The sequence below is a fragment of the Anopheles gambiae genome, chromosome 3 (assembly GCF_943734735.2).
Source record: "Anopheles gambiae chromosome 3, idAnoGambNW_F1_1, whole genome shotgun sequence".
In the NCBI taxonomy this organism is placed as follows: Eukaryota; Metazoa; Arthropoda; class Insecta; order Diptera; family Culicidae; genus Anopheles; species Anopheles gambiae.
In genome coordinates, this window is record NC_064602.1 from 46113453 (window position 1) to 46235348 (window position 121896).

Here is a 121896-nt window from a genome sequence, read left to right on the forward strand (position 1 = left end):
CTTTTGGCGATCCCCCCCCTGGGCTCCGATTTTGACAGATGGTTTTCCGCTTGTATATGTATTGATGGATTGTTTACGTTTTGCATGGTCAATATTTGGTGGAGATCAATTTGGGTGAATATTTTAGTTTATTAGAACACAGTCCGTGATTTAAAATGGAAATTTTTCTTCGAGAACTTGAAGCGTTCGTCAAAAGCGGAAAACTAACTGTCAGTTTTCTTCGTCGATTCTTCTTCCACCTAGCTGTCAAAACGGGCTTATAACTTGACCTGATATCTTTACGGTCCTTGGTCAAATCCCATATATTTTTCATGTTCGATGTCGTGTTCGATTGCTGCTAGAGCGCTGCCTAAGTTGGCAACCGGCATACCCGGGTATTCCACACGTTTTGATGCAAAAAATTAACGATTTTCATAGGTAAACAATGCTTTCTATATTTTAATGCTGTAAGCAAGTAATGCCGACCATATATTCTCTTCTATTTCATTTATTCATTAAGTTTTTTTCATTTTAATATAAAAATAACGGTCATATTGAAATTTGGAATCGCTTGAATTTGACTCGAAAATACCCAAGTGACATTTTCGAGCAGATTGTTAGCGTTTTTCGAGTTGCTGGAAGCTTAAAGAGCAGGCTTAAAATTGGCTTAAAGAGCAAGCGATATTGCAGAGTTTAAGCTTATTATAACAGTTGAAACGTCAGTGTGAAGCGTTTTTTCTGGTGCCATTTTGAGAAATGTCATCACGTTGTGCACAAGCTACCGGCCCAAAACAAAACATGCGTATTGTTCAATCCATATTAAACAACAAGTTTATTATTAAACACTCTTTCACGTTGTTTTGTTATTTTCCCTGCGTTTCTCAGCTATTCTGATGCTCCTGGATAGATCGTTTATTTCTTTTTACTCAGTGTTTTGGCTGTTGAACACCGAGGACGAAACTGCAAGCTTCTTGTTTCTCCGGCTTCTACCGAAGTTCTGACATAAACTTCAACGCTTCAACACATCGTTGTTCACTCACACACCCATGTTTTCAAGCGTTCATATGAGGCAATGGGTTCAATCGAGCTGTTCGCAAGGAGTTTAAGCTAAAAATGTAGAACAGTTGTCACCTGGGTAAGCACAATACGAAAAGAGGAAGAAGAGAAACGTCATTCTTCATACAAAATGTATGGAATACCCGGGTATGCTGGTTGCCAACTTACGTGGTAAAGTTAAAAAAAAAATCAAAATAAAATACTTACAGGCTGTTTAAAATTACAACTTATGCACCAAAAAATCATAAATTAAAAGTTGGGAGGCTACGGCAATGAATCAAAAGTTATGGCAGTTTAAAGTTGAAAAAAATACCCGGGAATCCGGTTGCCAACTTAGGCACTGGTCTAATCTTGTTGCGCGCAACATTGTTGCTGGCAAAATGTATGGATTTTGACAGCTCGCGCAACTTTGTTGCCAGCCAAATTCAAACCAATTTGATTTTTGTATGGCAACATTTTCTATTTACCTTGGTCGTGGTAATCGGGTGTATGAAATGACCCAGCAGCAGTGTGCGTTTTGTTGACATCCGCTAAATTTGGATTTTAAGCATTTATAATACATTTTTTGGTGTATATTTCATTTTTTCAACACTTTATTCAACAAGTGAATGATAAAAAATAATCTCTGAGCTGTTAATTGGCAATTTTTTTACGCTAAACAATGTCAAAGCGAAATGTTGCCAGCATCATTCATAGACCACCTCAGCGATATGTTGCCGAGCAACAATGTTGCGCGCAACAAGATTAGACCGCTGCCTTAAAGGTTAAAACTCAACGAAATTTGAATCAAACTTCTTCCCACTTTTTAACGAAACAAATGTCAACACTGTAGCATTTTTTGACGAAATCAGTGTCAAACCCCGTCCTCCTCTTGACAAGAAGTGTAGAAAATTCAATAAGGCATTTTAATGAAAACAGAACAGTTTTTTCCTATTATTTTGGTACAGTTGTGCATTTTTGAAGCCGAAAAAAGGTTTCCCCATTTAGCCATTTGCTAGAGTCACACGATTGAGTAGCGTGCAGGAGGAAAACAATAATCCCTAGCCGAAAACAGTTGTTGCACCCAGTGTAGATGTGTCGCGATTTGGCGAAGTTAGTTGAAACCTGCGGCCTCTCTCTACCCACGACTTTTGCTGAAGGTGTAGTAAAGTGCTGGTAAACAGTTGCGCAAAACAGAAAATGCACACAGCCGTGGGAGAACCTTGCCAGCGTGTGGTGTGAAGCGAAATTTGTATAGACCCTGTGTCGGAATGTTCTGCGCCACTGCCACCGCCGCTATACTCCAAGACAGACGTCGCGTATCGGTTTGGTGTAGAAATTAATTCTGAACGGATAGGTTAAGCAAAAAAAAAAGAAAAGGTTGCAACAAGAATTGTTGGCTGTCTCGATCGTCGTCATCGCTGTTCGCTGGAGAGACGTGAAACAAGCCGTGTTTTTGCTAGACAGCATCCGTGGAAAAAAGGGTAGAAAGCTTATCCGTGGCAACAGCATCGTGTTGTCGTCGTCGTCGTCGTCGTTGGTGATGCAATGCGATCAGTGCTTCTAACGTAAGGGCAATCTCGTTTTGTTATTACTTTTTCCCATCGGTAGCTGCCCTCAACGAGCTCCATTGGAACCATTGCGAGACTGTGAATATAAAAACCACTGACAAGCAGTTTGTCTCCTGTTGGCACTGTGTATCGACCGAGAATATTGTTAGCAAGTACAGTTTGAGACAGACCGTTCCTTTGCCAGATCGCTGGTTTGCTTAAAAAAAGAAGACTCAACTGGAAGCACCAATTGTCATGATCACACACACATAGTTTATCTCTGTGTGTTGTTGCCTGCTGCTTCACCCGTTGTTGGTAACCAGCAGAGCTTGGAAATGGTTCGGTTCTATTTCCGGCCATCTTCATCATCGTACTGCTTGCCATCGGGTGGTGCGAACAGTGTCGCCTGATTGGTACCTGGCGCAGGAATCCTCGTCTTCCGCTGGTCCACCGTGGCTGAACTGAAGGCCGGCAAACGGTTACGTAATAATAAAAGCAGCAACATACCCGGCTGGGTATATTGGATTTAGTATAACAACAGTGCGCTTGGCCACTGCTTATCGAAGTCGACCTTGGCAACAAAACGAACAGAAAAGCAGGCAAGTAAAGCGCGCGCGGCCTGGTGCGATCGAACGTGTCAATTAGTGCAGTTGCCTCCCGAATAGAAAACGCAGAAAAGTAACCAAAGCAACCTCATCGACGGTTTCTAGTGCGCCAGTAAAAGGCCCCCCGTGCAAGAGAACGTCACACTTAATTGGTCACACACCAGTTATTTTCGCCATTTGGCAGTAACAGCTCAAGCCAACTAGCCTGTGCGCCCCCACTCAGTCGACTTCGTTCGCGGTTTTAGTTTTTTCCTTCGCGGCAAAGTTTTGTTGCTGTGGGCAAACCATTTCTTGCCTTCCGACATTTGCGTGCAGCTTTCCAAAGGCGCGCATTTGTTGCACCTTGCTTCCGTTCGCCGTCAGCACAATCAAACCAAACAATCGGGGCTCCGGGGCTGCCCGACCGTTCACTGGTAGGACACGACGCGACTGTCCTTAAACTGTTGTTGCTCTGCTCTTCCGCACGACCGTCGTCACCGTCGCCACACAGGAACGCCGAAGCAACGTGGTGTGAAAAGTACACAAGAGAAAACAAACCAACGCACCACCGTCGGTTTTGTTTTGCGCATCCATTGCAAAAGGCCTTACGAGTATTTACAAAACACAGATCATCCGGTTGGTGCGGGAACTGCGGTGGTGCGAAGCAGGGACATTCTTCTGCGTCTCTCAACAAGCGTGTGTCGTGCGCATCGTATGTTTGTGCAGGTAGTTCGACGTACGGAGCGAATGCAAACGCGAGTACATGTGCCCAGCGTACTGTTGTCCTGCGAGTGTGCCAATTTCTTGTAAGAACGGAAACATCCCGTGCCCGGATCCGGCAGGCATCAGCATTACATTCGGCATTTTCTTCCGCAAGCAGTAGTGTGTTCTAGCGGCTACAGCCATGGCTTTCAACGAGGTAGGTGTCTTTCTGAAAACATTACTAATTGTACGCTTTGTTATCAATTTTAGTGCATGAAGTAACTCTTCTCGCCCTCTCAACCTGGTTTGACCTGTATGTGCTTCGTATGGAAAGTTTGATTGCTCGGATGAATTATAATTGATAATACGCTAATACGGCTCGCGTTGCAGATGGACGTTGCAGGACATTAATCTTCTCCGACCAACGACCTTGACCGAAATGCTTCTAACGCTGCGGTTTCGTACGCTTCCGTAGCCGACAGCAAGAGGGCAAGCTGATTTTGTCATTTTTATCGATCAGTCTCACTGTACATTTCGGCGTGTTGGCAATTTCGTAACTGTAGGCATAACCAGCAGAAAGTAGCATATTTGGTATCTAACGGATGCTCTTTGCCTTTTCTTGCATTGTAAAATATCTCAATAACGAGCAGATTCCATTACAAACGTGTTGAAATGAGTATGATTGATACTTTAGCGCTTGCAAGCATATATCCAGTCCGATAGTAAAAAGAACCTTTGCATCCAATTGCATTGAGGTGAACGGTGTAAGTGTGAATGTGGCCCGCAAATGCGAAATGTCGGTTGCTAAATATAGCGAAATCGTTTTACCAACAGCAGCTGCACATTTTTAAGCTTACGATGTTATAAGAGGATCAGAAATAGCTGTCCTTTAGCTTAAAAAAATAGCAATTACTGCGTCTAGAAAGGAAACATTTTAATAGGTATGTTATGTCGGTTGTGTGCACTTATACCAAACTTGTGTAACGGTTTTGCTGACTTATACTAAAGTTGTATATTTTTTTTCTGATAAACTTATCAAAAACTGTATAAATAATATGCAGGCATGTACTACGATATTTAATTTTAGATGATTCATGCAATACATACAAAATGAAAGTGTACTACACGGTACCTAAACATATATAGCAAGATTAGAGTTTTTATTACGCAATATTGAGTTTTTTTAGTCAACAAACTCTTCCAGCACTAGGATTACGCTGCAAGCGCGAAGGCCAAAATCCCATTGGACTTATCGCAAAAATAGATACAGGATGTATAGCAAAACATTAGAGCGTGTTGTTTGTGGTTCAATTGAATGAATCACACATTCCGACGCGATTTTATACGGACAATACGGCCGTAGTGCAAGTCACACAGCCCATATCAGCCATATTCCGTACACAGTAAATGCTGTGTGACGGTGTGAAAAATCTTTCATCCGTACCAGACTTATAGATTGATAAGAGAGTGGATCGCTGGATTGGTTGCGTTTGGGGTTGAGCACTTTCCATGTGGTTGTGCTTATCTATATAACTGTTGCCATAAATTCTGTACGTGTTAACCGGAATCGGAACTGGTCGCAGTGTATAAAGTGAGGGAGGTTTCTTGGCTATTTTGTTGCGTTTTTTGTTGTTGTAATTTTACTCTTGTTTTGTCTTTTGTTCTATGTCGTCTATTGAATGCTGAATGAATCATATTAAAAACAGTTCGACTGTTAATATTGTTAGCATAGAGACTGCTTTTAATCATAACGCATGAAGCGTATTAATGTTGTTGTTCTACTTTTCCAGGTAGAACAGATGTAGACAGAATTTTTTACATGCTCAATTGGAAACCTCTCCGGGTTGTACAACTAACGATTAACTTTAGTGTCTATTCGGATGAAAACAAAAGTGCATTGAGACATTTGTGACACGCTGCTACTTCAAAACAATAGCTATGCGATTACAAAAAAAAAGTTTCTTAAGGAAAACGAAACCCTAGCCGAGTTAGTGGGTTGCGCATGATCGCGCGTGCGAAATGCTTTTGATACCTTTGGCCCTGCATGCAATTGGTTTGGGGTCACGCTGCTGTAGAAACGTTTTTTTTCCTACACAATTATGCACTGTCGTGATAATGATAATGAGTTTCCCGGCTATAACATACTTTTTCACCGTTTCAAACGATAACGATAGCAAGAAACCAGTTAAAGGAGTTTCGCACAACTTTCAACGCTTTTCCAGCCGGCAGAACAGTACGAAAATGATAATGCGCTTCTATTTGTTGTCTGGCAACTTTCGCTGCTGGGACATGCATTTCTCCAGGTGCATCATCGTACAACAAATTTGCATGTATCGTTTTTTTCCCGCGATATCACCTGCACAGCGAATGAGTAGTGTAGGGAAGTAAAATAGTGTGCCAGTATAATGATTTTTTATAACCACTGAGTTTTTATATATAATCATTTTGCTGTTGCCACGATCCTATAGTCACCGGTAATATTGGTGTGATGAATGATTGATATTGATTTCGAAAAAGACAATTAAAAAACTTAACCTTATTACTTGACTTAATTGATTGGCCTGTTTGTTAAACGATGTCGAAAGCATTTTAAGGTAAAAGACACTGGACTTGTCATGAATGTTACCTTCTTTACTAATCTAGGTTAGTTGAATGCGCGATCAATAACCTTTCCATAAAAGACGAGCCATCAAGTGTGTATAGTGAGTTGTGTTGTCGGGATAACGCATTAAGCACTTCAGACGATCGAAATGCTTACACGTGAATCGAAGTGCATAAGATTTGAACAATCAACGGATCGATCGATCGCTTACAACAGGGCTCTTTGGATTGTCTTGGTTCTTGAACTTCAATCAAGTATTGGTTTGGCAAGGCTCTTGTGCAGGGAGGTTTTATATCATTTCCAACATAAAGCATTTTTTCTGTATTTTTAAATTGTACTGCAACTTTTTGTAAAAACAAAAGCCAAATGCATAGTTTATTAATTGAATTTAATATATCAATCATGCACATGCTAGTGTTGTGTTTGGCGATGTGGTGTATTGATTTCATTTATGAATTTCATTCCTGTATGCACCATAATAGAGCAAATTTTCGACAGTCCAATTGGCAAAACGATGCTCGAAGACAATGGGTGGCAAACAAACGGGTTTCATTATTTCAGCTACAAAAGTAGGTCAAACATTGACTTGGGGTTGTTACATTTTCCAAGCCTTCCTCTATTCAACCTTCTCGTAGATGAGCAATGTCTTCAATGGGGCGCTTTGCGCAGCCCAAGAAGGAAAGTATCTGCTGAAAACACGTTCACGTTGCAAGAACTACTGTTGAAACGGCAGTTTTGCGGGAGATACCAAGATCAACAAGTCGCTCGCTTAGTCCGCGTACGCGTAGAAGGAAGTGGATCCGGTTACGAACCGTGCCGTTGACTTACTTCTTGTGACAGGTCGGAATGCTGATGTAGTTGCGTCGTCCAATGGCGTTTTGTTGCTGTTGGGCTCGGCCGGTGAAGCACCTTTTTCTTCCCCGCAAAGCGTTCCCAGGGCGACACAAACACACCGCGCGCGCACTCGCACGTCAGCAGCAACAATCTTGAGATTCCATTCCCTCCTCCGAATCGCCCGGCCCAGGAAGAAGAGAACGTGAATGACTGAGCTAATTTCTCCCACAAACCCACCAATCCCATCGAGGAAGTGGGCTTCATCCCAACCTGCCACCTGCCCCATCTGGCCGCATCCCTCCTCAAGGTCCCCTTTTCTCCTCCCCCCCCCCCCCCCGGGCTGCAGCTGCGGCACCGCACCAGCTGGGCGCAATAATCAACTCTCGAGGCAGGTCTTAGGCTCGCGCAGTCTCTAAACTCAGGCGCGTTCAGTATCTTTCTCCCCTCGGAAGCACGCGGTTGTGTTGTTTGCAGTGTACTGTATATTCGACTGTTTTAGCTGTGTGTCTCCAGGTGCTTTCTTTTGCTGTTTTGTTGGGTCTATTTTCGTCGGTCGGTTAAATTAAGATCGGGAAATACAAATCCGGATTCGGATTTGACCGAAACCCCGCTAGAGAGTCCCACCGAAACCCCGCTATGTGGCACTAATAATCGTGCATAATTCGTTGGAAGGGGTTGCCTTTCCTTTTGCTTACAAGATCGATTTAAGAGCTGTTCGAAATTAGATGATTAAAAGATCACATTTCGAATAGTTGCTTGTGATCTATATCGGATGTGGTGGTGGCTGTTGTTTTGTGTGATGAAGCGTTCAAACCAATGCCAGGAGGGTAGTGAAACATTATAATATGTTTGGTTGCAACAAGTATTGGAAAATAACCCACATTATATGAGTCATGCCCAGTTTCTTGGTGATGTATGCGTTTATCAGTGATGTGCTTGAAAGTGCTGGTGTATTGTGAGATAGCCACGATTGTTAGCAAAATTATCGCAAATACCTCGTTGGCCAGTGATACGCCGATTTATACCGGTGTTATATACGGTCCTTGAGAAGGGTGTGAGTGTCCTACGCCGGAAAGGTTTTTGTGCGATAGTGATTGATAATTGTACATCCTTTGTTTCGTTGCATACAATCGTACAATCGTGTACAATGGTATACTCGAGCCGCGATACCGGCAACTATCCAGTGTCCTCGCTGTTGAGGACCTCCGTTTCATACGATCCGGCCAATACGACGCCAGCCGCAGATTCCGAAATGACGTCGCATTCGTTGACCATGGTCGACGAAACGATTGTGCACGATTGGCAGATAAGCTCGGTGGGCGTCGGGTGCACCGCCGGCAACCAGGAGGCATTGTTGGCCGCCTACCATCAACCGTCGTGCACGCCGGAGAGGCCACTGTCGGCAGGTTCTGCTTCCACCTCTTGGTCTGCGGCAAGTGGCATTGAATCCGCAACGGATGAGTTCACCGTTAATCAGCATCATCATCATCAGCAGCAGCAGGAAAAACAGGTATCGAGTTCGGTTTGTTGCTTTTTTTTGGTTTGTTTGCTGCGTTCACTTCGTTTGCTACGGGATCAGTAGCTGGCGCTGGCTGGCCGGTTCTCTTATGCTGGGGAACACTTGGCCTAAATGTAGAGGAGGCAAGAAAATGTGGCGGTCAATGTGATAGGCAAAAGATGGCAGCATCATCAAGCGGCCTACAAAGCGTTCAGAAGCAATAGATGGGAACGATGGCAATGTAGGATTCTTCGCCTACCGCTTTACGGTATTTTGATAGCAGCCAAAGTGTTTGCTGCACATTATTTTGTTTGATTCGTGTACTGTTTTCATTTCACCGGTGCATGTGCTTGTGTGTGTTAGCTTTTTTTTAATGCGTTAACATTGTTCATTTGTTGGTGCGTTTTGAAGTGTTGGATTTTTTTCTGATCATTTTTGTGTTAAAAAAAACTCCAACCCTGCATATGGCGCTATTATCTTTTTAAACTGTTTGTTAAGAAAGTAGTTTAAAACACTTATTCTTGCACACCATTTATAATATTCATGAAAAAGAATAAGATCTCGAAGAACGCCAGGAAAGATGTCCTTCAAGAACAAGTTATCGAAAAAATAGAAATTGAGGGAAACTTATTATCTAATAAGTGTGAGATATAAAATAATAACATTGCTTGCATTGCTGCAATGCTAATAACATTGGGTAAATAACATTGCTGAAACACCACACTACCATTATTAGTCCATCGCTATGAAAGGTACATCTTTTTGTCGATTTTGACGAAATTTTTTATTCGGGTTTGATATTAGATGATAATTTTTATCATACTATTTCTTCTTCTTTTTACAATAACAAATATTTCACTTAGTTCTTGATTTAAAATAATATTTCAACCACCTCCAGCAGAGTGTTTTGTTTTTTCATCTACAAAAGGTTTCGATTTGAGTGGGATGCCTTTTTTTACATGAGTTTCTCATTTACTTTTACTTACTTACGAAACACCGCCAATTGGCGACGGCTGCTAGTGGTTTGTGGGATTTGAGTTTGTAAAAGTTGAACGACCCAAAAGCTCTGGTTGATTATTTCCTTTTCATATGCTACTTTCTTCGCTATTCGCTAGACAGGCAGTTAAGCTAGAAAACTCACATTACCAGGAGTACTCACTTTATCTCATACCCTTATTTTCTGGACTCTCTGTGCTATGAAGTGGCATGTATTGACAATATAACGGCACCATGTCACGAAGTGTCATGAAGAAACAATGTTCGATGAGAAATAGTTGTTAAATATATAGCTAGAAAATAGTTCAATATTTCACCTTTCATTTTATGATTTTTTCAATGTTTTGGATGATTTTTATGACTTCATCATCGTACCAAATCAACTTGGTAAGCGAAACTATTTGTAAGATTTTTTTTGGACACTGTGTATTTATGTTAAGTACAGAAGAAAAATCACGTTTATACAAAAGATCAATCGTATTAACGATTCAATTTACTATTCTACAGGGGTTTTCTAAAACTAATACTCTTCCATGATTCTTGCCCGTTTTGTGAAAGTATATAATGTGGAACCCGTCATAACGAATAGTCCTCATAACGAGTTTTTCGCATACCGAACAAATCGGAATGCTCAATAAATACTTCTAATAGCGTGCAAAATCTTGCATAACGAGTAAAATCATTTGTGCTTCTGGTGCGTTTTTCGGTGCCGATGAGAAATCAAGATCATGATCAATAAACATTGAGCATTTCTTTGATTTTGTTTATCGCTCATAAAACTATTGCCAGGTGGAAAATGTGTCGTAATAATTGTTTGAGTCACAATTGTGTGGTATATGTGTGCGAATGTTTCAAATGCGTTTTTCCTGGATCTATTTGCTCATGAAGGCGAGAATTTCCCCCTTCTAATTGCTGCTACTTGCAAGACTTCCTTATGACTACATATGTGACCTGCCGGTGTGTTATACATTTGATTGCAATGAATTAATAGACAATTTTAAAACCTTATTCGTGTTGAAGAATATTACCCCCCAAAAATTAAAACTATGATGAAACTTACTTATTTAAAAAAAAAATCTGGCAGGAAATGTCTATTTGCGGAACAACAAAACCTTCTTAGACACATCCCAAAACGTATCGTTCTAAAACAATGTATTTGGGAAATATTAAAGAAAACACTAAACCAATCGATCACTTTTTCAATAACGACAACGATGGTGAACTACCACCCAAGTGACATTTGCTCGATAATGTTTTTCCATATCTGCTCGATTAGTACTCGATACGCCTGAAATTGTGGATTTGTGTGTGATCAAATGTGTTGAAAGCGCTAAGATTTGGCGTGTTCGTAAATTTGACTTTCTTCTATCGATGAACTAGGGTAAATGTACCAATAGTGGTGCAATTTGTGGTGGTACAGATGTATTTTAATGGATTTAAACTGTCAGGAAGGACAATTTCTGAATATTTTAACACATAACAGTTGGAATATGTTTTATCTTCGCAATCACAATCATTTTTACCATGAAACACATAAAATTTACGAAAAAATACACATTTTTGTGATTGCTTCGTTGTACCTATAATGGTGGTATGGTTCCTATAGTCGTCGTATTGTGTTCCTATAGTGGTGGTAAACAAGGATGCCTCAAAACAGTGTATAATATCAATATAACTTAGTTTTGAAGCTGTTTTCGTGTGAATAGCAAGGATTACTGCAATAATAATGATTTCTTTCGTAATTTGATCGTAAAAAATGTATGAATTTGGTTGATGAAAATATTGACTAAAGTACTGAAAGTATTGACTGAAGTACCTGTCGTCCACCCATACCCAGAAGAGTTTGCTTGATTTGAAGTCGATTTTTCACTCAGCCAAATAAGCGAATTATGGCCTTTGTTTGGTAAATTACTTACAGAAAACTCATTTTTGTTGCTTATTTTAATGAAAACAGTACGACAAGTCAAAAATGTCGTTGAAAAAATCTAAAATTACCTGTTTTTATTGGTTTTAGAACTAGGACCACTATAGGAACATGCCTGTTTGGTGTACCTATAATGGCACTATCGTAAAAAACACTTAAAAATACGTAAACATGGTCAAAAGCCAATGAATTTGAATAAAACAATATCATTTGATAACAATTATGTTAAAAAACTAATAATTGCGTTGTTATGTGGTCATTTAGAACGTTAACAAAAATATGAGCATCGTTATGAAATCCTAAGGATTTTGGAAAAATGTTGATACCTTTTACAAAATAATGGATTTTTCGGTCACTAAGAAACGGAATGGCCCCATTTCATTTTTAAATCCTTTGTAAAAGACTAGAGAAAATTTCACACTATCGTATAAAACTTAACTACTATTAATTTATCGTACTAGCACCACTATAGGTACGTTTACCCTATGCCGTCGAGCTCATTTTACATTCGTAGCGTTGATTTTTCATGAAAAATAAAATCGAATTTTGTGTGACGTTATTTTATAAAAAATCGATATCATTTAAGTGTAAAATGGCTGCATGACCCACTATAACGATAGGAAACATCGTTTCCGATCGAATTTGTAAGAAAGCAACGAAAAAGTTGCATCACAGTTGATTTTACAGGACTTTTCTAAATTCTCTTAAACTGGTGCATTTTAAGGGAAGTTTAAGGCTCCAGTTTAAGGGAATTTGCTCGAATTCCCGGTTATTCATGCTCGAAAATGTCAATTGGGCAATATCTTCAATATCAATCAATATCTTCTCGATGCTAATAATGACAACATTGTTCGTATATGCCCTTTAGATCAACGCATTTGCGATCCCGAAACCCGAAAATCCCGAAAATATTTATTTTACTTTTTATGCAACTCAAATGGAAAAAAGCCTCCCGCGCAACGAGTTTTTCGTATAACAAGTGAAACACTGGAACGGATTAAAACTCGTTATGAGGAATTCCACTGTATATGCATGCTTGCAAATAGTGAATAAACCATGGAATTATAATTTTAAAACCTTTAAACATTTGAAATTTCTTTCTGAGAACTTGTGGAATGACGGTACGGTACATTTGGTTCTAAAATACAAACATAGGACTTTTCAGTTTTAAAATTGTACATAATAACTTTGACATCTCCTACCTAATGCAAATGCTGACGTACCTTTTGTATAGTGCATGGATATATTCTTCATGGATTTTACAAAAAGTCATTAAATTGTCCTACATAGGCTTTCGGTTGATGTCATTTTATCGTTTTAAGCATATATGTTATTCAAAATGTAACGATAATATAGGCAATAGAAGGGTTATCGTTTGGAAAGGCCAATACAAGGTCACATTTCATAAAATTTGGAACGGCTGAGGTAATAGTACCCGTACACTTGGCTTCAAGCAAGATTAATAAATTTAATCTAACGTTGGATAGATGGGAACACGTTCTACTCGACGTCAGTGTTATTACAGCGTTTACATGTTATTCATATTTCGCTTCAACACTTTTCCAGTATCGATCGGTGATGTTTTTACTCTCATGGTTTATCAGCTCGACACGGCTTGGTGTCGTGTGGATAATCGATGAAATATAGCTTCACAGATTAAGGCTGACAGATTCTATTATCTAGCCGGAAGTTAGCTCCCTTTATAGTAATCGGGTAGGACGCTCGATGTAATGAAAAGTTTATAAAAAATACAGCAACATAATACGCAAGTGTCCCTAACTGTAATAGGCAGATTTAGTATGTTGTAGCGCACAATATGGTTGTGTGTTGTAAACAATGTTTCCCATAATTTATACGCTTTAGCTTTTTGCTTTAGAATGTGCAATATGATTAGAATTGAAACTATCTATACATAATTAGATATCAAATCTTATTTGCGGCGAATCAGCGGACTAGTGGATAGAAAGAGACAATGGGTTTCGTCAGATTGTATCGTAGAAATGATTCTCGTCTAAAGGGACGTTTATAAAAAGTACTAAAAAGCCTGTACAATTTCAAAGTAGTATTCGTATGATTGTCACGTATTACAAACATCAATCTCTGTTTCAGACGCAAAGAACTATCATTGCTTTGCTTTTATGTTTTTTTTTTTTACAATAAATTATGTATGTACATAAATTTTATTAGCAATACATAAGCCTAACCCTTTCCGATTGCTATATTTTCCAATCGAGAAATGCGTTTCTTTCAAAGAATACGTAAAGGTTCAGTTGATTATGGTTCTGTCGTTGTTATACATCCTTTGACGGATTTTGTAGTTTGATATATTTTTTTTGCATCATGTTTGAAAGATGAGATCATGTTTAGGTTGATAGGAATTGTCCGGCCCTATTGTTTATATTGTTTTTAGTCAAATTTGGTGTAAAAAACTCTTAGGCATCGCCTAGAATCTCTAAATGTTCTATTTCACGTAATTTGTTTTGGTCAGGAGCAGATGCATGCTTTGACTTCACGATATCTCTGCGAAACCCGGTGTTTTAATAAGGTGGTTTGTGAATTGCTACGCATGGTTCGTCGCTTGAAGAATGTTCTGACTTTTTCTCCCAACATTTTTTGCAGCAGTAGTGTGTGCTTTATTTCGTAGCAGTGTGCTTTACCACTCTCGAAGTACAGGCGGTCCCCGAGATACACGGTTAATGGGGACCGAAAACGGCCGCAAAATACCGCGTATCTCGAATTTCCGCGTAAGTCGAATCTCGTGATTTCCAGCTAAAATATCACAAATTTTCGTGTAATTTTGCAAATAGGGGGCGGTTTTAGTCAGTTTATGAGTTATTTGATATGATTCTGACTGAATATAACTGTTTTAAACCTTTTGAAATAGTTTTTAACATTCGATCAAAACGGAAATTATTTGGCAATTTGCAATTGATGTGTCAAATCAGTACAATTTGCTCAAAGAATTGTCAAATTTAGAAAACCGCGTATCTCCGAATCCGCGTATAAGAGGTACCGTGTATCTCGGGGACCGCCTGTACTCCTTTTTATTCTCAACGCTCTCACGCATTCGCCAAAGTGCGAGCGTAGTATCGAACATGGCTGCTTCATTCATATTTTGTTCTCTCTTCGTCTGAACTGCTCGAATATAACTCGAATCGTAATAATGGTCTCTCTGTTGTCGCTCGAATTGCTATGTCATCCTTTCGGCGGCTCGGCTCTCGTCGGTGTGTTATGGTTTCGAACTATCCTTCGCACGAGCTGCCAACGGCGTTTCACCGATACTCTCAAAACAGAAGTCCTTCAGCTGTGGCAAGCACCGCTTGGTCGTTGTGTTCCCTCATACGAAGCGATCGAAAATTATCCTTCCGTGATTTTGGGTGGTGCAGGAAAAGTGAAAGTTTCGCCGTTTAATTTTCATTACGTTTTGTGCTGCTTCTCTTCCAATTCCACCATCACGTCTAACCTGACGTTTTTTGTGTGGATTGGACACGACTTTGCTAGATTTAATGTGAATTTTACATTACCTACCCGATGCCTGTCGTGTGATGTGTGAGTTTGTGTGTGTGATCCGCATTAAAGCTGAATGAATCTTTCGTGCCTTACTGTTGGTTGATAATGTCACCAGGGAGCAATTTGTAGCAGAACCCACAAATTGCAAACATATGTCCGGTTTTCTGAGTTGTGCAACGATTAATTATTGCTCGAGCCTAGAATTGCTTGTGTGTGAATGTGCGAAGCGCTTCTGGTGCTAGTAAAAACGCAAAGTTTGTCCGCTTCGCAATAAAGTGTCTTAAATAACACTAGGGAAAACTCATCACCGTTGCGATAGTACGATAACAAATTGCAACCATTGATAATCGCGTGCAGCGGTGTAAGGCTGGTGCGAAGAAGAAAAGAATCAACTTCTTCAAGTACATCCTTTCTGTTACGATATTTCGCCGTTGGAAAACAGTCCACAAGGCTGAGGAGTGTCCATCGCCCACTGGATTTGCGATGGTGCTCCAAAATGCCTCTGGGATTGCAACAACCACCACATCCGCCTCTGGCAGTGAAGGAACGTCTTCCGGCCACTGTGGCCAACAGTACTCCGATGCCGGTGTAGTTGGCTACAATGGAGACGGAAATGGCAATGGCACTGGCCATCACAATGTCAGCTGCATCCTTTCTTCGCCATCCTCATCGTCATCGATCCACTCGCCGGGCATCGATTGCAACCGGAATCGAGTGATAGCGAAGGTAGACGGAATGAAATACCAACATCGTGAGTCATCAGAACTGATGTGTCATAGCCCCAACAGCAACACCAACCACAACTATCATTATAACAATAATAATAACAATAATAACGAAAACTGTGGTGGTGGTGGAAAACGTCAGCATCCTACGGCGAGTGGAAAAGGAGTTTGTGCTTCGTTTTTCTCTTCGGCTCGATCCCCGCAACAGCAAAAAGATGCGGGAAAGATATGTTCCAGGACGAAGCCGCTCAATTCCGGATGCCGTATGTCCATGGTACGTTGGAAGGAAGTTTCATTTTGCAGAAGGAGCTAATGAAATTTTCACATACATTCTTCCCTGGGATATTAGTTTCTGACTCTAACTGACCACTGGTTTTGTTAGAGCCCTCTTTTGTTGAAAAGTGTGATGATATTTGTTGTTGAAGTCAGATCACAAGAAAATATATTTTCATTGGTGTACGAGGTGCCTACAATGTTTTTCAGCTTTTGATAATCCTATATTCCCTGCATTAAGAAGCTGTTTGAATGTGTTTATGTACATTGACAACTTTAAATTTGAAAATAATTTTATATATGCATGGTTAAACAAGAACTTTTAATTTATTTAAATAAATATCCTCCATGCTAAAGAACAATCATATAAAAAGAGATTATTTAAGATCCGATAAGTTTCGGTAGGGATAGGGCATGCAAGGCACAGACGTATAACGTTTTATAACCAAAATTAGTTCTCCTTGTAGTAGGAAACTTATTTGCATACTTGACGTCAAGCGGACGTTAGAAAATTACGAATATGAATAATAACTTTTTATTGGATTAAATCGTCGGAGAACCAGCGGGAGCAGTAAACGTACGTTTAGACTGTTCGTTGGCGTCGCAGGCAGTTTTGTATTGATATTTCTCTGCGTTAGCCTTTTTAGTGTATGTGCTAAACACTTTCATACGTTAGTGGAAAATAAATCGACCAGTAGAGACTTACACGATACGGGGGTTGCGCTATAGTTATTTTCCTGAAAGCAATTCTATCCCCGAAGCGTTTCTTGCCGACGAACTTTATCGTCCATCATTGAGCCGGAAGTGTGGTTTTGTATGTTATTTTAGTCACTGTGTGGGTTTCTAACGCATGGTTGAATGTGTTCCTTTGGAATGAATTTGAAGTTGTTTTAATTAGGCGAATCTTGGTATGTAAGAATCGTGTTGTCCTATGTATCTAGAACTTATATTCTCTAATACTATAAATTTAACTCCAAGATGGGTTTTCATAACACGATACTAGTTAAAGTAATGATGTGTTTGCAATAATTCTAATTAAGTTATGAAATGACAGATTTTTCTTGAATTTTTTGCGGATCGTTGTAGTGAACAAGCTATTTTTGAAATATATCTATCCGTCCTTATTAGCCCTCAGCGATAGATACGGCCCTTATCGTTCGGATACGTTATAATTAATCTATTATCCTTTTAATGCAAAATCCTTTGTATTGTCATTTCCAATTTTTGTGTGTAACCATCGATCGATATGGTCTATAAATAGCATATTCGCGTAAAATCTCGTGAATGATACTATTTATGCGTAGCATATATATTATGTGACAGCAATACTGCAAAGCCGTCCCTCCTGAATAAAAAAAATATATATATATTATGTGACAAAGCTTATTTTCCCAAGCTAAAAGTATGCAATAAAATAATTGAAAAGACTGTGGTCTTTTCAAAGGAATATACGTACAGAAAAAAAAACGTTTCAATAAAACAGAAAATCAAAATCGCTTACGGATGTTGGTTCCCCTACTTTTACATTTCGGGAAACGATATTATCGATCGCTAGGGTGGTTAAACTAGCACACCTATTAATCGATGAGCTGTTATTCAAATGAGCAGTGGCTGTACTTGAAATATTTGCATCATATCTTGGGTCCAGATTATAAAGACAGGATCACTTTCTCCTTTCAGTTATTCGCTCTCTCCCTTACTGTTTACTGTTGACAGCAGGATCGAATGTGGTATGGACTAGTTGGTTATTATTTTTCTTCTGCTTATTTGAAGCAACATGTAATGGGTCAGATTTAGAGTGACACAGGTGTTCAACCCATGCTTCAGGAGTTTTGAAAGTCTCAAGTAGTTTTCTCTTTTTTCATAAATTTTAATAGGAATATATTTTAACGAATGTCGACCGCATTTTTTAACTGTTAAACGTCACGTGTTAGCAAAGTTACTCGTTACTCGTAAACATAAATCATATGCTAAAATAAATGAGCACGGGAACATATTGGATCGGGCGACACTTTGCGTTCTAAGGCACGTGTTGGCTGATGTGTAGCCCTAAGCAGTCGGTGCCGTACCCGAATAAACAAACATTGCTTTACTAGCACGGCTATAAACCGTCACATTCAGGGTAGCTTTCGCTAAGCTTTTGAAATGAGAAATTAAAAATAGCTATACTTCCATTCGGCTTTTCTGCGCTCAACTAGAGGTAACTTTGAAATGACACGTTTTTCTTGTATGGTTGTATGCAGCGACTTGGAGCATTATTAAGCTGTTTTTTTGCACCTCTTTGAAGCGAACTGTGGGATTTAGAACTGAAGACCTACAGCAACGTGACAAACGTGTCTTTGTTGTCTGTACGTACGGCGTCATATTGGAGAGCCATTCAATCATTGTGAATGCACAAAGTGCTAAATGTAAGCACTCCAAACACAACCAAACGTGAGTGTTATTCTCGGGTTCAGAAATTATCACTCCATCAAAAAAGCTTGTTGAGAAGTCCTTTGCAGATAGTCGGCTAAGTGGTGAAATAAGCAATAATCTAAAACAACATAAAAAGCAATGCAAACATACATTTGCTATAAATATTATAAATAGTTTGGGTTATTTCATGCGATGTATTAATATATCCGCATCTTTTAAGAGTGTATGGCTCATGCAAAACAAATGAAAAGTTTAAATGATTTAAGTTTAATTTCCGCTAAATTTAGTGCCATTATACCTTGCTTTCTAATTTTAATCATTTTTCTTGTTCTTCTATTTACAGGTGAGTTAGATGATGTGTTTAAAAATGATAGGAACAGGAGTTGATGGCACAAAATGTAAACTGATCGGTAAGAAATAATAATACGACACAATTGGGATGCGTTAGTCACTAAACATTTGGTCAAGTTGTGGCTTGACATTTTGTTGGTCCTTGAAAAGATGGTGAAAGTTGAAAGATTGATTTAAAAATTAGTTACAATTCTATCTAGTTCAGCCAAGTCTTCCTTGTTAGTACTGCTGTGGTGTGAAAAGGCAACAATGCATTCTGATGATTAATAATATAATACAGTGGAGTGCCGTTTATCCGGGTTTCTCGGGACCTGACCTCGCACGGATTAGCGAATAACACGGATAATGAGTCAAATTATATATTTTACCATCAATTCCTGATTAAGTTTTGGAAAATATTCTTATTTTTTGCATCCAGGTAGAATTGTAAGAGTAGAGATTTAACTTTCGCATTAAAGTGTTTTTTTTAACCATGTAGTTAAATTTTAAAAAATATAGAAAATGCTGGAAAATCTTAATAATTCATATGTTGTCAACATTTTTTTCTTCTCGATAGTATGAACATATAATATAGGTTCATTTATGTAAAATAAATATATTTTAGCGATCTTTGCTTACACCATAGCCTCTTCATTTTGGTCCTGTCAAAACATACCGACCATTTTACCCCAAACTGGAACGACCATTTTGCCTGAAGCTGGAATGACCATTTTGCCCCAAGCGAAACATTTAACATACTTAAAATTAAAATAACTTTCATTAAATTGAAATGCTACTTTTTTCGTGTCAATCATAAATAAATGTCATGTGCCTAGATACACATTATTTTTTCTCTAATTATGTGCTAAATTCTTACGAAAGCTTATTTTGAGACGGTCAAAATAACATTGTTTTGAGGAATAATTTTATTTTCTGAATTATTATTTTTTTTTTAATCTTAAGGCAGGGCTACATTGATCGTACTGCATAGCGTAATTTCGATTTTCATTAGCGCATCTGGCGGCGGCTGACTGAAGAATTTGCCAAACAATTTGTTGCCGCTTCAGAAAATATGTTATTTTTCCATGTTTTTTACTTAAACTGGTCTGGAAAAGCTATGAAGTTGATAGATAAATATGTTGTGCAAATATTTCAGCCATTTTCGCATAAAAAAAAACGATGAAAAAATAACTTAAATTTGAGATCCAGCATGACCATTCCCTCGACGACCAAAAAAAGCATCCACCAGCTTCCGCCAGATGCGCTAGTGAAAATTAAAATTACACTACGGAGTTCGGTCAATGTAGCCCGGCCTTTAGGTAATGAAACATTCATGGTTTGCTTAAAACATTGTATTTGATGTTTTTAAATCATTAGAAGTAATTTTAAACATTTTTGCCATTTGCCAAAAATCCAGGTGATCATTTCGTCCCATCCAACTATGCTCCCCTACTTAACGATCTATCATTAATTGGGTCAAGAAGGGTATAAAGTTAAAAGGTTGGCGAATGATGCCAATCTGCTCAAAGTCTCTATAAAAATAAAGAAAAGAAAGCTGAAAGGTGATGTTTCAATGTATCAAATGAGATGTTGTAGTCAAATAACTAATAGGACGAAACTGTGAGAAATATACACCAAAAGATCAGTATATCAATAAATTCTTAAATACTTAAGTCTTCTTAGAATCGTCTTAGAAGTCTTAGAATCGTAGTTGGACTATTTATACTTAATCTTGCCAACATATGTTTTGTCGCAAAGATAATCTGAGCAACCATGCTGCCCTGGAATATTGTACCACTGCGTGTTTTCAAGAACATATAAATTGTCCTAATTGTATAAATTTGTCAATATTAAATTCAAACAAAATTAGAAACTCAAAAATAGCGGAAAAAACACGAACAGGAAGGAGTTTTTTCCGCTATTTTTGAGTTCCTAATTTTGTTTGAATTTAATATTGACAAAGCCTAACATTTTATGCATTTTGCTGAAAATAGTCTGGTAAAGAAAGAGGAAGTCGAATTTAATGTTTATCTTGCACCTTTGTGTATTAGGTTATATTTTTAATACTTTTAATTTTAATATGTTTATGTTACATGTTTGACATATTAATGTAATATTTTAATATTTTAATTTCAAATTCATAGAAGTTTGGGTGATTGTTTAAGCGAATGGTTAACAACTGACCACGACATGAATAGAACGATTGAACTCTCTGGTTTCATAAAGTTTTATATCACGTTTTTGCTAGCTGCATGAGCAAAGTGACTGCATTTTTGCAACTGGGGTTAATAGGATTTTCGTGCTACTGAATAACACACAATACATTTGATGGAAGAGTTAGTGATGTGTCAACCGAATGAGGAAGATATATTTCAAAACACTACTGTGTTTAGAATGGCTTGAATCTGACAATGTTTTTTATTTAGTTAAAAAATGCAACGAAAATATTGTAATTTAACTTTTTTGTAACTAGGGTCATCAATTTGTATTTAAAAATCATGTAGTTTTAAAGCATTTTTTAAACATACATTAGCTCAAAACAAGATTGTGCACTCAATTTAACTATTATTTATAGAACTATTACAATAAGAACGGTCATAAACAAATGATCATTAAAGTGCACTAGTTTGTACATCGGGTTTACTGTTTGCCACCAGCTGATGCCAATAGCAACAAATGATCTGCAGTGCTCGATTATACCCAGGTGTTGGTTACATTCAGGTCTGTTTAACGTTACCGGTATGTACACGTGCTTATCGTTGTGTTCGTGAAGCTTTCAACCCCACACTGACTCCCACTGGGGCTCCATTCATAGCAACATCGCACGGCAATCGACGTGGTACGGTGGAATGTTTATGTACAAGCATATGTTTTTTTCTCCGTTGCAAGACACCCCCTGGTGATGTATCTTTGGCCCACGTACTCTTAAGCACGGTTTTCCAACAGCAGCATGTTTTCAAGCATGTTGAATCATTCCGGCCGGCCGTTTGGATGAAACTTTCTGTAGCACAACACGCGCCTTTCGTTGTGATCGTGCCGGAAGAGCGAACCACACGGCGAGAGAAACTGAGCTTCGCGAGATACGTCTCCATCCGCCTGTTCCGCGGGCACCGCTTAGCTTAGCCCTAGAGTGCATGCGCCACGCATAAGGTAGACGGGCGCGTCGTAATGGTTGGTTCGTATAATGGGATTGGTCGCTGTGTGTCCGCTTTCGTAGGGCTTTTTGAGCTGGGGAAGCCGTGAGACGGGGGAACACACGCGGCCAAGCGGTATGTGTTCGTTTCGTGCGCGACGCGGCTGATGCCGTTGCGCGATCGGTTTAGGCGTTCAGTTTCAGTTGAACTTTCGGTCGGTAAACGCTACGGCAACGAACGCTTATTTGGTGCCCGCGGCGCGAAATTAGCAGCCCGTAAAAGCTTCAGTGGCTTGTTTTTCAATAATGACTTTAAAATATTGTTGAAAGTTATTGATGAATCGAAACCCTGACGGAAGTTTTCTACGGTTCTACGGTTGGTGTACATTTAGTGTAAAATGTATGTGTTTCTTCTCACAGTTCGTTTAAAAGCCTACGTCGGCTGATGGGAAATTGAATGGTGTTTGTGTGTGAATTTTCGACCTGTGCCTCCAGTTGATCAATGATGTTGTTGTTTGTAATTCTCGTGTAATTCTTGTTTGTGAATGGTGGTGTTTTCCAAATTGAATAGAAATGCGATATTCTGTGATTGTTATCGATAGTTCGTGGCATGTGAAAATTATACAGTGCTTGAACATATATCAAGAAGATTTCCTGTAGTGATTATAGATGTATTGTTAATCAAAACTGCGCAATCGCATAAACAACAAACAACAGTGTTAGTTAAAGTGAAGGGGGAAACATAATACAATATAAAAATTCTTATAGTGCGTGATCTTGAAATAGCGTATTGTGTGCCGACGAATTTGATTTCATTTTAATTTATTTGATATAAAATTATTTTGGCACATTATTTCTTTACATATTGCTGGTTAAAACAATTGTAATTATACACACTATTCGCTGAGCAGAGCAGTTGTGCTAAGTGCTAATTAGTATAACAATTTGATGTGATATTAAAGCACCTCGCTTAAGTGTGGTGTAAAATGTTATGATAAGAAATTGTGAATGACTCGAATTGGGAACGCTCGAGAAGTATTTTTAGATTATCTTTATCTTATATCGTGGATTACCAGTCTTGGTGTTCCCTTTAGCCTTTTTTTATTGCGCCGTATGCGTACGAACGATATGTCGCTCTCAATGGGATTGTATGTTCTGTTGTGTTCCATTTTTAAGAATGTTTACCTGCCTTCTTTGTAGTAATGCTGAAGGCCAAGATAAAAGGAAACAGATCTGTTTTTTAATGTCGAGACACTTCTTTACCAACATGAAAAATGTTTACTGACATGATTTGAGGAAAAGCTTAAATAATGAGCTTTATGAGAGATTGCCGTATTATTTGGATCATTAAAAGATTATTCTTGGGATTTTAAGCCCATAATTTTCCATTGCGTTGTATGTTTTTGTAAAGCATTAAATGTGTAATAATAATAAGTTTTAATAAAACTTAAGCTATACGACCATTTTGGACCGTTCGTGTTGGATAAACAAATCGTTCGTGCTGAATTGAATACAGTCTTGTTTGTTTAAACATTATGAAGTTTAAAAAACTAATAATTTGCAGATACTTTTCGTTCATTTGTATATCTGCCAGTTATTGATGCATGGTACTTTTTATTAAAAAAAAATACAGGTCATTGGACATAGTCAGACATAGTTTTATCTATTAAGTTACTTAGCTCTACCGTTTGTAGCACTGTTGTATTTTGATTGGTTATGAATTCTATATATATAACTACTTTTTTTATTTTTGTGATTTTCCTGCTTTTCTAATATTTTTTAACACTGGTTTTGCTAATTCTTCAAAACTAGGTAATGTTATTTGTAGTTCGTATGACATAGTCTTTAAAATTTTCCATTGGTTTTCAACTGCAGTACATTCAGTAAATTTGTGTTTTGTAGTTTCACTTTTTTAGTACTTGGATGGAGTTTTTAATGTCTTTTGGCAAGGCGAACGAACACCATAGTGTGGTAAAGCGAAACATGCTTGCAGTTTTATGATATCGGTCCGCCACCAAATGGATACAGATTGATTTAGTGCGGTCCGAAAAATCCTAATTTTTTGGGCGAAGACGAAGTCGGCAGAGTGCAATAGTTTTCAGTAATGGGTTTGATAAAAACTAGAGCATAACGAGTGAGACTGTATCATCTCGCTGCTCGCTAAACGTGAAAAGTAATTTTCAAGTTCAATTCACTTGTGGAATGTTGGACATTTCATAGGCTTGCTTGGAAAGATTGCAAGTTTTGAGTAAAGAGAACGTTAGTGGTAATATTTTCTAATTGGTAAATGTTTTGTATGCGAACAATACATATGACCATGTGTATATTAAAAAATGACGTCGTTGCTCTTGATAAGTTTAGTTGCCAATAACTATCAACAAAGATTGTATTAAACAGGATAGTTATATAGTGATAATGAGGTAGCCCTAGAACTACTATACTTGATATGCTTAAAAAGAAGCTAAAGAGACTAGGTTGTATCTTTATCGTATACATTCATTCGTATTTGCGAAATTAAATATAACGAATCATTCGCAAGATAGTGAAAATACACACTTACAACAGTCAAATTTGAAAGCTTTCTGCTGTGCAGTGCGAAGTTATCATTGAAAGGGGAACGCCAAATCGACTGAAGATTTTAACCATGCAGCACAGGGCGAGTTTAGTGTCGTTGGTGGGCTTAAAATAAACTCCAAACCTGTTCGATGAACCGGTTGAATTTTGAAAAGAAAAAAAAAGTACAAATACACACAATCGGGAAAGAATGCGCGAAACGTATGGTTAACTGTTTCGCTGATGATAAAACTCTCCCACCAAGATAAAGTGCTCATCTAGCACTGTAAGCGTTGACTTTGTATTATTTATACTTCGTGAAGCTAAATATCGATCAACAAATTCGAAATAAGTATCCGAAGTTGACTTTACATTCTTCTGGAAATCCAGCCGCCCGCGGCTAAAGGAATTCTCTCTACCTGTCTTCAGAAATTCATTTGTATGCAAATGATTCTGTATTCAAGGTGAAGAATTTAAAAAAAATCTATTCCAATGTGTCGATTGACGGTTTCGAGCGGATCCATGTCTCCAGTCTTCACACCAACGTTTCTGGTATACGTTCGAATGTGACGTTTCCCTCATGATTTCTCACAGTGGATGAATGTGTACGAGTTGCCCGAATCTTTCACCTGACCAAATGCGTATGAATATTTACACCGATATCCACTTGATGCCACGCCACCTTCTGTTTCTTTCGAATTTTTAAAACATATTTTCACTGTCATCGGGCATAGGCCCATCGGGTTTGCCTTGCCGCATGGGGTGCAGTATGTGCGCGCTGCCAAATGAATAATAAAACAGCAGAGAAGAGAGATTCACCACAAGGATGATCAACCTTCCAAACGAAAGCTTTGTACAGGTGTGCGCGAGTAATGGTGGGATCGGTATTGTTGGCGAGAAATAGTGGGAGACTTTCATCCACAATCAGATCCCTTCCCCGGTTGTTGCTTCTTCCTCGCGAGTCGCGAGTCGGTGAAAAAGAAGTTAAAACAAACTATTCAAACATTCCGCATGAAGTGATGGGTATGTGTGTATTGTGTTGCCAACACCACCATCGGCAGCAGCAACAGCAGCAACCCAGTCCGCAACCTTCGCCGGTTCGACCGCGCTAAGGTAACCTACTTTCTCCCGCACGAACATGCCAGCCGCTGGTCTCTCTGCGTGGCCAGCTCGGTGTGCGCCCAATTTCCTCACAAACACGCATATCGTGCTCTTGCGGTGGTGCGATTGCCGAAATGAAGCGGCCTCCGGAAAAAAGGTAGAAGAACCCGTGCGCGTTCCCGTTGTGAGGTGTGTATGCTCACGCATAAACTCCGAAGCTTGCACTGCACTGGATGGTGGGGTTGCCATTGGTCTGTGAAACGCTAATAGTGATGTTTTTTTTGTCGAAGTGGGAATCTTCTATTTCCAAAACTGTTTCTCTCTTTGGCGCTCCCCAAAATTGGTGTCATACTCGACCAAAGTGTTCAAGTCTTTGCCAAACGCTTTGCCATAGTAAAAATACTTTTGATTTCTAACTGCGCTTGGAATGAATGGGAGGTTTCAACTCCGCTCCTATAACCGGTAGTGTACCAAATGGATCCAAAATCGGGAACATTTGGATTTGGTAACGGTGGTTCAAATTTAGAGTTCAGACAGACCGGTACGATCAAACCTAACCTTCTTTCCAGCGGCCCAGTGCTGACTGATTGACACATTTTCCATCCTGCAACCGTTGGAGATAGGTTTGTCCAATAGTTTTCAAATCTGCCGGATTTGGGAGATCTTCATCCAAACAAGACTTGGAACTGATCACGCGTATTCTCTGGCGGTGCTTTCCAGCTACGTTTCGGATTGTTTGTCTGTTTTTATCAGAACATTTTATGATTTGACAAAAACATAACTTTTCAAGCAAGGGGGATCGAGTAGAGCAGCATAACAAACGATACCATATCTCGTGAGCAATCCGTTTTATGATGTTGTTTATATCTTCAAACGATACATATGACCGTATGTGAGAGAGTTGGAATGGAAAAAATAAAGAAAGAGAGCCTGATGGACGAGTGATTGCATAAAGGAGGCCTTCTTGAGCAACAGTGGTGATCACCAGTGCCCCAGCAACCTTGGTGTGATATAACACCAGCAAGGCCTCGAAATCGAAGCACCACGGCTAACCTAGTGGCATGTATTCGAGACAGTAAATGCCAAACACTTTGTGAGCGACACAATCATTTGTCTTGCATATTCGTCGGTAATGCTTGCCTGGTATGCTGTATCCCTTGATCTGAGGTGCCAGCAATCCGTTCGAACTCCCTAAGAAAATAACGTGCCTTCAGGCCCTGATCAGTATATTTCGTCACCGACGGTCGTGGATCGTGGAGCTATTTTTCTTTTATGGGCCTGTATCCATTTGTGAATCTGGCACGAAAGTAGAATTAATTTGATTGGACAGCTGCTGGTGGTCGACTTCTTGGGGTTGAAATGCTTTTTTTCTGTAACATGTTGCCATTTCCATGGTGTATGCGGCTGAGCGTGGTTGGTAAATAGGACTGTTACACAAAAAATCGCCCTCATCTTCTATAAACTCTCGGTTGATGAAAGTTTACTCTTACATACAGCATAAAACAATTAAGGTAGTTCGGTCTACACACTTCCAGTTTGTTTATGAGCTTGCATCGTTTCTTAAATGTGCTTTTAAGCATGCTAAGTATGGATACAAGCAATAAGACACCTTCACAACACATAGCACTTTCCTAAGCGATTTACTCGCGAATCAAAAGTGTGACGTGTGATGAAAATTGAATTTTCGAAACAAACGAAGCGGAGCTTGCAAACAGATTGATTGTTGTGATCTTGTGACTATGGCAACCTTCGAAAGTTTCCACAGCAAGCTATACTGGGGTAACAACCATATGTTCGCCACCATCATCTAGTCCGTGTCCGTGTAGCATCTTTCCAGTGGATGGCCTCCAAAAATCTCAAATGAAAAAATCAAATGAAATTTGAAGAAGTTGTGTGGTTTGAACATACACGTCCGTCCGAATGAATATTTGTTATTAGTGTGGCTTTGGGTGCAATCTGTGCAATAATAATGGCTTAGTGTGTGAAATAGAAGTGCTGTGAAACGCAGACAGAATTTAAAAGACATCATCATCATCACCACCTTCATCCTCGCTCGCGGGAAAATTGATTTCCATTATCTGTGGCTACAGTGTATGCTGCAACACGCTGCCAATGCTATGACTCGGGAGTATGCAACCGCGAATCAATCGTAACGTTGGTTTGCTCCTCCAGCACGTCGTCGTGCAGATTCGTTTGCTAAATTCAGCGGTGTTCGACAAACCCACTGGTGTACCCACGGTGCTAACAATTGCATGTTTTCTGAGCAAGAGCCGGTTGCTTGCTTGCTTGCTGCCGTATACACACGGACCAATGTTCAAGGTTGCTCACCTTGAACCGGATGGTGGTAGCCGTAAAATATGTCGTACTGTACCACCGCTCCCTTCCAAATACAATGAGGGGGTTGCTGTTGGGTGGGGTCGGTCGGATACACAAGCCACGGTTGGCCTTTAGCCACCTACAACAACAACCTGACAGACAAGAGGGTAGGGCGATCATGCGACAAACAATGACAAAAGTGCACCCAAGGTCCGAGCCGCAACGCTCTTTCGGTTCCCGTGCCAAAACGACGATTGCTTCCAAAAGGGCAACACTAGAGCAGGCTTTTTAGATAGCAAAATGCGGTGCAAAATCTCAGTCACAAACACTATTTGGAAACGCCCGTACTAGCGTCATCAACTTCTGTTTTTGCACCATGGCAGGCTGATGTGTGTGTGTGTGTGTGTGTGTGTGTGTGTGTGTGTGTGTGTGTGTGTGTGTGTGTTTGCATAGAGGCACACTCAAATTTTGATGCATTGCATGTAGCGTCCCATCGTATTCCAGTGACAGTGTCGTTGATCAGACCGTTCGTTTATATCGCTTCATGTTTATATGTTTATAGCGTGGGTGGGTTCTTGTACCACGTGGCTGTACGCGTTTCGGCAAAATACATTTGAACTCGTGCACGAAAAGCTGTACTGTATGGGAGGATCTAGTGTTTTGGTCAATTGATTATCGATTGTTGGTCTGAATGCGCCATTTTTGAACAGGCGATGGAGACTGGAAATGGCTGCAGATGTTGGGGTGTATTGAGACTGGTTTCTTGGCACAAGCCGAGTTTTTTTATTGTTGCGTTTGTATAGTTCTTGGCAGAGAAGATGCCAACTTTTCTGTGCTTATAAAATATGGCTCAACTTTCAACGATGCTCGCAAATGTATAATTTGTTTTATTTAACACACATTGCTGACAAGTCCAAACATTGTGTCTATAATAATTGAACCATAAAAGTCTGACCGGCATTTGGCGTAAGATGAATAGTGTGTTTCAGTTGGTTTTGTTTGGTGGCGACTTTCTTTCTACTATTGCTGTAAACCATCGCACGTCGGAGTGTTGTGAACACGCTGTTTTTCCGTATTTCCGCTGAGCAAAACCCGATTCTGGCTGGCACTTGAAACATGTGGAACCGCATTTCATTTCGCCATCGGCTGTGCCGTCCCCCCTTCCAACAAGCCAACAATTACCCAAACATACATAAATTGTTGCTTTAATTGCACCCGGCGGATAGAGCTGTATCTCTCCCGTCGTCGTCATGGTGGGTGCAGGTGGTTCCCATGAGCCACAGGGAGTGCACTGAATCTACGCTGTCAGTGCATCGTTGCAGTGCAATTCATTGCGATGCATCATTTTTTTCTGTACTGCCGCAAGGCATTGAGCTGTAGTTTGGTTTCATGTCTTTGTTGTTGTTTTGTTTTTTTTTTCTTCATTCCTCTAACTCCGTGTCGTCATCACGCGTGGAACGATCGATGGGATGATTGTGCCAGCAAAGACTGGAACCGTACATAGCATGAAATAAAGATGATGATCACTATCATGTGGTCCAAGATGCATGACTGTGTGGCATTGCTTGACAGCTTTAAAGACATATGATAGCCTACGAATGTGATGCTTCGTGCATTAATGTGACCGGCATAATTTTTATTTCTCTGTCGTAGGTCTAGATGTACTCACATATGGTCGTACTGCAGTGGCTGTTTCCTTCTGTAATGGTCGTTTTCCTTCATTTTTACACCCGCAATGATTTACTTTCAGTTCGAGAAATAGTCTAGCACCAACGATATGAAACGTTGTACTGGTTTGTGTATTTTTTTTGTTGGTTTTGAAGCTGCCTAACAAACGTCCTTAATGTTTGCATTGGTTTAGTGCAAAAATCACTGTTGGGGAAGGGTATGGTGACATTCGATTTGCATGTTCGTAGAGGAAGTGATGTTGAAACAAGCTTCTATAAACTACCCAGATCGCCCTGAGCGCGACAAAGCGCATTACTGTGTCAAACCTTGTGTGCTTTAAATTGTATCGTAGCATTGACTAGTTGAATTTGTCAATTTTCTGCCAATTACTCACGCAAAACAGCATTGGTAAACGTACCAATAATAATTCATTCTTTTATTTATCACACTATTTGTGCGTTTAGCATATTTTTTTATCAAGTAAGGATATCATTTTACAAGTCTGCAATGCTACATTGGACTGTAGTGTCACTGTACAAGACGAACTGGTTGAATCTTTCGTTTGTTGATGACGTCTCATGCGAATCATCAGCACATCTGAGGACAGCTATATTTCATTCTATGCATCCGCATTAACCACTAGCTTCCAAATGGGAAGGTTATTGCTGGTTGGAAGGTCGATAGAGGTAGCTTAGTCGGAGTTGTTGGTTGGTTCGTTGGTTTTCGGTCTGCTAATCGTACCGTAACATTCATCCATGGTATTTGCTGTTCCATCGCCCTCCACCAAACTTGTTGTAGTAGTGGTGTTTACTGGTGGAAAGCTGGTGGATAGTGTGGAAGCCTACCCAACCAGGCTAGCAGCCACCCCGAACTAGTATAGCCGACGAGTAATCCAGCCAACAGTGGAGGGAGGTTTAATATTAGTATGTGTTTTTTTCTTCCATCAACCTGTTGCATTGCGAACAGAGCCAAGCCCCTGTTGTGTTGTTCCCTTTACTCTACGTTTTTGCTGATGTTGACGCGCGGGGAGCGATCGATAGAAAAACGTTGTACCACTTTTTGCTACCAGCGCCACACACACTGTTTGGAACCAAAAGTGGACTACATTTTGAAACGAACAAACCACCCACCCACCCACCCACCAACCCTTCCTTACATTCCATGCTGGTGGGCGCTAGTAGAATTGACACCGCAATGACTGACTGACCGAGTGACTGGGCCATGCGACGAACCAGTTGGAGGCATGGTGTAAACCCGGCATACATTTATTTTACGCACCACGATATTAGACGATGGGTGTGTGAGTAAAATATTATAATAATCAGCATTCCGTTCCGTTGCTTTCCGTACGAAGGTGTTAACTTTTGAAGCAGCTTGTAACGGATCATAAAGTCTGCGAAACCTTCCTTTCTCAGATGTTTCTAGCTTTGTCGATAACCAATAGCAGTGTTAACAGATAAAAATGTGTTAGATATATTGCTCTGGTTGATAGTGGTGTATCAGTTATAGTTAGTGTAAAACAAATCTGCTCAAACACAAACAATAATCCATGAAAGGAAAAATATTCTGATCTTTGGAGAACGAAGCTATAATTTAAAACAAAAAATAAATGAATATTTATATAAACGCCACAGAGGGGATGGTAGATCAAATGTAACTTGATCAATTTCAGGAGACAATGTTTACTAATTTTATGTTCAAGTTAACTTTTCGACATAGTGAAACATCTAGTTTTACAGAAAGGAAAAATGCATGTAAGGCCATGTGCTATTTCGAAGGTTGTTCTGTACCTTCGCCAACATTTTTACAGCAGGTTTAGCAACTAGTTGTCCGTGGGGCAACGTTAATTCGTGGGAAATTGAGAGTTTTTTTTTGCACGTAGAACAATTTCCGTGAATCACAGAACGAGGAAATCAAAATTCTACCCTTTCGTTCGGTATCCCCATACCGTTTCCACTCATCTGCCCCGCCATGTAAAAGAAAGAATCGCTGTAGGTATTATTGGAAAATGTAAAGAAAATAAGGTATACTTAGAGCGGTGGGCTACGAACCCTTAACTCAATTACAACCTTTCTGAATGTCTTCATGGCAAAATTATACCCATGGCAGGAGCGTGCAGTACCACCGTGAGTTGTCGGTAAAAGCTTTCCGATTGCTTTGCTTACAGTGGGAAGTAGACAAGATCTCCGCGCTGTTTCTACAACGTGCAGTTGCATCTAGTGGCCCTCTTGCCCTGTGCGAAGCAATATCAACTGCACATCGTGATCGTGTGGATGAGGGTGGTGCTAGGCTGTGTTGGTGCAAAAGAGCTTTTTGCGTTGGTGGGAGTTGGTTTGGTTAGTTGGTTGGTTGTTGGTTCAGCAAAAATGGTCGCGCACCATCGTTATGCCGTTTGCACTATCATGCCACGAAGAGTCACGGTACGGCCGGTCGGGTATTCTAATTGGATTTGAAGCACTGCGTCATCGGTGTGATTGTGTGTATGTGAGGATGTTCGGACTTGTTTCTGGTCGATCCATTGCATCATGCAAAGTAGTCGCAGTCGGGAATAGTGCTGTGAATAAGTTATGATTCTTCCATCGTGACCAGTAGCTGGGAAGTAGTAAATACTCTGGAAGGAAGTGCAGAGAGGAGTGTAAAAGAAAACGGACCGCTATCATGTATTCATGAGCTGGGTTGATCTTTTCAAACGCCACAGCGGAGTGAATGGGGGAAAACTTTGTGCGGTTATTTAGACTTTAAATTAGATTATGCATAACTACTGTTTGGTAAAATTTGGTGACAATTTACATCTCAACATTTTGCTTCAATGTCAGTAACAAAAACTCAAAGATTTAAGATTAATTAGCAATTTGTTTGTTTATTTGAATTTGTAGCATCTTTTTTAACGACAATTAAAATCATAATATTTCCTGTTTTGGATATTTGTGATGGATTTTTGGTCGAATATAGCACTGCCTTATCACCTAGGGTGTTTTATCGGCATTACTCCGTTATCGGCATTACTCAACACAGAGCTATAAGGGATAAAGGAGACGAACCACCTCGTATCCGAATTTACAGCTAAATTGATGAAAATGTTCATAATGTTCTCACCATCGCACACGATCGGCCGAACGCTTGGCAGTAATAATTTCCATCCTCATTTATTAATCATGGAAATGAGGTTGATGTATAACGAGATGTGGGATGGGAAGGAAGAGGATCCAAAGCAAAGAGCCCAATAATTCTGTACCGTTCGAGACGTCACTTTTCAGGTCCTCCGTTTGGGATGCTCGGAGGGAGACCCCCACACTACTACGTTTCTTAGCGATGATTTCTTCGCGTGAGAAGTGTGGTCGGTTATTTCCTCAACCGTAAAATCAATCAACCACACTGTGCGGCAGCAGAGGGAACATAGCCGGTTGGCGTCGAGTTTTAGTGCTCCTCTTTTCGCATGCTGCCTTTGCTGCTAACCACGACGGACACCTTATGTTGTTATTGATCGTTTAAACGATTTTTGGTGTATTTTCTTTGTGGTTTCTTTTCCATATCGCATTTACACTGATCCAACAACCTGCAACGTGAGTTTGTGGTGTATTTCGCACGTTGTGTGTTTGTGTGATGAATATGTGCTTCCTATGGCAGAGACGGAATGCCCGTGTAGCTACTATAACCACCGCTCCCTGTTCCTCTCCTCTACACTCTTGCCTCTTTTCGTAATGATCGATATGGTTGATTGATTTTTACCATTTATCGACGGTGGTGATGGGTAGGAAAGGGTCTGTTTCTATGTTGTTTTTTTTTGCTCACTATATTAGTCCATTTTTAAAGGCACGATGTTTAATTGCATCTGAACTGTAACCGTAACCGTTTGTTTCCTGCACGTTACGCTCGTCGTTTTTGACACAGATTGTTGATTGATGTTGGTCGTCAGGTGGTGGTTTAAGGGGAGCTGCAAGCTAAACGCAACGAATATTATTGAATGATTAGTGCAGGAAATGGAAAACAACACCAGAAACGGTGAAAGCTTAAAAAATATATTCTAGTATAATACCATAATGCCGTATTGAATAATTTAATGAAACTAATAAAAGCTCACAAAGAATTTCTACTCATAGACGAGCTTCAATTGGCAAAATGTTGGTTTTATAATTATTCGTCTAATTATTTGCTAATCGTATTATCAGAATACAACAAAGTTTCACAATTTAACAACTGCTATTGCTTAGTTTGTATACCCACACTTATGCTAAACCACAATGACATTGAATCGTGAATTGTTCTGAATTTAATGACATTTACAATATTTAGACAAGGAAATGGAAAAAAACATATTATTGGCGATGTTTTTTACATCAGTCGTATGGCGATCGTAAAGAACAAAACAACTCAGCTCGTTGCTCAAGGGCTCATATTTCATTATGTTTCCCCCCACTTAACACGCTTCGTATAATCCAACGGTATTTCTCTCAACTAATCTAATCAGTGAAACGGTGCGTAAAGCTACCTGACATTTGTAGCAGTGACATACCAAAGGCTCTGGAAAATCATCAAGAGCTCTTAAAGATGAATCAGTGAAGTGAAAAATACCTCAGCGATCTCTATACACGTGCTACAGGTGTATTTCGTATCAAGCATCCCGTGTGTACATCGGCACAAACAAACGTCGCAAAAGTGTCAAAGGTTCAGATTACCTTCATATTACAAATCATTGTAAAGTTGCGGCTGTGTACGGTTCAGCTCGTTGCAGCTGTGTGCAGTATCAGTGTCGCTGCCGAGGTAGTATGCTACTGTTTCGAGGCATCTTACATCTTCCGACGAACGCATCTTTGTTTTGAAAGCATTTCGATTCAGCTGAAAAGCGTCAACCGATCCGTGCGACGCGAAGCTAGAGTACGATCATGTGCACACGATCCTGAGTAATCAGAGCACGTACGAAAGCGCGAAAGTGTTCGAGCCGAACAAGAGAGGGCATAGCATTGCTGTGCACATGAAGCGCGACGAGGAACGCGCGCGCAAGATGTGGAGGGACATCGGTGTTGCAGCGAGGCAACACGGTCCAAACTCTCTCCACCATCATCAGCCATCGATGTACGGTGGTCCCGGCAACGGTACGGCACCGACTCTACCGAACAATCCACACTGGAATCAGCCGGGATACAGGAATTCCTACAGCCTGCCCCATCCGACCTCTCAGAATGGGATAATCGAAAGGAATGGAGGGAGCCGGGGCGGAGTAGATGGTAGCGGCAATCGCTACCCGCACTACGATGTAAAGCCCCTGTCACAGGCTCCATCCTTTCCGGAGATCTCGAGTGCCAGCTACAACGGCAATGGGTACCACCATCCGCACCTCAATCATCATCCCCATCACCTACACCAGCAGCAGTCGCAGCCACATCATCCAGCGGGCCATCACGGGCTGAAACCGCCGCGACCTCTATCGATGTATGAGCTAGGCAATGGGCATCACAATGGAGGCAGCAGCAGTCCACAATTGCACTCGCTACCACCGAACTTTGTGCCACATCAGACTCGCAACGGTAGCGGACGGTCACCACCGCCGTTGGTGATCCATAACGGCAACCAGCATGGCATGGGACCACGATCACCTGTAGGTCATGCTGGCGAAGGCGTTGGAGGAGGTCGCGCACTTTTACAACAACCGGAAGAACTGGTGAGTTTGTAAGGTTTCGCTTTGGCTAATTGGATCTCCTCGAGACGTCTCGCGGAATAAAGTTCAGTAATGCTACCAGCATGACAGGGCTGAGACAAAGCCAAGACACAGACCTGGAGTATGAACGGAGTATAATAACGTTTTGAATATGTAACATTTTAAGTGGGTCTGTTTGAATCATGTAACGCTGTTGTGGTAATATTCAATCGTTATAATATACACATAAGTAAGTAAAGTTAATGTGAGCCTAACTAGCGACAGCAAAACTTCGGAAGATTACTACCATTTCGAGGAGTTATATCGCAATAGATCGTAGCTCTTTCTTATCCCTTCAATGAATTACCGTTGTTGTGTTATTCGTAATTTTCAATAGTTAAACAGTGAATTTGCCTAGTTTAGTCATTTCAACTAATTTCTATAAAATGTATCGATCTTGTCTAAAATTACCGTTTAATAGTTACTTCATAGAACTTCTTTAAAAATGATGCTATTCTTTCGATAGTCCTAAATGTACAGCTGATTTGATGTTTGACTGTTCCATCTTTTTTTTTATTATAGGCAATGGTGCCTACCTAAATACGAGATTCGAGGTAGTGCTGCGATCGATCGATCGGATGGAAGAGTAGGATAGCATGGCAAACAGCGGTTGAAATTGGCAGTTGGCAAGAATTGAAAGTCACGAGACCTTCACGGCAACTGAGTTTCATCATCGCCATCGTTGAAACAAATCCTCAAAACATTTATCTGCCCTTTAGTTGAGTCCTATTGTACATGCGTTGTTGATCAATGCATTGAGCAAAAACGAACAGATGGAAGCATGCTTGGGTTGTTTATTTAATCTTGGGAAAATGGCATCTTATGGTTTATTATATTTGATATGCCAATGGTTCGATAAAGTGTATGTTGATCATGTTGATTTATTTAGTCTTAAACCCCGTAAGAATTGTAGAGTTTTACAATAAGCTTACTTTCTTGTGCTCCTACCGTTCTCCTATACTTTGCCGATGCAGGTAGTAATTAGTTCCCTATAGCAATGTTTCTTCTCAACCGTATGATTTAGAGTTACTTCAACCCATTCCGGCAAACAGCACAGTAGCAAAACGAATAAACTACTTTGCTGCGTTAAACGTTTTGCAGACAAACGAAAAGACTTTAATTGGAGTTTTCACTGAAAATTTCGACAACTTTTTTGCGCTTCGCCTATTTAACGATGCTTTCCATCGAGATCCATAGAGTGAGGGATTGGACCCATGAGCACATTCTTTGCCTTGCTGCTGGGCTCCCTCCTTGCGAAGAAGTCGGTAAACTTTCATTACCGAGCGGGAGAGGAATTATGTCTAATATTGTCTAAAAACGCAAAACTCTAAACACGAGTGATTTCACTTTTCGATCGCCGTTTGTAAGCCTTTCCCTTTCACGTGGGAGGGAAAACCGAACGCCCATCGCCATCGACAGACAGCATCGGCGGCAGCGTAGAAAATCGTAGCAAAACGAAGGAATGAAGAGAGCGGCGAGGCGTGTGGTATTGTCGGGATGTTGTTGTCGGGTGTATCGAAAGTTGTGATTTTCCATTTCATGTTTCTCCCTGGGCGAACATTATGCTAACGGAAGATTTCATCATTATTTCTCTCTTGGCATTATTTTTCGATTCCAACATTTGGTACACACAGCACCTTGGTGCCTCCAACGGCAAATCTCAATGTAATGCGCCACTACTGCTCTTGGCAGCTGTGCATCGAATGCCGTGGATTGCGATTGGAACCGAAACACAGTTGTATGGATCATGATTTTACGACTAAGTTCCGACTGAGGAAAACTTAGCGATTACCAGCTAAAGTCGCGCTGTTGGAATCAGATCGTTGAAATGCTTTATACAGTAACCGTAGAGTGGTTGTGTCTTGAGAGGGGTAACGGATGCAAATATTGGCTTAACTTTAAAATTTTCAACGTATACTTTTATTTTATTTTAATTTATCATAATTAGATTGGAAACACCAAAATATTCATAAAAACTTTAGTCAATTATTCGGGGTTTCTCTAAAAATAATACAATTAAACTTTGGGGATCACATTTCTGTATTTATCTACAAAGCGTGGTTCGTCAACTTAATTGGTTACCTGCATTCATGTTTGATGTGTGAAGATTACAAAAATTATGACTCCATTTATCAATCTTATTGAAGGTGAATTTATAAATTAGGTTTGTTTTTTTTTCCTTCGCCTTAGAGTATCATGATGGCGATAAAAAAATCATTAAAAAATGCCCTCCAACTGACAACACCAACGAACGAAATGTCCATCTTCAATACCATTCCTGAGAAGGACAAGATAAGACTAGCAATGGAAACGGTGCCTACATTCCGATCGTATCGCTAGTAGCATTTATCATGGGCTGATGGAACCCGACCCTTTCGACGTGTATTTAACACCTCTGCACTGAATTTGTAATGTAATTGGTGGCTTGCCAGTGACATGATAAGATAATGGAACGGTTGTTTTGCCACCTACGATTGTAGAAGTAGAATGAGATCCAGATAAACTGCAAAAAACGTCGATTCGTTTTGCAAACGAATCTTTAGCTTGTCGTTTTAGCTTTTTTCGGGTATTTTAGCTAAATTTGTATTAGGACTAGGAATGTTCACAGTGCATGCGCTTTGTTAAATGATTTTGCTGACATTTTAACGCATTGTTTGGCATTCAGTGTATCCATTATGCCATGTAGTATAATACAAGAATAAGCACAAAAATACAACCAAACCGGTATGAACTTTAACTCGCACATCATATTGAAGGCAAGTTCAAGAAAAGTAAGCGCACTGTACCGGTTACAATAAGCAATTCGATCGTTATCCTTATTGTATGGTTGAGGTGTGCTAAACAAAACCTTGAATAGTGAAAGGGCTCGAATGAATGCGCTCCAAGTTGCTCGATTCCTGGTCATCTGTTCGCTGGTCGCACCGCAACCGACCTTCCCTGCCATCTATTACCAACACACACAATTACCTAACCTGTGGCCTGCTGACACACATCGGGCTGTATGCTATAGAGTATGGCATTAAGGAATTAAAACGGAGTATGAATCAGCATATTTAGTGGTCGAATTGGAAGAAGAAAAAAACCTCCGTTCAATGGCAAAAACGTAACCAAGATGTCACGCCTGCAAAGTATGATTTCTTGTGCAATTTCGCTGTGCGATAGTTTGTGTACTAAGGAAAGCCAACGCTACGAGCGATGGTAATTGCATGCTTCCATAAGCGAACCGATCGCTCGTGCCAGATCAGCCATGGTTAGAGTGTCATGAAAGGGAAGCGTATGTAACACGCAGTCAGTACAGCAAACCACCACTCCCCTATAGGAAGCTTGTGCATTCATGGAGTGCTCTATTGTTTCATACTCTGTGGAGCTAAATTTGTGGCTGTCTCGAATGACTAGAATTATCCATAGGAGTGCTTGTGTGTATAAGATACCGATGCCAAACCACAAACCTCACGCTCGGTTTATGTCAAAATAAATCATTGATCCGTTCCAGCGCCATCCGCGCTCGTTTCAATGCAGTCAATTGTCTAAATTTTGACGACGGCCAGGAAGGAAACGCCGTGTCTTAATAGTGTGTAGTGCATCAGAAAGCCCTACAGAGCCGCACTCCCATTAAGAGTAATTTAACTTTCATTTTTTCGTGCCTATTTTCTGCTTAACGACTTCTTGTCTATAAAACAACGGCGATGATGCATAAGCTTGGTAGACGAACGTGAAAGGGTGGCTGTTAGAGAAGGAAGGGCATTATTGCATTGTTGAACTCTTACATTATGCCTTGCCTCTCCTTTACCACGCATTTGCACACGCTTCTATGCATTTTAGAGCGCTACGTTCGTAAGTGTCAAGTCACAAACGATTATTAGGTCTCAGCTTTCCTAACGCCGTTCGCCTAAATATGACGTCATAGTACTACGATACTAATTCCCTTTTCCTATAGGTTAAAGAATCAGGATAAGGAACAAATGCCAAAACCGATTACTTTTCTATCCAGTTTACGGTACTGACGTGAGCAATCGGTCCTTGTTGGCCTTTCTGAACGAGGGAACATCATTTTGTTCAATGGAAAGGAGTTTCATTTCTGCTAGTAAGCTAACCATTCTCAGGCAAGTCACAAAGCGTGAGTGTGTGCATTGTAAAGGGAGGAAGAGACAGGCAGTTTAAGAGCTGTTACGTCTATAAATAGATTAGGGGGAAGTGAATAGCCTGCATTTAATATGTCACTAAGGATTACTTTGGTATCTTACTTACGGTAAGCATAAAGCGGGAGGTTAATCGTTTGCTATTAGAAGTATATTAAGAAATGGTTCAGAGTGTGTAAATTTGCTTGATAATATGTTTGCCATCTTCAAAATTTTATATTTAAAAAACTTTTTGTAGTATTTCTTATATTAAGTTATTCTATGTATTCTTGTGAGGTTTCTGCTATCGCTTATCTTATCGAAGGTCAGGAAACTAGTTGCCGCTGTACTGGAATGCAGATATGTCTGTCCTTGTTGCGGATTTCCTGCCGTTTAAACGAATTGAAGTTTAATTTATTTTTTTAATTAAATCACACCACTATCGTGAGGAAAATGGATTTTACCTTGTCCATGTGCCTCTGTCTTTCCACTATTGTTTGCTTAGGTACGGTACACTTATTCATAGAGCTGAGCGAACGATGGTTACTCACTCACCGATACACAGATTGTTCCCATTTGTACGAGTCTGGCTAAGTGGGTCGTTGCTAGTCAGCCAGTCTGAGTTTGTTGACAACGAGTCTAATATCCTATTTCCTTTTCTTCTCTCCCACAGAAAGTCGACCCGGAGCTTATCTTCACAAAGCAGGAGCGTATAGGCAAAGGATCCTTCGGTGAAGTATTTAAGGGTGTTGACAACCGGACTCAGCAGGTAAGGATAGAGGAAGAACTCACACAAACAATGCTTCCTACACTACACTCTTGTCATCGAACAAGTCTGGCGTATGTTTGTGGCAGGCCGGTGGAAGTTTGTTGGTGATAAATATCCTTCCACTATCCATTGTCGTCTGGCACTTTTGCTGGCAGCATAGATCTGAGTCTTATTCAATGCGCTCGTTGTGTTGAATGTGGCTAAATTTAGTAGTCTGTTTGTAATTGTCCCTTTCGAAAATGAAACTGCTGTAAAATGGGACCTCTTAATTGAAGTCGTTCGTTTTGAAACGGAAGAGATACATATATGTAGTTAATTAGCAATACTAACCTTGCTACTCTTTTCGTAATTCATGGTAGGTGGTCGCAATTAAGATCATCGATCTCGAAGAAGCTGAAGATGAAATCGAAGACATTCAACAGGAAATTATGGTGCTATCGCAATGTGACTCACCATTTGTCACCAAATACTTCGGATCATATCTTAAGGTAAGTTATAGAGTTTACTGTTTTGCTATTCATTTTTGAACGAATATTAGTTTAAATTATTTTTTTATTCATTATTATTTTAAGTATTATTTTATTATTAACTTAACCAACAATAAACATGTTTCGTTGGATATGGGTCTCCGTCTACCATTCGTCTGACATCAATCTTATGATAGTGATCTAATCACTTGTGTGTCGTATATGGTTGAACCATCGATTGCTCATCCATCTTACAAAAAGAAGGTTTTGAATTTGCTTGCCAATCACTCTTGACCGATGGTATATGTCATGCGGCCGGTTAAGTCGTCGTGTTGGGATTGTCGGAACGGTAAACAAATAACTTCTCTCGCATTCGGTCATGAAAATTTGCATACAGAACCCCTCAACAAACACGCTATCACCATGCCTCATAGGAATTCATACTCAGCGTGGCTAATTCAAATTGCTTTTCTCTGATACGTGAAAGCGCACTTCCATTTCTGTGTTAGCATTGTCATGCATCGATTTACGGTGAAGTGTTTTTGTCTAGAAGCTCGTATGAATGAAGCACAACTGTTTTAAATACACTACCAATAGTTTTAATACTGCGATAAGTCATAACGTATGACGTGGCAAGAGATTTTGAATTTCGAGCGATATGTACATCTCGGCACAGATCTTTATATCTCATTGTTGGTTAGCCACAGATATTCTAGTGAAGAATTAATGATCGATGAATGTATGATACTGGTTGAAGTGAAAAATATAAAAATATACTATGAAACATTATATAACTAAAAGTTAAACATATTTCACATCATTTAATGGAAGAAAGATGGTAGAAATTGTACCATAACCCACACTGCTACCCGTACAATAGATTTGTTACATCTTATTTACTATAATGTGCTTTGATCCACGACCAAACTGGTGGTCGCGATGTGAAATGAATGTCAATTGAGCGCCGTGACGTGCGCTTGTGCCAGCCAGGGAGACCACAGGTTTGTTCTGTAGTTTGAGAGATGCATAATTAACAACAGAGGGTCGTATCATAAGCAACCGGCGCCAATTGCTGTACATTAGTCTCTACCGTCGAGTGTGTCGCGTACACTTCGACAAGCCTTTGAATGTTATAACTGTTGAAGATAGAGGGTGTGCTTTAAGTGGCTTCTTCCGCATGCAAAGGGGTCTCACTGGTGAAATCGGTGTTATCTAAATCAGCACAACAGTGCAATGGACCCCGACCCGCCACCCCGTCACCGGGTATGGTTCGGGTCGGTGCGTGTTTGTTTTAATAATGATCGCAAATCGCGTCACACTCGCAATACAACCAGCACTGATGTGTGGTGCGAGTGCTTTTGTCAACGGTCGATTCTATACAGTACTCCCCAGCCAATCCTTCAACACGCGTACGCCATGACCATTTGTGGACGATGGTAAAGGTATGACTCATACACCAAGTGGTGGTACAACATGGTTCTGGCAGTTTGTGATTGTCGGTGTTCAAACGTTTGCGCGAGGTCTAACGGGCCAATGCAAAATTAAGTCACGAACCAGGTTAGGGAGCATAAATATTCGTTCCCGTTTTGCGCTCGCTTTTACGACAATTGTTACCAACGAATCACTTTCCTTAGCATATAGCGTTAGTTAGTTTGCTTTGTTAAAAGCGGTTCTATTCTATTTGTCGTGTGGTTTGATGCAAACTCGTACAAAACACGCATCTTATTTCGTGACAATAATAATATTTTAAAATACTTGCACTAATAGGCTAAGTAACTCAATTTTAATGGCTATGATTGCAGTTTTCATTGCTTTTGCAATACTTTTGTGTTGAAAACTGTTCACTGCTTTTTACAATTCCGATCGATACAATAGTTCTACGTCACATCCTGTTGTACTGGACCATACAATACCAGTAGTGGTGGTTTCGCCTCGCTACCGTTTTCGTAGAAGAACCCATTTTCTCCAATTGGTTGTTTGCAAATCATCGCTCACGGATGCTTGTGTTTGATTGTATCGCTTTGATGTGTCTCGATACCACCACGTTTCTCTTTCATAAATGATAGCAAAGTTTTCGTTTTCATTGCCAGAGAAAAGCGAAAGATGTTTTGGCTCGTTCAGCTCTGCATATCATTGCGCCTTGGTTGGTATGCATATGCATGCACGATCCATAACAATGGACTAAATTTTCCACCTCACTGTGCAATATGAGTTTGAAATGAAAGGAGCTGCATCCGGCTGGAGTGTGAACCGCACGAGATATACACACTAGGGGGATATTGACGGTACGAAACACACCACCAAATGCGTTAGGCATTGTGTATCGTCTGATCTGTGGTTCCGTTTCGATGAGCCAGACAAATGTTTTGTGGAGAAATTTCAGCCCGACGGTTATTAGCATGGAATGAAAAACGAATCCTCATTGCATTTTCTATAACTTTCGATAGTTCGTTATGCTTTTATTTGGCGTGTGTAAGAGATTAGACACAGTGTGATTAATTACTACTCGTCTGCTTTACCAAACACAGGGCACCAAGCTATGGATCATCATGGAATATCTCGGCGGTGGATCCGCCCTAGACCTCATGAAAGCGGGTCTCTTCGAGGAGATGCACATCGCCATCATACTGCGCGAGGTGCTCAAAGGTCTGGACTACCTGCACTCGGAGCGCAAGTTACACAGGGACATCAAGGCGGCTAACGTGCTGCTGAGCGAACTGGGAGACGTGAAGCTGGCTGACTTCGGCGTTGCCGGTCAGCTCACAAACACCACTTCCAAGCGAAACACCTTCGTTGGAACACCCTTCTGGATGGCACCGGAAGTGATAAAGCAGTCCATGTACGATTCCAAAGCCGACATCTGGTCGCTAGGTATTACCGCAATCGAGCTGGCGAAAGGTGAACCACCCAACTCGGAGCTGCATCCGATGCGGGTATTGTTTCTGATTCCGAAGAACAATCCACCTCAGCTAACCGGTAGTTATACGAAGCCATTCAAAGATTTTGTCGAAGCGTGCCTAAATAAAGATCCAGAAAATGTAAGTCACCCGAGCGACCTGCGGCATTTTTTTTTATTGGCTGTATATTGATTTTGATTTAATTTTAATTTTTAGAGACCAACAGCAAAGGAACTGCTAAAGTTTCCTTTCATTAAGAAAGCGAAGAAAAATTCTTACCTAATCGATCTAATCGATCGGTACAAAAAATGGAAGTCTCAAAAAGGCGAAGAAAGTGAAACAGAATCAGAAAATTCGGATTCGTAAGTTGATCTACCATACCCTGTGTTGTGTATTGAGTATCATCAAATGTATTTTGGTCTTTTTCTTTCCCCTTTTTGTAGTGAGGACTCGAAACAGGATAGCGATCTCGATGAACCGTGGATAATGACGGTGAAGGGATTGAATTTTAATAACTTTAATAAAAATGTGATGGAAGACCCGCTTGGATCACCGGTAAAACACAATGGTACCAGCAATGTCGGTGGTGTCAGCTCGAACCGTGATAGGGATTACAATTTGAATCAACATAAAACAAGTCAGGTAAATGATCAACCGATTCGTGAACACATGTGCAAATGTATAGAACAACAAATTTATAATTTAAAAAATATATCCCTCTTTATAGCCACGACCATCTTCATCGCCATCGCATCAGTCCTCTTCGACGCTGATTGCAGCCAACAATACCACGAACACCAGTCCAATCATTGTGGATTCGCGCAAGGAGCGCGAACTGCAAAATCAAATCTCTGCTTTGCAGCTGCAGAAGGAGAAAGAAGCGAGCTTAGAACGACAACAGCGAGATCATCGCCTGGAGCGCGAATCAGAATGGGAAAAGGATCGCGAAAAGGAGCGAGAACGGGAGCGTGATCGAGAAAGGGAGCGAGATCGCGAACGCGAACGAGATCGCGAACGAGAGCGAGATCGCGAACGAGAGCGTGAGCGTGAGCGAGATCGTGATCGTGATCGTGAACGTGAGCGTGATCGCGACCGTGAACGGGATCGGGACCATCGTGAACGGATAGATCGCGATCATCGAGAAAAGGATCGTGATAACAAAGAGCGAAAAATGGTTGCCTCCGACAGCCTGAGCGGATCGGGCAATGAGAACGAGAAGCGCAGTAGCAGTTTGCGGCGCGAACGGGATTCGCCCAGCCACAACAACACAAGCAGCAATGGCAACTCGCGCACCAACAGTATTACGAATGTAAATAACAACTCCAGCAAAAGCTCGAGTCGATCGTCCTCCACGACGACGCCAACTACGACGACGACGTCAACAAACAGTGGTTGTCTTAAGGCAATTATTTTCCCTCTTTTATCTGAGGTTAGTATTGATGGATGGTTACTGAACAGGGGATATGAAGTCTTTCAATTCTAATACATTGTTCTAATACACTTTGCATTACAGATGCAGCGAAATTATAACAGTGGTTCCGACATGGGAGACCTACGGCTGGCCTTCGAGAGCGCCGAACGGAGTAGTCCGGGCGTGAGTGATCTGTTTGTGAAGGAAATCATCCACAAGCTTGTGCCCGGTTTCTCCGAGACGCGAATCAATACGCTTATAGATAAAGTGACACGGTAGGTTCTGTTCCAATGCACTAACGGAACCCCACTATCCTTATACGGTACGGGCGCGATCGGTGTGGATGTGTGATGATGATGGTGATGGAATGGTTTTCTAGTGCTAAATCGTTCGTTTGTTACTAGTATGTAAAAAAACAACAATACTTTCCCAAGGTAGTGTACACAAATTAAAGCCGTAAACTTTTGTATTATGAAATGTTGTTTGTTTCCGATTGGTTCCCAAATTAAACCGTTCTCGGAGACAACTACAAACGATCTTGTAGCACTGGTGCGCAGGTTCCGAATGTAATATTTTCACAACTTTTTGGCTGGTTCACTAATACTTCTTCAAACCCACTGTATTAAAATCACTAATTTAGTGTTGTAAGAGGATTTTTTTCTAACACTGCTCATACCAATGGAGTGTTTGCACTGCAAATGGTTGTAGAGGTTGGTCTTCTTCAGTCGGAGTTGAATACGTTTGTCATTTATTTTTGTCGTATTTCCTACACACTTTCGACTACTTTCAGTGATTCCAGAGTAAAGCGATAAAAAAGCGGTAAACAAGGAATTTTTTGGGTGTTGTGTTTTGTACCAAGAGTGAATACTGTGAGTACTGATCACATGATCTTGTTACGGCAGCTGCAAAGTATTCAGTACAGTATGGATTGGAAAGAACGCTGAGTCGCTTAGAATACGGTCATGAACTTACCTGTTCATAGCGTACCGTTAATCAATGTAATAGTTGGTATAAAGCAACCAATTCAAAGTTCTTATCGCGGTGGTGTACCTAATCTGCAAGATCGTTCTGGAATTGTACGACGAGATCTTTCCGAAGAAAAGGTTCTTGTTTTGTCTTAGTTTGGTTTTAGTTTAGCGTATTTAACCGTCAGGGGGTACTATCCTAACAGTTAAAATCGGACGTAAACCCTAATAAAAAAAACCCATACCTGTATCGCGGTCGAATGCATAGTCGTGTAATTTTTGTTTGTTTTCGTTATACTTTCTGCGCAATGTTAATTAAACTATTGAACAATAATATGTAAAAGATGAAATGAAGAAAATAACGTATTGAAACTGTAAAACAATTAGAATATTTAAGTGACAATTCTAAAACTATGTTACGGTATCGCAATAAAAACAAAAAGTCTATGAAACCTATCGACGCGCGGCGTTCACGATTTCTAGCGCTTATTCTAACTTGCAGGACTATATACAGGTGGGTTGAACATAATGTTTAACCAGTGAGACGAGACTCTAGTCTGCGAAAAAAAAATCACAACAATGCGATATGGATGGTTTATGACAATATGAAGTGTTTTTGGCATATTAGACTAACCAGTAAGAATGTGGAGTAAATTCTTCTCAAATCATGAGCTCTATTGAAAGAAATGTGACTTGGAACAAACTAACAAGGACGGACGATAGTTTGTACATTACAATGTATTAAACTGGATTGAAAACATCCAATAACACGTAAATAAACACACACATACACACATATGTATGCACACAATTCAATATATAATTGTGAAAAAATACACATTATGAAAGTGAGCAAAATCGCGACATGCAATCATTTGTTTTCTTCTGTTTTATGATTCTGGATGTAAATAGGCACTGTTTTGGTATTTTAGTGCACATGCTATTCAGTTGTTAACTAATTTGGTTATTTTTTTTTAAGTTTAAATTTGTATAAACTAGTTTGTTTACATTAAACCACACATGAACACGCATACTAACACATACCTTTACACAATCTTTAATGTTTATTTTATACTTTCTTAACAACACATCTACACAGTATTTTGATAATGTGATTGTTTTTTTCGCAGCAAATATTTTTACTTAGTTTAACGAATATCCGTTAAGCCTGTTAAAAAAGTTGACCGTTAACAGAATGGTTTGACAGTTTTGCTTTTTTCTGTAAATGGAGTTATATTTTTTCTTCTTGTCAAATTTCCAACTAATTCTTCTACATAATACATTTGACCAACAGAATAGAATGTGTTGAGTTTTATGCTCTTTTCTGAAGCATATGCATGATTTGATTGAATGAGTTTGATACTACTTTTTTCACATTTTTTCATCCCTTCCCCATAGCCGAGCTTCCGGTAACTCTTCCAAGATGACCGTTCTTTACTAGGGCAATTGTATTGCGTGTTTTTTTTTCGTGAAACGCGTGTACGAGTCTGGTGTTCATCACATTTAACTGCAGATTATAGTGCATACAATTATAAGTTTAGTTAATTATACGTTCAATTAGTCCTGACTGACAGGGGAAATAATACAAATGGCGGCACCTGGTTGTTGTTTTGGTAAGATTTATGCTATTTTGCCTCGTTTATCCTTTTGCATGTGGCTTTGTAAATCTTTTAAATTCGGAAACGTTAAACAACTGGCAAAAGCTGTTGACGATGTTGTTTGTTCCTGTTTATTTCCGTATTGTAAGCAGCAGGAAAGCTAAAGCAGTAAAAACAATTATATCTTAAAATATAGATATTTATTGATAATGTAGAAAAAAAACAATTGTGTGAAGTAGCATGTGAATAACATATACTAATTTATATGAATTCATCTTCATTTCTTGTGCACATTCAGTTGAACCCGTTCAAACATGGTAGGTTTATTTGTGTTGGTTACCATCCCGCAAAGACTTACAAATCATTCTGCTAATTCACAACACGGCAAACTCAGCCGAAGTATATTCTCTTCGGACACTGGAATATACTTAAAAAAGGTAGTTTTGAATTACTGCTGTATAGTTGACACATTACACAGTTGACACGGAACCACAGCAAGCACACACTTGGAAATATTGTGAAACAACGTAACATAAAACACATAAAATACATACCAACAATGGAAAGCGTTCCACGTTCGCTCGTCGCAAGTAAAAGGTAAACGAAAATAGCCTCAAAAATAAGTTAGGGTTTCTATGTTGGAAAAATTACAGGACTTGAGAGATAGTGAAATATGAAATGAGTTATCAATGTATAGATTGAAGATAGCAACAAAAATAAGAAAGAAGGAATGTAAACAGGAAGAAGGAGCATCCAATGCAGAACAGTTGATTGCAACCTTGATCCAACACACGTTCGTTTGTAGTGAGGGAATAGAATCGGAAAAAAACGTAAAAGTAAAGAGGGAAGCAAATATTGTGGGAGAACTAAACATAAAATCAACAAGAAATAAAAACAATAAATCAAAATATAAAAACAAATAAAAAAACCCTTTTTTATCATTTAAAATAACTCGCTAGAGTCACATATAGGTAGTGATATATAAAATTATAGAAAGAAAAATAGACACATTAGCTTTGTGTTTTTTTAAATATTTATTTATGTATATATATTCCGTTCATACTTCATACTTCATACAGTTAATTTTGCACTCCGTACAACAGAGGCCAACAAATGCACATTTCATTGTTATTGTTGTGTTCCGCTGGTGAGTTTCGTGCCCGCTCTCCCCTCGGCTGGCAACAGTCCGTTACGATAATAGTTTAAAATTAAAACCTTTAACATGACAATACCAACTATCGGAAAACTGGGAAGGACACTCTATTTACCGTAAATCACCGCTACGAGGGCGATTTCCGCTCACAAACAATGGTGCTAAAACGATCGAGGCAAAATGCATGTCTAGTTACCATTGTATAAATTGGTGTATATAAATAGCGATCGACAATGGATAGCGGTCTAGTAGAAAAGCGGGAAATCGGCACCAAATGATGGTTTTTTGAAGGACCATCGCGCTAGCGCTAACTTTCAACAACAACACGATCGAAGAAGTGTGTTGTTTTTTGTTATTGTTTGTAACAGGAAAATTCAAACGATTGTTAAACAAACGGCACCGACGACTAGTTATATAGGTGTGGTGTAACGGGGGGGTTGAAATATACACTTGTTGTTCGTTGAAATTCAGTTATTCGCTATTATGCGCTCTACATGTTTCACGTTGGTGCTAATACATTGATACAAACACGCAATAAATATACTTATTTTCTGCAGCTCTACTACTATACAATGCTTACTAGCTACGATACGTCCTTTCTAACGTGATCAAGTTCTGCCTCCTTCTTCATGGGGAACACTCTAATCATCAAAATCGGAATCCCCATTTGGGCTGCTGTCCGATCAGCTGCTCGGCAGCTCATCATCTTTCAGCGTTGCGCCTGTTTCGCTGAGCACACGATTTTTAAACTGCTCAATCTCCAACAACAACTCCTTGGTGTCATAATCGAGCGATTCGTTTTCCGACTTCAGCTGCCGATCCTGATCGATGTCCCATTCCAGCGAACCCTCCGGCGTCGATGATATGTGCGAAAGGTCCGACGATCCACCGTGCATCATTCGGTCCACGCTCGTCAGACTAGCTGCATGATGCTGTTCGAAGGAGGGAAATGCACGGCCACCCGGTGGCACTGGCCGAGAAATGCATTCCAGTGATCCGGTAACGTCATCCGCCGCTCCGGGGGAGTTGGTGGAGTGGATCAGGCGGGACCGACTGCCACTGCCTTGTGCCTCCTGATGCTGCGCAGGTTGTTGGTGTTGGTGGTCTAGCTTGCGTAGTGCATTGATACGGTCCTTGCTGCGTTTCAGTGTTGACCACTCCTCGATCTTGAATACCGATTCTTGAACCGAGGCAGGGAAACTTTGCAACTGTGGAGCTTCCGGTTGATCGTCTTCCTGTGATAACCTGGAATGGTGAACGATTGAAAAGAGCTTTATATATTGGTGTTTCTAATAGATTATGTAGCTCATCGGTCAGCAATCATAAATGCTGTTTTTCTAAGACTAATTTTTTTAGATCGTAATAACGACTGGTAGGGTGTTTATGTTTTATTATTCAATATCTGACATTAAAGTAAATATTTTATTACTATGCACGAGTAAACCCTTCTTCTATTTGGCGTAACGTTCTACGTGAACATGCCGGGCCTTTACAGGCTTTGGAGACTTAATTCATTACCACGCAGCCGGATTTAGTCAGTCCTTGCTACGGGGGGAATGGTTTGGGACCGCCTCTGATATCACTAATCTTCTTCTTTGGCACATCAACATCAACCGCTGCCGGTCAAGGTCAAGGCCTGCCTGTACTCACTAGTGAAGTGGGCTTGGCTTTCAGTGACTTATTGTTACCATAGCAAGATAGTTAGAGTCCTACATATGGGGCCACGGTCTATTCGGGGTTTGAACCCATCATGACGGGTATGTGTAAAGTCGTACGAGTTGACGACTGTACCACCAGACCGGCCCCGGAAACTATGGGGATATTGCTAATATCGCCGATAAATCTCAATGCTTTAAATCTATGATCGATTCTGAATCCATTCTTATTGTAAGTTACTCGACTGATAGTATGAAAATTCCTTGCACTTTGAATATTCCATCTAAAGTGAACCCTGGCACGACTAGGTTAATCCATTCCAGACACTAAATCGTTGCTCGACAATTCTCTACATTCTGTATGGAAATTGCCTTTCTATAAATTATGTACGACAACTAAATTTATTTAGTTTTGGATCCTAAGCAATGCTAAACCAAAATGAATTGCATGAAATATATGAAAAAATACATTATCACTTAACATACGATTTTTAATTATAATATACTACGTTATTTTCTGTTTTGTTCTGTTCTGATGAATTTTTTCAGCACTGACTGCCCGGAGTTTACGTTATATGTATAAATAGCGTTAATGATAAGAGGAAAATAGAATTGGAAGAAAGAAGAAGTAGAATGAAAGATAGGATGATAAAATATAGCAGGATTGAGCGGTGTGTTCTTTTTCTTACTACACGTGAGAGAAGACAGAAGAAAGAAGAAGCTTCTAGCATCGTTGGATTAATTGAATCTATGAAAATGAAAATGTTTACTATTATGCGAGAGTAGCAAAGACAAAAAATCGTTGGTTTTCTTTTTCCATTCGAATAACATTAGAGCAATTGATGCAAAAAATTAACAGAAATGAGTATATATTACTGTATAACTTTACACCTCCAATAATTTAGCACATGATCGCTAAATGAAGGTTTTTTACATTGCTCTTTTTAACTGAGTGTGTTCGTAAACCACTTATTGCCCTATTTCCAAACTTGTTTGTTCGCAACCCTCATTTCTTGGTAAATAACGATGTTGAGGGTCATTTTGACGTTTCCCTTAACTTATGGGTGAACTTTATATCTCGTTTTTATATTAAAAAAAACATATATCAAACTTGCAAAGCTTTGTATTCTTAAGGCTTAATTTTCGTCTAAAAGAAGGAAACAATAGAAATTTGATAATAGTAGTCAAAATATTAAATTAATTAAATTAACCTTTACAAATGTATCGTGGGTCACATTGTAAGCTACCAAGAGCCGTAGTTTGGAGATCCCTGGCCCTGATCATCTACATTACATCACACATTTACCAATTCACGATTTACCACTTCATATCAATATCTAAAAGCAAATCCGCCACTGCCAATAGGACATATGAATTAAATACAGCCGGTGGATTGAGCATGCAAATTAACCTATTATTTTAAATTTTAAAATCTTTTACCGGTGAATGAGAACAATCGGTAAACAAACGAAATTAACATATATGGCAATGTATGCTAAAATGTAGGAGGTGCGGTCCCGTGGTATAGTCGACAACTCGCATTACTAAAACAACATGCCCGTCGCGGTCTGGAGCCTTGTATGGACCGTACACTCGTAGCAAGATAAACAACTGTTTTAACACAATGATTCACAATAAACTCATTCTTTTCGCCCATTGTTTGATCGTAACCATAAGATTTAAAACAATTATTCAAAAAAAAAAAACAGTCAATCGATGAAGCATCGGGCGTCTCCATCGTAAGATTTTTTCAAAGCAAACATCAATCACATACCACTGACTGTGCTGATAGCCGTAATCGTTTTCCCACTCCAAATCGAGCGAACTGCCAGGAGTGGAGGTTTGGTCCGTTTGCAGATCGTTGTAACCGTTGTTCGTTTTCCGATGGCCATCCTTCGACACGAGCAGCAAAGAATGTGCATCGAGGCACTGCAGTTGTATGTCCAATCTGAAATATTGGGAAAATCGGCGCAAGATATCAGTGGGTGTTCAATTATCAATACGATTCCGTACCAGGTGCTTACACTTACCCCGACTTTGGATGCTGATTATGTTTGCTTGTGCTGCCAGCGGTGGCAATGCGCTTGGAAAAATTATTGTTTTTTGCTTTGTTCAGTCTTGCATAGTCTACATTCGTTTTCGTACAGAATTTCTTGAAAAAGTTTGATTTTCTCTACAAAAAAGAGCGTTGTAAGAGAGGGATATACGAGTAGAAAGGATGAAACCACACAGTGAAAGGCAACCCTTGTGGTGCTGGGACACTTACATTTGATTTGATTTGTATTGCTTCTTGCAACTCACCACCCTCATCCGGGTGCCCGTCCGTGGGCTGCATTCCCTCGATCAGGATCTGTTGCAAATGGATTTTTAATTAAATTGTGTTGCTCTTGCTTCATTCGTTCACAGGGTAGTGGGTGGGTGTATTGGGACAAGGGTAGATGCAAGATGTGGCTGTGGAATGTGGTGACGATATTGCGTTCAGCTTGCAATCCATCCACCTTACCTCGTACTGACTATCACTTGCATTCATCCGTGTGCGGCTAGAAAGGGAAAGAAAGGCAGAAAGGATGTTCGGCGTAAATGAAGAGGATAGCATGCTTTTCTTGTGGAGTGACACACATTCAGGTTTGTTGTTTTTTTCTCACCTCATCCCCCCGTTGGTGTCGTCGGAAAGGCATCCTTTGAGGCAGTTGCCCATTTCGCATCGGGTGCAAAAAATTCGCACGGGAAAAACGGAACGGATTTGCCCTCCTCCCGTCGCCTGTGCGCCTTGGGTTGCAGCCTGCAATCATGTGACGTACACTCGCGAACGACGAAATGCTCCACTGGCGGAAGTGATGTTGCGGAAAAACGGGATCCCGTACACTTGACGTTCACAGCATAGAGCAAGAGATATGGTGCGTTTATCTATGCGGAAGCGAACGCAGGTACGGACACTCCTTCAGCCTTGTTTCCGCCATTGGTCAAACACCAGTGAGTCATTCTGTTTGTTGATACATGGGTGTGTGATATGTGATGTATTGTTTTGCCAGCCTAACTTGACCGTAGTTTTCGTACGCTATCTCCCACAATTGCCTATTCACTATGAAAACAGACGAAAGCCACACTCAATCAATTGGATTCTGATGCTTTCTAATTATTGCACTTTAATCTGCTGCACAAGGAAATCATTTAACTAAAACAAAGAAAACAATCGTTGCTAAACAGTGCTGGGTAAACGTCAAACAAACTGAATGCGAATGCGGCGGGGCCTGCTACGACGATGATCAATAAATTCAACAACTTGTCCTTTCGCATGCTTTATCTCGCTTGCACTACCGCTGTGGACGACGCAGGACGCAGTAACCCCGACAATATTTACCTCGAATCTGTTCTAGCGTAGCACAAGCGTCTTAGTAATCTGTTTCTTACTCTTTAAATAAGGCCAATGGAAGATTCAAACAGCACCTGTGTTAATATAAAAGGCACAGAAAGACAATGAAAATATCACTACCAAATAGCAGAGAAAAAAAACGACAAATTGTGTAGCTTTGAGCGGTGCATGTGTGTGTGTTGAGGCACATAAAACCCGCATGACAGTAAACAGCTGATTCTAGTTTACCCCTCGAAACAACAAGGGTGAAATTGGACGAACGCGCACGCGCCCTCGCTTTGTTTACGCTTATGGCGGTAACCGCCGGCCGGTTGAAACATACTATGGTTTCTTTGTTGCTTGCAGGGATTGTCTTGTAAGAAAAGTGGGAAAACGTATTTTCTTGAAATGCGGGAAACTCTGTCAATGGAAATGCAACCAACAGTGGAGCAGGACGATTTTAGAAATGGACAAAATGGTGAGGAAACTCCATTCAAATAACTATTGTGAACACATGAACACTAATTGATTATTTATCAGGTGATAAATTAAAATAATAAATCTTTGGATATTTTAGCCGCTAGATAAAGTACACAAATACACAAAAAGGGAAATTTTGTGAACTATCCTGAAATGTATCTACCAATCAATGCAAAACATCCATCTTCTAAATGCGTGTGTGTCTTTTTGTCAATGTTACATTGTTGGTTGGCATACAACCCAACTATTTAGGTGCCATGTAATGAGCAACATAATACTGACGAGATACTAAAAGCCGCGAGGTCATGGAGGCCCTGAAATGTTCTCATCGCTCAATTTCTCAGGCATTCACGAGTGATTTTGAGAAAATATCGGATACCTGAAATATAAGCAATTGTGATTTTAGCTTACCGGTAATAACTTTGGAAAGAGTTTTCAATGTTTTGATTGGAGAGGGTTATAAAAAAATACGATTAAATATGGGGTTTTCGTTCTCGCTCTCTTTTATTGGCCTGCTCACGATGAGGCACGTCAGCGTGACATGACCCGGTCAACAATAATTCTTCAGGATGGCTGGTACCTGACTGCAGCCTCCCATCTATGTAGACTCTCGATCTCCAACTGGTCTTGCTTTACCTGATCGATCTTGCTGTGCTTCTAATGGTGGGCATAACCCCGGCTTTTTTATAATATGGCATCGTATCCTGGCAGCCTTTGCCAACGTCAGGATGCTTAGTTCGCCATACAGCTCAGCAAGCTCGTGGTTCATCTTTCTCCTCCATACTCCATGCTCAAATACACCGCCAAAGATGATCCGTTGCTTTTGCATCCTCCGCTCAAATAAACCCATAGGTTTTGCATCCTCCGCTCGAATGCTCAAATACTCATGTCCAAAGAGGTTCGGTCTCGAAGTCCTCTGCATCTCAACAGATGATAAAGCTCATATTATGCACGATTCACTTCCACACTCCATCTCCGGATTTGGCTACTGATGTCCTTGTCCAAAGCAACGACCGTTACACGATAGTAGAACTTCTTTACCACATTGAAATTTGTCGCCCTCAACTAATACACAATCAGTGCTGTAAAATGTCACTATCAATGTCATACAAAATTCTGACTGAAACAAAATTCATGTCAGCGTCACGTACTCAATTGTGATAACCAGAGGTGATATTCAAAACGATTGGTGTGATCAATTCATGCTTCGTGACATTTTTGCGATCATCGCTTTATCAGTCACTATGTCATGACTTTTTTTTACTGTGATTAGTTCTGCAACATGTAAGTTACTGATACCATGCAAGTTTGTATCATGAAGAAGTTTGCGTGAATTAAAGGTGAAATCGGATACGTTGGTTAATCAAACAGTCATATCAAACTCCACTGATCAAAATTACAAATTATCAAATTACAATCACCATTATTATGTAATTTGAAAGTGGTGCTTGTAGTGAGGTTGGTGGTGCAATGATACATCAAAATATTATAAGACCTTTAGCAAATTGCCAAAGATGCTACAACTTTAGTGTATGCGTTTCTGGCAGATGGTATCAATCATCAAACATTTCTGTTGATCCTACAAACAAATAAAAAGATCAATTTGCAAAGTGTATGATTGTAACGTGATACTAGGCTCACGCTTTTCCTCAATTGACTAAAAATCCTTAGAATATCGATTTTTAGATTTTACCAGATCCTCGATTTGTGCATTCTGATGCATTAATTTGCGCTTCCTGTTTGTTTGGCCATCGAGGATGACAGCTTAGTTGCAAGTTTTCGACTGATTTGGAGACACAGAAGTGGTCAAAAAGTGATTGGACTATGGAATGGGTTTTGCCATATATATAGCGATTTTTACAATATTTTTTTACGTATTATAGGTTATACCCATGTTGATGAATGCAGTCCCATGTAGAGAAATCGTCCTCGTTTTGCTATCATGTACGAAGATTTGCATTTAAGGGCGAAAGGCAAATTAGCTCTCTTTACAAATTGTTTTTTTTTTTTTTTGCTATTCCGGGCTTTAATGACTCTCTGCTCATTTTCAAATCCTTTTGAAAAATACAACATTTGCAGTATTGTACAATGAACTAATTAACAATCGCAAGTATGGTTTGACACGCAAACATGTTATCAATCACGTGAGAAAATGAAGCTTTTAGTGTTGGTACTATAATTTCAGTTCGTAAACTATCATCAAAACTTGATTGACATACAACCTCAATATGTAGTACTGAGTTTTCTACGGAATATAGGGCCCAATTGTAAAAACATAATTGCTATAAGATTCATTAAAATTTATGACAGGAAAGTATCGACTGTAATCAGCCCAATAATGGTTTTCTTTATTCAGTAGGAACGGCTTCGGCCGTATTGCTAACCCATTAATGGTTAATAAATAATAAAATTACAATAATTTTAAAATGATTAAGACACTTGTGATAATGATATGTATATGAATGATGCCCACGATGATAAGCAAGTCGTCTATTTTTCGTTTATAATTCATTTGATTCAATGAGAAAAGAATGATTTAAACATCATCAAACAACTAAGACGAATTAAACAAGATAAAATAAAACTCGTTGAAACGAGCATTCATATGAGAATGTATTTCGACTACGGGAAAGGCTTTAAAATTCACTGCCACCTCGTTTGCTATCAAATTAAATAAATAATGCTTTTTTGATTGCGTCCAAAAAGTATAGAAATGCTTGCTTGCAGTCGATTCTAGTCAAGCTGTTGGAAACCCATTCTCCTGTTCAACCAGCAGACAACGGTATACGGTCGTCTGGTGAAACAGCTGTTTCGCATGTAGAATTAAAGTTGATCTCAGCTGTCTGGACCGTTCCCAGCTCATCCGATTGCCGACGTAGATTAACCGGCCCGGAGGGGCATTCATGTGACTCCCAGCCGTGTCCGTTCGATGACGTGCCCGGGAAAGTGCATGCCGTCGAGCACGTCGGCCTTGGGGTCAATGTTACCTTGTGTATCCGCCCCTCAAGCATTACGATAGGATAGGATAAAGTGTAATCGGAACGAGGAGGATGGCACTGCACCAGTACTTCATCCATTCCATCTTGTCTTCATAGTCTGGTCGGCAAAATTGACGACACCTTGAACGCTCCACAGAATGGCTGCTTTCTGAAGGAACCGAACAGGATGCTTATTTTTGCGAGGTAAAAGTAAAAAAAGCATTTTTCCCCAACCAAAGCCGAAACATGCCCGAACTCATATCGGAATGATCGGAAGCATGTGGTCCCAGGAAAATGAAAAGATAACCAAACGTGGCAGAGCTCAACAGACAGACAGACGTGATGGCATCGCTAGGAGCGGCCAACGATTGGAACAAATCTTGGTCTCCAAAATGCGCAGCTTCTTGGGCCAGACATCTTGGTCCAAGGAGAGAAATGTACGAAAGCTTCCATACGAATTCAAACAGTGCAAGAAAAATGAGGAGAAATGGTATTGAATAACAGAAAAATGTTTAGTAAGTAAAAGAAGAACCCAATCTATTTGCAAAAAAGGCCGAAGACAAACGGTTACGCAGCCTCCAAGCTTGAAAGGGTGTTGGCAGCGAGACAGAGACCAAAGCAGTAAAATTTTCCCAATTTCTCGATAGCGAGACAGAGGGAGACAGAAGGTAAGTTGTACACTGCCAAAGAACTGCGCGAAGACACACAGCTTTGGGAAGGATTCCTCCTTCGCTGGTTTCCGGCGCGTGAGAAGATTGGAAGACGACGACGGCTTAACGAGTCGCACAGTTAGGGCGATACAAGAGCCACCGGCAGGACGCTAGGGGAAACTCTGGCCCAGCGTGAATCGAATGAATTTGATTGGTTTACGGATGGTGCCGTACGGGTGGGAAAGAAAAGGACGTTTAACGATTGCTATCCTCTTTCTGGGTGGTGTGCTCGAACGCGAGAGCATCAAAACAACCGCCAATGTTTGTACCATCCTGTAAAGGACGAAGCGAGTAGGTATGCATACAGTGTGAAAAACAGGAGAAACTTACTTGCTTTGCTCCGGAAATAGGATACTACCGACCATCCATCGTCCTCCTCATCTGCCGAAGCCATAGAAAGCGGAGAAAAACTGTATCGAAACATGTTGGTCGGTTTGTTTTTCCCATTTTTATTACTGCACGTGCGCAATAAAACACAATCCACCCGAGAACAACTCCCTCGTTTTCCCCTCGTTAACAACCCGAAGGGTGCGTCCTTTGACAGAGAAGGGGAAATCGCGACCGATACGCGTACCATGGGGACTGCTTTGATCGTTCCGGTGAAATGTAAACAAACGATTCTCTATGGGAGAGAGCGAAACTTGACTCACTTGTCGTGGATGCTGTGGCAGATCTGTCTCTCTTTCTTTCCCTCTCTCTCTCTCTCTCTCTGTACATCGGTCTCTCGGGTGAGTTTGACATTTCGAAAGGTAAACACGGAGAGCATCATTAGCCGCGTGTCAAACCACGTTGCCATTGAGATCTTTGATGATGATGATGATGATGCTGATGATGATGATACTCATGATGTTGGCGATGGGTGGTGATGCCGCTCCGGATACACATGTGCGGTTGTTCAGCGCAGTGCGCTCGGATGGATGCGGCACACGGAATGCGTTTTCAGTGTTGTCTCGGATGCAGCGTCGTGCGGAAGCAAGTTTTCCCGGTGAGCAGTAACGGTGTGTTGTGCTATGGCAGTTGGTGAGCACCGAACCCTGGTAGGGACCGCTGCTTGTACGTAACGCCCGATAGCGATCAAGCAATTGGGAGCAAATCAAATTATCGATAGCATCGGAAAAAACGGAAAACGGAACACGGGTCTGTTCCTGTTTGCGGAGGTTGGTCCTATAAAAAATGGATAAAATAATGATTTAGTGGAAAGGAACGTGAATCATATCCGATATACGGATTGTGTTTTTTTAGTTGTGGCCAATAAAGTCAACGAAACAGTGCAAGAAACGAGACATATTTGAGTGATCGTGATTTTTGGTGTGTAGTTTGTGATTAAATGGTACAACGGTTAGGATAATTTGACAAATAATTTTAAAACAATCAATACGAGTTTATAATACATCTAATCGCTGTGAGAGTGTAAAATAAATACTTACCTATTCGTAAAGTTGTAAAAATTGTTCAATAGTTCAGTATTAACGCGATAAAATATATCCAAAAAAGTTAAAAGCATAATTATTTGCATAACAGTAACCTATCAACAAACGCGATCGTGATCGTGTTAACAGTGATCTGCAGTGAAGATTCACGAGTGTGAGTGATTCAAGAGCCGATTATTTGACAAACCAGTGAATAAGGTTAGCGGGCATTGGTCCAATCGCACAAGGATGGCCCCCTTTGATAGTGCGGGGGCCTTCCTGATGATGGCCACCTTGTTGCCGGTGAAGTTGCTGCTGGTTGGCCTGTTGGCTCACGGTGTTGTAGGCAGTCCTGGTCCTTCGTCCAATACGGGAATGGTAGCGAATGGTAAGTGACATATTTCGTGCCAAGCGAGATTGATAAGATAAGTGTTAATCTAATACGCTCAGAGAGCTTGAGGCAAAAATCCTTAGTTGATGTCTACAAAAAAATGCAACACACTAGTATAATAAAAGTCGACATTTATTACCACCGTAACGTTTGCTATTGAGTCTTCAACCAATTCAACCGTAACAACGAACATCAGAACATCGTTTCTTCTCAGATTTGCGCATTCACACTTGTTTGTTGATACAATTAAACTTATGCTTTAAGGGACGCTCATCCAATAACTGCCAGGCTTGTGCACCGGTGTCTGTGCTTCCGTCGAAAGGCGGCAAAGACACCCTCGAGGGTGTATGCTCTATTGACGGCGACCCACAGAGACTGCTGCCAACAAAGCAAAGCGTCTCCAGAAGAGGCGACTGTAGAAGATCCTTTTATCCTTACGGCGTACATCACCCCGATATAACAATTCACGCGAAGCTGCTGCTGAAGTGGCACCGGAGCGGATACCGAAGGATAAGCTATTTTGTTTGACTTTTTCCCTTCTTGAGCGAGTGAGTGAGTGCTTGTTGGCGCGCCGCTTGTATCCTTTCTTTCCTCTCCGATTTCCCACCGATCCGTATCGTTGTGTGGGCAGAAATTGTACCATTGATAAATGCCCCAGCAGTACCAGAATAGAGCAAAACGGTGGTAGACGCATTACACCTGCCACGCGATTCATAGCCAAAAGATAGGCGGGTGAGAGGCGACCACGCCACATTGTTTTCCCGTGACTTCGTTAGCATTGATGAAATGTTTACTTTTGGGCGGGTACTATTTGTAGAGCCTTTTTCTTACCTGTACCAGGAGGTTTTTCGCCTGTAGTGAGTTGAGTTGAGTATCTCTTGAGCATAAATTGTGAGATGAAGTATCAAGATGGATTGGATCGATTTGCTAGCGTAGCAAAACTGGATCTGAAGGACCGTTTTTACACTCCGGCCGATGCGAAAGGGGTAATAATAAATGATTAGTGTTTAAAAGACGATTAAGGTTGCTTCGGATAGCAACGTTGCCATAGTAGCTGCAGCAACTGCACCGACATCATTTTGGCTGTGACAGTGCAAATTGAATAATGCACAACAACGTCCTGACCTGATTTCGTCCTAAACAACAGGCCCTCGGTCTCGTTGACCGTAAGAAGTTGCACAAGTGATTGGTGCCAAAATCCCCTACTGTATACCGTACACTGGGACAGTTTGTTTAGAAGACGTGAGAAATTTTCTTTCTCCTCTAATCAACCAAGTGCCCGAGAGGGTGTGCGTGTTCGTCCCGGCAGTCAGCTTTGAGATAGCTTCCTACACAGGCATTGAAACGAGAAAGAAAGAGAGAGACATTTTGTATAGCTTATTTCGGGCAGGCCTTTTCTGGGCAGTAGCCATTATCAATAAATTGAAATTCATTAGACTTCAATGACGCCAATTAATTGGCTCGGATTATTTCTTCACCCAAAGGGGGTGAAGACCGTGTTTCTACTGGACACAATGACACGGCATACATTTGAAAGGATTGCTCAGAGGACCGGAGGGGCAAGAAGTACCGAGGGCGTAGGTGAATGTTTGTTTGTATCCTTCGGTGTTTGTCGTGTGCGAAGCGCTTCGAGTGAATGCCAAATAGGGCATTCAAAATCCCATCCAGCCATAACAATCTCCTTGCGTGTGGTACCGTAATCACTGACGTTCACAGTATCTCGTCTTGGGATCGTTATCGTCATCGGCATCATCGTCGTTGTCGTATGTTGCTGCACCGAGGTGCGATCAACATCGTAATCAGCATTAACCTATCACACGGCTACATGGCTCCCTAGCTTCTCTTATCGCTCCGTTCCCTTTCCCCACTGTGTGTGTGTGTGGGTGAATCTTGCAATTGATTTGAGTTTCAATGAGCCTCTTTCGGCACGTACCTGGCGCGTTTGCCTTCGCTAACTCGCTTTCTCGTTTCGCTTCCCCCCGAGGGTTCGCTTCCAAGCACAAGAAGCAACTTGGCCCACGAGTTTATGTTGATCTTGTTTCGCGTCGTGAAGAATTTAATCGAATCCAACGCTTAACGCAATTGCTAGCAGCTTCGTTCCAGTGCCCAGCCAAGTCACATTAGCCCCCCTTCCAGGGCGGTAGAATGTATTCGGTCATTTAGCATTCATCAGACTCCGTCTCGGCTCGACGTTTTTCGTGCTCGCAGCAAAGCAAACCAAACGGCACAACAGGAGGGGACAGGGATGGAATCCTACTAAAGTAAATAGAAAGTACAGCCACGGGAAGGAAAAAATTCAGTACAGTGTGTAATAGACAAAACAAAAAGAAATCCCACAGATAACTTCGGGCACACTCGCGCCTCCACCCGCGGGTTGTTACGATAGTAGCGCGATGGCACCGTGCGGCCGACCGGCCGACTGGTAAAACGTACGAAATCCTCAACCCAACAACCAAACCTTACCCACCACACTTTACATAACGACTTTCAGTATATTCTGCAGTACGATAAAAAGCTGATCTGTATGCATTCGCTGGTGCGGCCACCGGTCCGTTGCTGTCCATGTACCACCGGTCCGTAGTGCCGGGACGAATGTTTATTTTGCAAATTTAACGTGAAAAGTTAAAGCGTTAATCGCCGAAGGCCAGCAAAACGCTGCCTTCCACGCGAGAAGGGAGAAAGGTTGAGGTAGCCGGGGCAGCTCGCTTTTTCTTCTCGTGTCCTGCCGGTCTAAGAAAGGCGCCCCACCCGCACACAGGTGGCAGATGCTTGCAGAAAGCAAGTCTTGCACCTTCGGGGCATCGGTCGGCGGGACCGATGGTGGTGATAGTGAAGAACGAGGGAAGGTGCGCGACGCTTCGACAGACCGGAGACTGACCGGCTGACTGGAATGACCATTAGGGAGTGCCCAGTGCGCCCTGCAGACATCTCGTTTGTGGCCTGTGCAAGTTGTGCCCGGTACACGAGCAATGTTTTAAAATGTACTCTTGCTCGTGCATAACAACAAGGGCACGTTGAAAGGTTTTTTCCACCCTCTTCTATTTACTACACATTTATCGCTCCAAAAAACCTGGAGCTGGAGCTTCGTCCCGTTTCTCGACAGTAATCTCTCATGCTTTTTTCTCGAGAAACGGATGCCAAAGGAATGTCTTTGACTCGTCCTCGTTTCAGTGTTCTTGGAATATTCCACACCTTGCTCTCTGCCTTGTCAAACACTGGTCACCTGCCTCTCGGTAGGGAAATTCCTCCCATCCGATGGATACAGGTCGTTGCGTCTCGAACGAAGTGGATAATCTGTAGAGTTCATTAATTCAGATTTCTTCTGGCGAAAGATGTGACAAGAATCGATGTACCACGTACCTTAGGCAGGTGTGATAAGGTGATCCAAACACGAGCAGGCCCTGTTGCCCAGGTTGGGAACATGTCCGCATGCTGTGCAGCCTCTAGTTTGAGGGCGAATGTTTGGCTTGGTTTGAAAGGAGATTAATATGTTGCTCACCAATTGCACGTCGTAGGAGCTGTTATGATTTGATTACCTTGGAAGGAACAAAAGGTGTGTTTTGAAGTATGAGTCTATAGATAGACTTTAGACCGATGCTTTGTAAGCTCCATGTTATTGTAAGCCTAGACACTAATACCGTTTTGTTGATTTTCTTATTAAGTTACATGCACATTTTTCCTCAATTTTGCCGATAATTCAGGTCGTTTCTCATGCACTGATTTGCTTGCTTTACTGTACAAGCAGGTACTCCATATTTTATATTTTTTCTACACGAATTCAAATATTTACATGCGCACATTTCACAGGATCTTTTTTATTATCCTTGGATGCAATGGACTATAAGCTATAAAATCCTAAAAAAATGAGGGTTAAAGATTGATTTGTGTCCTTTTTTGCACAAGTCAATGCTAGGCAAAGGACCATTAACTTTACCATTTAATAGACGTTTTCAAATCGAATGTTTATCTCCAGAGGGACTCTTTTGTAATTCCTTTTCTCTGTCAAATCATCAACCCATCGATGATCGACGTAGTCACGTAAGATTTTGACAGTAACGTGAAGGGTGTGATGATAGCGAAACGACAACAAATTTCTTGGAGCCACTGGAATTAGAAAAGGGAAAAGTCAACATTCTTAAGAGATCGACTATTTTCGCCACCACAAAAAAAAGAAAGGATGGTGCAATATAAAGCACTCGCAACGCGCACCGTGCGCGGCAACACCACATTGTGACATCGTGTGTATGCGCCATTAACCAGCCCATGGAATGTGGTTCTCCGGCGGGCCCTCCCGCCGGTTTGCCGATTTCCATCGTTCTATTAACCATTATTAGGTGTGAAGTGAAAAGATTGGAAAATTAAATTGAAATTCGTGAAATTTTCTGCATAATTTAATCGAACGAATAGCCTTTCTTCGCAAGCACTGTCACGCCATCCGATTCCAACGGGCTTCTACGTGTTGCTCTTAAAGCCCTTCTCCCCGGTGGTGACGGTTGGTTGCTGACGGTTCGCCTCCGCCTTCGCTCGTTGCCAACGCAATCCTTTTCCGGTCCCCGAGTTAAGTTTACGCATCGCCGGAAAGTCAACCGTTCGTTTGTTTACCGGCGCTGAGAGGCGCACTCGGTGGGCTCAGTTTATTATTCCTTTCATTCCTTCCAACCGGTTCTGTGGCCGGTGTCCCTACTGTGAAAGATTGGTGAAAAATGATATTGCACGAAGTTTGGTGCTGGGCTTTGTGGCGGAATTTTACCGCGTACCGGTGCTCCAAATTTAAGTCTTTAAACACACAAATAAATAGGACACAGTGAGGATGTGTTGGAAAGATCTGCAGAAATTCTCGGGCGGAGTGCGTCCCATGGTTTGGTAAGGTTACAAGTGACTGTGTGTTGTTGTTGTTTTATTCATACAATGGAGTGAAAGTGTGTATGTATGTCTCAGGCGTTGAATTGTTTAATCGTCAAGTTCATCTGAATCTTTTAAATAATTCGGTTGTAGCATTCTTGCTTAAAGAAGTGTCTGCACCTTTTTTGCCTTTTAAACGAAATGACAATGTTACATTGGAATTCTTTTGGAAAAAGTCCGTTATGAATGACATAACATAATGAGCCCATATCAGTGTCTTAGCTAAAATGTATATTGCAAAACAGTTTTCAATTATTCAGATTAATTTTAAGAGTAATAAAACGAGTACCAATTAATTTTTTTATACTATCAAAACAAAATCTACTAATCGCTAGTGATCATCTCCATACACAACAGGTTTATTCATAAACAAAGGAAATAGAAATGAATGAAATGAATTTTTCTTGATAAAAATTACATACCGATATTTTGGTCATTTTGTACAAGTTTTGGCAATTTTTAGTTGCGCATTTTATATGTTTCAAAGTAAAAAAAGAAAACTAATTAGCATTAAATGTTTACCAAAAACGGATGTTTTGTAGTTGCTAGGCAAATATATGTAATTATCTATAACTGTAAAAAAATCCCGAAACCCCTAATTTGTCTCACTCTTTTCATAGTCTTCAATGATTGTTTATTTCAAGACTTCTATGAAATAGAAGATATAAGATAATCTGCGTAGAGAATCTTTTAAAGTTGATTTTTGTCTTACATATAATTCTCAAAATATTTAGAGTTCTTGGTATATCTTAGTTAGATGTTTTTCTATTGTTGCCTTGCGGAATGTTTCCCCGTTAGGTTTTACCTGTGAGATTTTGTAAATAAATTCTTCCAGATTTTTATTACTGGTCTTAAATAATCAATCCTTACAGACTTTTGAATGACTCAAACATTAGAACATCAGAACCTAATTTATTTTTTACATTACTGTGTAAAACTCATCCGAAGATAACCACCATTTGTATCAATATATTTTTCATGCAAAATGATCAAACGCCCGTTACTTAAATCATTATCGCCAGCGGTCACGATGATCACTCATCAGTTAACCGGCAACCATGTAAACTGTCAGTATATTACGTATTGCGATCGAAGGTCGACACGGTATCCACCCACCATCCAGACGGCACCATCTGGGATCGTTTAACACCACCGAAAATTAATAGCTACAAGCCAACATTAAAAACTGCCACCAGCGTGTCGCAGCCGTGAAATGGAAACATTTGCCGCCCATCCACTCACTCCGCTTCCCGGACCACTAATTGTGACTCGGAACAGCGATTGAGATGCGAGCGATGCCGTTTTGGTTGTGGTTTTATTAGATGGTTTCACTTCGAACGCGTAGAAAATGCAACGGACGGAATAAATAATGATCGTTTCAAAAATAGCGTCCACTGGGTGAGAAGTACAGTTCAGCCAACCCGAAACAGTTGGCGTGCAGATACTGGAGATATCATTTTGCCGAACCGGTCCTGCCACCCGCACGTCCTATCGTATTGCATTATCTCCCGAAAAACGCGGACAACGGAGAGATGACCCAAGCAAAAATTCTTACGACTCGTGGTCAGAATTCAGATTTTTCACAATTTCGATTCGTGCGATGTGCGAAAGGCGTACCAAAACGGCGCCTCATTTCCTGTGCACTGTGTCTTCTGTGGTGTGCTATTCCGATTTCGGCAGCATTCCACCAAGATTGTGTGATGGTTGGGTCGATACCCTGCACACAGCCTTCCCCGGGCAGCACACACATACACGTGCACAGAAGTTATACAAATAAATGTCAATAGTTTTCCAATTTTCAGGAGTGGGAAAAGTCGAAAACCTGTCCTGTCCGGGTGGTGGAATCGTAACGGGCCGTGTCGTGTCGTGCTACTTTTGTTTCGTAAGTGCAGCTTGCATTTTAATTTTTCCTTCCAAATGCATCCGGAGGTTGGCCGTCGTTCTTGATCGAAGTTTTGTCCGTGGTTCGATATGGCAAACAGCGGGTTTGTCCTTTCCCTTGCACCGACAGAAGGCGATTATATTTTGCTTTTGATTGCTACAAAAGTCGAACGGGAGTGACACAAAAAAAAAGAAAGTAGATTTCCGATTACGGACATTTTTGGTTCCAACGGAGGGGTTTTAGTACCTTCAAGATGTTGGATCGTGTTGGGTAAAAAAGGAAGCACTAGAATTCATCAATCGCCAGTTATTGGATAAATTTTTAATGCCATTCCATTCACGACGCTACGAAACGAGCACGATTTGGCTCCACTTCCTGCTTCTGTCGATGGCTGCATTTGTCGTCGGTTATGTTATTAAAACAGTGATTACATATTGGGCGCCCCAAATGGTTATAGTGCTATGATTAGATCTTTTAGTATTTTTTATTAAATTTAGCTTCGTTTAAGGTAACAAATAACATGTTTATTGCACGAAGCACTTAAATATGAAACGGGTTGTTTAATTTCTTCGCTGAAGGAATAGATTTTCAAACATCCATGTTAGCTATTAGTGAATGCATGCAGTATATCCATAGGGAACCATGTTTATCTATATGTGGGTGGATTTCATTTTAAATTATTCCTATCACGTATCTGCTGAATAGCTGTTTAGTTGTTAGTTGTTTTCCCTTGTTGCTATTCATTCTAAAGTCTTGTTTTATCAATCAATCGAACGGCAATACTCAAATTTTGAGCTCTTCAGCTGTTTCACTGAATAGTTCCCAGTTCCTCTTTCTCTCTCGACATTCTTTTAGTGTTCAATGTTTTCAACACAGCCACATTTTTCACAGTTAGGACTGTTAGCTAAATTATATTTACATTTTAATTCCTGAGTGTAAACTCATTCATTGGCCCACAAGTACATACAGCTTTTTTGTCCTGAGTTGTTTACCATTTATATTGAGCCATACGTTATCCCATTTTATCTAAGGATATTTTTGCATTATAAGTGGTGTGCTATAGGAAGCGACTATTGATTTATGAATTGCTGTTGGTTTTTGTATTATTGCAGTTGATAGATAAGCCATTTCTATTCTTATTGTTTTCATGCACGGATATTATGGTGGAATGTCTGAGATATCGGCTGGATTGTGATTGACTGCGATAAAAACCTTAGTAAAGATACTCGCATATCCTACGTTCCACAGTATTTTCAATTGTGGTTGCGGACTATGATTGGGTTTGATGTTACATGGTGAATAATAAAGAACTAAATTGAGCTGCAGCTTTGAAACCAAATCAGCAATGACATACATTCAATACTTGAAAAACGAAAAACAGTTTCAACTGACATGAGTTGGTGAAAATTATGAAATAATGTATCAAACACAATGGTTCTAATGAACATTATTCAGTTATTCAGGCAGACAGCTCCAAGTTTTTGATATCATGCACTAAATGTTATTGATCACAAAAAGCTTTTATTACATGTGTTTAATTTAGAATAATCAGGTGCATCAAATAAGTGAGTGGTTGTAATTATCTGTTATTTTTTAAGTTTATTTTTATAGACATTTTTGGCTATTCGTCTAATGACCAATGAGAATCTTTCAAACTAATAATTTAATCTAATTTGAAAATCTATCATTCATCTTTGCAAACCATTTGTGGCAACGGATAGCATTAAGTTTACTGTGACTACCTCGGACCGGCTTGTCTCAGTAAACTTAACGCTTTTCGTTTATTTTATATATGCTTTATAAAGGCTAGTAACACGGAGAAGATATGACAGTCTTGGGAAAGCATATCCGCTAGTTCTTCATGAAAAACAAAACTTGAAATGATGCAGTAAGCTGAACAATACTATTTTTTAAAAATATCTTAGTGAAGTAAGTTTGGTTATGGATACGGTCGTCATGCAGTATCTTTGAACTTGCGCTGGCTATGGTAACTTTCAAACATCGTTAAGGATGATAATCGTTATGGCGAAATAGGCAGAACTGAGTTGGATCATAAAAACCCTTAAGAGGTTTTCCCTTACCTTTACTGGAAACGTTAGAGTTTAGAGGTCTTTCCTTGGATAGGAGAACAAAATTATAATCTTTTATCGGGAAGTCAATAGATTTATCAAGGGTATAGTCCTATCCTGACAGTCTAAACAAATCTGACATGCCATAGTGGGGGTTTTTAATATTTATACTCAAAAGATGTTTTTGTCCTAATTATATGTTATTGTTATTAGCTTGTTATAAGCTGTTAATTTATAAACTGAATTGATGTGAAGTGTTTGTTGACATGTACCTAAACTGCGCATTTAATATTTTGCGAATGAAAGTTTCAACTGTTGTTGCGATCTGTTTTCGGATGTTTTCGTCGATCTTTATCTAAGTTGCGTTTTTAAGGTAATAAGTTGCTATGGGTTCTTGGTTTGCTGCAGGAACGCCTGATTTGCTTATTAAACGTGTTTCGGGTGTTTTCAATGAGTGTGTCACAATTGTTTTTGTATGAACGGTGCGGCTCGAACACTTTCAGGTGTGTTACTATGGTATGATCTGATTTGCTGAGTGTGTTATAATGAATGTGTTGCATTGGTGTGATTTGGATGTCCGAAGTGTGTTACACTGTGTCTATAGTTGACTGTGTGTATTATAATAAATTCTGTCTAGCAGATATGCTACATTAGGTCAGCTGTTTTGAGATGAATGAATATTTGCATGAAGTTTTTCAAACAATAGTGTGCCTTTGAGTTTGCCTAGAAGAATGATAACGTTCAGATCAGATAATGTTTCTCATTTTTCTTACATTGTTGGCTAACATAAGTTTACATGCTTATTTTGCTGGTGCTGATGATATAGAGTATAACAATGATTTATAAAATTAGATCAAATTGATTTTAAAAACATGATTCATAAAGTCAGCAAAGATACTTTGCTAGTCCGTTTCATTCGAAATGTTTACACTATTCAACATTCAGATGCACAAACAGCAAATCAACAAAGTTAGGCAGCCAATCAGCGTCATATCAAATGGAACAAACAGGATCACCTACTGCAGCAACAACAGCAGCAGCAGCAGCAAGCAGTTGTATTGGTAATTGGTTAGGGGCAAAACGTCATCTTACTGTGCGGCCCTCCCGCACCGCAGGAAGTGAAGCCCTGCAAGGCGTTCAAAAAGCGCGATTTTGGCACAACGTCCCTCCGATACATAATACATTAGGGTAACAATGGCGTAATTTCGTTTTGCCAAAAACCATCTGCTTTATTTTGACTTTTTTCATTGCTCTCCTCGTGCCGTTGTCGTTGTTATCGTTGTGCTGCTGTTGTTGTAGTCGTCGCCGTTTCATGTGTACAAATTCAGCTCACAGTTGGTAGCAACCCCGTACAGTTTTGCTTGCGGCATATTTCATCTTTTCCGGCCGAGAATAGGGGTTCCCTGGGGCAGGACACTCATGTACGTATAGGTGCGAATGTTAAATACGAGGGTGCAAATGTAGGCAAGATGAAAGTGCAGATTTCGAACGAGGTCTCGCTTTGTTTTGTTTGTCCACTAATAATGTATGTGGGTGTAAAGTGGATTGGCCGCATTATGCCATTTGTACGGTGCGGTGTAAACATGTAAAAAGGAAGGGCGTAGGGTGTGTGGGAATAAAATACATAAAATACATAAGAAAAAACATGTATTAGGTGCTTTGTAATAATCTAAATTTGTTTGTTTGGAAAATGTAATCAAATTTGCTACCTATTTTACTAATTATAATAATAAAATAATAATAATAAAAATAATATAATAATAATACGCGTGACAAATGTTTCAATATGTATAATTCTTAAGAAAAGTTTGAAGCAGTTCAAATCTTAGTACTTATAGTTAACTAAAGAGAGATTCATTTATGGATTAAAATCGTTATCGTCCTTAAACTGTTTTCTAGTATGGTTAACTCTAACTCTTTATCTCTAACTCGAGTTCAACATTGCCATTCGAGAGAAAATAATAATCTAAAGCCGTAAGTTGTTTTGTTACAATATATAAGAAACATTTAATATTTAATATTGTACATGAAATATTTTCATTTGTACGAGTCTTTCTATCTAACCGTGATAAAATCGTTACGAACAACTTCAAAGACGTATTTCACATTCTTGTACGACGGGTTCTGATTTATCTGGCATCGTCACGGCTCTAAAAGCACAAGGAATTATCACTCCTTACGCTCCCCAGAATTTATCAAAAACAATACGATGCAATTTAGATAATGATCAACACGCGAGCTCACCATACACCACACGACGAAAACAACTATTCCTACCTCACACTCTCCAACCAGTGCAAGACGAAACCCCGCGGCTGTGATCGAATTTAAATTTAGCTAATTTACAAATCTTCCCTCCTATACCAGCGCGGTGCGGTCGGTTAGTGGCATCACATAACCACGATCCCATGTTTAGGTGATCAGCGCTCACGTCGTGTCGCCGTCACCGTCGCCTTAGACAATGTCTCGTGGCAGCAACGAACACGCCTGTGTGTACGATCCCGACAGATAGATGACAAACCACCGCTAAAAGGTTCAACCAACTGGTCGGGGACGGATCGCATCACTTCACGATCCAGATGCATGCGGCGTGCCATCCAACATTGCAACGATTCCGAGGGTGACAAAGCGGATGATGCCTAACGATGAGGCCGTAAGTGAAGCAGCCCTCAGGGTTAGTTCCGTATGAGCGGGACCGTGACCGGAGCCTTGGTGGGTATACCGGAGTTCATTAAAATCATAATGTTTGAACGCATAAAGTTGGCATCGTATTCCCTGTATCGTCGCGTTTTTACGTTTGCGGCTTTTCAGTTGGGCTTGCATCGGGGTAAGAGATTCCATACTTGAGTTTTCGGTGGTTCCGCACACAAACACCACACATACGGCAGAGAATGTTGTTCGAGTAGAACCCTCGAGCGGACGGGAAAATGAGAAATAAAACACGATACTCGTTTGGCTAAACGGTGGTAAAAATAGCGCACTGTTATTTATGCATTAAAAAGCCAACATGGGATGACATTAGCTAAGCGTGGAGAATGAAGGGAGCTACACATTGGAACGAAACTCCTCGATGGATGCCCTCGAATGTTGCCAGACATCATGGCAACGGCAGCGACTGGCCCGGTTTGTGGTTGGATTTTTCATACTGCATTGCACTTTTCACCACGCTCTTGGGAAGAGCTACAGCATGGGCCGAGTGTATGCGTGTCACTTAGTGCCCAACTTACTAACACGTTTTACACTTATTTAGTTGCGCTTCTGTTTGACCGGTTCAATGCGTATTTTATCACTCTGAAGGTGTTACATCGTAGGGTTTATGCGGAAATTGGGTTGTTGATGTAAAGGTTGCGTTATTGATGATATTTATTCCTTACTGACTGTCAGTAGGTCGCGTTGTGCACGTGAGCAGGCTTTGCTGAAAATTATGTGGATTTAGGTGAATTTCATCTTGCATTTTTATTGGTCGATTTCACCTCTTCCCCCCTCCTCCAAGCCCTCACTGAAGGCAGTCAAAAGCAATCGATAAAATATGCCACACGACTTGATACTGACGATGAATTTGAATCTCAAGCTTCAAGGCTTCTCCGCGTTGGGTCTGCTCTTCGTAGTAAAGTGAGATCTTTCTTATGCTGCAAACCAACATACCATAAACACATAGAAAAACACACGCAAACAATGCGGCCACGTGCCGGTTCTAAAGAAATCCGCTAGAGCTATGGGAAAGGATTACGTTTACAAAACTCTCCAGATGTTTCCAAACCCCAAGCGATTCTGGTGACTTTCGGAAAAGGTTGAAAAATGACTGCAGTGATAACATGGTGAGCTCGGACTGTAGCCGGCGCTATACTTCCTGCTTGAGTTTAGCACAGCTTGAATGTTTTTTTTTTGGTTGCTTCGGGCCAACTGTATGCATATGTGTGGAAATAAAGCAGACAGATACCGGCCCAAATGGTACATAGGTGTGAATATGCGTGGGAAGGATGTAGACAAGATTTGCTGTGATAAGTTGTTCTTTCGTGCTCTGGTTAAGACGCGTCAGTCACGGGAATTTTTCGTTACAGATTGTAAAACTTTTTCTTTGAGGTCACCACTGAGGGGAAAAATACGAAAGAAAATGTGCAACACTCCAAGGCGGCATGTTTACAAAAAAAACTTTTCAAATTTATGCAGTGTTACAGATTTGTTTGAGAAATTTATTTTTCTAATCATGGTACATGTATTTTGTCTGGTTATCTGAAGAATATAAACTTTTCTGAGTAATTTTAGTATTTTCTTTTACAAGTTTTTATTGCTTTTTTAGACAATGTCCTTATGCCTATTTGTCTAATATTGATAAAATTTTATAGATGTCGTTTGTTTTCTTTTTTTTGATTATTATTGGTTTTAATTTATATTCTTCATTAGCTTCTTTTCCTTTTTTGTCATAACTACCTATTTATATTTGGTTTTTAAGTTAAATATTAATCTATTCCTCTTAGGTACTTTTTTACTTGATTCCCTTTAAAATTATGATATAATTAAATAATCCCAATTGTTCTTTCGTTTAAACAAATCATTGATTAGAATTTCATCATATTCGCGCTTATGTTTTGTTACACTTACAGATATAATGCAGACTTTATTTTGAGGGGTTGTTTTCTGTTGTCGTTATAGTTGTCGTTACATACGCTATAATGTCTTTCAACACATAAGTTGTTGATTGTATTTGTTGTTGCGCATTAAAGAGGCATTTTATTGAAGATCACTTGTATTGCACCTTTAAATGATTGATGGTAGCTATATGAACACTCAGTTCTAGGAAATGCAAAAGCATCAACAGAGAGCAAAGCCATAGGAAGTGTGTTTCTGCAGTGAAATAGTTTCCTCAGGTCAAATGAGGCCCCGTCGACGGACGGATGATTGAAACTTCTCCGGTTACCACAACGCCTTACGCCTTCAGTATTTCAATTTTCTTGCTCTCAATAGAGAACTTGACTTTGCCCTAGTTTGATTGCTCTTATCTGCCTCGTTGTAATGGTAATGCTTCATGCAAATCAAAAGTCTGATGAATAAACTACCAGCTCCAGCCGGGCACGTATGGCGATTAGTAGCAAGACGTACGCTTCTTTGCTGAAGTACGGCACCAGGAGGCATACTTCCAGTAAAAACTGGCATAGGTCGAATAGAGAGGTAAACAATTGTAGTGAGTGTGGTATCGGTAGCTCGTTTTACCAGCACTATGGGAGATTTTTTTGCCTCTTCCTTTGTATAAATGCTGATCGATTACAGACAAATGAACACTAGCGAACTATTGTTCGGTACTACCATTCGAATGCCATAGAAATATATTGCATACTACTCACAGAAAAATGGCAAAAAAAGTACAAAAAATATTCACGTTTGCATGTTTGTATAACATTTCATTCCCTTCTCGAGAATCACAAACATAATTGCCCCCAGTAAATTGCATGTTCAATGTGAAAAATAGCTGATTACGCGAAACCTTCAAAAAGGGGTTAGCTAAATGTTCCAGAACATTGTGTATGCGCTTGTCATATTTCTCATATTTTTGGCAACCTGCTCATTTTCCACGACATTTCCTTTCGTTCAATCTAGACCATTCATTGGCAAGACGGAAGAGCATCGGTCCGGCGATATTGACATTTAAAAAGTTATTTTCATGCGCTTATTAATAAAATCCAGACGCCCTGTGCTATATTCCGCAACCCGCTGTGCTGATCACAGCCACTAAATGCACACGTTAACTTTGACATTCTTGCGCCAACTGTCAAGCATTCGTCATATATTAATTTACACCCCAGCATGACGACGACATTCGCCGGTTGATAGCAAATTAAATGAGAAATGAAGAAATGAATGCTGTTCCATTCGTATTGCACCCATCAGGCACAAACAGGTTTCATTCGATGTTTAATAGAGCTACGAAGAAAAAAAAAGTTGTCAAAAGCACTTTAAATTATTATGTGTTGTTTTTTTCCTTCACTGTCCCGAAATGACGCATTTGCCCGAACGTGAAAGGGCGAATAAAAACGAACCTCAGTAGAGGAGAGAGAAAAACATGCTCGTGGCGACGTGCATGGTTGCTTACGAAATTCGATGCAATCAGATCCAATCTACCGGTCATAAATCTGAAAAGCAAGGGTTGTGCGCTATATTCGTGAGCATATTAATGTCTGGCAGTAGCTATGACGGGAGAAAGGACGGTCAGGGTCAAATGTGCGGAAACATTCCGGAGGAGAAGCGGATATTGGAGTCGATCCGATGACAAACATAATGTAGCAACAAGTTCTCCACATCCCGTTCAACTGGGGCCGGTACCGTGTTGCCTATCGTTATGGCCGCACCTACGCACACACACACACACACACACACGTGTCATGTGGATACAAATATCAGGATATCATTTAACAATTTTCATAATTTCCATAAATTACCCCTTGCGTCTCAAACGGTGCCTACTGCTCCACTTGCGAAAGGGTTTTTCGTCGGCAACGATTAGCACACCGTTTTCGGTTAAAGGTTGCCGTGTGAAGTGTTTCCCACTTCAACAACGAAGTGGCGAAGCACGCAAAGTGTGGAGCGTGGAAAAACAAGCAAAACAACACAATAAGCGTGCTCCCCTCTACCGAAAAAAAACACGGAGGCTCCCGTTTGTTCGAGGTTAAAAAGGGGAAAACTCTTTTATGCTCCATCCCCACCATCGCATTGGCTACAAACTGTATCTTTCTCGTTCCCGTTGGTGTACCGCCCCGGTTGGGTTCAAAGGAAGTGGGCGACAGCGTGAGCCTCGGGGTTGAAAGGGGTTTTCGTCTAAATGGTCGGAAAATGCCGCTGGAAGCGGAAAACCCGAAACGCCCGATCAGAGGAGGTGGATCAGAATGTTTACACATTCATGAGTACGTCTCGTCTGTGACTGTGCGTACGAAGCGTGGACGGGATTCTGACGCGCCGCGTCCGTTGTGAGTGTTTCGGTGCTTCGGTATGCGATCTACCCACACGCTTTTGGCCCGTCAGCGTCAGTTCCGGCAGGGGAAGAAGGCATAATAAATAATAGAAACATCGCCATCAGCGTCGAACAAATACGACAACGCGGCTCGATTCATTTCGATTGGAACGATCCATGGGTGGAAAAGGAATTTTCCTTCTTGTTTTGTTTCTGTGCGTAAGCATGTGTGTGTGTGTTGGGGTGGGGGGTAGGATTGCGTTTAATTCAATCGTCTTGTCGTATTGATGCCGGGGAACAGGCGTTGGTAAACAAGAGATGTTGGCCATTCGGAAAGGTACGGAAGAATGCTGCGTTGATGTAAGCGTGTAGCCCAATGTTTGTTCTATCAATTATACGTATTCATTCTTAAAGGGTATTATGCGCCGTGTTGAAAGAATTTGACGGCCTAATTTGAAGGCGAAAGAAAATGAAAATTTAACCTATTATGGAGGTTATCACATAGCACTACATTTGGTCCATTATAATTGACTTTAAATGCTACAAATCTTAATGATTATTGGTTCTGGTTATACGAATAATTAGAAGTATTGAAATCGCGTCTACAACAAAAAATCGAATTTTTTGCTATATTCTCTATACCGCTCGAGTTGAAAACGGGACAGACGATCTCAGAAATGTATTTGTCAACATGAACTTTTTAAATTCGAACGATGAAAATATCACACGACAACACATATAATCACATATAAAAGATCAGACTGACATAACATATTTTTATGAAATAATAATACATTAATTGCTTTTTTTGGCAATACAGCCTTTATGGACCGTTCCTCCTGAATGAAAAGCAGTTGAATTTGTTTCATCAATAAGCTTAACATCTTAATATTCTCCGAAGCACAACCAGAACTAATCCTTTCTATTAACCCGAGCGTGATTGGCTACATATGGCACACAAGAAAAGCCACATTCTGTAGAAGAAAGAGGAAAATTCCTCCGCTTAGTCGAATTTAAAACAAAGAAAAACGTAAATAAAAATGCCAGTTGTAAACTATCATCACCATTCACCGGTGAAAAGCAAACCCGGTGGGATGCCTTTTGCCGCACCGTAAACAAGTGTGTGCGCGAAGTAAACATTTTAGGGTGCGCGAGAAGGATTGTTTTCTTCTGACGACGAAAGGGCACGTGATCGATTGCATATTGTGGCAGATGCAAGTATCGAAGCTTGTGCCGGGTGCGATGAAGACGGTAGACACAAATGAGGAAAACTGCGTATCCATCGGTGTGTCTTAAGCTGGAGGGATGGAAAAAAGACACCGCGTCCCCGTGCGCTCGGTATCGGCTGGCCCACTGTGAGCGGATGTTTTCATTTCGGCTAATGATATCATCAGTCGTTTAGAGCGTGGTTTCATTGTTTATTGTTACAATCGACAGTCTAATGCTGTGACCATTTGCGTCAGGGGTTGGATAGATCCGTAGCGTAGCGCATCGGTTGGAAACGGGCGCGTACAATCTCATCGGCGTCTGTGTGATATGCTTACAAAAATAAATCATTAACCCTTAAACGGTCGTTGTTTTATGATGGGAATACGTTGACAGCAGTACAATGGGTGTAACATATCAGCTCAAATGCTAGTCGGTATTATTTGTTTATTATGTTAAATAAACATTGTAATTCGCCCCATGGTTGAAGCTACCATAATCAAAGTAAAATTTTGGTAACATTTGTTAAAATGTAATGACATATACAAATATTGTAAATATTTAAGCAGTTATATAGGTTTATTCTATTCGATTCGATTCAAGTGGAGAAATTGAACTCCAAAGTTAACTTTCCCATACAAAAGAACACACAGAATTCATCAACTCGACGTCGAAACGACTCGATTATATGAATAGAATTCGCCTGATAATTTATTTTAAGCAAAACGTTAAATCGCAGACAGTCAATTTTAGATAATAAATAATAGAAGTGAGCTGAATACAATATCTGGATTTGATGTTAACTTCAACTGCTTTAATTATACTGCTAAATCTAAAATGTTAACAAAATTTTCTTCTTCTTCTTCTTCTATTTGGCGTAACGTCCTACGTGGACATGCACAGGCTGTCGAGACTTAATTCATTACCACGCAGCCGGATAGTCAATCCTTGCTACGGAGGGACAGTCCATTCTGGGCTTGAACCCATGGCGGGCATGTTATTGAGTGGTTCGAGTTGACGACTGTACCATGGGACTGTCCCCAACAAAAATAAAATTTTCTATATTATTTTCTTTATTATTTTCTATATTATTTATTCTGCTATTGGTAACAAATATTATAAAATCATAATTCAAAATTTATTTATTTATTTAAAAGTTGGATAATTTTATGCTTTAATGATTGGGCAAGAAACTTCAAAACGTCATGTACATTATCAAAACTGTAAAAGTTAGGGAGTTGTTTACTCAACATTGCAAAAAAAAACGTGTTGTTTGATTTTAAATATTATTAAACGACTTCCTCTAACATTAATGTTAAGGACTATGTTCATATTCTATAATATCTATATTCTGACATCGTATGACGAAGCAAAAATACTAAAAAAAAATTACAAATTGAATATTCTGCAATAAAGTGTACAGCGAAAACGGAATAAACCTCTGGACACATTACTCATCTCTTGAATCCCAGTTGGGTTCATGCGTATACTAATTATTGAATTCCGAGCCTAATGACAGTCTAGAGTGACACAAACGAATACAAACTCATCCATATCATTGTTGTTTTCTCCGATTGAAACAACGCAAAGCAATAAATATCAACTCTCGTTTATTGCGTATGTTATCCTGATGAAATTGCATCGATCTCATTTATTTCAACCCTCGCATTAGAAAATGAAAGCTATTATTAATGCTTTCTACAGCTGCTTCTAGCATTGCAGTACAAACTCCAGCTAAAAACAGTTTAGCAATGCGGCATCCTACATACTGTTGAATGCTAATGGCGATTACAAAACTTGTAAGAGCTCGGTGCATCGATTTATCCAGCGGTGTAGTCCGTCTGAGCCGTTTAAGCATGAAGAAGGGAAATCGTTACCAGAGGAGAAAGTCTTACCACGTCCTAGGACAACAACTGGCGCCAACGACGACACGGTACGGCAGGCACAGTCTTCTGACGAAGGAAAAGACAATAAAAACAAAAACACCAAAATGAGCGTCACTATCAATTTATTACATTTTAACGCAACATGTGCTACGGGATTAATTTTGATTCCGACCGCAACGAATGGCGGAACGAAAGGAACAGCCACCGATGCGTTGTCCGTCCGTTCGATAGAACTTCTTATCTTTGCCAACACACGTGCGGACAGTAGGGGTGCAGCCAGGAACTCGAGACGTAAAATCCTGTGACAGCATGCTCGAGAGCGCTATATCGAAACGTCGATATCGGGTTCGATCGAAAATCTCAAGCTGTTATCCGACCAAATTGAGCCCTAGCTTTCCGTGATCGTGTGCCAACATAATTCACGCAAGTGCTTTCGTCTGTCCTTTGCTGCCCCCTTTGTCGATTGCCAGTTGGCGGAATGTCTGATTTTCAGCCTGTTGTTCCGACGTATTCTGGCGCATTATTGCGCCTTAAACCTTTTGCACTAGAACGACACGAGGAGAAGGAGCAGGACACCAGATGGGACGGCAGATAGTGATCGGGTCACATAAGGAAAATGAGTTTCCTGCCCTTCATCTTGCCGAATGTCTCGTAAGCGAAAGTAGGCTCTATAGTACGTATTGTAGAGATGTGTAACGCGTTCTTTCGCATTTGCACAACGGAAAACCAAACAAAAACGTTAACGTTGTGAGGAGGAAATTGTCGATTTGAATTTAGAAAAATTATTTGACTGCCGTTAGGGGGTCACGGGGATGCTTCGCATGTTTTTGTGGCAAATGCACCGTAACTGGGATGTGTGGTAGACGCTGCTGGCAGTAAAAATTCGTAACCAAACCACTGCAAACTGTGTCGTCGACGTCTGCAGTTGTAGCGGTTTTGCGGATACTGGGGAAACCCTGGTGAAACAGTGAAGCAAATCAAGTGGCATTGGGCCATTAGGGTGAACAATGTTGACTTGCCTCAAAAGCTGGGTGAGCTCGGTGTATGGAAAACGTTCTACGTTTTGTGGGAAGCAATCCAAAAGTAAACCCTCCGCGTGTTGCGGAAACCTTTCTTCCAGTTACGTTTGCTTTGCGTTTCCATTCATGTTTCATGGTCGGGCGCTCGCGCCGGCAGTAATAAAATGGAACATGCTAAATCCACCTAGGAGAGTGTAGAGAGAACATAAAATTTTACATGTTTAAGGAGAAAACGAACGGATGAAACGATACGTTGAATTTGATGCACATAATATTATTTTACATAAAATACATGCAGCATATTAAATCTTCAATTATATGGTTAAACATTTTGCTACAAATGCTATATTTTCTACCCATTAAAAGAATCGTACCATTGACAACAATCCAATACTGGAGCGCCAAATGGACTGGAAAAAAATCCTACATGAATTACACGCATGAAGGCACCATTAACAATTCAAAAGGTGGTTTGATTTATTTAGCACAAATCTGAAACAAAGCCAGTCAACGTTTACAACAAGGGAATTTCATTGCGAAGAAAAAGTGACCCGACATAGCTAAAACCAACACTGGTAAGAATGAAGTAGGGTTGTTCTTCCTGCACAACGTTTAAACGGGAAAATTAAGAGGAACAGGAATTAGAATATAATTGTATGTACGGTAAGCAGTGATTTTTTCGACTTGAGACACTTTTGTGTGTTTCGTAGTAGTTGGGTAAGGATTCAAAGAAACACGTGCTACGGAGCGCAAACATTGATGATGAAAATATGACAGATGAAGACGAATCTTTTCCCTATGCATCGTCGACTTTCATCCACCCTTAACCAAGGATGTGTGCGGTAAGGAAAGTGGTTATTAAATCTGATTTTATAGACTCATAATCTTGCCATAAATTTGGATGACTTCTCTCCGTCTCGCGATGATTAGCCGTCCGTAGTCGCTACGACGTCAGTGCGCTGTTGGAACATCGATATGTATGTATTGCGCAATAAGCAGGTCGAACTCTGCCACGTGTTTACCCGTTGCGAGAATATGATGACGGATTTCAGGACGGAAAATGTTCTGTACGTGGCTTGGGTGACACTGGCGCCAGTTTCAATCGTTTAACATTTGCTGCTAGCGGCTCAGTCGCAGTCCACTGACGAAGATGCTGAAAAGGTCTTTCCGTCTTGGAATGTGCGTAATGAAGTACAGTGTGCGTGTGTGTGTGTTCTGCTCATTTGAAAATGTGTCCGAGTTTCACCCACAAGATATACCACCTTAGTTTTTTTTTTAATATGTGTTAGTTAGTGGTAAAAGAACATTTCCTCAGGGCAGAAAACTAATCACCGGTGACAAGTGACAACATTTTCGTGTGCGACCTTTCTCCATTTTGGGAGCATTGAAGAATGTGAGAAATGTGTTTGTCAGTAGAAATAGCTCGTTGTTAAAAGGGGTATGATCATTACATTTTACAAAAACAAAAAAAAACATTCAGTTTGCTTATGTTTGTGCGGTAAGACACATTTCTATGGGTGCTTCTTAAAATAATACTGGCCGATATAGAGATTTCTAGAATGCAGACGTTATAGAATACGAACATTAGTATCTGTCCAAATGAGTGTAAAAGTTGAAGTAAAAAAAATAAGATAAAAACAAATCGTGCAAATTCGAAAGTTAAAATAAAGATCAGATTCAAGTAACTCAAAACGTTCATAAAACAAACTGTCTTTAGTATAGTGAATATCAAATGTTCATTCAATTGATATTCCACAAGATACGATTTTTCTCTAAAAGATATTGCTAAATTGACGAAGACTATCAATAAAATAACTTTTTTTCCTTTATAAAATGTTGTAGCGTGCAACATTGTTTTTTGTAAGTCAATTAATATTCTTCATTTTATTGTGTTTGATTGTGTTTTAAAAACAACATCGTCTATATTGTTCTTAAAATTGAAAACAAATAACATGATTATAAATTTAGAGCAATTTTTATTGGATTTGAGAGGTTTCAATGAGCTGAAATATCAATCAAGTCAATAAGCATTTGATGGAAATTATACTGTTTTTTTAATTGATAGTATTTAAATTACTGACATAAACATTACAACTCTATCTTTCTAGAATGCGATAATATATAATATATTGTCATAGTACTTATTTCTGTAGTCTTTTCCTTATGAAAAAAATAGACTCAAAACAACTATTTCAAAACATTTCTTGAAATTATATGGAAATTTTAAAAATTGCAGGTGCATGGCAACTGTGGCAACAATTTCCTGAACACAATAGAATGTAACTTTTTCTCTAAATATATTTTATCGGCCACCCGAAGATATGACTTAATTTTTGCTAATTAATTAACATAATTACCAAGAAATGCTATATTATAGTCTAATTAATATGTGCAAATTTTGCAGTGTGGATAAAACCACAAAATTCTTGTTATTTGTGTCTAGAATACATCATTATTGTTTCAAAAATAGTATGTTTATTTTATTTAAGTGTTAAAAATTATGGTGAATGCCAAGAAATACTGATTTTTAAACCTAGTATTGCGCACTTACAAAAACTCCAAATTTGATTATTGCACTCTTCATGGCCAATTATTGAACACTTTACAATTATTGAACAATTTATACGCACTGTGCAATAATTGGGTGGTGTGCAACAATTCGAAAATTACCCTAGATGTAATTAATAAAATTAATATTATTTTCTTCATATTCACCTTGTTAACAATATAACCATGTTTGCTTAAAAAATCTGGTTTATTAATAACATTCAACTGCACAATACCACAAACAGCTCAGTTCTATTCGCAGCCAAATTGTTAACCAACCATCAATCAAATTACTGCTAGTAGCTATTGAATAGATATACTCTTTCTGCCAGTGCTACGCTCACAACAATTCACCTCTTAAAAGATAGCTCCTGTGAATCTGTGCTTTGTACATCACCGCGAAAGGTCCTTTTAACAAAATCAATCAATATCTCTTATGCCATTGCCTTTATATTTCGTCGACGGTGACATTGTACCTCGGCTGGCCCTCGATTGTTGTGGCTCTTTTGGTGGAGAACAGCCGTTATGCTTTTTTAGCCCTTCCAGGCCTCCATTGTCACATATGTGCACCGGTGCTCATGCTTGTTGGCGGAAACATACTTTTGACATCGTTTGACAGCAGGAAATCGAAATATGGAAATGGCGAGTACGTAAAAATCATAATGCATAGAGCAGTTGGGACCTACCTCCACCGGCTGTTGTTGGTGCTCTCTCTCTCTCTCTCTCTCTCTCTCTCTCTCTGTTTCTTTTTCTCTCTCTTTCTCCCTATCACTCCAGCTGTTCCTCACATCCTTTGGTCAAAGTTTTCTCTTCACTTTCCACTGGAACGAAAGCAAAACAACAAAAAATGGGTTATGTTTCCCGAGTGCTCCCGAGTGTCTATTTGATTTTGTGAAGCAACGTTTTTCCCCCCAACGCGTGAACCATTTGTGTTTGGTTTTGGCTTTTTGGGGAAGGATTTTTCAATCTACTTGCCAACTTACTCGCTTTCCGCTTGCGGTGGCACGAACGTCTGCATAAATCTTTGCCCGCCTTTGCCCGTGATTTCCTTGGTACAGTACCGTTTCGACCCTCCATCGTGTGTACCGGTGGATGGGTGTATGTGTGAGTTTGTGTGCATGTGTGTGTGGGATGTGAGAAATCGGAAGGACAAGCACACCTTTGCAAAATATGACCCAACTGAAAGGTAGCGTTCGGTTCCAGCGTTTTAACGTATGAGACTTTAGGGCATATCCCTTTTCTTTGGTCGGCTTGCCGTTTATTCTGTACCGTAAAAAGGGAAGCAAATAAGCGGAAAATGAATAAATGTAAATATTCACTGTATGGACATTGGTGTGGTAAAAAGGTAATAATTCAGAAAGCGTGAGGATTTTGAAGGTGCAGTGTGAAGAGTTCAAAAAGGCTGATAAGTTTTTTTTATCTTGCAAATGATTTGTTGCTAATCGTTTGTTGCACTTCATGTGAGAAATGTTTAAAATATTGAAACAATTGCTAGAAAATTTTGTGTTCTTTTGTAAGAAAATGTGCAATGAAAGCGGAATTGATGAAAACAACAATATGTGAACCAAAATAAAAAAAGATAACACAATAAGTAATTCCCTCCAAGCAATCGTAGTGATATAATCATATCCAACAATTGCATCTCGAACGACTTACACTCGTTTCTTAAGCAATTGCAAGCTTTACACGGCAAGCCAAATCCCCACAATTGACGCCCAATTCTTTTCCCCTCGCACTGGGATGGTTTGAATGTTGCCATTTCTTTCTAGGTTACAAATGCACAAGCTAAGGTACAAGGCTGCCAACAAACAACAAGCGACGACAAACTCACAAACACTCACACACTCCTCCTGAATTGTGAGATTTTTATCCAACCCTTTTACAATTGTAGCTTCGTTGCTTGGAGCAAATCCTGGGAAGAACCGTTTGCTAGTCTGATCTGTGAGGATGATCCTTTAGAACATGGTTGCAAGAAAGCAGAAAAACACAGCTGAATGAAGAGTAAAAGATAAAAGTGTGTGTGTGTGTGTACAGGGACAGTGCACTAAAAGTGCAAACTTTTTGCCCCAACACATGAGGACCTCTCGCACGCTCTTTTCTATCCCTTATACAGGTTACGTATATTTTTTTCTTTCTTTTGTCGTAAATGTGGTTACCGGGAGTTGTTTTTTGCGCGCGTATGTCCTTTGTGGGATGGTACAAGTGAACAAAAAGTTTATGTTTATTGAAAAAGCTTCGAGTAAATCGTGTTCGAGAGAGGATCGTGTTGAAAGAGACAGACCATAGAGACACCGTTGAAAAAGAATGGGAAAAGTATTTCATGCGTGCTTAATTTAGAAAAATATGCTTTCCTGTCCTGGCATTCTGTACCCATTGCAAACCCACTTTGCATAACCTGTGCTGTGTCGGCTCTCTTCGGCTTACAAAACCGGATGTTTTCGAAAATGTTTTGGGAGATCGTGTCGTTCTTCACCATATGTGGGCTTTCCTATTGCTGTTGGAAAGGGTTTATTTGAAACATTGCAACTGCAAACAGAAAAACATGGTCTCAAATTGCTCAGGATACATTTGTTGTAACTCATAAGCCCACTCGTTTGAGAATGATATGAATCGATAAAGTGTGCAAAATAGACCTTAATATTTATAGATGCAATTTATTTCGAAGGCAACTTTCTTTTATTTTAATTCGTCCTTAAAACTACAATTCTAAAGATGTTTCTTTAAAAAGTTTAAGACGCAATCCAAAATCAATTTCCGTTCCAAATCCGTTCCACAAAAATCAGCCATTCGAGATAAAATTTTTAATCACAGCCCCTACAACAGCTCCGCTCTTTAGAGCAAAATTCTTCCGCTGCGCCATGGCACTGCGGTAGGGCACGAAAAGTTTCGGAATAGGTCGGTTCTACGGTTGAATTCAATGCTCGTTAAAACAATCTTGAACTCATCGACTTCATTAGACTCCTTCACCCGAGACCCAAGACTCCTTCCCCAGCCCGAAGGATGTCCATCGGATGAGCGGAACGGATAAAGATAAAGGTTTGTCTCGGTGCCCGTGATCCGTGCGAATTCGTACGACAGAGTTGGATGGCCGCAATGGAATTGAACGCGACAGCAACCCAGTGCACAAGGAGTGTAGCCTTTAATTTTATTTACTTCGGCTGTCGACATTTCCGGAATATTAAAAGAATATACGTAGCCTATCCCGCCCACAAGCGTAGGGATCCCCGTAGCTACTGGACGTCGTCGGTGGTTCTACGGTAGAGCAGTAGATAAATACACTCCTTCAAGCCGTTGTTCTGCCCTTGCAAGCCGTTAGAAGGATGCACCTCATCTAAAAGGATCCATTCCGTATGTTGCGGATGTGTGTATGTAACTTTCAGCTTCCTCTTTTCACCATCATCCCATTGAGAACCCTCCCTTTTTTGGGTAGGGACCGCCGTTCGTTGTGCTTCTAAAAAGCAGAGAAGAAACGAAATTAGGTTGAATCACCATTTCAGTATCAACCTTAATTGAATTACAATTGTATCCTTTCATTCGCCATCGCCATCCATACGATTACGTGCCACGGATTTTGTCCTGATCGCCGATCTGTCGAGACTGCGGGTACTATCCCGACTAGGAAACAACTGTGACTGTTTTCAACCAGCAAGCAAGCAAGCAAGCAGCAATGTTCTCCTGCGTCCAGCGGTGGTCGTACGAAACGAGCGACATTATCGGTTACGATTGAAAGTGAACTTTTGTGAAGCAATCGTTGCCACCAGTCTAGAATCGTTGCGGAAAATAGCCATTCGGTGGTAAATTGGAAGCGAGACGATAGGTGGAAATTTTTGCTGGATTTTTATAAGAGCTGATTTGATCGATTAGTATTCGTAGGTGGTAGTAGAAACTCGCCAAAGGAACCATTAAAGCACATTGGAGCGGGTGAATCACTTATCCTCCAAAGATTGTGTCGTGTGTTTGATTGTTTTAAATGAAAATTAATATTATGGCCTTCACGAGTAAAGAAACTCTAGCTTAAGTTATTTGGTGCAATACCTTAACGTCTGTAAGAAACATACTAATATAAATCCACTTTAATTCCACTAAATGTGGTATATTACCCGCATAAATTTATGAGAAAACGCTATCCTTTTCCATATTAAACTTTTATGTCTGATGAATCAATCCCCTAAACCCTAATTGTGGGCTGCAAGCAAATAACGTGACACGAATTAACAAACTCCTGTACTTGCATCGCTTAGGAATAGGGGAAAGTTTCTGTTTTTAATTCGGCTTTCCCACATCTTACATGACCTAAACCTTAACCCTTCAATGTCATACGAATTAGGGAGCAGGCGGAGTAGGAGAATGTAATTTGATGCAACCTGAAAAGGACGAGTTTTATGAGTTTGAAACGAATGCCTTTAGTTCTATTAGATTGTTCCAAAGGATCCTGAACTCAACATGTATTCCCGTAAAGTTTTTCGTGAATATACTATGCGTTTCTAGTACATTTCATAATTATTTCATTTTTTTCCTTCAATACTTATCAAGCACGTTAGGACGCTTACTTCATTCAGTGAAATTAAGGCTACCACTATAATTAGTCCTTGCAACCATAAGCTATTTGAACACATAGGAACTCAATCCTGTTGCTTATAATGAATACCCCATAGTATCAACGTTCGCTCTTGCTCGCTGTGGCTAAACTTTTACTTCCGGAACCTCATTCTCCAGACAGTTTGGTTGCAGCGGTTGACATACATCATTACCAAGCATGTCAAAATGATCAACTTTCATTAACAGGCTCATTTATGTTCTCTGAGTTATGTTGTGAGTTGTAGCTATATGGAAAGTAGAGCGCTAAATAATGAATTCTGTTTTTCCTGTATTTTTTCTAGCGGTGTTGGAAGATCCGGAGTTTACAGATGTTATAGAAAACATAACCGTGCCAGCAGGACGGAACGTAAAATTGGCTTGTTCGGTGAAAAATCTGGGATCCTACAAGGTACGTTAGATGCAATGTTAGACTTTAAAATTAACCTTTACCTACACTTTCCCTTACCCTAGCAGAAATATTGAATGCGCAGTGTTTAGTTCGGATGTGTTTTGTTTGTTTGTGTTTCTTTTATTTTCAAATTAATTTGTTTGGGCTTTGTTATTTACCATAAAAAAGTAATTATAGCCTAATTTTTCCTTCGTCTCTCGATCGATGCATAACTGTCCTGACCTCAATTCTGTTGGCGAGATAACGTCTTTCCATTCTTCTATCGCCAGGTGAATCTCTGTTGTGACCTCCATTTCGACATGCTCTTGCTTTTACCAGCGAAATGGAGATATCGCTCTCGTTTTTTCATTTATCCTGTTCAAAGCTTCGTTGCCAGCTTCAGTGCGATTCCAAACACAGTTGAAATCGGTGTTGGTGTTGGTTGTCCTGATTTCCGCGTTCCCGAACCAACTCCTCCCGCTCCTCGAAGTAGTACCTCCTCCATCAGCAGACGAGACGATTTATAGGTTTGTTTACGAAATTTTTGCTGCACACTTTTCGGCTAGACTGATGTAATGGATTTTCACAGATTCCTCCAGGACCGAGACTGGACGCATGACTGTAGACTAAAAATGAGCAAAACGAACGAAACGGTATTGGGAGCGCTTCAAATAGCTGAACTTGTTTCAAAAACCACACCAAGCAGGACGCTGAGTTTAACTTGTTTGGCCAGTTTGATTTTACTTTTGCTGAATGGGGAAGTTCTCTTCCACATTCGAAATGCACAAAACGGTCGAGACGGCGCACGCCTGTGGCCGTATACGTGTCGCCACTGTTTCGGGAAGATTAGTAGATAAGGAAGTTTTGCGAGGCGCGATGGTTTTGCCGGTCGGGTAAAGGAGAAGAACGGCGTACGGTTCAGGGGATAGGAATTTTCACACAATCACGGCTCGATCGACCTCTTCAAGGGCTCAATTCGTTTTGCCCTTCGATCTGGGCCGTGTTACACGACGGGCCAGTATGGGGTGGAGAACACTCGACATAAATAATGTATGGTCAGCGTAGGAACGATTCAGAACTGTTAGGAAATAGTTTTGCTGTTAATGTAGATATCGTTGTGTGCGCTCTTGTGTCAAGATAGATTAAATATTGTTGGTAGTTTTGGATTGGTTTAGGCATCGTTATATTGATTGCATCTTCGTATTCATATTTTTCGCCCAGTTTTTTTTTTTCATTATGCACGCAAGCCAACATGAAATGACAAATATAACATATTAGTATATTTTAATTATTATTCAGTAGCAACGACTTACCAATTATATCTTAACGCTAACAGGTAATACTTATCATTAAACAAGACTATAATAGCCATTAAATAATAATAGTAATTGTGCTCTCATCTTAATGATGTCTGTGAAGTAAAACATACAGTTTTTTATACAAGAGTTATTGTAGACAACAAATCGATTTTTGTTGCTGTCGTTATTACTGTTTTACTATGATGAATTGAAAATATTTTTTTATTTATTTATAAGAATCATTTTTATACTATTTATATCTGTAACGACTATTTCTGCTATTGTTATTATTGATTTCGAAGTTTTAAAATCACGGCTAAACACAATTCACATACTTTACGAGTAAAAGCAGCTCACCTTTCATAGCTAACTAAAACCAAACTTGAAAGAATAGAATAGCGAAAAAACCGTGATGAAATTGCGTGAAACTGAGTACTGATTAAATGATAAGGCATGTTTCTCATACTCATGCAATGCCTGTATTCGAACATTGGACTGTTGGTGTCTCCTTTTTCACTGCACCAGAAAAGCCTCAAATTGGTCGACGAAGAAGGGTTTAAAGCATTTTTGTGTTATTTTAAACAACCTAAACAATGAATTCAATATGTTTAAAAATTACTCATAATAAATATTTCTATCACATCGTTTAACATACGTAATCAACACAAGTTTTCACTTTTTTCCAAAATTTTGAGCACCAAATTGAATGGATTTCCCACTGTCCACGGGATGACATTCTCTCCCTCGCGGTGTCACATTCACTTGGCACCATGCCCCTCGTTAAACGCTTCGTGCAGCAGGGAAACAATCACGATTAGAAAGGAGAGTCAGAGAGGAGTAACAAAAAACGGAGGACGAAAAACTGAGGGTAGCTGCTCTGGCAAAGGTTCATGGTTTACCGTTTTCAAAAACCGACCATCATGCTTGTCGATGGTTTTGGGGGCGACCATAAAAGAAGCTTAGCACATCGGAAGCCATTCGGCCTCCATCATCTGCCACCACAGACGACGACCGCACCCCAGCCCGAGTTTTGGCACTACCGATGTAAACAATAAAGGTCGACACAATAGCGATAATGGGAAGAAAATGACGATGGCTGTTTTGTTGACTCAGTTTGAAATTAGTTTAATTTTAAAGCTCTCCCCGTATATTAATTATGGAGGCGTGAAAAGCTATCCCACCCCTCTTCGCCTGTTCTGCTTCCGACCGTTTACTGAAACGGTTACAGTGAACGGAGTGACATTTTTAAAACCAGTAAATTCATTTGATCGTTAAACGAGGTTCGTGTGCTTAAGAGTAGCACGATTATCACCGTCGTCAGGATCGTACGGAGCATTGTTGTGCATAATTTTTATGTGCCGTTGGGTGGACACTTGTATGCAAGAGCACGGATTTTTTACGAATTAGGAATATGCCGTAAACTTCCCACCAAACATGTTTAGTTTATGGTGTAGAGTTGGATGAAAAAACAAACATTCTTTTTAAATATTTGTCTAGAGAAATGGTAAAATAACTTTTGCTTTTATATGTTTGAAATGCTTTGTTTCTTTTTGTACACCAAAGCAATGTTACTTTTTTGTGGGAAAACTACTGTACATACTTTTTGTCAACTACGTTTTGTGACAAGTCATGTGGGAAGTTAGTTGGCTCGAGCCCAGTCCCAAAAATGCACCGGTAATGTTTGTTTTATTTAAATTACACCCATTTTAGGCCTTGCTTTCGAGGCCGACGTTGAAATGCAGCTATATAGTATATGTGATCATGGGCCAAGTCTAGCATATGTTGAGCCATCCCCAGAGCTGTGTCACATTCTTCGAAGCTCCAAGCCAGCTCCAGAAACACAGGTCCAGCGTATTCAATTAAAAGAACATTTTCCCACTCTGCTTATGGGCGCTTTCAATGAGCTAATTTTGCCATAACGACAATCCCGCTGCAGTGATCTTTTATCGCCAAATGAGGCTAGTGACTAGTGTGTGCTAGCACCAGTGCTGGCTAGCTACGGGTAATCTGGCACTGTCCAACTGACCATAAAACTTGGACGGTTCTTCGCTAGCAGCGAAGGAATCCACCATTTTCGTCCGCATGAAAACCGTGTTACACTCGATCATTTTGGGTTGGTGTGCCTCAGACAGGACAAAACGTAGCAAGAGTTTTGTCGACGGCTGTATCTTTGGTGACCCAGCAGCTCCGCATCGAGCATCGACCTTTTGCCGTCTCCCTTCTTTCCAGTAGAGTTAGATGGGCTGCTAAAGAGAAGGAAAATTTATGTTTGCTACGTCCATTGTTTACGATAAACATTAGCCAATATACGCAATGTTCCGGGGGAGAAAAGGATCCATTTACACAATGCGCTTCCGGTCATTAATTTACGTGTCCTCTAGGAAAAGTGTCCCACAAAATCACTCCAATTTATTATCAATTATAGGCACACCGTCTCGGTTCACGTTTAAAACACAATAATAAAATTAAAATCGTTTTCCCCTTTTTCCTTTTTGTTTCATTTTACAGGTAGCATGGATGCACTTCGAACAGTCGGCCATACTGACGGTGCATAATCACGTCATCACGCGAAATCCGCGTATCAGCGTTACCCACGACAAGCACGACAAGCACAAAACGTGGTTCCTGCACATCACCAACGTGCAGGAGGAGGACAAGGGCCGATACATGTGTCAAATCAATACGGTGACGGCAAAAACGCAGTTCGGTTATCTTCATGTTGTGGGTAAGGTGTCAATTTTTTGTGTTAACAGTATTAATGACATTTTGATTGAAAATGGGTTTTTTTCTCAAACGGTTGTACCATATGATGTTCATTTGGTTGTAATTATTTTTTTCCAACATCCACTTTCGATAAATTCGTCGATATCAAGATTGACCGATGGAATGTGTTCAATATGGGGAGATATTTTTTACTTCTCTACAGATCTTTTTAGTTGAAAAATGGTGAAATGATACAAATCGTTTGCTTGTGCCATTGAAAAATGATTCAATTACTTCTGAATAAATTCCCATTAAGTTAGGGTACCATTTTGATGACTAAAATTGAAATGCTACACCTATTAATTACATCATATCTTGTTAGCCACACAAAAAGCCGCCTCTAGTTTTGGAAATTTTTGCCTCGATGGCGAATGGGAAACATGCGACTGCCACCATTTAACCACAGTTTTACCCAACATCACCCACATGAACACTGCCGGAAAAGGCATAATTACAACGACTGTGACTTGTTGCATACAAATCGATCACACTGGACTGCATCCGAGACTCATGGATGGCCGATGGATGTGTTGCTTTCGGGCCGACTTAATTGCCTTCGAGCGACACATCGTCTATTCATCACGCATCATATTTACGCACCCATCGCCTGTTGTAGCCTGTTGCATAGATCGGTCGGTCTGTTTTTCTCCTCATTTGGTCTGGGGTCTGGGGTCTAGCCTGAACGCGGAATGAGAGGGGGGGAGTGGAGGGGGGACAATTGCATAACGTATAGGCCCCCTTCCTGTCATTAGTAGTCAAAAGAGTGGTTGATCGAAATATTGCGATAGCCGGGTGGATGGGAACATATTCGGTAACGATAGTGACGGAAAGATGATTTAATAGTCGACGCCTGGCATAATGTAATATTGTGTTCGCCACGCGTGCTACATGTTGCTACCGCACGAGCGAATGGGTTGAGAGACTGGAGCGGTACCTATCATATTCGTCATTTACTGTCGATTTATCAGTACGTTAATTCAATTACAATACGGGAAGGCCGTCTCGACGAGTCAATCGTGAAACGACAGTGATTAAACTGACGTGCGATGCTGCTCAATCCGTAATAATATTTCACTTCGTATGAATGCTTTTCAAATTTGAGCTGAAAGATGATGGGGAATGTCAAATGTTCCTATCCGACCATGTTTAGTGTGTTATTTCCCTTGTGCGGAAATAGTTTTAGCTTGGTGGATTTGCCAATGTCATAGGGACTTTCATTAAAAAGAGGAAATAATGATCACTAAGTTTTATCTCAGTTTATTCTCATAAAACCAAATGGTTGGTTAAGAATCCTTGGCTCTATATACAATAACTATCAAAATATACAGATTGTTGCAAAATGAGATATGTTTCTTAGCATACGATATCCGAATAACAGACACAACTCCTAAAAAGTTCCACACCTTTAATTTTGTGCTTTAAGAAGTTGTGCCCTTTATTTCTCGTTCAAGCATTAATTCCACAACGAAAAGATGCTGCAAACAATTCCTTGCATATTGCAGAAGCTGTATTTCATCTCACTATCATCCTCATTGCTTTTCTTTCGCTTCCTGTCCTCCCCTCTGGTAGCCCGTTTCTTGACAAATGTTCATTGCGTGGACTAGAGATCCTACAAACCTATGTTTCTGTTTGGGGCCCAGGAGGTTGGACTAGGATTTAATCAATAATTGCCACGTTTGGAGCGAACAAATATACCCCCCCCCCCCCCCCCCCCCCAGCACCATTGCATTTCATTGTCGGCAATGTTTCAGATTGTGCAAGTTTTTTTTTGTGTGGTATGAACAAATTTTATTATCATTTCCTTAGATTAAAAACGAACACGGAATATGAAAGTTGTTCGGACTTTCGATGCGACTTGATATAGGGTGAATGTAACAATAGTGGGTTTAGTGTACTAAAATAACTTATGTACAAAAAATTTAAATCAATTAAGTTATTTGTGTCAATATGGAGATCACTGGTCTACAGTCGTTGTGCAGTGCCATATTCAATATTTTTATCTATCAAAATTATACATGTTTGCCAATTGAATAATTCAAAAATATTTATATTATAATAGAAAATTTCGCTTTAATTGAAAACTTAGCTTCATTCCAATTATACCCTTTTTTTAGGATAACTATATGAACTATACGATTACCTTCCTCTTTTATCTATTCCGACCCGTGTAGCTAGTTATGGTCAAAATGATCCATTGGTGAGAGCTTCTAGAAGCTTTAATGCAGTTTTTGATAGGTTTGACTATAACATTTCATCTGTACAGTTTCGTAACGTCATCCGCAATTCAAGCATCCTTTAAATGTTTTAATTCTTTGTCTTGTATTCGATTCCCAGACCATATTTGCATTTAGCAGTATTCACTTGTAAGAGGTTTGGCTATAATGTTCTCACTAGGTTTGACTAGGATGATCAATTATAAGACTTTCGTTTAGCCTAATTCGCGGACAAATTTTGATTTAAAATATACAAATACATAAATGATTAAGGGTGCAACAACGCATTCAGAAAAATATTTAAAAAATCGTGACTTAGTTGTAATAAATGGTTAAGTTTGGGAAGCCTTGGCTGACAACGGTTGTTGAGCCGAAAGAAGAAGAAAAATCTGTTGCAACCCAATTTACACTACTATTAGTACATTAACCCTGGCATATGCTAGGTCTGGAATGAATCATTTAGGTTTTATGGATTTATAAAGCACAAAATCAATTAAATTGCTTTAGTTTTACATACTGACATAACAATGGCACATTTCTTGCTAATGTGATGTTGGATTAGAAGGAAAATTAAAATAGCTGTACGATGCCCATCCTACAAAGTCACGCTGCTAATTTCAATTTCTAAGTTCATGATCAAAAATGTACCTCTACGAAATGTGTGTTGCCACTTCTCTCAGTCACAGTACAGCTGCAAAATAGGATGTTGTGAAAAAAACTGTAAAAAATAACGCCAAAAGTTTTCGCCTCACTTTTACTGAAGTGAAAAATTGACGACTTTTTTGCCTTAAATTAAATGTCATATCCACAGAAATCAAACCCACAATTTGAATAACCATAATGCACTCGCCGGTCGAATAGTAGGCGAAATGCAAAAAAAAGTCAGAAGTAAAAAAAATACCCCACCCCGCCCAAACACTGCATGTTTTCTACTTTCTTGTGCAAAACTTTCAATTTCCCTTCCCGAAATTGTTCCCCGTCCGATTCCTCCAAAGCGTGGTGCGTACTTTATGGTTCCGACCGACCAAATTTTCCGATTATCATCGGCTTCCTCTCTTTAAACTTCTGCGGTGGATGTTTAGTCCGGTCGCAATCACGAGGAAAAAAGTGATTTGAGATCATTTGCATTATTTATGAGATCGATATTGCCGGCGACATGGTTCATATGATTTTTACTCCGTTCGTACGATAGATAGCACGAGCAAGTAGAAAGGGCAGCGCATAGCTTGCGGAGTAGGAAGAAATCTGAAAGATAACTTCCTTTTTTGATAACTTCACACCTCAGTTAGTGTTTGGTGTACGGTACGGCATGGTTTGCCCCGACCGGAAAGTTCACAGAATGAAAAGGCTTTGGGGAAGTAATTGAACGATTTAAGAGATTTCACGTCTGTCAGAAAATCTAACCCCGCATGCTCTTCGATGTTGGTGGATAGATTCTGCTGGAAGTAAGCATGACTGATGCGCTCAGCTCGCTTGGAAAGTTTTTAATTTGAAAACCACACGTTTGCGATTTTTGACCACCTATATCTGCAAGGAATTTTTACCCGTAGCCAACACTTCGTCGTACTTGAACTGATGTTTGTTTTGTTTGTTTGGTTTTCACCTGCAGTGCCTCCAAATATCGATGACTCGGTTTCGTCCAGTGACGTGATCGTGCGTGAAGGTGCCAACGTTACGTTACGCTGCAAAGCAACCGGAAGTCCACCGCCATCAATAAAGTGGAAGCGTGATGACAACACCAAAATTGCCATCACTCGGAATAACAGTGGTAAGCTTAGCTGCGAAAACTTTCGTTTGGCTGTCTGTTGTCATACCTGAAAACATTGTATTTAACTTATGAACTTTTTGTTTCTCCTTTCTCCTTGTTCTAATGGTATCGTGGCCGCGAATGTCCACCTATTCCAGTAGTTCTCGAATGGGAAGGAGATGTACTTATGCTGTCACGTGTGTCACGGTACGATATGGGAGCGTACCTCTGCATAGCAACGAATGGTGTCCCGCCAAGCGTTTCGAAGCGTATTAAAGTCAGTGTTGATTGTGAGTATATGGTACAGCAATGTTAAACTTCACCGTGGAGTATGCTAAGAGAAGACGGTCATTTTAAATAGAAATGTGTCTAAAATTTAATAGCAGTGTAGCTAATAAGTTTGACAAATTATCTATTTTTTGTTTAGTTCCACCAATGCTCTGGATACCTCATCAACTGGTTGGCATCCCGGTTGGATACAACGTGACATTAGAATGTAATATAGAAGCCCATCCTACCTCACTTAATTACTGGACGCGAGAAAACGATCAAATGATACACGACTCACAGAAGTACAAGTAAGTGATAATGATAAACTATTGAAATCATGGGATCCCATTCTATGTCTCCACTGTATTATAAAACTTTTGATTACATTTTACATGACCCTTCCAGAACTGAAACTGTCCCTGGTAATCCTTCATATAAATCGGTGATGCGATTACACATAGGGGAAGTGCAGCACAGTGACTATGGCATCTATAAATGCATCGCCAAAAACCCTCGTGGAGAAACGGATGGCAGCATCAGATTGTACTGTAAGTACGAACGAATTTGCATGCTTATTTAGATTTAGAACTACATATTTGTTAACTGCAGATACGGATAGAACTGCAAAAAAGCATTTCCTTTCATTTGTAAACTATACATGATTCTAATTGTCAGTAACCTCCCAGTTACAATTACAATGCAACCTGTTGCACATTTCTCAAACTTAGCTGTAACCAAGGTACATTGTGTAGAGTGGTGCATCCAGCAAGGACTCCCTAACTCTCCTGTTGGTTCGCTTGAGTGTTATTGTCCACAGCACAACACGTTGTGAGTGAGTGTGTGTGTATACATTTCGAGTGTGTAATTTGCCACTTGCTTCATCTGGCCACCGCCGGTGTAGTCAGCTTCTAGCAGTTTTCACAGAAACTTCTGTACCAACAATACAATGAAGAGCTCAACGCCAACAAGCCAAGGATTGTTGACGTGAGGACGACAGGCGATTCCGTTGTCGTCTGGACGGGATTATGCGCAATATTGTGGGTGTTGATGGGGTGAGGGGGACGGGGGAGGGGGAGCACAAAGAAGCTGGAAACATGTTTGAGTAAGGGAACTGCTTTCTATCTGTTCTAGATTTCATTTGCACGTCTTGTCATCGCTTCGGTTCGCACTGGTTGACAGAGTTGGCAGAACTTCGCTTTGAAACGTGCTCGTTGATGACGATCTGTTTGCTATCCGTGACGAAGCTTTAGCGTTAGAATGGTGTGTGTGTGTATTTTTAACAAACAGTTCCTGCTGGTGCAGTGATGTGATCTTGGTAGCCTTTTTTATCGCTCATGCATTGATCCTGTTTGAAGCAAATTTTATTCTGTTTTTTTTTTAAATTTATAAAACTTGATCTAGATATGACATTATTCTTATTACAAAAAATCTTACAAATTGATATTTTTGGCGAGTGTTTAATTAACACAAATGTGCTGAACTGTTGGACAGTAGTACATATTTATCATTTATTATTAATCTATTCAATAAAGTTATCCAGATTTCTAAGGCTTAAATAACAATAGTAGTATATCACATTTAACCTTTATATATCACGACTGCTTGCGAAAAGAATGGTACATGACATAAAATCGCGACTTTGAGATTTAAAAGATACATCACATGTGCTACCATCAAACAAGACTAGGTTTTTTGATACAAATGTTTTGATCATATTTAAACTGGAACTGAAATCAAAATTATTTCCTAATGCACAATAAACATTAACCATTTTAACCAAAGAATCATTACTTCCAAAAGTTGTTGATCTGAAGTCCGTACTCAAAAGAGCCGTAGGTCTTAAAACCCTACCAGGTGACTTGTGTAAAAATAAACACTGTGCCGCCATTCTCCTAAGTTGGAGAAGTTCAAGTTCAAACAAAAGGCACCTAGCACGGTAGGGTGGACATACAGAAACAAGTGACCACGGAAGACGATGGAACATAAAACGAGTAACCTTACGCTGGATTGATTCAATTCTGTCAATTATGTATCGTTGAGATGGATTCCAAATTATACAAGCGAACTGTAATACTGGTCGAACAATTGCGCAATACAAGGTCTTCACACTAAACGAGTCTGTGATTTTTTTTGCAACAAGTAACATAAAACATAAAACTTTTGATATCATATGCTCAAAATTTTCCCTAAATGTAAGCTTGCAGTCAATGTAAACTAAAATATTATAACTTAAATAGTACAAGCCATGTTAAACCCTTAGTTTTACATCAGTTTTACTCAAATGTCTCTCTCTGCTAGAGGATTTTTCTGCATAAACACGAGTATCACGCAATAAACAAACATCACACGTTATATGATATCAATCACCTTGTAAACTAAAGTCAACTGACAAGTCGCATCAAACGATACCAATCGATATAATATTAAGGCGCGTAGTAATACAACCAACTAACAATTTCCTAGATGAGCCATTTATGGGTCTTAAACAAGTTGGAGTAAAATCCTTGATATCGGTCAACGCATCATTGACAGGATTAGAGCGATGGGGCAATAACATTATGGTTCAGTTTTTATTTTTATTAGCTCAGAACGCAGATAGGATCAAATGCCACAATGATTGCTCTATTGCTGGTTTTAACACTGGTTCAAAATTTATCTTGAGGGATTGAAGTGAACTAACACTTCTGATATATAAAAAAATTATATACCAATCGATTTGGATTATAAGTATACTTAATTGTCAGAAAAGCAAATATCACGTCTTTACTGTACTGTACTGTATACTCTGCTGCATGTATGTTATCGTTCCTTTTTTCATTTTTTGAGAATCGTCTTTGGACGTATTGCTTTATTATATTATTATAATGGCTACCAATTAAATAAAATGAAACCGTAACAAGTGTAAAGATGTATCAACTCAATAATTCCAATTCCTACATTCATAACTGTGTACAAAATTCGATCATAGAAAAAAATAATGAAAGGATTAGTTTTGAACCAAAAGAACTGAGATTATTTTTTCCTCTAAGTCACCAATTTTTACCACTGAGGCACCAATTGTTGACAGCGTGTCACAATATTTGTTTTACGTTTAAAAAAATGTAAGCAATTTGTTTCCAAACTAGTCACATGACTAGTGTTTTATTGAATATAAATTTAAAAATTACCCTTGTCATTTAAATTTTGAATGTTTTTTATCTGCTTATTTGATACGTATTTAATGGTATACATTATGGTGTAAACATTGATAGAATTTCTTTTTTTTTTTCATTAAAAACCATGGAATTATTTGTTTCTTTTATTGTTATTGTGATGCAGCACATAATTTTTCATTAATCTGCTCAAGTACCTCGTGAATTAATCAATGTGTACATGAGTCAAACATTGTTGAATTACAAATAAAAATAAGCTAGTATTATATTAAAATTAATACACACTATCAAAAATGTATATCTTAGAAGTAAAATTTAACGGCAATGACGAAAACTTACTTGAGTAACATAACATTAACCCGTTATATATGTCTTGTCTTTTGTCAAAACAGCATCCAGCCCACCAACTACGATACCACCATCAACGACAGAAAGTATCACGACCACCGTTCCATCAACTCGTGTTTACGAATCACCGTACGGTTTGTCTACGATGTCTGTCAACCACTTTGACAAAGGTATGTTTGGGCATCCTTATGTAGAAGGAATGGTTAATTAAAGAATTATCTTGCTCGTGCATCTTCTCGTAATCGTATAGGCATCCGCTACCAATCGGACTACAATCAGGTGGATCGCTCGGAGCACAAATCCAGCGACACGAGTCCCAACCGTGACAGGTCGGTGGATGAATCGAATGAAGTAAACGGTAAGTGATGGACGTTTATTGCAAAATTTGTGATTTTTTTCTTCAATCTTCTACCATGATTTTGATTTTATATTCGTATTTTTCTATTGCTACTGCATTGCGCTTGAAGGAGCCACCAAATCATTCATCCGATGGACAACCGTTTTTGCGCTAATGTTGCACATATTTCTCCCGTTAAACCAGTGACGGTGACTTTCATCATACAGTTCCGTTGAACGTTCTGTGCAGTGAGAACACTTTGTTAAGATGTTGTTTACGTTGCGTCCTGCAAAGGAGTGGAGAGGGTTTTTTATCATTGTCTCATGTATTACGTGCAATATGCCATTTAGAAGCAACACTGCAAAATATATTCCAGAGCAGTTTGCATAAAGTTAAGATTGATGCACTTTTTGTTTTAAAATGGTCTCAATTCGTTTCCCCCACCCAAGTTACTACCGTAGTTAAGTTTAAAAACGATTGCTAAAACGCATTCGTGGTTGTGTTGTATCCTTACACGCGTGAGTTTGTATTCAAATACGAGTGAGCTGTCGTAGTCAAAGTAAAACAGGAGTGCAAAATGAGCTTTTTAAGCTCGTACGTAGCAAACATTTGAATTGGTGCTACATTAGAAAGCTTCTGAAAGGTAGAAGCAAGTGCAGTTTGAAAGAAGCAAAAATCAACCAACCACACAAACATAAATACACACAAATGCAGGCACAAATCGTTGGATAGTATGTACATTAAATATGCCTTAATCTAGAAAAGGGAATAGAGAATTTGCAGCAGGTACTGGAGGTTTATTCTACTGAAGCAACACACACACACACACTGGCAGCACCGAACAATCTGTATGTAATGTAAATCTGTAACAAGCATAAGCATTTGCATCACAATATAAACTGTAACCTTTTCCTTCTGCTGTAAGTGAGTTGTTTCTTGACAGGAGTTGTTTATTTCGTTGCCGATACCACATTACTGTGCTACACTTTTGTCTTGCCATACGTTACTGCACTTTTATTGAGTCTCAGGGGAGCGCCGCTGGGCAAAGGCAGCAAATTTAACAGTCGTCAAATGAAATTGTCTTTTTATCATATGATCAATCGCCCCATTTCTCAGCTGTTTTGTTTGGTGAGGGCTGTAGCACCCTAGGGCAGGAAGGGTGGGAATAAATTCCCATCATTGTACAACGATCGAATTTATGCGGTACGCGTGGAGCTGTACTAGCATACCCATTTACGGTTTTGTTTTACGAGTGCCATTGGTGACTCGAGAAGCTTTGGCAGGCAAAGAGTTGAAGTAGTCTGCCTCAACTGTTACGGAAGATGTGGCTGTTTCGTTTGTAGTATTATTGCATACTTTCGTTGATATTGATGTTAACCAAGTGAGTATTATTAACAAAAACCACTGATAAAATGCAGGTAATGAAAGCTGTTTGCTAATAGAGGTCGGATGAAATTTAAACACATCAATTACGATACGTGGTTTCGGGGGGAGGTTAGATGTAGTCGTAAATCAATCAAACTAATATTAAGCTACTCATTACAGCATTTCAGTTGAAACTGTATTGAATGCAGCATGTAATAAACAAGTAGCAAACATACATACATACATACATTCAAAAGCCTTGTGCCGATGATGCCGATGAATGAATGTTAATCAAAGACAAAGTGTATTGTTGTATAATATTGGAAATCAAAATCTAAATGCTTATCCACTAACGTACTACGCAGGATAATAAAGAAGGAGAACATGAAGGAATCATTGCGCAGATTTTCATGGAAAACAAACACGGAAACAAAATAGCAAAAGTGTAAATGCAGCCGTATCTAAGTAAATCTTTGTCCCGCGGTACGAACAAAAGTGAACATAATTAAGCAAACTAGTTCAAATCGTTTGAAAATGAAAACAATGCATGCAAAATCAAACAATAAATCAAACTTTTCCAAAGAAACAACTCATCACCGCAGCGAGCTAACTAACCAACGAACGAAGTTAAGAACAAAACCAACACAGCAAAAGAAGAAATTCCAAATTCCGGTGTATGGTTACCGATTTACATTGTAGGCTAAACGGTTAGTTTCTTATTAGTACCATTCAGAAGAGCTTCCTTCCCCTCCCGTAAAACATTAAATGAAATAAAACGAATGAATGACGCAGCGCACATATACTAAAGCGACAGCGAATACAAAAATTTACTCGTATTAACTCCGTAGGTGCATCGTGTGTATGCAATAAGTTAAGCAACATGAAACAAAATCAAATTCACACTTGAAAACTAACCGTGCTAGCAGGTATCAACAACATTGCAAAGTATTGTTTCATAGCTAGATGAAAATTGTGTGCAGTAAAAACAAAAACGGAAACACGACAAAATCGTTGTCAGAGAATGAATTTTCAAACGCTCACTGGACAACGGTGAAAGCTAGAACAACAGAGGGTCGGAACAATGCTGGTCAGTAAAATGTAACAGAACTGAAATATATATTTTTTGCTTTACAAAAGCGGCAAAAGTTGTTTGGCTCATGGATTGTCTTTCTTTTGCTAATACGGCTGGACCACATACGGGTAAGTACGAATGTTATTGAATTAAATCATTATGAATAAATATCATGTTTCAACTGCCATATCAGCGTCACCATAATAATTATTGGCATAAATTTGGTACAAAAATCGTATTCGATCACTGGCCTGCCTGTGCCACTAATGGGCCAGGCTATCAGGGACTTATTGAATACTTACAGTAGGATAGTCAGTGCCAAGTATAGTAGGTACGGCCCATACGGGAATTTAACCCACGACGGGTGCGTTATTAGATTGCGCGTTTTGAAATTTGTACCATGGGGCTTCAATTTTCTATCTATGTTTTGAAAATTTTGAAAATTTTGTCTACGGAGTAATTTTTTACACATCCAATTGATAGTGTTCTTCCTCTTCCTCTATTTGGAAAAACAACCGCTGTCGATCAAGGCCTGCCTATACTACTAGTGAGTTTGGCTTTCAGCGACCCATTGATTATCCATAGCAGGATAGTCAGTCCTACGTATGGGGACTCGGCCCATTCTACGTCATACGAGTTGACGACTGTACCACGAGATCGGCCAGTATTCTACCATATTAAAATTCAAGGCTTGATCTCAAAGGTTGCTCTGGCTAACGCAACATCATGGGCTTCATGCCGAATACGCAAAGTCCCTATTCAACATTTTTAATCATATGCAAAATGTAGTCCAATCAACCAATGATGTACATTTCGAGTTATAAGTGCAAGTTGTCACACGCTAATAATGCGGTCCTTGTAGAAACCGCGTTTCTCGAATTTCCACGCATTTTAAATCTCACGGGTTTCAGCTAAACTGAAGCTATGCTTCTTGTAATTTTGTTTTAGGAGGTAGCTTTGAGTAACTAAATTAATTATTTGATATGACTAAAATTATATTATATTTTTAAAAATTCGAATATTTTTTAAAATTTGACTGAAAGGGATTTTTCTGCATTTTAAAAAAGATGTGTAAATTAATACAAATTGCTCAAATAACATTTTAATAAAATAAACTGCGTATCTTCTAATCCGCACATAAGAGGTTCTGCGTTTTTTCTGAAACTACCTGTAATTTTTGTTGTTTTACTTGTGATGGTGAGCTGCAATAAATAATGCTGTAAAATGTTCGAATCCCAAAATCGTTTTATACGTCGTCTATTTGCTATTTTAAATAGTTATAATGGTATTGGCTACAAAGATACTAATATAACAACATATATGTGAAAAGACTAATTATTAGTTTAAGTTAGAATCTAAGTTTTATTTTATTAATCCTTCGATCCGCACACCAAGACCGTCACCAGTTAAGAGAGCTGCAGTTTCTCTCCAGCTCGTTGATCACCCCGATATATTCTCCTCTTCGTCATCTTCGGCTTCGTTTATCCGATCGGTCGCTCTCGTTGTCGTTGGCCGCCTCCTTATCATCGGCCGCCGTATTCGTAGCCGCCGCATTAAAGCCGAAATCGTTGCGGCCAAGCCAAGGTCGCTACATGTCATTACGCTTTTTTTTGTTTTGTTTTGTTTTTTTTTTTTTTGCTTGATGCTTGCCTTGCAAGAAAATTACCATTGGTGTTTCTGCTTCAAGCATTTTTCTCTTGCTTCACCTGGCAACCTTTCACTTTTACTTCCGTCACGATACTCGTGTTTCTGTTGTTTGGTAGTGCCGGTTGTATCTTCCAACGTAATATAATTCCCGAGTGCGCATCTAACATCTAACGTATTCTCTTCCAGCCGAGTGCCTCCTGCTCTTCATTTTCAACCGAGATGTATTACAGGCATTGCGACAATGCGATCATAATTTCTTACTCCGATGTTCATCGTCAACCTCGTTCTTCTTCAACTTCTTCCGATCAACCTCCTCCGTTCAACCTTCCTGTTACTCGTACTGCAGTTCAATTAGCTGATTAGCCCTTAATGTGCAAGATCATATTGTGAATTTACTATCTGGCAATATTGGTGTATTAGACTTATAGATTCACTTATTTCTTATTCTTCTTTTTTTTTTTTTTTTTTTTCGTTGTATCCTTAATGTATAATTAACAAAAATTGGGTTTTTTATAGATGTACATGAAAACCATAGAAAATTTTGGTATGTTTCTCGCGCATGTAATCCTTCGTGGTTTTCGTTTCGAACCAATCTTATTCTATTAGTGTTCATGTACGTCTATTTACAATCTAATCTTAATTCTAATTTTTCGATGCAAATCTTAATCCTAATTCATATTTAATAACTCCTAAACAATAATTCAACGCAGGACGTGGAAAGATCATCTGCATCCCTAACCTTTTTTTTTTTTTTTTTTTTTTTTCTATTCGTTAAATCGTTTGAGTCGATTATTATGTACTCTTTCGAGTTTTTTCCCATTCTTTATCACGCACGTTTGTGCACTTGGTATGTCAACCACTTCATACGGTCCCTTCCAAATACTTTGCAGTTTCTGGCCCGTGCCAGTAGCATTATTCCTCATCAATACTAATTCACCCCACATGGGCTTCCAATCGTTTGCTCCACGGTCATATAGTTGTTTTCGTTGTTCCTTTGATAGTTTTAAATTGTTTATGGCCAGTTCGTGCATGCCTTTCAATCTATCCTGTAGTTCTTCACAATAATCACCATAATTATGCTTATTGTCCGATTTATAAACTGAAGTCGGTAATCTCGCTTTTCTTCCAAACATTAATTCGAATGGTGTAAATCCAGTAGAATGATTTACCGTAGTGTTATACTCAAACATAAAATATGGTAACCATTCATCCCATGTTTGAGGTTTGCCCTGTACATATTGCCTTAGATATGTCTTCAGTTCTCTATTTGATCTTTCTACCAGGTTAGCTTGTGGGTGGTAAGCGCTAGTGTTAATTTTTTTTATCTTTAGGAGCTTGCAGGTGTTTTTCATAACTTCGCTCATAAAATTCGTTCCCTGATCTGTAACTATTTGCTTAGGAGTGCCATGTACACAAATAATTCTTTCCACAAAACTCTGTGCAACTGTTTTAGCTTCTTGATTTGCTAATGGGGCTACGGTTAGGTATCGCGTTAAGTCATCCTGCATGACAAGCCCATATTTGTTTCCTGCATTTGATTCCGGTAGGACTACTATGTCGACGAAAAGCTTTTCGATTGGTACCCCTGACGTGGTCGTTATTTTCAACGGAATTCTGTTATAGCGACCAATCTTGTTCATCTGGCATGATCTACAGCTTTTAACGTACCTCTCAATATCTTTGTACATGTTCTCCCAAAAGAACATATCCTTAATCCTCTTCTTCATTCGTCTAACTCCTACATGACCTCCTAAGGGTGCATCGTGAAATTCTTTGAGAATTGTGTCTATTTCCTTTGGTTCTATTTTTATTCGATCTAAACCGGGTGTGTAATTTTTTAGTTTGGTTTTATCTATTTGCTTTATGTTGTTTAACCTCTCCTCCCTCCGTAGTTCATTTTCGTTCGTTTCTTTATCTATATTCATTTTTCTCAAATCACCCCAATGATCTTCTTGTTCTTCTTCGACAACCTTGTCGTTTGTAATGTTGATTTGATGTTTTTGTTTATCTTCTATACCCTTTTGTTGTTGACGTGTAATCACAGCCATTGTACTATTTGTTTTTTGTACTTCTTCTACTTCTCTCAACTTTACCCCAGGGAGTCGTGAGAGAAAATCAGCAACCACATTTTCTTTTCCTTTTTTATATCGTATCTCGCATTGTACGCCTTGTAGCCTCAGCCTTAACCTTGACAATATTGGTGAATTTTCTTTGAGGCGCCAGATGGAAACTAAGGGTCTGTGGTCTGAATATATCACAAATTTCTGCCCGTATATGTAGTGTTTGAAATAATCTATGGCCCAAACAATTGCTAGTAACTCTTTTTCGATTGGATGGTACCGATTTTCCGCTCCCACAAGAGTTCTACTAGCATAAGCGATTGGTTTATCCATTGTTTTTTCATTCGATAACACAGCACCAAGCGCATAATCACTAGCATCTGTGGTAATTGTGAAAATGTCATCATAGTTTGGTCGTACGAGTAAGGGTTCTGAGATAAGAAAATTTTTTAGTTTGACAAAGGCCGTGTCACACCTTTCATCCCAATCGAACTTTGCATCTTTTTTAAGCAGTTCGTGCAAGGGTTTCCGGACGTCTGATACATGAGGTATAAATTTGCCATAAAAATTTATCGCCCCCAGAAAGGACCGTAATTCTTTTAGGGTTTTCGGCGTTTGCATTTTAATTATGGCTTCTACGTTTGCTTGCGTGGGCTTGATACCCTTCTCGCTGACTGTGTGGCCTAGGTAATTAATCTCTCTATGCAAAAGTTTGCATTTGGTAGGTTCTATTTTAAGATTGTGCTGTCTTAGTCCCTCTAACACCTTAATCAAATTCAAATTATGTTCTTTCACTGTTTCCCCAAACACAACAATGTCATCCAAGTACACTAATGCTTTGACCGGTTGAATTGTGTAGATAACCGTGTTCATTAAATTTTGAAACGTTGATGGACTATTTTTCAAGCCCATGGGCATTCTGGTAAACTCATAATGCCCCTTCAACGTCGAAAATGCAGTTTTTGATCCATCTTTGGAATCTATGGGAATCTGAAAAAATCCCGATTTAAGATCGATGGTTGAGAAATATTTGCTATTCCCTATACTATCCATAATGTCATCTATCCTAGGGATGGGATAAATGAAAGGCTTCGTTATTTCATTTAGTGCCCTGAAATCTACTACAATTCGAAATTTCTTTTCTTCATTCCCATTTCCCTTTTTTGGTATGCACATAACTGGTGCGTTCCAAGGGCTTTTGCTTGGCCTTATTATGTTCTGCTTTAGCATTTCTTCTATCTGGTCTTCCATTATTTTGTTTAAAGCAGCAGGGAATCTATATTGCCTTTTGTATATAGGGATGTTTGAATTTGTCTCTATTCCGTGTTTTGCTGCTTGTGTATGTGTCAGCTTATCACCTGGCAAGAAAAATATGTCGGTAAAGTTATTAACAATTTTTTTAACAATATTTTCCAAGTCTTTTTCTAGGTGGTGAAGGTTGATTTTATCCATCAAAGCATCGTATCTTTCACTCCCACTGATTTCTGTGTGTTCTTTTAGCTCCAGTAAATCACAATCCATGTCTTTCTTTTCCATGTAAGGCAGACACTCCTGGATTTCTACCTTGTTCTCCACTATGTGTTCATCAGAACAACTAATTTCCTCTATGTTTTCAATTTCACGTTTAGGTTTAATTAAGATTAAGCTTTCAAAATGTTTCCCTACATTGAAAATATACTTGTGCAAAAAATCTGCTCCGATTATACCAGGAACCCCAAGTAATTTTACTATATAAAACTTTGTTTTATACCTCGAACTGCCAATGATCAAATCTAACACGATAGAGCCTATGGTTTTCGATACCGTTCCATCGAAACTTGACAGTGTCAAATTATCTGCAAAGTCGATGCATGAAGCCTCAAACAGTTTGGCTGATTCCCAGCTCAAAGCATTAAAGCAAGCTCCAGAGTCGATCAAAAAACTTAACACTCTCTTCTCGATGTTCTCCACTAAAATTGAAACCATAGGTTTACCTTCGTCAGTGAATTTAACATTCAGCTTTTCGTAATCCTCTGCCTTTTCATGCATGCTAAAATGAAAGAGATCATTAATCACAGGATCACTAGCGTTTTGTTTTCGATTGACTAGTGACCCTTTGTTCAGTTTTTTTTATACTGGCTATGAAGCGATGCTTGAGCAGATGGGTCTTGGCTTGGTTTTGGTTGTTGGTATTGGTTGCTCCTGTAAGGGACAAAATACCTCGGAGGACGAGAAAAGTTGTTACTAACATTTGATATGTTTGGTTGTATTGCTGTGCTATTAAATTGTGGGTTACCGAAATGATTAGTTTCCATGTTATTTGTGTTCCATGTTCTATTATGTCTGTATTGAGGTTGCGTTGAATTGAACCGTGAGTTGTAAGCACTATTGTCGAAACTCCGGATTCTAGATTCTTCTAGCTCCACGTTTTTTGATTGGGACAACCTTTCTTCAATATTTTGGATCTGCTCAAGTTGGACTATTTCGTCCGCCAAAAATTCTAACAATTCTTCGAATTCAAGATGCTTGTTTAAACGTGCTTGTATTTTTAGATTTTTATCCCGTAATCCTGCTAGAAAATGTATGCGCAAATTTTTCATAGCATAGGAATCCTCTGTTGTGTTATGATCGTGATTGATAATGTGTTCTTTTAATTTTAAAGCTCTCTCTTTAAATTTTATGAACGGTTCATTTAACCCTTGCTGCAGTGTTTCTACCTCATGAAAAATTTCCTCCAAATTAACTTTTTCATAAAATAGTTTTACGAGGTTAAGTTTCACTTCCTCCCATGTTTCTGCGTAAATCCTATTAAATAGCGAAGCAGCTTTCCCTTTCATTTTCATCATAACCACTTGAACTAATGGTTCTTCGGATTCTCCTTTTGGGATTTGTTTCGCAAAAAAATTAGCTTGGTATAAAAACCCATCCAATTCTGCTGGAACCCCTGTATATTCAGGTATGCACTGAATGGCCATATTTGTCGGGAATTCATACACCATTTTGTATATTGTGTTGTTTAAGGCCTTTTCGAGTTCGAAGCTTTGATCTAAAAGCTCTTTCCTAACTGATGCAAGGAGTTCTTTGAACGTTCCTTTTTTCTCAACTTCTGCACTTAGATCACAGTCCAATTTTGCTGAGTTAAAAGCGCAATTATTCGGCTTTATGGATTTATGCAAATTTTGTTCCGAGCAAACTTTAATATTGCGGCTCCGAAGTTCAACGACCCGTTCACACATTCCCCTCTTAACTACACTAAGGTGTTATGATATTTCATTCACTAACACTAACTAATTCACTAAATCCAACAGTATTGTGTATGTATATATATATATATTTAATCTAATTTTTATTAATATTTTTTTTTATCTAAAAATTGAACTAAAATGCTAAAAATAACCCACCACCAGTATTAAAGTTTAATGTTAAATTTAAGATTTCAATGCTTATTTTAATAAAATTTCACGAAGTATATTTTAATATTTTATTTATTTACCGCCAAAAATTGAGAAAAATTTGTGCTTTTTTTTCTTAGGCCCATCGAAGGGAATGTGCTTCAAGGAGCAGAATTTTATTTCTAATCACCAGATTACTCACCAAACTTTTACCACAAAACTATTTTTTTTCCCACTATTGAAACCTTCACCGATTATTATTAGTAATAAACACTCTTTTTTTTTTTAAACAGTTTCTACCACCAGTCAGAATGACTTCCAAGCAATTTGCTTTTTTTCCGCTGTCACCAGATGAAAAGACTAATTATTAGTTTAAGTTAGAATCTAAGTTTTATTTTATTAATCCTTCGATCCGCACACCAAGACCGTCACCAGTTAAGAGAGCTGCAGTTTCTCTCCAGCTCGTTGATCACCCCGATATATTCTCCTCTTCGTCATCTTCGGCTTCGTTTATCCGATCGGTCGCTCTCGTTGTCGTTGGCCGCCTCCTTATCATCGGCCGCCGTATTCGTAGCCGCCGCATTAAAGCCGAAATCGTTGCGGCCAAGCCAAGGTCGCTACATATGATAAGATTTACAACAGATATGACAACACAAATGCAACTCCTATAAATCGGGCTTAAATAAGCCTTGTTTCATTTTAGGTCAAAGTTGGATTTACATAGGATGAGATTCAAAAAAAAACATGCACATTGTGCATTGATTTTCTTTTTGCAGTTAAACAAGAAAATACATCCTCGTTAAAAATTTGCGCAACACTCATTTCCTCGCATAACACGGCTGTTGAAAGTCGACATAATCTCATTCACTCCTATAAAGACACTCCAGAGGCACCACTTCATTACACGATTTTACGGGGCCTGGCGAATGAAAAAAGGCTATCCCTCCACCACACTTCACGCCACACTCACATTTACCAGCCAGCATGTCGATTCGACACAGGGGCACGGATCGAAATGGAAAGCGGTTCCCCATTTTGTGTATTGCAGGTGCGCCCTTGTCGTTCACCCGTCCCCTGCCCCTGTTTTACACACAGTTCAATGTGGCAATTCAATGAAATGTAGCATAAGAAAAACATTCTCACCATTGCCTAGCGCAGTAGGTGAATTAAACGTGACTCCCGAGCGACTTCGAGCAGCTCGTGACAGCTCTCACCGACGGACGGACGGACGGACGGACGGACGCACCGAAGAGTTCAAGTTGAATGTAGCAACACAGCAGTTGGTGAAATGAAGGTACATGATGGAAAAAGTACTCCTTACCGAATGGAGCGTGGACCGGGGACACGTTACTGACTGACGTCGTACTATTCTGCATTACTGGCGGTTGGGTTTATTTGAAAAACTCGCCACTCTTCAGCCGCCACTGTCGAGTGAGGTGCACGGGCAGGTGGGTCGGTGATGAATGAAGGTTTTTCCTAATTAATTTTCATCATAATGCAACGATGCCACAGCTGAACTGTGGCATTACGGATGTGTCTACAGGAATGAGTGAATTACCAGGGCGCTAAACCATCAATGGGGTTGGCTGTTGGCGGGAATAGGGACAAGTGCAGAACCGTGCAAGTTGTAGCAAAATGAAAGCAAAAGAACTTTTTTTGTCAATGCTTATGGGTGATGTGGCAAACCTCAATGGGTTGCGTACTTCAGAATAATTATAAAATCCACTGATTACTCGTAATGAAAGGTACGTTAAGAGTTTTTTATAAAGCCTTACACACATGGCATCAAATGTAGCAGCAAATGTAGATATTAGTTTTAAACTATTGTATTTTTATTTTTTTTGGCTTTTTAAACAATAAACATTAAGTAAAACTTTTGAAAACATTTTTTCGAAATAGAACACTTACTCACAAGTGTTTAGTGTCGAATAACGGCTTTCAACGCTATTTTGATTATTTTATTTTCAAATCCATCTTCACTTTGAAATGAAACAAATTTCAATATTAAAAAAGGATCCAGTTACCCAGTCACCAAAGCAACCACCCGATAAGTACAAATTTAGGACTAACGGTAGGTTGACTTTTACCCTCAAACCATGCGCATCGCCACTCGTTTTCGAGCCGAGTTCAGTGCAAAATTTGATACTTCAATTTGAATCAATGTCACAGATTATCGATTACACCCGGTAGCACCGGAAGCGCGAAATCCGTTTGCAGATCTTACCCACGGTCCCAACACGGTCCGAACCGTTTTGTATGGCTTTTGGGGAAATTTTATTCTACCCTTCGCCAGCCAACCACTCGATCTCGCTCGACGGTCCTCGTCGTAAATGATAAAACACGAGCCGACCCCGCAATAGATCATTCTTCCCCACAAGTCCTTTAATTCCCTGAATTCAACAAAAAACCCCAACAAATACATTCCGCCCACAATTGATAAAACAGCAATAACGCAAACAGCGAACGGTAACACACACACAAAAAAAATGGAGTCCAATCCATTCCAGATGGTTGTGCGTTTCCAGCCCAGATCGTCCATTGAGCGTACGTTTCCCTGGGTGCAATACGCTCGTGAGAAACCCGAGAGCTTTCCGCTGACATTTTGCAAACGTCCAGCAGTGCTGGCCCAAACGGAAAGGCTAGCCAGCGCCGAGCCTGGGCCGGTGCTAATGATTGTGCTCTAAAATTCATACACTTCCGCCTTCCGCTCACGGCCTTTGGCCGTTGGAGCGATGGGCGTTGCATAATGAATGGAGAGAAAAACGGTGAAACGGATACGAAAATTTGGAACCCGATACTGTGGGGCTGTTTCTGTAGCGGCCGTAGTGGAAAACCGGGCGTCCAACTGGGGAAGATATGATGCAGTACAATTCCATCTGTTTGAACTCGGATTAATGTTGCTGGTTGGATGTAAAGTGCGTTTTAAAGGTTAGGCGATCCGATTTGGTTTTCTGCTTTTGGAATTCATTCGAAAGTCCTTCAAACAAGGAACAAAGCACGGACACGGACACGGATTTTTTCATCATACTCATTTCACATCAATAACGTTGTACGTCTTTCTAATTTTACAATCAATGTTTTTCCAGGCAGCAAATTTGAAAAATGTCTCCCTCCTTGGTCGGTGCTGCATAACCTAGCCTAAGCATTTTCTACACAATGAGCAATGTCCCGTACTGTGCATGTGCAAAATGTGAAAAACTAAAGCACCCGTTTATTTTCAACAAAGCTCTATTTCATAAATTGTCGACCATCGTATCTGGTGCTGGCGGAATAGAATGAACTTAAAAAAATGTGAATGCACCCATTCGAATGCAGCGCACGTACACATACTCCTCCTCGTTTTTTCGCTGTCATAAAAGAAACGATTTGAATCTAAACTAGCGCAAATACCGGCTCATCTCACCTGACCACGCGACACTATCAGAGACAGCCGGTGCGGAATTAACCACCGGGGACAACGGACTCGACGCGGGTTTCGGGGCTTTGAATGGGTAGGTTCACTTTCACCATTTCTAAGATCGTGCTTGAAATATGCATGCGGCTTCGATTGTGGGAGAATAGAAGAATCTGCAGCTATAGACAAACAGAGCGACAAACTGCCAGCCAGACAGAACGTGGTGTCAGTAAGATAGATAGACAGACAGACCGACCGACAGACAAGCGGACAGACAGAAGGTAAACTAAGTTAATTGACGGCGTGGAACCCGGAAACTCGTATTGTTGGTTACCTGTATTCGATCACTTTACGCGCCTTACCGTGGAAAAGCCAATCCAGCAGACTTAGTGGTGGTGTTTTGTTTCGCTGGTTCGACCAGTGTAGCCACCTCTAAACTGTAGTGCACCGATATATAACTAGTTAAAGGTTTTTTTTTAATTTCATGATTTTTATTATATTTTTTATTGTTTAAATTTGTGATACATTTTTACAGTACATTTTGTTAATCATACAACATATATATTTGTTTTTATTCGTTAGCGAGATTCATTGTAACGATTATTCTACATGTATGTCATCATATTAAACACTGATAGCAATTAAATATCTGAAATAAGCTCATTGTGTCGAAACCATTCTTGAAAATGACTTGAATAGTATTAAAAGGGCCAGGCCGTTACAAAACAACATACAAAAATATTAATCAAAATTACTAGCAAAAAAATGTATCTTCCTATTCATTCAAGTTTTCGATGTATAGTCGTTCGATAAACTTGAATAGTGTTGACTTCTTCAATGTTTACCATGACATTGTTTTATTTCGTTAAAAAATAACTAGTTTGAATTTGACATCCCTTTTGAAATATTTGGAGCATTCGTATGGATAGTTTAGATAGTTTCAAAACTGTTTAGGTTAAATAGTAAAAATGATTTTGTTTTTTTTTTCGGTCACTGTATTTATCCACATTTTACAAGTCACTGCCTCCGCCATCGCAATTTCTATCTTCTCTCATTCATTGCTCCTATTGTACGATGTCAATCGTTAGTCTATTGACCCAGGGACTAAGTCGACTCCAAGTCTTCTTCCGGCTGATTAGCCGGAACAGATGCTTTAAACAAACACATGATCTATTGCCAGTATTAGGTTAGGTTGGATTTACAAGGTTTGTTGATCCTACCGATCCTATTGCTTCTATATCCTCATGGAATTGTTGTGGCATCCGTGTTGTGCTTATTTAGCGGGCAGAAGAAACCCCCTATTTTTTATTGAATTAATGTGTATCTTATCATTACATTTGTGGAAATTATAGATGGAGATAAAAGTACATACAGGATGATAGATGCACTGAATTTTGTGTTATTATCAAGTATTGAAATGCAGCCTAGAAATTCGCTATAGCTCGAAACATTGTACGGACTGAAAATACAGGGTGAACGGACTAATTATACGATTTTGAATTTATTTTTTTTGCTGGAGCTGATTCATGCATCAAGTAAAAACATAAATTAGTGCTAGCGCGCTACAATCGGCTTCGCGAGCGTGCATCAGGAAATGTTTGTATATTGAAAACATTCGTGAATTGTTACAACAATACAGTTAAAATATAGAAGCGTGGACATGAGTACTGGTATAAGATATGTACACTATCCTTCAACAGTACGCTTAAACTGGCTTCAATGTAAGTACATTAATAATATTGTTGTACCATATTTGATTTCGACATTTGTTAGCAAACTATTAGAATTTAGCAACACATTTATTTCATTGCAAGGTTATTTTTGTTCTTAGTATCACATTATTTGTTTACGTTTCTTGACAAAATACTTGTGTTTCAGAAAACATAATTCAAGCATGAAAAAATATGGTTAGGGAAACAACAAACAAGTTTTTTTTACATTTTTAACCTCAAGTAATCTAGATTGGAATCTTAAGACTATATGGATGCGTTGTTGTGAAAAAAACCCCACATTTTATTGTATATTTTGCTTTCATACAATTGTTTTATAGCACCTGACACTGACTGAAAAGCATTGTTCCTTATTTTGTTTTACTTATTCCTCACTCTGTCAAACTTTCGTTCTAAAACGCATTTAAGTCCCCAACGCACACGCAGAGAAACTTGGTAAGCAGTGCGAAGGCTTGCCCGAGACAGAAGCATCGCAAGATATCGCAAACAAAGGCGCCTGCATTTATAATTCATTTTAAATCTAATAACAATCATAATACCTTCAAGGTGTAGACCACCACTAACACAACGATGAGCGAGAATGTTCGACTGCATCGCAACGTGTTGTTGTTGATGTTGATGTTGTGATTGTGATACTCCTACCTAAGCAAGTGTTCTTATGTGTCTGCTGATGAAGAGCAACTTATAGCTAGTAGCGGTGTTGAGAACTTAATTTGATTTGAACTTAATTGAAATATGCAACCTTGCTGGGTGTAGTCTTGCTTAATGAATATTCATTTGGTTCGATATCGATAGGTCTTGTTTTTCTCGCAAACCATACATGGCCCGAGCTGATGTATGTTTCTACAGCACAATAGAGATACATCAACTCTAGATCGATGCGATGAATGCATGCAATACGGCGGATACAGCCTGCCGTAAGTTTCAAACATCTTGCGGCCAACTCTCGTCACACGATGAGTGCAGAAGCGGGGGAGGGGTGGATTCAGGGGTTAGTTGCCTCGCCAGCTTTTCATGCTCATCATCTTTACCAAATCAGGCCTAGGACGAGGATTATCAAGCCTAGTCGACCTATACACCTGATAGCTGGTGTTTATGGCGGTCTTATGTCTAGTTTACATTAAAGACAACCGAATGAACCATGCAACAATGGCCTACCCTTTGGACAATCGATTGCTTGCAAATGCATCGAGTGCATGAGTTATTAATACAGAGTTTGCCCGTGGCGCTGATAATGTTTACACGATTTCTCTATTCTCGTGCCTGTTATGTGATACCGTAATCCGTCATGAAGATAACACAGAAAGAATGTATGTCATTTAGAGTCTAGAAAGTTTGGCAACTGGTTAAAACAACTTCAAACATTTTCCAAAAAACTGCAGTTAATGATTGTTTTGAAAATTCAAACCAAAGTATGTTACAAGATTTTCAAAACATAATTTTAAATAGCCATGAGAGCCTGATCAATTTAGTAAATAACGGCACAAAACTGATCCGATCAAACAAATGCGACGCAAAAAACTCAACAGCGATTTATTAGCAGAATCCAAACGATTGCTGTTCTTTCATACATAGTGAAGAATTGTAATCATAACCTGATGTTTTTTGCTCCCACCACCCCTTTCACCATCGATGTTCTCGTAGATCGCTACAAAGGCACCCGACATGCATATTTTTTTACACTAATCCTTTTGTTATGATCAATGGTTGGACCCATTGTTTTTAAACGTTTACTGATCCATACATGCTTTGATATTTCTAATGATATACTGATTAATTACAATTCAAGTTCTCTATTCCTTTCTAATCCGTCCACTCGAATTAAGGACTAACTAACATAGGCAAGAATAATCGATATCGCAGGTTTTGTAAAAGTATTTTTTACAATACTTACATTTGTAGTTAAAATGTTTAAATTTTCTTATTTAAAACAGAAATATCAAGTAGACAAGTAGATAAGTATTTTGAAATTAAATAACACGTGTGTAAAACATTAAAATCATAGGAACAACTAGAAACATAAATTATATTAAATAATACAATAAAAACATAAGACAAAAACAAATCACAACTAAATGAATAAATACATATTCTACACACTAGTTATTTAGGCTCGCTTACAGGGCAGCGCAACGAAATTTAAAGGATTCCCTTGACTATAAGGTTCACGCCGAAATTATTGGCTTCGAAACAGAATTCAAATGAAGAACTGAAGACGACTCATTAAGATAACAAAAAACAAACCCTTCCCAGTCCTGAAGCCGAACAGTGCCTATACTGCTTCAGAAACTGATCAGTATTTTATGCCGGTCCTGGACCTGATACTGAACCTCTACCGGTTCTGGCACCAATACTGAACCTATACGGGTCCTAGAGCCCATAACGGTCCTGGAACCAATCATGAAGCCATAACGGTTCAGAAAGAATTCTAGATTTTATTCCATTCTTGGAACTAAATCTGTACCTGTTCCGGATTCGGTCCAGGTCTGAAACCGAAACAGTTCCAATTTATAATCGTGTGACTGTTTTTGTTGGTCGCTAAACAATAGCTGGGAGTGCATATGCAACGTAGAAATAGCGCAGGAATTTTAGTAGAATTTGTATAGTAATGATGATGATGTATGTTAAATTTATAAACTTAATTTAAATTATTATATGAATGAAAACATAGATATATTTTTAGTTCTTTTTAATATAGTATTTTTTTTATTTCTTAGATTCAGCTGTATTTCATTGAACCTTATTGAATATAAAAATAAATAAGTAAAAATAAATAAAAAAGTAAGCACATAACTGGCTGTATGTAGAAAACCTATAGAAGAGAAAACAATCTCATCACTAAAATTCAAAATTTAATTAGAATCTATAGTTAGTCTCACAAGGACGACGACCACTATGTCAAAATTATATTCAAAATTTACTCCGCCGAGTTTTATTACAATTTCTTTACGGAGGTTACCAAATCACTTTCGAATGTGCACATCATTATTCACCTCTAAGATGTTTTTCAACAGTTTTCAAATGGTGTATTTGCATCATCATACGATTTCAGTTCTTACACATGGATTTTCAACACACCACAAAGAACTGTCAAACTCAATCCAGCTTGAGACAGGTTGAAAAGCATGCGGAAGAACTGAAACATTATTGTGATGCACATACAACATTTGCAAGCATTAAAAAAATTTGCAATCAATGAAAAGAGTTGTAGACATTGAATGACCCTAGAATGTTGTAGACATGACTCTGTAATTATGATTTTTTGTTAAACGTTTAAGTTTTAGCTTGGATTATAAATGATCTAATCCTTAAAAAAAATACTATCATGTTTTGTATTGCAATGCTTCTCGTCTGAGCTAAGAAGGACAGACAAAGATTTACATTTCATGCTGTAAATAAAATATCTCATAACATTACATTCAAATCTTTTATGCAGTTCTGTCAAAAAATTACGCATTGTGTGTAATACAATTTTCAGTAAATTTGTATCATACCGCAAACTCAACGCTTTGCTGCGGCAAATCTTTGCTGTGGCATTAGATAAACCCTACCATTTATTCGCCCATTTGACTGGCTGTACTACTGTTTGTTAAAGCCTTCTGTGGTATTGGTTTCGGATGGCTTACGGAACATTGTTCTGCAGTTGAACCGTTTGATTCCCACTTTACGCCTCATTGCACATTTTGTTATGATGTAAACGTATTTGCATTGCAGCCCCAAAACACCCGTACACGTTGCGTGTGAAGCAAGGATGAACAGGATCAAGGATTTCAGCTTTTAACATCATCATGACCACATTGCCGTCACCATTGCCTCGGCACCTTTCTCCGCCGGTCGGTTGGCCGGCCTGTCAACGGCCCATTTGTCAGTAGCGCTACTTCGATGCACGCAACTCATCCCGCTGCAGCAAACGAACAGGCGCATGTACGGGTTGAGCCGCGATCTAAGAAGAGTCGGTGCATGATGCGGAACAGAATGTTGGTTTTTGTGTGCATCGTTGAATTCCAAACACACCAAATTACCCCAAACCAAGTCCAAAAAACTGACCAACCGATCCACCCCATCCCTCGACCAGACTCGACCAACGTCAATGAAGCAAACGAACGAAATCATTGAGAGTTGAAACAATAGACGGGACGGGTAGTGTTTCCGGACCGGCACACTGGGCAACAATGGGCAACAGTATCTGTCACGGGCAGGTTTTTGTGGTCAGAAGAGATTGTGGCAATTGGTGTGATGGGTGAATGCGGGGTGGTGCGTGTTATGAAGAACCGGAGCCTTACACGCACGTTAGTTATGCAGGTACACCTTTACAGTCGGTTGACAACACATGGTTCATGCAGCAACATGTTAGATAAATGTTATGTTTATCTTTTTCATTACTTTGCAATATTCATAATTAGTTTTAACTATGTTTATAAAATAGTTATTTGACCTTTTAATCTTTTTATGATGCATATTGATTTGTGTTTTTTTTTCAATTTGTAAAGCACACGGTATATAACCTGTTCAATTAGAATATGCTTGTGCAGAAAACGATGTGTGTTGCCGTCAACTTTAATACCGACCTTACCTTATTTATCATATGCACGATAATTTGCAACGCGACGGTACAATGTTAGTGCACAATTTAAATTGCAAAAATGGCAAGTTGCTTAAAATTCGAACGACACAAAAAATGCTGGATGAAGCGGGAACCACGCCGAAAAGATAACAGGCAATAATGACAACAATGCTGCCGCTATGAAACCAATGAAATCATTTAAACAGCATAATTACTCATCTTACTCTACGTCCCGGTCATTTGTTTGGATTCGTGCATTGCCTGACATCGACGGGGCGTGATCAAGCGAAGGTTTTGGTAGGGTGAAGAGTTTAACTGATAATGGGCTTACATATTTAAACTTCACCCAAACCAAATGTCCTTAATCAGTGTATTGCGTGGGTTTAAAGTTCAGATACTGGTTAGGATGACCAGGCAATAGTGACATTAAGAAATCATTCAGCGAATGTTATAATGATTCAAGGTAGGAGGTTACTATTAACAAAACGTATAACAGTAAAAATAATTTCATTTTTTATTATGTTCAGAAATGGAAGACGTCTCTTAGACATTTTATTACATTCCACATTGAACAGGAAAGTTTTGATAATTTTAAAATACTCGATATAAAATATGAACTAAACAATTGTAAACAACATTATAGTTTACTTTCATCACCAAAATCTATTAGTAGATCTAATAATAAAGTAGTTATTAACATCATTGTTGTTTTAAAATGATAACTGCGTAGCGTATTAATGCATGCCATTAAGTATTATGCTGTTATTGCTGTCCAGGCTCGGGAGCCCTTTATCCCCATGTTTCAAGAAATACTCAGCTTAGAAGCACAGCACAAGAACAATTATTTTATGTATTCTTGTAGCTTCTGTTAGCCAAATCAAACTCTTTTCGACTACAAACAGTAGAAAAACTGTAAAATGTTTAAAAAATATATATTCTGAGCAGAAGGGAGTGGTGTTCTCTCTCCGTACCAACAAATAACTACGTTTCGAAATCACGTTCGTCCCTGTTTAGGCGCTACCAATTATTGAAAACAGTAGAATCTTAAAATGATGTTGTTAGCATGCTTGTACTGAAATCATTACTGAATTTGCATTTTAAATATTAACTGTAAAATTTTACCTAATGCCTGCGAACATTATACTGAGGGGTAGTATTAGGTTATAATTCCCGTTGCTTGTTTTAATACAATAAAATTCCGTTGATCGTAAATTGGTCCCATATTCCTCGGAGGTTATCCCTCCTAAACCAACACCATTTATGTACCAATCGCACTCTATACTTACGACCACTAAGAGACCCACTTCTGTGCTGATCGTTGCATACAACAACCACTCACTCGACACCGCCTCGACTTGTCCTGGATCGTGCTTCCTTTGTGGGGGAGCCCCTTTTTGGCGAACGTATCATCCAAAACGTGTGCGCACAACAGGACCGCACTGACGACGTCGATGGCTATGACGCTGGGCCTTTGTTTTGTTATCTTTTGATAATGGAAATGGAGTTTAATCGATGTAAAATAAACGTTCATTATTTCACGACTCGATAAGCACGATGCAATTACCGCTTTGTCCGGATGCTCGGCAGAGAAACGTCGGAAAACACCGATTTCCACGCGTATCACTGCGTAGATCAACCGTGGGGAGGGGGGCCGCATCCCATACCATGCGCCATTTTCCGTGTGCAAGCAATATATTTCCGCATTTTCGGAGTAATTTGTGCGTGTTTCACGGAACGTACCCATACGTCCATACAGTTCGCATTTCGGCGGTATCCCTGTTGGGCTTGTGGATCTCGTTAAAATAATTAGTATGAACTGTTAATGCAATTTCCACGTTAGCAGCGCGTCAAATAATGAGCACATGTTGTTGGAAAACGATGCTCCGGATATCATTAGACGAAGCATTGCGTGTACAGTGTGTTACTTTTAAAAAACAGTTGAATACAGTAACAGACTACATTTTTTGTTTCAAGTTGTTACCACGAGTGGAAGCATACTGTACAATTATTGCGGGAATGATTATTATTGAGAAAGTGGTATATTCAAATAAATTTAAGAAGTCTAAAACACGCCATTTAGATCGTTTTGTAAAGTTTTATTTTATACTCTGCACTCGCACTGAACATTTCCAATAAATACCTGCACACGTCTACCAGCTTCAAAACTCTATTGAGTGACGAAATCCCGAATAAACATTGCTCTCTCAGGACAAACCTACAAATGCGTACAAAAAAACCCCCGACATAACTTTTCATCAATATGAATGCGGTCAGTATCATCTTCAACTCGCTTGGCACGGTCATTCGAATGTCTAGCTTGGAATCTACCTTTCCGGTGGGAATATTGTATGAAAATTATAATGAGATACTTGAGAACGTTCTTTGAGACTTCTCAAGAGACTGTGGTTCGTTCAACGCACCGATCTGTGAACAGGGTTCGAAATTTGTCTGACTTTGTCGACAGCTGAGCGGCTGCAGTTCTATGAAGAAGGAAAAAAACCCAGAGACTTCAGGGAACGCAATCGAGACATTCACCGTCCAGCAGCTCGTACCAATCGGACCCAAGCATATCGGGGTTTGGATGTACAATTCTTGCCCCCCGGTGCATCCGTGATTGTGTTGTGCCGGTGCAGCACAGAAAGCATCTTCGGCAGTCTCTAACGCACAGATCTTACGGCTACAGTCAACGGGAGCTGGTTCGACCACGAAAAGGGCAAACGTTCGGGGGATTCAAAACTCTGAGTGGTTCTCTCTGCCATTGCCATAATTGGATGCCCGCACTGATTCTCGAGTGGTGCTACTTGTGGTGTGTAAAAGTTTTTCGTTACTTCTACTTATTATTTTTTATTTTGTATTACAAATGTACAATGCGTTAGTCAACGGCACTCAATTGTATTAACATTAGAATTTTCGTGGTTTTATTCGACATAACTCGATGTCATGGAAGCGCTTTTAATTCAGCAACGTTATAAAAGAGGCTGATAATATACATTACAAAACCAGTTGAATAGAGCATTCGAAAATTTACTTAAATTTTAAACCAAATTCCAAAACGATTAGAAGGATTTATATTTATGTACGTCAAAACAGTTGTACATGTATGTTTCCATAATTTAAGCCATGATATTTATATTTCGTCTCTATCATTAGGAGCTTCATTTTGTTAATTTTTATATTTTAGTCGGAACCACTACTCTTTCTCAAATTTCATTCTCTTTCGCCTTCATTCTCTTTCATGTTTCCAAATTTTAAATTCCACTTATTTTTGGAACACCCAGAAGATGATGAAAAAATATAAATAAATCAAAGGTCATGCCAAAGTAATGCTCTCTTTCCCGTGGTACAGACATCATCTGTAAAAACTCGGCT

The 121896-nt window shown here is 39.6% G+C and overlaps 3 protein-coding genes across 15 annotated transcripts; 2 read left to right on the plus strand and 1 right to left on the minus strand.

Annotated features, from left to right (window-relative positions):
* The first annotated feature begins 1884 nt into the window (after nucleotides 1-1884).
* On the plus strand, nucleotides 1885-48576 carry LOC1279381 (serine/threonine-protein kinase 4 homolog A). Of its 11 annotated transcripts, none has more exons than XM_061653109.1 (10): nucleotides 1885-1976; nucleotides 3777-4067; nucleotides 40215-40310; nucleotides 40670-40798; nucleotides 43306-43815; nucleotides 43891-44036; nucleotides 44118-44316; nucleotides 44402-45103; nucleotides 45188-45360; nucleotides 47449-48576. In XM_061653109.1, exons 2-10 carry the CDS (start codon nucleotides 4053-4055, stop codon nucleotides 47489-47491), a joined length of 2013 nt encoding a protein of 670 aa, XP_061509093.1. In that variant the 5' UTR covers nucleotides 1885-1976; nucleotides 3777-4052; the 3' UTR covers nucleotides 47492-48576. The 11 variants fall into 11 exon arrangements, with proteins under 11 accessions (XP_061509093.1, XP_061509094.1, XP_061509092.1 ...); XM_061653110.1 differs by having other exon boundaries at nucleotides 3875-4067; XM_061653103.1 differs by lacking the exons at nucleotides 1885-1976; nucleotides 3777-4067 and adding exons at nucleotides 22280-22490; nucleotides 34197-35387.
* Nucleotides 48577-49272: 696 nt separating this feature from the next.
* Nucleotides 49273-54000, minus strand: LOC4578097 (uncharacterized). 2 transcript variants are annotated; one of them, XM_061653114.1, is made up of 7 exons: nucleotides 53818-54000; nucleotides 53102-53538; nucleotides 52960-52996; nucleotides 52723-52806; nucleotides 52487-52629; nucleotides 52231-52404; nucleotides 49273-50046 (listed from the first exon to the last, which is right to left on the minus strand). In XM_061653114.1, the coding sequence occupies exons 2-7, from the start codon at nucleotides 53152-53154 to the stop codon at nucleotides 49485-49487; spliced, it is 1053 nt and encodes a 350-aa protein (XP_061509098.1). In that variant the 5' UTR covers nucleotides 53155-53538; nucleotides 53818-54000; the 3' UTR covers nucleotides 49273-49484. The 2 variants fall into 2 exon arrangements, with proteins under 2 accessions (XP_061509098.1, XP_061509097.1); XM_061653113.1 differs by having other exon boundaries at nucleotides 53102-53631.
* Nucleotides 54001-58891: 4891 nt separating this feature from the next.
* On the plus strand, nucleotides 58892-101837 carry LOC4578098 (lachesin). 2 transcript variants are annotated; one of them, XM_061658200.1, is made up of 10 exons: nucleotides 58892-59773; nucleotides 87111-87217; nucleotides 91003-91219; nucleotides 95080-95238; nucleotides 95379-95507; nucleotides 95645-95795; nucleotides 95893-96035; nucleotides 99032-99157; nucleotides 99238-99345; nucleotides 99455-101837. In XM_061658200.1, exons 1-10 carry the CDS (start codon nucleotides 59635-59637, stop codon nucleotides 99529-99531), a joined length of 1356 nt encoding a protein of 451 aa, XP_061514184.1. In that variant the 5' UTR covers nucleotides 58892-59634; the 3' UTR covers nucleotides 99532-101837. The 2 variants fall into 2 exon arrangements, with proteins under 2 accessions (XP_061514184.1, XP_061514183.1); XM_061658199.1 differs by having other exon boundaries at nucleotides 58893-59773; nucleotides 95376-95507.
* Nucleotides 101838-121896: the final 20059 nt, after the last annotated feature.

What these genes read in the sequence shown, in the direction of transcription:
- LOC1279381 (XM_061653103.1), top strand. Translation starts at nt 34,701, where the DNA reads ATGAAGCGCGACGAGGAACGCGCGCGCAAGATGTGGAGGGACATCGGT. An exon ending in TACAACAACCGGAAGAACTG is followed by an intron (nt 35,388 to 40,214) that starts GTGAGTTTGTAA and finishes TCTCTCCCACAG; the next exon opens with AAAGTCGACCCGGAGCTTAT. An exon ending in CTTATAGATAAAGTGACACG is followed by an intron (nt 45,361 to 47,448) that starts GTAGGTTCTGTT and finishes CCTTCCCCATAG; the next exon opens with CCGAGCTTCCGGTAACTCTT.
- LOC4578098 (XM_061658199.1), top strand. Translation starts at nt 59,635, where the DNA reads ATGGCCCCCTTTGATAGTGCGGGGGCCTTCCTGATGATGGCCACCTTG. An exon ending in CACGACTCACAGAAGTACAA is followed by an intron (nt 95,796 to 95,892) that starts GTAAGTGATAAT and finishes TGACCCTTCCAG; the next exon opens with AACTGAAACTGTCCCTGGTA. An exon ending in TGTCAACCACTTTGACAAAG is followed by an intron (nt 99,158 to 99,237) that starts GTATGTTTGGGC and finishes GTAATCGTATAG; the next exon opens with GCATCCGCTACCAATCGGAC.
- LOC4578097 (XM_061653114.1), bottom strand. Translation starts at nt 53,154, where the DNA reads ATGGGCAACTGCCTCAAAGGATGCCTTTCCGACGACACCAACGGGGGG. An exon ending in CAATACAAATCAAATCAAAT is followed by an intron (nt 52,630 to 52,722) that starts GTAAGTGTCCCA and finishes TCTTTTTTGTAG; the next exon opens with AGAAAATCAAACTTTTTCAA. An exon ending in GGCTATCAGCACAGTCAGTG is followed by an intron (nt 50,047 to 52,230) that starts GTATGTGATTGA and finishes TCACCATTCCAG; the next exon opens with GTTATCACAGGAAGACGATC.